Source organism: Lytechinus variegatus, chromosome 3 (assembly GCF_018143015.1).
Source record: "Lytechinus variegatus isolate NC3 chromosome 3, Lvar_3.0, whole genome shotgun sequence".
NCBI lineage: Eukaryota > Metazoa > Echinodermata > Echinoidea > Temnopleuroida > Toxopneustidae > Lytechinus > Lytechinus variegatus.
In genome coordinates, this window is record NC_054742.1 from 55,317,130 (window position 1) to 55,461,308 (window position 144,179).

At 35.9% G+C, this 144,179-nt stretch overlaps 2 protein-coding genes across 2 annotated transcripts; both read right to left on the reverse strand.

Moving 5' to 3' along the window:
• Positions 1 to 4,795: 4,795 nt before the first annotated feature.
• On the reverse strand, positions 4,796 to 77,144 carry LOC121411415 (tyrosine-protein kinase Fer-like). The gene is given in 23 exon segments (XM_041604141.1): positions 4,796 to 8,609; positions 9,752 to 9,874; positions 10,295 to 10,449; positions 11,188 to 11,311; positions 12,126 to 12,339; positions 12,643 to 12,825; positions 13,216 to 13,286; positions 13,289 to 13,418; positions 15,821 to 15,883; positions 17,328 to 17,423; positions 19,872 to 20,103; positions 24,437 to 24,568; positions 25,201 to 25,323; positions 28,083 to 28,220; positions 29,678 to 29,870; positions 30,334 to 30,430; positions 31,504 to 31,674; positions 41,352 to 41,477; positions 42,688 to 42,798; positions 66,463 to 66,656; positions 71,784 to 71,816; positions 74,567 to 74,973; positions 77,038 to 77,144. Coding segments are annotated over 22 exon segments (3,186 nt in total). The 5' UTR covers positions 74,901 to 74,973; positions 77,038 to 77,144; the 3' UTR covers positions 4,796 to 8,466.
• An 11,967-nt stretch (positions 77,145 to 89,111) lies between these two features.
• LOC121411416 (beta-1,3-galactosyltransferase 1-like) lies at positions 89,112 to 92,001 on the reverse strand. The gene has a single exon (XM_041604142.1). It carries the CDS (start codon positions 91,913 to 91,915, stop codon positions 90,455 to 90,457), a length of 1,461 nt encoding a protein of 486 aa, XP_041460076.1. The 5' UTR covers positions 91,916 to 92,001; the 3' UTR covers positions 89,112 to 90,454.
• Between the last annotated feature and the right edge of the window lie 52,178 nt (positions 92,002 to 144,179).

Consider the following 144,179-nt stretch of genomic DNA (forward strand, 5'->3'; position numbering starts at 1 on the left):
AATACAGCATTTATTATCTATGTAGTAGACTCTTCTGAGTGGCAGTCCATCAGGTAGGTTGTTAAAATCATTGCATTGGAAACGGTTGATCGGATGTGAAAAACACGGCCTGAATTTAAATAAAAAGTCACACAAAGTCAGGGCAGATGTGGGCTTCTTGAAGATAAAGTGAGGGGGTATAACGAGTAGGTCCAAACATTTTAATTATAATTTGTTTGATTTGATTTATTATTTTCGTCTGCATCCATAACATTCGTATACATTTTTCATAGCATAATAAACATAATATGTTAGCATATTTGGCATGAATCATAAATAAAGAGTACTAAAAAGATAATTCTAGACAAAAATGATTAACTATATGATATTCACAATTTGCAGGAGGATTGTCATCATAAGCAGATTGCTTGAAAAAATAAAATGAGGATATAAAAGGAAATTAGAATGAATGCTAAATACTTCCGCACCCAAAGAGGGAATGTCTACAGATAGAATATTCAACTCAATCTACACGTTTTTCTCAGTTTCGTTTAAAACATTCATTTACTTTAATATTCAAAACCAAATTATTTTTAAAGGAATGGTTCACGCTCGAGATGTTTATGTCTCAATGAATAGCGTAAAATTCACAAAGCAAATGGCTGAAAATTTGATCAAAATTGGATAACAAATTACAAAGTTATTGAATATCAAAGATTTGCATTATTCCGGACAAACAGTTCTAGGCATGCTTTTATTTAATTTTTTTTTAGGTGGGTTGATGTCATTATCCGCACTTACTTTTTTTTCAATTTTATTATGTGAAAATTTAGGTTTATTCATCATTTTTCTTTCAAGAAACTAAAAAAATTGGATTGACAAATGATATGCATTATTTATTTATTGCCGCACGTATTTATCATGTATTGACAAAATAGAACATTTATGATTTCATAATAAAAAAGGAGAGTGGGGGATGCGACATCGCCAGCTCACATAATTAATATTCATGATGATGTGCATATAACTGTTCTCACAAAATATTGATAAACTTTAAAATTCAATAATTTCGCTATTTGTTATCCGATTTCGATGAAATGTTTAGCATGTTGCTCCGTGAATTTTATTCTTTTTATTTAGTACAAATATTTTCAGTCCGGACCATCCATAATAAGCAAGTTAAACAAGAAGATAATCATTCCAACACTTCAAAACTACCGCTACCACTTTCCCTTTCAACCACACAAAAAACACCCCACACTCAAACAAATAAGCACCCACACTAAACACCCAAAACTCAAACAAAGTAAACACCCGTACAATACACCCACAAAATAAGAAATAAACACACAAACACACCCTAACACATTCGCAGTCGCACCCTTCATATTTCCATCATCCTTGACCTACACATATACACAGTCCCTCACCCACACACCAAACACATGCAAAGAAAGGGAAAAAAAATCAAATTTTCAGTTACATAATATATTTGCCATTTATTCATTTGGAATGAAACATCGTCAACTACAACTTGAAGCAAAAAGAATCAGTGATTACAAAAGTTATTTGCCAATTTGCTAATTGGTTTATTACAGATTATGACAATACAATAAACAAAATTTAAAATTATTTATTAGTAATCTATACATCTTATTCGAGCACATGATTTATATGTATATATACAGCAAAGTCATAAAATTATTTCTCGTACAAGATGATTTATAATAATAAATTTGATTAGGCAAAAATATATAATCATTGTATTGTTTTGAAAGATCAATTAAATGATTTCAATGCAGCACATTGTGTTAGGTATACTTTTTACAAAAAATGAATAATATTTTTATCACATTTACCAATACAAACAAGGCACGTTAGCTGAAAATTTCTTGACAAATTAGGAAAATCAAATAGAAACTTGTTTTCAGCTTATTTACCATCAATTATTGATATGCGCTATTCAAGCAAAGGGGTTTGTTTTTATTTTTTTTTTCTTTTTCAGGATGCATTAACTGCCTTGATTGATAGCCATTATCTTTCATTTTGAACAATCAACTGATTAATCAATCAATCAATGACTTTGCATTATTATGTCTTTATTTGTCTTTGTCACTTTATTTCTTGCCTAAACACAAATGTACAGATAATTTAGCAAAATAGATTTGGATGAGAAATTCAAATGTGTCCAAAACAGGTCCTATTGTTAGAATAATTACAGAAACAAAGTACAAAAGTAACATTTCATAAACAATAATATTTAATAGAATATTACAGTAACACAATTGTTATACATGTAAAGCCCTGTTGTAGGAAGCATTTCTCAGACACACCCACGTACACTTAAAATGCATAGTGATAAATAACAAAGATTTCTTCAAAATTATCGAAGTATAACAACCAAAGGCAATCTATAGGGAAGATCTCACCTTATCTATACTTCACAAAGAATCAGGGATTACAAAGTCCCCAGTTACAGCCTATTTTTCATACTCTACTTGACCCTTAAGAGTGAAAGTGTCCCGGTAAGAGGTTTGGGTGTGTTAACACCTAGTACCTCTCAAATAGAGAGAGGTAATATCTGTTATGCACTTAATAAATCAATCTTTTATTATTATCATTATCCTACAGTCAAACCAATAAAGCCAACTCCAAACTGACCGCTGATAGGTCAGTGATAACATAATAGTTTTGTCTGTCTCTAGTCAGTTTTGTGTCACTGTTGCATTAGGTCAGCCTGGGGTGGTTTGCATTTACATCCATTCGCAGTCTCAAGCCAGCCTTCTCTAATCTAATCAATCCTTCTACTAAAGCCTCTCACCCTTTCTTCTACTCAGCTTTCCACTCATTCTGGTTAACACTACGCTCATTCTGAAAAGAATACTGTACTTCCCCACCTCCACTTGCTTGCCTTTCCATTTAACTTCTATTTCTATCCACTTCAATCTGCCCTCCCAGGATTTTAAACATTTTAAATCATTTGCAGCTAACAATTTTGTGCATTTTTTAGATCCCATTTAACCATAAAAAAAAGAAGATCAATGGAGGATTTTCAGAAGAACCCCTTTCATGATTTTGGGGTTGTAATTCTAGTCATTTAATAAAAGAGAGCCAAAATATCTATGTAAGTTGAAGCTCTTTCAATCTGACTCAGATACAGGGTGTATGACAGAATTTCATATCAAATAGTGTGATTATCTATGTCATACCCTTGCCCTGGCAGGAAGGGGGCAGAAAATACATCACAAATTTAATCAACCACAAACTTACCATTTTAACATTTCCAAATAAACTTTTTTTATAGCTTGTGGACGCCTACTCCTCATCAATTCTCTGCATCTTTATAGCGGTAGTTCTTTCTCATGGAAAATAGACTGATCATAGAAAGCAAACTATAGAAAGGTTTGAGATGTTTCCAACAAAATTTCAAGACATAAAGCACCATATTCATCTTTAAAAGAAAATAAATGTCTATGCATTGTTACTCTTACATTTAAACGAGAATCAGAATAAAGCAAAATATTAGATACTTAAAATAGAATTTGATCATTGCATTCAAATGAAAATTTGCTTTTGGTTCCAAATGTATTTGGTATATAAAGTTTTTAAATTACAAGAAATTGTAAAGCAAAACCTTTGTGAAAGATATAACGGAAGACAAAGGAATGATTAATATTTCAATAAATGCAAAGTTACTTAAAGTGATCATTTCACTTTGTTTGATTTTAAAAAATTCTCATTTTGGTTCTTGAAAATGGGCTAAACATTAGGCTTATAGTGTAAAAATACCATCCAAAAGTTTCAAAGTATTCTTATTACAGGATCAATTTTAAAACCTTGGAGATGTAAACAAAGTTTGAAAATAATTGGGAGTTGGTTTCAATGACTATGTCTGGAAAGCGAATCTGTGCAACACAACACAGATGAACACAGCATGACCTACATACAGTGTATACAAGGTATACACTGAATGTACAGTGCAGCTAATAGCGTGTGTATAGGAGATACACACAGCAGAAGGCAGTCAACATAGCCAACGGACTTTTTGAATTGGAGAAAACTGGTCATAAGCTGAGCCTGTCTACTAGACGGTTCTCAAAATCAAACTAATAAATTGCTACTTGTATCTAAATTAGAGTTTTTCATCCTATATTGAAGTCTGTTTCAGGGTTTTTGAGGACAAATACAGGCACTCATACACATGTTTCGTCTCAGTTTGAGAATTTTTTAAATCACCTGCTTACAAAGTTAAACGATCCCTTTAAGTTTCATGACCACAAATATACAAAATAATTTGATATTCAGGATGAACCAAATATGTACAAATATGTCATTCATGACACCTATTCCACACGGTGTCAGAAGAAATAAAAGGTTGCAAAAAATTCTGAGTAATGGCAAAGGCAAAAACAAAAAAAAATTTGATTTGTTATAATCAAATATTACTACACATGTGACATACACATAACCCTGTGTACATCTCCAGGAATTATATTGAAATACGTGTTCTTGATTACATTTGGACGAAATGTATTGTGAAAGAGAATTATTGACAAAATTCAAATACGATATTGATAAATTTTCCTAAAATATTATATCCAATTTTGACAAAATGGCATTTCTGTGTTACTATGGTGACCTATACTGAATGAGCAAATGTTGGGACCATGATAGCCATTAATATTTAAAAAAAAAGGAAGTTTTTTGGGGGGTTAATTCTTCCTTCCAATCTCTCCCTCTCTCTCTCTCTCTCTCTCACTCACTAAAGTCATTTTTGTTACAGCCTCCAAACTTCTATGTTTTTCCTCACAATGCCTTTGTGCTATCATTGGACTTTGATCATTTCATGCTTAAAAACATATTTATTAAGCGCTAGATAAATCTGCATATAATTTTTATATATCTTTTCTTATCACATGTGTAGACATGATGCAATAGTGAGGAAATTAAATCAAGGAAAAGGGCTGATCTAAAAGAGAAGACAATGCTACTAACTTTTAGAAAAACAAATCTTTACAGGCTCTATATGTCTTATATACAGCTGAAAATATATAAATTTCTACATTCCAATACATACATTAAAGTTTATGACATGTACACGATACACAGCCAAAATGTACAAACTTTTGTCTACCGACCATTTAAAAAAAAATGGTCAGAAATGGTAGGAATCGTTATAAATAGCAAATTTAGTACATACATACAATTTTCTGTATTTTTTTTCTATATACAATGATAATGACGCTATCATAATCATACACATTTACAATATATGGTGTGAGTGAAAGGCATGATTGTAACCACAGATTGTTCTAGAAAAGTTTAATACAAAAACACTAAAGGCATATATTTTAAATGAGTTGAAAATATAAGTACGTGGAAAGACAATATCTAATGCACTGTTGAAATGATATACAACACAAATGTCTATCCTACAATGTTAACACGAAGGCACTTTAGATGTTTGAACAGAAACATAACCAAACTGCCAGGCCAAGTGTATTACTCAATAACTGACTGTAATATGAAATCCATATTGATATATAATACAACATGATCACTTATTATTTCCTATTGTACTGGAGTGTTTAAAAGAATATAGCTTGTCATAAACCCCCATTGCTAACTTATATTATATCACTTACTACTTGATATTATACTAGAAGGTTTAAAAGAATATAGGCTGTCATAAATCCCCATTGTGAAATGATATTATATCACTTCCTATTTGATATCATACTAGAATGTTTAAAAGAATGTATCATGTCATGAGCCTTAATGTTCCGAGTTTACCATCTGTCTAAATCAGTGTCATGGATACAGATGCTGTATAAGTTGGATTATTAAACAATGAAAGACTTTAGAAAAGGGGTCTACATGGCTAGGTTTCTCTACTACATATTTCTATATTTTGAAATTTGCTCAAGGGAAATCATATTTAAGGTTTTTATCCAGGTCCATCCGGTTGGGTAAAAAATGACAAGTTGTCCATGTAATGTATGTATCAACTATTCTTTTTCATTGTGAAAAATCAATTCAGATGTGGCTCAGATTAGATGTGTCAATGTGAGGAATGTCTCGTACCATAGCAATTCATGTTTGATAATGCAATCTTTTCTGGATTTGTCGTAGTTCAAATTAACTTTTTTTAGCAATGTTACATGGACATCACATTCATAAATACATCATTGGCAATAGATTGACAGGTCTCAAGTTGCAACAAATCATGATGTTTAATTAGTGAACCTTTGCTGAAGGAATCATTTGGAGATATAAGGCTAGTTTAAATGAGACACGTTTTTTTTATAGTTCTGGTATGTCACAAAAAAAATCAAACCAACTTGATGGACTTCCCCCTTTTATAAAAAAGGATACCCTTCTATACAGGTGGGTGCTATCAGTTTATACTGTAATATAGTTCATAATTTCCCCTTCTAGATTTATAGTCAGTTCCTTAGCCCCCATTACAAGGTTTTGTGAGGAGATGAAAGAAACGTAAAGGAATTCATCTAGTCTAATAAGCCGATAGATCAGTATCCATTTTATAAATGGAAAATAAGAAGAAGGATTAGATTTCAATATACAATGTCTGAATATCAGATTTTTCTAGCATTCCAGTTCATCAGGAATACACAGAAAATAAATTTTCATGAGTTGATTTTTTTTGCAGATCTCATTGCTCCCAATATTAACTTTGAAATAACATAAATTCTAATTACACAGTACTAGAAAATATATATATAATGTATTTCAATGTAATATACATTATTCGTCTTCTAAGAGCAACATGGATAATTCTACTGGACATTTTCAAAGAGTTATCATTTTGTCTTCAGGTGAGCTGTACATTGTGATTAATTTACAGTTGTGAACAATAAAGCATTTATTCACATAAAAAAATTACAGATTAATTTGTCAAAATAAACTATTTATATTGCATAATTTTTCTTTTGAATATATATATATATACGTTTGGAATCATATCCCAAGCAATCATACATCTCTGATACTGGAAGGAGAAGAGATTATATATAGTCTGTAGGCACAGACCCTGACTGAAACTTTGAAGTGGGTCTTGACATAAGACTAGCACAAATACAACTTGCTGGTTCAATCTCTGTGCACGATCCAATGCCACAGACTTTTGGCTGCATATCCAGACCAGATTCCCCCAGTAAAGATTTTGAATAGCAAATTAGACCAACTGCCCAAAATATAAACATAATTGTGTAGTGCTATTACAAAACAACCAACGAACACCTTCTCCTAAGCCTACCGCTATCCCCATGAAGAAAAAAGCAGAAGAACAAACAAAGTCTTAAGAATAAAGGTGTTGTTGAATTTATTTCTTCAAAACAATGTGTTTTTTTTATAGCTTTAAGCAACAATGTCTTTCCCTTAATCGCAATCTTACAACATCATGTTGGTAACTAGGGAAGATATTTTAACGTTCAAATGAAAAATTAGCATTCCCATTAAAATGGAGAAAAACAGAGTGAAAATTAATTCCTCAAGTTGGTTATTTGTGGAGATGTTTTTATTGTACATAGGATTCTTATTCAAATGGAAAAATATAGAGTGAAAAAAAAAATCATCAATGTGAGTTGTTTTATGATTGTAATGACAGGAAGAGTAAACAAAATGCTGACAAATTTCTGCACATTTAAAAGCAGATATACACAAAAGTCACAGTCATTATGATTTCATTTTTCATTAAAAGGTTGATTACTCAAACGAGAGCCAAATCCAAGCTAATATCCAGCCATGTATACTTGAAATCAGATGCCTTTCTGTAAAATTGATATGAGTAATGCGAGAATGATGTCGTGGGATACCATTTCTATAAAAAAATTATGGGGTAGATCTGTTTAATTGTCAAATATTTGTTTCAAACTATAATATATTCATGAAGATGTGGATGATAACTAAATCAAAGGAATTCGGTTTCTATGACATGAAATACAAATAACCTTAAACAGAAGTGTTGGGTGGATTGGATGAATAGTTAGAAAGACTTTGGAGAAGTTGATATGTTTGGCTCTAGAAAATTCCCCATGCATTTTAAGAATAGCCCCACCCCCTCTCTACACCCCATCTCTAAGGTGCATAAATTCCAAGAATTGCCCCCTGATGAGGAAAATTTGACGAAATCTATGAAACACACAAAATAAAGAGGACATTTTACTAAAATAAATCTATTCAGAATTTCCCATGCAATACCCTCCCTCCCTTCCTGCATCACTCCCCTCAGGTGAATAACTTCCTAGAATCGATCTCTTTTAATCAAAATATGACAAAATCAACGAAACACGGTCACCCTACAGATGAGGAAATTGTGGCCTGACTTAAAAACTCTCTTGAGAATCGCCAATGCATTAAAAAAAAAATTATCCCCTACCCCCTAAGGTGCATGGAAGAATATGATAAAATCAATAAGACATCCTAAATCGAGGACATGTGCTTGGCGCCCTCAGATGTTGCGTACCATTACCGCACCGACTTATAAGCCCTCTTGAGGGTCGACTGAGCGTCTTTGAACTTTGGCCGGTCCTCATCCACCATCTTCCAGCAATTCTCCATCAGTATCCTAACCTCATCAGGGGTGTTATCTGGTGGTGGCATACGGTAACCTAGCAACAGGAGAAATAATAATAATATTCAATAATAGACAGATCTTGTATGGCGCATATCACATGAATTATATAGTCTCTATGCACTTACAAAGGACTTTAATACTCAGATTACGCCACATACATATTTCAAGGAATTAATTCCTGCCAGGTACCCATTCACCTCACCTGGGTTGAGTGCAGCAAAATTCAGATAAATTTCTTGCTGAAGGGAACTATGCCATGGCTAGGATTTCAACCCACAACCCTTTGTTTCAAAGTCCAGAGACTTATCCACTGGGCCATAATGCTCCACAGAAAGACAAAGGTTCAAACAACTGAATCTTTTGCCCCCTTCACTCCCTGGAATATCACCCAATCATAGGTAAGGACTTCTGCTACATCCAAGTGTTAAATCCACTTTAAAAAGCAAACTTGTATTAGATGTATTTTAAATAAGTTAATGCTGTGATTGCCAGCAACTTTTTTTTTCAATGAACTTTTCAAATGGCACATTTGGATGCATTTGGCAGTGATATGCACTCTATAAGAATGCTGGTATTATTATCATTATTAAGATCTATAACATAAAAGTTGTTGCACTTTTAAGTCAAAGCGTGAATCCTATGCCTAATGCAGTGACAAAAGTACAGTTAAAAACAAGAATGCATGCTTTTGTCACAGGGCTCTAAATTCCATGAAATTCACTCTTGTTTTTGTGGTGTGAGCTCACTGTTTAATCTTAATAAATTGTGGATACAACAATTGGTCAATGTTCATAAAACAATTTCCACATATTTTGCTTTTGTAGATGTGTGGTGTGTTCTCACTTGTCCATCTACACTGTATGAAAAACATAAACTGTAAATTTCCTGTTTAATATATGAATGAACCCTACAGAGATACGTGTTTGAAAACATTAGAAACTGCAAGTTTTCTGCCCCAAATTTAAAATTAGTCTTGTTTCAGAACATCAAAAGCTTAAAAATTCCTGCTTCATATAACATGAATGAACCCTACAAAGGCATTTGCTTGAAAAATGTTCCAAACTGTAAGTTTCCTGCTTTAGGTGTGAAAGAACCCTACAGAGATGTGTCTGGAAACAGTTTCCTGCTTCATGTGTGAATGAATCATACAAACACATATAATTTTATCCTACACACCTTGCTGCACTTTCTCCCTAGCTTCATTATTCGTCATGCCAGGGTACGGTGTACTCCCGTTTGAGAATATCTCCCATAGGAGAATACCAAAGCTCCACACATCAGACATAGATGTGTATTTACCTGCAAGAGAAAAGAGAAGGAGGAGAGGATCATTAAAATATTGACACTTGAAAAACACCCTGCCTATGGAATTCAATAACCAAGGCAGTAATTTGATGGTGACAGGACATAACTCTGGCCTTAATATCTCAGAGGGCACCAGGTTAGACTTTGGATTGTAGTAGAGTTTTATTCTGAATTGTGCAAAGGTAAGGATTAGGGTTTATTTAGTTTGGCGGTTAGATTTTATGTTTGGCATAACATGCAGATTTTCAATTGGAGCAATTGTCGCTGGGGCAAACGTCATGGAACCAAATTCAAGTACGAGTTAAAAATGAGGTCAATGAGGATGTGTTTGACATCGTGTGCGGGTTGGCGTTTAAGCATGACTCTAAACCACACTCAATTCTTAGTGAAAGATCACCAGTTGTATTAACTCACCAAAGTTCATAGCCTCCGGAGCGGTCCATTTGATAGGAATTTGCCTCATGGCGCCCTCACGTATCGTGTAGACATCATCTTCTCTTGACATACCAAAGTCACTTATCTTAATTATATTCTTGTTTCCTACCAGGCAGTTTCTAGCAGCCAAATCTCTGTAAAACGACAGGTATAAGATGTAAGTTTAGTCATAAAGCCCACCGCACACTACATGATCAAAATATGACACAAATTTTTTAACAAATCACATCTTGCATTAAATATATGAAAGTTCCAAAAGGTAAATTCAGTAAAGTACCATAAAATACAAATTTTCATGACTTTACTCATAAGTTTAGCCATCGATTTTTTTTTCAATATATATTTCCTTGTTCTCCAACATATAATTTAAAAAATGTTATTTCTAGCCTAATTATTACTGTTCAATGTAAATTAAATGTATGTGCTTTATTCTTGCATGTCACCTTACAAGTCCAGGTCTGGGTGGAAACCCTGCATGCTACAGTAATTTGTTTTACTTTTTTCCTTTCCCAGGCAACCTGGACTGGTAGTGTAGACATCCTTGTTACTTTTCTCTTTTATACTCATGTATTTACTTTGTATCTTGATCTTTATTGAAATGCCAAATAAAAATAATAAAAAAATAATAATAATAACTTAAATCCTCCAAACCTCCTCAAGTCAGCTGGATCAATTTCTTGCTGAACGAAATTAATTCCTGAAATAAGATTAAACCTACAACTCCCTGATTGAAGGATGAGAGTCAGAACCACTGCACTTTCACCATTCATACAGCTTTTCCATTCTTAAATCTAGTGGGTACTTTGGCCTACAATGTCACTACTGTTACAACCCTCTAAACCTCAAGGAAGCTGCATTAGTATGGCTCTGACCTGTGTATACACTGTTTAGACTCCAGATAGGCCATCCCAGAGGCAGCATCTTCACCCATCTTGACACGTTGCTTGGTGGATAGTTCATTCTGATCATTCCTCAAGAAAGATAGCAGGTCACCACCTGAGTGACAGAAGATGGGAGGGGTGTAACAGAAGAAAAAAAGAAAAGAATGTGAATTAATATTCCGAGTGAGTTTTAAAATGTGTCTACACCACAGAAAAAGTAGATTAGTTGAAAGTCCCATCGTCAACATACAACTGTTTGATACCTTATTCATGTGGTATGTGATTTTGTTCACGCATAACTACAATGGATTAATCCCGATGTCCATGAAGTTGTAATCTGAAGTGAGTTGCTGTTAACTTGATTGCAATGTACCATTTTTATTAAGTACTAGACTTATAATAAAAAGCGTGAGTTAAACAATTCTCATGTTAATCTAACTGAAATAGGTATATTGCTATGAATATCACTGAAAGTCTTGTGGGGTAATGTATTCATGAACATCTGAATGAGAAAGAAATTTGCAAGCAGAATACTATAGCTAGCTTGGTATTTCAACAAAATAATTTTAAATGTACACTGTATCAGATAAGAGACGTAGGAAGAGAGGGAGGGGAGAAGACATAAGAAAGGGGGAGAGAAAGAGGAGTTGCCTTTGAGAGGTACAGGAGGGAAAATGGAGGAAGAAATAATGAAGAGGCAGTGAAAGAAGAAGATGAAGAAGAACAAAGAGAGGAAGAAAAGAAAACATGAGAAAAAGGAGGAAGAAAAAGAGTAAAATAAAGAGAGAAAAAAGGACATGATGATGAGAGGAGAGAAGAGGAGGAGAAGATGAGGAAGAAGAGATGAGGTAAAGTTGAAGAGAAGCATGATGGAGACTGAGGAGGAGAAGATGAGGATAATACAGAAGTAGTGACAGAAACAACCTTACCAGGCACGAGTTCCATGACTATATAGATAGGATGCTTGTCCGTGCAGACTCCAATGAGCTTGACAATGTTGACGTGGTCGTACTGTTTAAGAATATTAGCCTCTTGGAGGAACTTCCTCCTGGTTGCCGCGTCAACCGTCTCTTTGCACGTCTTCACTGCTACAGCAAGCTGGGTCCTCTTTATCCTTCCTCGATGAACATCACCAAAATGACCCTTGAGGGAGATGATAAGGAAAGGAAAGAATATCAATTGATAGGGCCAATAAAAGAAAAAGAAGCAATCTTCTAGAATCTCAAATTTTTTTTTCAAATGGCTCCACATCTCTACCACTGTAACCTGTTTTCCCCATGCACTACCCGATTCCATCACCCATTGGGAGACCCTACAAGTTGAATAGGGTTTTCCAGCACACAGCTTCTAGTCGATAACCTCATGTCTAAGATCATATTCATTTGTGACCCAATACACGCTACCTTTCTCACATTCCAACTATTTGTTTTAGCTTGTTTTACTTACCGCTCCCAGCTTCTCCTCTAGATCAATCTCCTCATGTCTAAGATCGTGCTCGTTCCTGACCCGACACACCCTGTTGAGGAGTATGGCCTGCGAGGCCTTAGTAACGGGCTGTCTGCTGTTCAGCTGGAAGCGGATGAGTTCTCCCACCGTTGGGAAAGCATCACCCTCAAGGCGATACATATTCTAGAAGAAAGCAGAGAGAACCATATAGAGAGGGTATTATTAGAAGATCTAGGTTTAGAACTTAAATCATCTCATATGGCAGCAGCATTTATTTTTCCCATTGAATTCTTAATTATAAACAATTGGAAACCAATTTTTCAAATGAATTCTAGGACTCATAACTGCTTTTATTGATTTTCATGTTTAGATCATTGTTTATTCTACCCTATAATAAAAAAATTTGAAAAAAAGTCCAACCACAGTATCTGAAAACAAGTAACATAACAGAGAAGCAAACAAAATCTTTGCTACATTTTTTTAATACAAGGAAGCACAACTATATAAAGCAAATCAAGGTTTCACACGATGAATGTAAAACCAATTTTCATTTACTTTAAAAATCTGTCATACCTCATCGTTTATCTGGATGGGGAAGTGTCGGACCTTCCCAGCATGCTTTGCCGACAGGACATAGCGTCCCAGGCATCGCTCTTCTCTCTAACCAAGAAATCCCCATCGTTGACCAGTAACATTTCTGTTTCTTTCCTCGGTAACGCACCATGGTAGAATTCTTCCTCCTCGAGGGGGAGCTCTGTAGGTTGGTTATTGCTTGGCTGGATTTGAAGGGGGAAAAAATTAATATAAAATGTTCATGCAATAGTGCTAGAGGGTAATTTGTTTTTAATGTAGATATATTACTGAAAATATAAACAGAGTTAAGTATCTCACATTTGAAATGAATACACATATATGTGCTATAGAGCCTATCTATAAAGGTCATCTGTCAACAATGGTCATCTTATCTGTTTCCATTGGTTGGCCATAATAGACAGGTTAGAATACATAGTACTTATCTGCATTAAAACTAGTGTTCATCCTAGTATTTCACACATTTTAAGTGGGGATTGGGTAGAATTGAAAACATAAGAGTTATTGGCATGATTTACCAGTAAAGTAAACAAGGTGTTACAATTTTTTTTTCTTTTTCAGGAACAAAGCAGGAATTTGGATTTGAATGGGGGTCAATAAAATAGTGCTTTGTATTTTAGTACAGTACATGTACAAAAATATGTTTTCTATGTTTGTTTGTTTTTTCGTTTTTTTTGCTTTAAAAAAAAAAATTAATATAAGTATGAGGGATATGGGGTTTTACAGAGTAAGCTTAAGAAAATGAGTTTCAAGTACATGACTAAATGAAACAAATGTTTCCCCTTTTTCATGATTTCAAATGACATCACAATACATATGTACAAGTGATAAAATTTGATACTTACTGATGTAGAGTCATATATGAACAATTAAACACCCAAATATTTTAGCTCAAAATTCATAAAAAAATGTTTCAGTAACATTATCACTGAAGTGTACCATTGATTATCATTGATATTTTGAAATGTATATTGTACATTTATAAATGTATTACTATGCTTATCTACAATAGAGATACAAAATGACAAAGATTACAAATATTGCTATGGTAACCGCATACCCAAAACACCATGTTTCAGTCCTCTATGTATACGATAACATGGACCCCTAAACCCCATATGTAATGTCAACATGCAGATTCATAAATCACTAATACAAGCAAATCAAAACATGCAACACTGCCTTTAGTTTGTTATGTTTATAACTGAAGATTAGAACATTAAGTATTGATGGTGATGTTGATATTGATACACGTATGCTATTGTCTAATGGTGTTGACAGATACTATGGTGATGTAGTACGATGGAGAGGGTGGAGGAGGGGAGGATGAAGAAGAGGAAAAGAAAGAAAATGAGAAGGACGGATAGGAAAGAAGAGGAAGAGAAAGAGGTAGAGAATGAGTATAAGAAAAAGATGGATAGAGAGGGCAGGAGGAGAGCAAGATGCTGTGAAAGTGGAGGATGATGAGAATGAAGAGTAGGAATAAATGGAAAAGGGGGATGTATGTGCAGAGATAGAAGATGATAATGACCCCCAAAATAGAGGAGGAAGACAAATAAAAAGAGGAAGAGGGGACAACTGTGATGCTAAGATGATGACTATCTGATACTGGTACTAGTGATATTGCTCTTGATGATGTAGCTGTTGTTGATGAATATGATGAGTTTGAAGATTAAGAAGAACATCAGAATGGCAAAAAAATATATTGACTGACAAAGATAATATTGACATATCATTTACAATTAAAGTTATGATGTGGTGGATGATGATGATGACAACAAAGATGATAATGACAATAATGATGATGATAATGACGATGATTACGATGATGATGATAATGACGAAGATGATGATGATGATAATAATGATGACGATTATGATGATGCTGATGACAATGACGACGACGATGATGATGACGGTTCTGGTGGTGGTGGTGGTGATGATTCTGACAATGCTGATGATATTGATAATCAAATCTAACATCTACAACATGCCCAACTATGTCATTAACTATGTGAGATGATGATTACATTATATGATCAAGATTGCCAAATATATTTATAGCATGCAAGAATTCCATTACATTAACATACCATTATCATGCTCATCGTTTTACTTTTCTGTACAGAAATGATATGTACATGCAATTACCCTATTCATTAAAGCAAGGGATCATAAGTAATCTGCTTGACATTTAAAAATACATGTAAAGCCTATGAATGTGTTTATAATTGTAAAACAATCAGTGATTAACAATCGTGACATCAATCTAATAACCCATTTTGGAGTACATGCTTTTCTATGTGTGGCAATATATTTTACAAATCGGATAAAATAATAGTTCAGATTTTAATCCATATTGCAGGGTAGGAGGGTAGGAGCTATGGAGAGCTATAATGAGAGAAAAGTCCATTTTCAATCAAGAAGCTAAGATCTCAAAAACGACCTTGTTTCCAGATTTTATTTCATTCCATAATGCATTGAAGAAATAATCATGCAACACATTCTCTCAAAAGGTAGAATTATTTGACATTCTAAATTTGCAATTCCTTCCCATGATGCTCCAGGATGAGCATGCCGAGGTTACCTTCACACTCACTGCCATCATGGACTGATTAGTCTGTCTTCTGTACCATAACCATGGTTCCCTCTGAACAGTATGGTTGGTATGAACAATACACATAGAAAACTAATGGGGTTGTTCATACAATGTGTAAATCATGCGATAGGGTGTTTCATTATGATGATTTATATGAGAGTAACTATACAAATAAAAACTACTTTACAGAGGTATTTACAACAAAGTCTCTGTATTCTCTACCATAACACTGACACCCATTGAAAAGCACATGTATGGTTACTGTAAACTATATGAGTACGAAAGTTTAGAAGGGTTGTTTACACCTGAATCATTAAATATTATGTAAAAGTGGCAACGGAGCACACTTGAGGATATTGAGAATACACCCACAAGCACAAGGTGCAAATAACAGTGGGTTTGGACATCATTGTCAACACTGATACCGGAGATGTCTGCAATTCTGCCATCATGATCTTAACTATTTATTTATTTCATTTTCTGTATTGTATAAATTGTCTTATGTTCATTATGTGCCTTGAGTGTCATTACTGATAGATATGTGCGCTATATAAATCTGAATTTATTATCATTATTAACTTACAATAATTTGATTTATACAATGCATTGGCTAGAAATGTGTGCTGAACTAAAGCATCAACAAATGACTTGCATGCACATAAACTAATGGCTACATTCTTTAACCACATAAATCATGATAAACTTTCACTAGTTAGTAGCACTTCACAATAAGTAATAATGACTTGGCCTTTTTTACAAATCTTTTTCAAATAGTTGTGTAAATAAACATTAGGTGGCAAAGTTATTGTTATGCAAGAGGACCCAGGGCTATAGAGGTTAAAATATGATCCGTGTCACTTGACTGTTTGATATCGGTCATTCAGCCCATTTTTACAATGAAGTCATCATTCTTTTGCAGCATGTATAACATACACCAAATATAAGTTAATTCTCTCATTTCCAAATTCATAAAAATGTCAAATGACGAGGATATATGTTTAGGTGTCATATAAAAACAAATAATATTTTGTGCAATGGACAGAATGTTTCATTTGGTGAGAGATGAAATTTTCTATCACACATGAACATTCATTATGAATACACCAGCCCACATTCAGATGTTTCAAGGAGATGCACAATTATCAAGTCACTTTTGTTTTAGGAGTGCCTACAAGCAATGACACAATAATATCAAAATATATTGGTTAATAAAAAACGTAAATACCACGAATGTGACAGGTGGATGTTTAAAGTAAACAAGCATTAGTCTCTCATAAGGGTGATCCCAGAATGAAAGAAAAAAAAATTACTACAATTAATCCAACCGATAAAGAAGTTAGAAAGGCCAGGTACCCCAACTACACGTGGATCAAGTGCTGCACTGTGTGGATGAACTTAATTTCACTGATGGGATTTGAACCCATGACCCACTAACTGATTGACAGTAGGCAGTACCACTTTACCACAATACTTTCAGAATGGCTCTAGATCTTACCTCATGTGAGCTGTCATGGCCTCTCCCTTTGAAGATCTTGGTCATCTTTGCCATGTGAGACCTCATACTTTTCTGCTCTGTCGTTGAATCTGTGCTCTGGCAAATAAAATATCAATATGAGTAGAAAAACATCCATTATTAATGATCATATCATACTGAAATGATGATAATGAATGAAGCAGATGATTATGATATTGATGGTGATGGAGGTGATGAGGATGAGGACAATGATAATGATGATGACAATGATGATGATGATTATTGTTGATGAATATGAGAAGGATGATGATGATCATAAGGAGGATGATGACAATGATGACAATGATGGTGATGACGATGATTATTGATGATAAAGATGAAGAGAAAGGAGGAGTATGATGACGGTGATGATGACGATCATGATGGTGATGATGATGATGGTGATGTTGATTGATGATGGTGATGTTGATTGATGATGGTGATCATGATGATGGGTGATGATGGTGATGATGATGGTGATAATGTTGATTGATGATGTTGATTGATGATGGTGATGAGATGATGATGATGGTAATCATGATTTTGATGATGATCATCAAGATGTTAATGAGCTGATAATGGTGATGATGATGATGGGTGATGATGATGGTGATGATGTTGATTGATGATGGTGATGATGGTAATCATGATTTTGATGATGATCATCAAGATGTTAATGAGCTGATAATGGTGATGATGATGATGGGTGATGATGATGGTGATGATGTTGATTGATGATGGTGATGAGATGATGATGATGGTAATCATGATTTTGATGATGATCATCAAGATGTTAATGAGCTGATAATGGTGATGATGATGATGGGTGATGATGATGGTGATGATGTTGATTGATGATGGTGATGAGATGATGATGATGGTAATCATGATTTTGATGATGATCATCAAGATGTTAATGAGCTGATAATGGTGATGATGATGATGTGTGATGATGATGGTGATGATGTTGATTGATGATGGTGATGAGATGATGATGATGGTAATCATGATTTTGATGATGATCATCAAGATGTTAATGAGCTGATAATGGTGATGATGATGATGGGTGATGATGGGTGATGATGATGGTGATGATGTTGATTGATGATGGTGATGAGATGATGATGGTAATCATGATTTTGATGATGATCATCAAGATGTTAATGAGCTGATAATGGTGATGATGATGATGGGTGATGATGATGGTGATGATGTTGATTGATGATGGTGATGAGATGATGATGATGATGGTAATCATGATTTTGATGATGATCATCAAGATGTTAATGAGCTGATAATGGTGATGATGATGATGGGTGATGATGATGATGGGTGATGATGGGTGATGATGTTGATTGATGATGGTGATGAGATGATGATGATGGTAATCATGATTTTGATGATGATCATCAAGATGTTAATGAGCTGATAATGGTGATGATGATGATGGGTGATGATGATGGTGATGATGTTGATTGATGATGGTGATGAGATGATGATGATGATGGTAATCATGATTTTGATGATGATCATCAAGATGTTAATGAGCTGATAATGGTGATGATGATGATGGGTGATGATGGGTGATGATGATGGTGATGATGTTGATTGATGATGGTGATGAGATGATGATGATGGTGATCATGATTTTGATGATGATCATCAAGATGTTAATGAGCTGATAATGGTGATGATGATGATGGGTGATGATGGTGATGATGATGGTGATGATGTTGACTGATGATGTTGATTGATGATGGTGATGAGATGATGATGATGGTGATCATGATTTTGATGATCATCATCAAGATGTTAATGAGCTGATAATGATGGTGATGATGATAATGAATCATCACCTCCCATATCATCATAATGAGTATAAAGGATGGCAAGAAAAATTCTTTTATACAGAATCCCAAAACCCAGAAACCCTATTTTTTAAGTAATAACTTCTCAGCTAATATCAGTTAAGTACAAGAAATAACAAAATTGATAAAAATATCAATAAAGAAGGAATCATTGAATTCAGGTTAGGGTTCTGAATGGAGAGTGGTAAACACAGATTGGTTTCTTTCCAATGTAGAGTGTGAATATGAGATATCTCACCTATTTAGATTGGGGTTCTGTTTGAGATTTTAGAGTGACTAGTCTTAACCCAGAACATTATTCCTCAAACTAATAATTCCCTGGCTCCTATATGAATTCGGAAAAAGAAAAAGTAACAATGCATGGTACTAAGGAGGGTTCCATGACATTTGCTCTGGCGACAATTGCTCCGCTCTAAATTCCACACACTAATTGAATGACCAACTTAACCCTAGATTTAAATCTGTACCCTAAAATCTCACCCTAAACCCAGCATAAAACCCTACTGCAACCCTAACCCTGCATCTTTGACGAAATTAAGCATGGAGCAATCGTCGTGGGAGCAACTGTCATGTCCCCCTAAGGAGTGCCTCTTCGTGAAGCTAATATGAATATGAAATAAGTAAAAAAAAAAAATCAAGAGTAAGGAATATGATTTACATGTGGACTCACTGAGTTGAGGTTAGGACTCTGTATGGTGCTTCGGGTGGAGAGCGTCCCCGTGCCGCCTCCTTCCGGGAAGACGATGCCGGGCGGAAGGTTGTCCTCGTCCCCCATCTCCCCCAGCTTGGCATCAAGCATAGAGTACTGAGTAGCAAGCTTGGCTTCTTGACACCGTAGCTCCTGGATCTCCCGGCTCGTGTCCCGGTACTGCTTCTGTTTGGACAACAGGCTATAGAGAAGTGGATGAAGGAAAACAGAGGGGGCAAAGTGTTTAATAGAAGTGGCAAGGACGAACGTTTGGTGATAACATTATGAACAAAACAGTTTGGTGGGTCTGCAGGCCTACCAACTTTGAAGTTTTATTATGAAAAGCAGAAATTCCCTTGGCTCACCACAGCTTCAGGACAATAAACTATCATCGTCTTAAAACCACTGATTCAAAACCACCTTTAAGTCTGGCATTTTATCAGTTTAAATACTCTATAATAGCATTATACACTGTATTATTACTATTAAAGTATATACATAACAACAGACTTAAGGAAATGACAGATAAATATGCATGCATAATAGACAACTAACATCAATCAATATAATCAATGAACACAGATGACCACTATCATCAACAATGTGCATTTAGTCAAAATGCAATAGAAATGGTCTGCAACACAGCTACACAATATCATGATAAAATTGATATATTGTTACATTCTAACTAAAATGAATAGGCAATTTTGGGTCCATAATTTATCATTCCCCAAAATGTTGTAAACAGTCAAATTCTAATGTGAGTTTGATGAAAAATTTGCCTTGAACTGCTTTAAAAACCAGAAACCGTCTTCTCTACCCTATCTAACTTATAAGGGTCTCCGAGGATAGGGTCATGAAATGGTGACACAACGTTTGCTCCTGCAACATTTGTTCCAGTCTTGATATCTCAGAGGGCATAGGGTTAGAGTTAGGATTATAATAGAGTTTTGGGTTCAGAATAATGTAAAGATTAGCGTTTATTCAGTTTTGGAAAACCTGCACGTTAAGCCAAACATGAAACCTACATGTAACTTCCGAAGTTAGTTTTCATGTGTGGCTTAACGTACAGGTTTTCCATTGGAGCAATTACTGCCAGAGCAAATGTCATGGAACCCATGAAACTGTCATCCCTAGTCATTATCTCATCCCTCATCTCCACATCTCCTTGTTCTAACTGAAAACAGTGGTTTCTGAACATTCCCTGGCAATTGTTTGACAATTATTAATTAGGGACAATTTTATTGTCATAACATGGAAGTAAAGCTAGACATAATCAGAAAAACAAAAAATATATATTGTGCAGCCCTAGAATGTATTCTTTCATGCAGCATATCTCCGTAGAATGATATAGCAGCATTCTTATTTCAAGCAAATTTAACACATTCTTAAAGACTGGTTTCAACATTCATTTTAAAGTAAAACAATGCAAGACTTTCATAAAAGCAGAAAGAGCAAATCCTGATCAGCCATTGTAATTTATTTTTTAAGTTAAAGATAAATTCCAGTTTTGGTAACGATCTCAAAATGACTTTTGACAGAATCTAATATAATAACCACCCAAGTGTCTGTTTGTATGAATAAAACATATGTGCCAAAGGATTCTGGAAGAAATTGTGTAATTGCTGAGAAATAAGCAAAATAAGCGCGGATTCGGTCACTTCCGTCGGGTCTTTATTCCAGCAATATTAATACACTGTCCCACGTGTGCCTATCTGTGTTGGTGATCTTCAGTGTGAACATTTTTCAGCATAGATTTCAAGATTTCACAAAGTTCAGCTTATGTAACTGTACCAGATCTAGATGCTATTCTGACAATTAAGCCTGGTTTTACAGACTTTCTCATGAAATCAGTGTTTTCTGCAACTACTGGCATTTCTCTTTAAGACTACATTCTTTCTATGAAGACATTGAAAATTAGATAAGCTTGATTCATTATTACCATTTTTCCATTGATTACACATGAAGAAGTGTATCTGTCACATCAAGCAGTTTGGGTTTGAAATTACCAATATACATGTTTGGAATTAGCTACAGCCATTATCATCATGAAATTATTAACAGATTGTTGCACATAGATACTGTTTAGAATAAGTTCTACCTAAAAATAATATGCAACAAATATGTACAGCACTTGACATTAAAACCTGGACCCACTGGACGATGGAACCAAAACGTATTAACAATGGATACAGCAGGCAAGCAACATTTTGTGGCGGCTCCATCCGTTTTCATCCGCTCCAGACAATGGACAAAATGGGGGAACAATGAAATCACAGTGGACGGATGCTCCATGGATATAGAGTGTATGAAACACGAATGCAAAGAGTACACAATGGATACATGACTTTTTCCAACGGATGGCAAGATTCTTTTCCTTTTCACTTTCACATTCTCTCTGCATCCCTAAGTGCAGTGGGACCAAGCCTTTAATGTTTCAAAATGCTTTATATAACTACACCAACTTCAGCACAGCTAGCATAATCAGGCATGCAAATATTTACAGAATTTCTTCCTACCAAGATTTATCCACTTATCCACAATACCTCTACCTAAGTGGCTAAGGTGCTTCATGAAAATGTCTCATTATTTATTTTTCATAATTACTTTAAGCATTTTCATTTATTCACTGTATGATAAAAGAAACAGAACATATGGGCTCTAATACCTTCCTCAAGATAACATGGTCAGGAATGAAACCCTAGACTTCATGTCTAGTTAGGTGCCTTGATGATGCAATACTCAAGCTTCATGTGCAATACAGCAAACATGAATGTTGTCATACACAGTCCCATGCTATATATAGGAGCAAGATATCTGAACAAAGTGTCAAGATCATTCCCAAAGTCATACTTTCTATGGTGCTGTTCCACTTGAATCCTCATTAACGCTGAATAACCGGCACGTCTGCATTATGATAATTTGAAAAGTGTGAATGCATCCTCAATTCTGTGTACAATTTTTGATGCAGCGAATGGGCCATGTTCACATTTATTTTTTTTTAATACCTCATGCAGCAGTAACAGCAGTGGCTAGCTTGGATTATTTTTTTATTTTGAAGCTTGGGAAATATATAAGCATAAATTGGGACTTATATTTTTTATTCTTTTCAGGCATTTACATATTATAAAATGTAATGTGGGTTTACAGGTGTGTATATTACATGGTTCAATGATATCTTGCTCCTACATAATTAAGCAGCCTAACATATGAGGAGAGCAAGCAAGCCTTGCACTTACACAGCCATGCAATAAAGAAGGACAACATTATTCATATAATATAAGGCACAATAATGATATGAACATTCATTTCATGCAAACTTTGTTTCATAAAAGCCAAAGTTGCTAACTATCATTACTAAATCTCTCATTGACTAAAAAAAAAGAAACCCTAAAGAAACATCCCTGAAATTTACTTGAATAGATTTAATATGATGAACACCTTTTAAATACACTCTAGAAGTGTGTATAATTCAAATGATTCCAGACATAGGAAGACAAAAAAATCACTTGAAAGTAGGGTTACAGAAAATTCTTTATTTCCTCTACCTTTGCTCGCAAATGTCTTCAGCAAAATATAATACAAATAATGCACAGGATTGAATGTGCGAGTGAAACAACACATGCCAAGTGCTTTTGAACAATATTGTACATACAGATGTTTGCATAGCCATTTGCATCACAAACTTTTCTGTTAGATAAAACAGGCCGACAATTAAATACATGGCAAAAAATTGGTTACAAGTCCTAATGATATTAAAGAAAGTGAAAATCAGTCCTAACTAAGTTCAACAGCTCTTCACAAGTTTATGCATGACTTTAAAATCAACTGGTGAGCCCTCCTTGTGAATTTTTCATTCAGATGAAATTTGAAATTGAGAATTTTAATCAACAAAGTCTGGATTTCAACTGAAACTGATAAGAATGGAAATAAAGAGAACTTCATTTAGCTCATAAGAAAGGGTCACTAATCAATTGTAAAGTCATTCGTAATTTTAAAAGAGGCTTTAGGCAAAAGTATGTGACGTGTCTTTTAGCAGGAATAATGCTATAAATGGGAAACGCATCTTTTAATAACAGAATTCCTGCATTAAAATCACTTTGTATATGATGAAATGTGAACAGGGGCGACTCCAAAATTTTAAAATATAGGGGGTGCAAATAGCAAGTTTGAAAATAGAGGGGCGCAAATACCAAATTTGAAAACAGAGAAGCGCAAATACCAAATTTGAAAATAGAGGGGCACAATACCAAATTTGAAAATAGAAGAGGCGCAAATAGCAAATACAAAAATCGAGGGGGGGGGGGCACCGATGACATTTTTCTTAAATTTTCCCAAGATATTGATATCTATATTGCATGGATTATTCTAAAAATATAAAGGGGGGTACTACCCTCACGCCCCTGACTAGATCCGCCACTGATGAGGATTGTCAATTACAAGCCGCTTGGGAGTTTCCTGCGGGATAGTACTGGCTCTGGCTTTTGACAATGTGCCTCATGAAATAAGATCTAGGGGAGATTGTACAAACTCACTCTAGTACAGCGCCCTCTTCTTTGGGCGAGGGTGGGATAGCTCGTATTTCCTCATCAAGGTTCTTGAGTTCCTGTTTCTTGGATGATAGTTTTTCTCTCGTGTTCTTTAGCTGCTCATCTAATGATGAATGCCTGAAAAAAGAGACAGAAAAATGTAGCTGAAATTCTGTCAAGCTAAAACAAAAATTTAGGTAGATACGCACTGAGCCTATGTCGTGTTCCTAGCAAATGAATCTTTGAACTCTTGTTGGAATGCTCCCAAGGGAGTGGAGAAAGGTCATACATTGCATGCGGGCATGCAGGGATCCGATGATCAGGGTAATCAATAATTGCAATGTAATATTAATATCATCATCATCATCATCTTCATCATCATCATTATCATTGAAAATAATTGTAGCTAAATTTGATATTCATTGACAGGAAATGGTATGTAGAAGCAAAGTAAATAGATGGAATGCTTTAGAACCAAATAAGTTTCTTGAAATCAGCTGGAGGGAAGGGACCCCCAATCTTCCTTCTTAATTTCAGGCAGAATTGGTTGCAAAGCTACGGTGACATCGCAATAGAGGAAGCCAATTCTGAATAGTCATTAATATTAAGAAATCTTCAGGCCCTCCAGGTGTGAGGTCATAATGAGCTAATATAAAGATGAATTATTTTTTAAAGATTACATTCTTTTCTACCGAAATGTGCATACTGTGTGCTTGCCAATTTTTTTTTTTAATTCTAGTAAATCGAAGCAAAGCAGAATGTTGACTTACGAGTGTTGAATGGCTTCAATTGTGAGGGTGTCAAGTACTATAGTGTTTTCTTTGAGGCCATCGGGAAAGTCTTCTGAGGGTGAGGGGTCAAAGGTGAATGTCTCCATGGCAGGGGGCTCCATTCTAAATAAAAATTAAAAAAACAAATTCTGTTAAGTTGCAGAAGCATGAAGTTGGAAAGAGGTCTACATAGCAGGGGGTTCCATGATAAATGATAAAATGACAAGATATTCTGAAAAGTTGGAGAAACCTACAAATATGTAGTTGAAATGAGATCTACATGACAGGGGGTTCTGTTCTCAATAAAACATAGAAAACATATTCTGTAAAGTCACAGAAATACACAAACATAGAGTTGGAATGGGTTCTACATAAAAGGGGACTCCATTCTGATGATAAATAGAAAATAAACTGTTAGGCTGCAGACACATCAAATATATGGTAAAGTTGCTGAGAGATCTAAACAGAAATGGGTTCCCTTTTAATGATAAATGGACAATATATTCTGTAATGTTGCTGCAAGCAAAATATATTGAAGAGTTGCAATGAGGTCAACATTTATTCTAATGATAAATGGAAAAGAAACTGTAATTTGCAGCAACATAAAATAGTATGTAGTGGAGATGCCACGAATGCTGCAAAGTGTGTGGTTCTATTCTAAATGATAAATGGGGGAAAAAAATCAAAGTTGCAAAAACATCAATTAGAAATGTATTAGGATCTACACATACTGGTTAATAGTGACAAAAGTTTAAAAGTGGGCAAGTAGTAGTCTAGTGGTTCAGACTCTCGCCTTTCAAACAGAGGGTCGTAGGTTTGAATCCTAGCCATGGCATGTTTTGCTTTCAGCAAGAAATTTATCCAAACTGTGCTTCACTCGACCCAGGTGAAGTTAATGGGTACCCAGCAGGATTAATTCCTTGAACGCACGAGTGCTGAAAGGAAGCTTGAGCTAAAGTTGGGGGTAATAATAATAACAATGTGCCTCAGCCTACATCGTTTCTAGATAGATGGCACTATACAAATGCCTTTACTACTTCATAATCAAACATGTATACTTATTGAGAAAACCCCCCCACTATTTTCAAAGTGATATCCAATGGTAGGAACTAATAAAAAACACACACATTCCAAGGGTTCATATTCTTGGTATATTTGGGGATAATTTCAAAGAAATATAGTCAAATAGGACCTACAACACAAAGAAATGGTCATCAAATCTCCAATTCCTCTTGATATTTGCCAAATGATTTGCAACTCTGAGGGATTTATGCATTATTTCATGCCAACTATTGAGAGCGGAATATTTAGAGTCGTGATGAATGGTTTGAAATGTTTGCCTGTCAACCTGTGTGCAGTCCCATGAATTAATTAATGTGTATGCAATGCATGCGACTGCTAAGAATTACATCAAGTTAGTATCATTTTGTTGATTTCAGTCACTGACAACAAACGCCAAAGTGCATTACTAGAAAATACATTCGTGATCACTCTGAGAAAGTTTTTTTTTCTCAATTCATACTCAGAACCAGGGGAGTTCTCCAAGAGGCAGCTTGTCAGTGACTTACATAGATTTGTTTTAAGCCAATCAGATGCAAGGATTACAGTAGCTTATAACAGTCATTACAAGAAAACCACCGACTATTTGTTCCCAAGACCTACACTTTGAAATAGGATGCCGATGACACTACGGAGTGGAAACTATCTTATCTCATTTCCCGATCACATCGAGAGTCTGCCATAGACTTGGTTATGATTCATTCAGTACTGGAGATGTAGGCAGAGATTTGAGTTGATAGGCTACTGGAATGTAAGACATATCACAGTAGACCAGTCTTCATCACCATGAGCTTCCGAAATAATATGCTGTTTTTATTGTGATCCAGGGCAACTAACTTGCCTGGCCCAGGCCATGTCATAAAGAGTTTGTAAGTGCACGTCATAAGCCTGCTTCTCAGAAATGAAGGTGGTAGGTTTAGTCAATCTATATGAAATGACCACCTGGTGAATGTTTCATAAAGCTGTTCCTAAGTTATGAATGACTTTACGCATGACTGGTGAACCTTTCTTACACACTAAATAATCACCAATGAATATTTAATGGCGAATATCATTTACCACAAGGATCACTAGTCATTCTGAAAGTCACTCTTAACTTTACTAACAGCTTTATGAAATGGGTCCCCAGATTTCTATTCTTTCAATTAAAGCTGATCAAGCTGAAATCTAAAAATCAGGCTGATGAAGACACATCCATTATAACCATCCTTGGAAGTGACCCAAGTCTTGTTTGTCAATCTAATATCTTAACATCACTGAGTCTATCATAGTGTTGCTGTGGTGAGACAAAGACGCACTGGTTCCTTTGCCGCTAGATTGGAAACACAATTTCTGAGTCAGAGAATCTTGCTCTATGACTACATGACTTCAATGACCTTATACCTTTCCACAATCCACAAAGGATTATTCTTCAACCTCAAGCATCTGTGTTCAGTCCAATAGCATAGACTCAATGACCTTTGACCTATTCATGATCCATGTATTCTTTTCTTCAATCGATCCAATCAATTGGTACTTTATGGAAATCCATCAGTGTCATAATTTTTTTCTACAGGAAATTTGCAAACTGTCCTTTGTAAACAAAGATGAACGCACCAAATTGTCAAGAAAACAATCAATTTATGAATATACATCATATCTAGAAAACATTTTGAACCAACATGTATTTTAGAGGTGGGTGTTGCTGGCCTTCCATAGTTGAGGTTGATCATATCACTTGCAACTCTTTGAAAGACAGGGACCAATATTCATTGCTCTAATGCAGATTCAATGAAATTTGACCTCATCAATGACCTTTGACCTAAGCCATTTACGTTTCTTACCTGTAATTTTCCACAAAGCTGCTGTATTCCTTCTCTGGTCTTATCTCCACCATATTTTGCATGATGCTGTTGTAGTAGGAGAGAAACTTCCCAGATGCGGAGTTGATCAGATTACAGTGCTCTACCATCACTTGCTTGCTGTGAGTTGAGCAAAAATATTGATTAATCAAATTCATATCTTATTGTTCGAAATTGTTTGAAATAGACATCAGCAATGACATAATCCGAAAATTTGTTTTTGCCCAATTGATCGTGAGCCGGCAGCCACTGTGCAGCGCCAGATCGACGAGGCCCTATCCCTTTAATTGTTGAACGCCAAACAGGGTAGCAGCAACTCCCATCTTTTTAATGTCTTTTGGTCTGGACTCCCGACCTCCCGGTTGTGAGATGGACGCTCTCCCAACTGAGCCAACACACCGGTCATGACCACATTAACCACCTTCTATTACCAATCATGACCTGTAACCCCCACACCTAAAATAAATCACCAAAACATGAATTTTTAGATCATTAGATCATTTTAGATCATTATTTTCCGAAAGCTATAAAATGATATACTGGTATATCATAATTTTCTACAGGTACCCCTTTTGGGGTGCCTGGATATGTATTTATCCTTGCCGAAATTAAGTGCACTGTGAGAGTGACCCCTTAATTTTGATTTAAATTCCTATGTTAATACTGTATATTACTTATTGTCTTGTAATTGTTTTAATCTGTAATTCATGTTCATTTCAGTTTGTACTGCGAGACATGATGTTTTTAATAAAATCCATTTATCTATCTATCTATACAACTTGTAAAAATTGACCAATCATAATCCACATTTATACTTGGTTGAATGTAGAAGATATTCAGCAAGAGGTTCAACGAATGAGGAGATAACAAGGTTTTCAGTTTGGGGTTCACTTAAGCATGAGATGTGTACCAAATTACTATATTTTGACCAATTACAGAGAACCTTCCCTGGTGACTTATAGTTTGTTATGGGATGTCAGGTCACAACTGTCATGGTCAAATCTTGCATTTTCTCATCTAAAACACTCCTTCAAGTGTGTGAAGACCATTCTGGATCAACTCAACTCTTCGGATGTTGTTTGAAGGTTTGCATGGTGGCATGTACACTTGCTGATGTGGTTTACGGTACACCATGTGTGTTATAGAAACAGTGGATAGAAGAAGAGAAGAAATGGACAGGCGAGAAAGTGGAGATTTGAGAGTAGAGTATTCTTTCTTGAAAATAGTCCTGAAAAGGACTGTAAACCAGAAGGAATGTTGAGTGAGAACAGCTTGAGTAGTAGAGAGACTCGACGTTTTGGACAGGTTGACTGTCCGTCTTCAGGAGTCTCAACTCTTATATTTATGAATATATTGCACATCAAACCAATAGTCCAGAATTACTGAGTCCTTTGTTGCAAAGAAGCATGGAAATGTACCATGATAGTCAGTGTAGGTACTATATAAAACACACTTGATTTCATGAGACCTTCAACACTAGAAACACTGGGCTATATATGCAAATGGCTCAATCTTCTTGGAATCCAGACACTCAATATAACACATATTTGAACAAACCAACTCAAAGCATAACTTACATCTGAGCGACCTGGCTCTCTTGGGTCTGCTGTAAACATTCCAGTAGCCTTGGAAGGATGTTGTTGCGGTAGTGCTCTTGGTGTAACCCTGCCGCCCGTAGCGACAGGACATAGTCGTTGTGTGCCTTGTGCAGTTTGATCACACACTTCTTGTACTTTTCCTTGGCTCTGTCAATGTCTTTGACTTTGTTACCTGAGATTAGAAAGATGAAATTGTAGAGAATAAAACTAGAGCCCTGTAACACACACCTTTACATTTGATCATACATGTAGGACCATTACTTGCTTGATGTGTGGAATAGCTATTGTTGTAACCTATACTGTATTGTGATTTGATAAAGAGCCCTCGTCCTTACTGTAAAATTTGCCTAAATTGAAATATTCTATAATAAAATACAAAAGAAATATTGAGTGAATATCATCAACTCTCCTTTTTACCATATCACTGTATTTTGCATGTGAAAATTAAGTTAACTTTTAAAATGTCATAAATTTTTTATTATCTTACTACCAACTTGAAATTTCCAGTGACATGCTAGTTTGAAATTTTGTTCTTTATATTCAAATTAAAGTAATGTTGGGGTGGATTTCCTCTTTAAGTACATCCTCATCCTCTATTCCCCTTTAGCATCTGATCAACCATCTTAATCTCTCACCTTTCTGGAGTTGTTCCTCATATTTGCTTTTACTCTCCCTCGCTTCCCGAGCTGATTTCTTGTAAGTACTTAAGTTTTCATCCACCTCTCTCCTTGCCTACAGATAATAGAAATTACTATGAGTTTTACAAAAATAATTGCAATAAAATCGAACAATTGTATACATAGCTCAATCCAATGTTTCTAATCATCGCATATTATTATTTTGGGGGGCTACTTTTCACATATTACTGCCTAAATCTGCAATATTGGATAAGCTTTTACATTGCAATGAATGGGGAATTTCCATAGATCCTTATTCAAGTTTCAATGGTTATTTAGAGCATTTTGGGGGCAAAATCACCCCGAGCCCCCGTGTATCCTTTTCTGCTCCACCTTTAGCATGCTACCCTGATCAGCTGCTTGGGCATTCTAGAAACTCCTTCCTACTGGGTATCCATTTACTACACCTGAGTGGAGAGTGGAAAAATGGAAAATCAACATCAACACCTTGCCAAGGGATGTGAGTGTTGAGGTGGAACTTGAACCCCAGTCCTTCTGGTTCAAATTTTGTAGACATAAAAAGTTTTATATTACAATGAAAGAAACCTGCCATTCTTAAAGTCCAAAGAAAATCAAATAATAAGATCAACATAAGTTGAAAACAATTGGACAAACAACAATAATGCTGTGAGCATTAAATATCAAGAACTCTGATGGTGTGGAGATTCTTGATGCGAAATATTTGTGTATCATAAATGAACCTTTAGACCAGGAGTTTGGACATTTAGACACTGACAATATACCCCAAACATCTCCTTTGGCTAATTCTAATAAAAGCACAAGGTTTTTGTCCATTATATTTTGGTGAAACCTCCATTTCATGTTCCCCCATAAAAAGAACATCTTTACATTTGGACAGACTTGAGAAAAGTTACATTTTAAGTAAAATAAGTAAAAAAAATCAGGAAGATGTTCATGTATGACATCACACATCTTGGTCGCATTGTGAATGGGAGGATGTCCACAGCATTAGTTATCTCAACTTTCACATGCTCATATAACTCAGTTACCGGTACTAATTATCAAATTCTTCTCAAATTTTCATTGACCTGTCTCATTGATTATCTGTTTTATACACGTAACTCAACTGGTTTCAAGCGTCTCATTCTCCTTTTTCAAGAGTAATACCTTCATAAACTCGGAGTCTATCCTGGTTCGTTCCTGCATGTACTGGCGTTTGGACTCCTGCTTGTCTTTGATGAGCAATGTAAGCTTCTCTATGATGTTCTGAATCTCCTCTGCGTTATTCCGTATCAATTTACATATTCTGTCCGTTTCCTCGATCAGGTGATTCCATGCCTGCATCACGATAGGAAATGATTAAGAGATAACATAGAACTGTTTCCACGACAAAAAAATGCAGAATTGTTTCATTGGTGAAAAAATACAGGACTTTTTCAATAACAAAAAAATGCAGAACTAAGACATGATGTATTGTAACTTCAACAATTTTCATCAGATTTTGAATACATTTTCACTGCTTTGGTTTTTCGGTTGGTTTTATACATGATTAAACACAAAATACATGTATAAATGGAACAATATGTATTTTAAACAAAGAAACATATATAACAATAATTTAATCAAAGAATATTGAACAAACAAAGGAAACTTAAATCATAGGAATGACCAACTTCTGATAAACTTAACAAAGTATGATCTTTTTTGTGGTCCCTGAAATAATAATTTCTTTAAAAAAAATTTTAATAGAAGAAATTAAAAAAATGCAGGAGCCTGTACTGCAAGATCAGTTTAATGTACATACTTAATTTTATTCTATCAATTAATTCACATTATTTCCAGCTTCGAGTGCCCTTTAACCTATCTAGTCTATATCCAAGTTCCAATGGAGACCACCTTGTCTGGACCACAATCCTTTGCAACCTTCATCTATATTTGGCTCCTACCAAACAAGGATCTACCTATTACTGGCATCAACACAGTGTTCACATGAGGAACAGTGTCTCATTGAGAAGACACTTAAGCAGTTTCCTTTATTCTGGATACTATTAGCAATATCATGGAGTATGAATACAAAAGGGAACGTACAAAAGGAATTCTACCATAGCCAGAACAGAATAGTATGTGGTGCAGATCCTAAGTACAAGAATGCTACTCAATATTTTGCTGTAAATGACTGAAAAATGAATAAATCAATAAATCAAAAATAAAATACAGAAAATAATCAAAAATTGAAATTAATTTATTTAAAACTGCAAATGCAAACAAATTATATTGAAAATGAATGTTTTCAATATCATTTTTTATCTTTATCTTTTTTCACAAATTCATTAATATTGCATACTATGTTGCATGGATGGAACTAATTTTTCATGCTGGATGCCAAACAATAATGAAGGGCATCAAATGACTTTGGCAGTGGCAAATATGAGATTTATCTCAAATTTTGATTATCTGTGAAAATAGGCCTAAACATACATTAAGACGTCAAATGAGAGAAACTTACACCAGAACTGGTCATTCACTCACAATCTGAGAAGAACAAACATTCTATAATATGAAGTTCTGTGACAGAAATACCTTCTGGTATTTGGATTGCAATTATATTCAAAGGTCAAGACATTCAAGCATAATTAGAATAATTATATACTTGTGTGAAAGTCTTCAGATTTGGTTTGAGGTTGGGTCGTCTTCATTAAAATCCCCTAATTAGCACTTTGCCCTTGAAGTGACCACTTGCATTTAATGCTATCAAGATTTTGTCTGTAACAGCTCGATCAACGCCTGAGGAACCAGTTTTACAGTCTTGGGGAAATGCCAGTGGGTGGATTTACTGAAAGAAGGTGGGTCAATATGTATAAATCCTTCACAGAATGGTTTAAAGTACAGTGAACTATATTCATTACATTCTTTGATGAGGCTTGAAAGCAAGATGCTGCAAGTGAAGGTATATACGAGCTGTATCGGATTATGTGTAGAAAAATCACACACAAAAGAAAGGTATAATACACCAAGGTTATGTGGCATTTTATTTTTATTTGTCGAAGGAAAGAGGTAAAGCAGATGGTTGAGGAATCTCATGACATTCAATAATTTGAAAGTAGTGAGATTTGATTGATTCAATCTTGCTGAACTACTTGTACTTAAAATCTAGGACACCATTCTCATTATACCTTCTTAAGCTGGTTTACTGGAAACCGGTTTAGGAAACCAGTTTGGAAGATCGCATTCCCATTTGATCACCCGAAAGTCACGGTTTTCAAAACCACTTCATGTGAAGCGGTCTTGTTGCCATGGGAACACTCTCAGTGGGGTGACATGTTTCGTGCAAAATTTGAAACCGCATCGTAGGAATTCCACACATAGTGTGTGGAGTAGCGTGTTCCAAATGTGCAAAGATGGTGATTAATTGGTATTTTTTTACCTGATTGCTAAGAAAGCATGAATGCTTGTAAGCAAGCAACCAGAGGACCGACAGCTTAAGGTCCTCTCCGAAGGACCTGGTACTGAGGATTAATGCCTTACCAAAGGGCACTAGAGCACCAAGTGGGAATCGAACCAGGGTCACCGGAATACGAATCCCCGGCTCTGCCGACTGAGCTATTGCACCTCCTCTTGAAGATCGCTTCCCGAAGAACGGTTGTGTCCTCACGCTAAAACCAGTTTAACGAGGCAAAGCAATTTTCAAAAATACATCGTGAGGTAGTTTTCTGAACCTGTCCCTTGGAAGATCGTTCCAAGATCGCTTTAAAGAGAAAGTCCAGTAGTTGCAGTAAACACTGATTTCATGAGAAAGTCTGTAAAACAAGGCTTAATTGTCAGTATATCATCGAGGATATAGATCTGGTACAGTTACATTAACTGAACTTTGTGAAATCTTGAAATCTACGCTGAAAATGTTCACACCGAAGATCCCCAACACAGATAAGCGCACGTGGGACAATGTATAATTATTGCTTAGAGCGTCGGGCCCGACGCCCTACCCGAATCCTGTGCTTATTTGCTGATTTCTCAGCAATTACACAATTTCTTCCAGAATCATTTGGCACATGCGTCTCATTTATACAAACAGACACTTAGGTGGTCATTTCATTGGATTCTGTACGAACTCATTTTGATATCGTTACCAAAACTAGCATTTACCTTTAACCGTTCTCATTACATGTTAATTCAGTTTCCAGTAAACTAGTTTTAAGATGGTAGTGAGAACGGTGTCTAGATGTAGACTCGGTTCAGAAAACAAATACATGTATCTGAAATAAATCAATTGACTTCATATCATCTGTAAGGATTTTTCTTTTTTAATGATTTGAAACTTAATCATACCAGTATGATTTCATCATATTTACAAATTTGAGTGTTTTCGGCTTGAAAAACTATCTACATGTATAAATTAGACCTACAGCATATGTATTGCATGAACAGAGAACCTACAATCTCTGTGCATATTATATACATTAATCGCATAGCATTGCTGTAATTATTACAAATGACTACATTTATGCATGCTTTATTGCCTTATAATGTAATATAACTCTGACCACAAATCAATTACACATATATCACACACACTAAATACTAATTAAACTTAATGAAACTGCTACTAAGACAGAAAATCAAATTCATTAATACCTTAAAGGGGGCAGTTCTTTATTTCAGACTCACACGCTGCAGTGTTGTTCTTAATACAAATGTGATTTCGGAAAAGCGGTGTTAACTTGGGTATAAAAGATAGCCATTTGTTTAAGTTTGAGAACAGTATGTTTAAATGCATATTTGATGCAGTATTTGGTACCCTGGGGTACCAAATAATAATCTGCCATTTTGTTGAATTATTTATTTTATTTTTTGCGCTGTACCCTGGGTTACCAAAAAATGTGTACAAGTATATTTTAATGTTTTGTACAGATTTTTTTTTCTTTTTAGTGATCTTATGTAACAATTAATGCATGCAAATGATAACTTTATTCTAATTTTCATGTTCTGTTCTAATCTTCACTGTTCAATAATGATACCTGTAGTTGTCATTATTGATCTTATGTCTTTGAATTCAATTCAATTCAATTATTTAGTATAACATAATTTGTTTACTATTATTGGCATTAGATTGTATCAAAGAAAGGAAATAGGCGTTGTGATCATTGTCCCCATTCATTGTCATGATTGTCGCACCGATCGTACGACCGTGGTCACCATGACAACAATGTAACTGTACACTATTACAACACGAGATGGCGCTGCACAATGCCGTACCCCGGGGTACTACGGTACCCCGGTGTACGGCGTGGTGCATATTTTAATGTCTTAAGGAGTAGCAGACAAGTTTATATTAAACTGTTCTAGTGGCCATGTAAAAACTGTGATCAATATGTTGCAATCTGGTACCTACATGTAAGGGTCCTGGGGTCCGTTGCAGAAAGAGTTGCGTTTAGAACAAGTAAAAACATCAATAAAATCTTAAATGCGCGCTGCTGATTGTTTGAAAATCAAATTGCGTTTGATTGCAATTCTTTCTGCAACTAGCCCCTGGACAATTTATGTATTATTGGTACCAATGCTAACTCAATGTGATCATGATTTTAAAAGGGCAAAGTCCACTCCAGCAATAAGCTGATATGAATAAAAGGAGAAAAATACTAGCACATCCATGATGTGGAGCTCATCCGGCATCTCGCAACGAAATTTAACACAATTTTAATTTCAGCCCAGTTGACACTTTTGTGAATTATATTGGTAACATAAATTGAGGTTATAGAATTGAATTGATGAAGAAATGACATAGAAGCATTTTTTGGGATCTATGAATAAATTTCATAGGAATTAATTGTGGACAGACGACAGACAACGGACGCCACGCCACGGCATAAGCTCATCTTGCCCTTCGGGCTGGATGAGCTCAAAATGTACCATAACTCTGATAAATTCATCAAAATCTGACGAAAAGTTATGACATATCATATTTTTTACAAAAGCAAATCTTTCTTATCTTGTGTACATTTTCGATGAAATTTTCAGCATTAAGCTTGTTTTATTCAAATCCACTTTTTTTTGTTGGGGCGGACTTGCCCTTTAAATACACTGAGGGTGTTCCCTATAGCGACGGACCAAGACTATCATGAACTGACGTATCGAATCATTGTGGCTAAGGTATCCATTTCAATAAGTTACAATGCCATTAGACATGTCACTAATGCTGACTGAATGATATCAAGCTACCAGGCAAGAGACAGTCGTCTACCGCTACGAACACGATACTGATCATCGAGAAATGGGATACCATTCCCTGATGAGAGTTAACCAACTGGCTACCAAACTCTCTAATTCCTCCAGGCTTTTTACGGGGACCATCCAGTTGCAGGAGGCAATAGGTTATATGCACCTATGATGCAATACATGGCCACAGATATAATTATGATTCCTGGATGCAAACAATGACCTTCTCTTACACAGTGCATCCCAGGATAAAGGAAGCTGGGATTGCCATTTAATTTTTCCAAAGTTATCAAATGATTTATGGTATATACTGCTTTATTACAATGATTAAAAAAAAAACAGTTTCACAGGAAGGATATGAAATGACAGAAAACTAAAGCCTTGCAGCAGTTACTGCAGATATTACATTGTGGTTTCTGATGTTTAATGTTCCAATGTTTTGTTTTTTTTAGTTTTTTTTCTGCATTTTGTTATCTTTTATAGAAAATGTTTGGCATGATTATAAAAAGTACAAGTGACCCGATAAATAATTAAGAACAATATGTGATGGCAAAACCATATCTTTTTCTGTTCCAGACTCTTTCATTTGGCCTGTTCTAATGCTTGTTCGAAGGTCTGCTGTAAACTTGCAATGGAGGCACTTTTTGATTTGCACATTGACATTGGTTTCACCGTGCCATGATGTAATTTTCACACACAGTGCATGTGTCCACTCCTCATTCTCCCCCCAACTTGAGAATATTCATCCCAATGTGCATCGTCCACCCACATTCAGTCAGGCCATGTTGTCTACGGAAGTCGAAATCCTCAACAGATGGATCAAGTTTGAGGACCAAGAAAGAAAAGCTTATTCTTCAGCAGGACGTCAACGTGGGGAGGTCATGCATTAACATACACCTGCCATCACCATGTTCTCATTCACCAAATCGATAAGTGCATAATGTTCCTTAGTCTGTCCTTAGTCTGCTGGGCAAACCCTTCACTCGAGTTAAGGGTCTGAATGTGCAGTCTACTCATGCCTTTTGTACTGAAGGCTCTTAATTAGAACAGCAAGCAAGCAGGTTTTGTATGTGCTAGTCTTTGCGTGGAGGCACACTTGTGGATCAAAGTTCCAATCAAGGTATGTGCCAGCAGACTAGTCTGTCCTCGCATCTGTCCAAGGACTGCTCAATGCCTCTTGAGTAAATGTAGATCCATTCAGTTGTTTTATGGACCTACTGGGTCTCTGGACGTGTGGATTGTCCTATGGTTCATCCTAAAGATAGTTCTAAAGTATTTCTATCATGAGATTTGTTTTAAACTGTGTCATGAGACTTATTCCTACTCCTTCTTCTTCTATTTTGGTACAGTCCATCCCTAGCATATATGCTTCGGTCTGACGCAAGGTATTCAAAGGGTGTGATCATTCAGAATCCTCCCTCAGTTCCAAGGTTTGCCCTCATATATTCAAATGAGTCGGTTGTAAAGTCTGTTTGAAGGTCTATCTCATTCTTTCCTGAAGACTTCCGTACGGTCTATTCCATGTTTTATAATTAGGTCTGTTCTGAGATCTCTCCTCAGGTGCTGCATGTCTTAGCGTCTATTCCAAGATCAGGAACCCATATTAAAACGAATAACAGTGATTAATCATTAATTTGAAAGAACAATTCTGATTGCCTCCTAGTCAGTCTACTAAACAAACTATGCATGGAACAATGATCTTAATAGGCCACCTCATTCAGTGATTAATCACTGACCTTTGTGTTATGGGGTCCTGTACTCTGTCAACCTCATAAGGTTTTTCCCATGGCATGAAATGAAATTAATCCTAAAATCAGTCTGGACCCTGTAGCATAAAGCTTATCAATCGATCGTGGGACTGATATTTGCAATTGATCAAACACAATAATCAATACAATCAATCATAGAAATTAGCCCCTGAGATCAATCACTTAGTTTCATGTTACAGGGCCCTACCACGGTCTGTCCTCTTTTGACTTCAACAAGATGATGCCCATCGATTCTTTTGTTATAACTTAACAATTAAATGATGTATTTGTTCAATTCGCTTACACTGTTGTGCAAGCTTACATGTATGTTTGCTTCATTTTCGCTGTTCTTCTTTTTTTGTATTTTTAAAAAACTTCTTTCTACAAAAGAGACCATTGAAATTATCGATACGTTTATCTTATGCAATTGTTCCGTTTCATTGTTACTTCTGCTGTTAATGTTCTTCATCAATAGTCAGGACCCATCCAGCTCCACACACAAATAATGAAGAGGAAGTCCATATCAAACTTTCTGTTGATAATTAAGATTTTAATTGACTGCCTGCATTGTTCAAGGTGGCTGGTTTTAGTTTCAATCAGTGATTCTCACGAATGATGATCATAATAATTTGCAACATTTTTATAGCACTTAATACACTGTTTTAAGTGCTGTACATTATTACCCTGGCTTTATCAATACTACACAGATAGGTTGTTCAAGAATTCAAAGAAACAAATTTACTAAACCAGGGTGGAGAGTGGCAAATTAAGATGGACTCATGCATTCAAAATAATGGGCTTATCAAAGCTTGAGCCATCACAGCAACAAACATTACTTTAGCACTCTGACAATAGCATGCAGACCTTGCTTTGTGTTTTGCATTTTGATTTTATATTCATAATCATGATTCCAGCTGAAGTATATCTAAGGAAACATCTGGGGGGGGGTATTCTGAAAAGTCTCTTAAGTTTCCACTTAAATTTCCTCTTAAGTTACCCATTTAATGGAGCGCTAATGTACCTCCAAATTTGTATTCTGAAAACTCTATTAGCGCTCAATTAACTCCCTTTAGGCCACTCCCTACTGAGCCGAATTAGCCAATCAAATGCGCTCTTACAACGTAAAATCTTCTCCTAGCGCGCAGTATCTCTTCACTTTGCAGGCTTGCAGCGCAGCGCCCGGCTGCTGCAGGTGCACTGCAGCACCACGATCTTAATACAAAGAATTTTAGCTGAAAAATAATGCTAAAAGCATTTGCATCAGAGATTAGAGGTTCGTTATGTTGTTGAATTTAACTGTTGTCTTTTCCCTTTCTCTCTCTTGTACCTTTGTACTTTTCTCTTTTTTTTCGAATGCGTTCTGATTTTCACATCCCCTATTTGAATCCATTTGTAGTTTTTTTTTTTTTTTTTTTTTTTTTACAATATTTCATTTTCCTCTGTCTCGGGGGGGGGTCTTCTTTAACTTAATTCCTACTTATTTTAAAAACTACATACTTTTCATTGATATGAGAAATCTTCTCCAACAAAAAGCTGATTTGAATAAAAATATTTTAAAAATCAAACAAGCATAATTTTAAAAAAAGCCGAAATTTCATTAAAATTGCATGATGTACTAACGTTATGACATTTGAGCTTTTATAGGTGGGGAAAACGATGGCATCACTCACAATTTTTTTTTGTATTTGATTCTATATTCGTTTAAATACTAAAGGGGTCTATGTTTATTTTTTCATTGTCAGAAAAAGGGTTTAATTCACCCCTGAACATTGCTGCATCTACCTTGATTTGGCGATCTCATTATTGTCAAAATAATGTGCAAAAAAAAATGGTTAATGATGCTTATAATAAAAGAAAATATAGAAAAATAATAGTCATATTTCCCCTATAAGTACACTTTTTGTATCCTTTTCCCTCTTTTTTAATTTCTTTATTACCAAATATAGTCCCTATTCCTTATTTTACTTGTTTCTATATACTACCTTCTTCCCCTTTTTCTATTCCCTTTTTATACCCCTCTTCTTTATTCTCTTCCTTTCTCCTAATTTTGGTCGCAGTATTAAACCGATTTGATGATATTTATACGAAATGAAAGCCACATTTAGCATGTTTAGCAAGATATGATGAGACTTAATGGACCTCTTATCACCATTATCTTTCCTCACTGGAAAGTCCGCTAATTGAGCGCTATGAGACTTTTCAGAATACCAAAAGTCTCGTAACTACTCAATTAAGTCTTCGCGCGGTCATAACGCGTACTATTGCAAGTGCGCGCAACGCAACCCTGCCAAATAAGGAAAGGGGCACTTAAGTGACTTTTCAGAATACCAAAATGCTAATTGACCGCTAATTGAGCTTTCAGAATACCGCCCCTGATTTTTAGCATTTTGCAATCAATGCTACCATTTATTTTTCAAGGTGTGATTTTGAACTCGGTTCATGGAGCTGTGGCCTTATTCATATTCCCCCATCAAAAATTAGTGTTCCACTTTGCCCTGTTAAGTAATCCCAGTATATACCCTTTCTTCATTTCTGAAAAACCTGAAGAAATGGACCCACTTTCAGTGCCCAGAACTTCAATGTGCCCAGAACTTCAATGTGCCCTGCTGGATCCTTGGGGATATTTAATTCGAAGAACTGGACCCTCTTTCTCAAACCTTGTGATTGATGGCACAAGATACTCCAATAGGTGCACTACAATTCCATATTTCGATTAGTTAGTGACAAACTTACATGTACCAGAGAATCTAGCGTTCGTTATTGATACTGTTATAGGCTGCTGTAATACTGGGGCCTGTTTCAACTTGCAAACTGTTGTAACTTTGCCATAATGGCAAATACCATGGTAAAAGGGCTCAGCAGCCAATCATTATCAAGGTTACCATATAGATGCCATAATGGCAACGTTACAACAGTTGCAAGTCCTTGATGAAACGGGCCCCTGTTATTCAATTAGACCATGGAAAATTTGCAACTGAATCGAGCATTTGTTATCGACAAGTTTTATGTTCCTGGACACTTGTTTATTTGCAAACCAAGATAGCATATATTTACCTTGAGTAAAGGACTGTTGTTGTGTGATAACTGGGCATCTGTATCAAATTTGGTTGCCAGGTGACCAATGGTCTGCAGGGCCGTTGCATAGTCTTTGTCCGCTCTCATCCGATGAGATACAACACGCTGAAACAATGAACAAAATATCATATCTAACCATTTTAGAGTTCAGTTTCTAAAAGGTGGAATATCGTTGTATGGAACAATTCAAGGCAGTTCATTGCAAATAACTTTTTGTTAACATGACTGTGACACAACATTCATGCTTCATTATTTGCAAATTTTATTAAGCTTTTGTTAAACTTTTAATACTCTGTGGAAAATTCAAAGCACAAATTGCCATGGAACAAAAGGATCCTTGATTGCTTCAAAACATTCTAATTTTTCTGTTACAAGATCAAATAGTCATCATAATTCAAACAAAACTTCACAATATCAATTTATGTAGGTACAGGTAGGCCTACAAGTATCTTTGCCCAAGTCAAATTTTTTAGGACCCCCAAAAAACCTAGTTGATTTCAGAGGAATTCAATTTCAAAGAGGTATATTACATTTTTATTTATTTCTTGTCCTAAAATTTTCTCTGACTCGGGTAAATAGTCAACTTATGGCACGTTGACTTAAGTTTATTCTCAAGACTATCTCAGAGCACACAAGCCTATTATGGGAAACCACTGTGTGATTGACCTTATTGGAGGGTAGTTTCCCTTTTAAACTAACCAAACTCCAGAGTAAAGGAGTCTAATGATGGAAAAGGTTGAACGACATGTTTTTGACAAAAGATCACATAAAATTGAACCACTGCCAGGGAAACGCATGATAGCTTAAAATACAGCTCGATTGCTACGTCCTGTTGTTAGTATTTCTGGTTATCAGCGTTGCAGGCATGCCAATTTGGGTAGGGTGTGCCAAGTAAATAATATACATTGATGTTTACTTTTACAAGAAAAGAAAGACTGACTGTAACCCTTTAAGATTAAGGGATCATTGCAAAGACTAGCAATCAATTGCAAGTCAATTTTAGGACCTATGCCCAATCATAAGTCTTGAAATCGATTACACATAATTGATGGTCTGTCTCAAAATTGTGAAAATTTAACATCTTTCCCATTCTTGATACATTACTTTGGAAGGCCTTCATCAGCATATTATAGAGTTTTCTGCTTTTATTAAAAAAAATCATAACATCAGGACTAACTTCCCCTAAAATGGACACTTAAGATTGTAGAAATATTAATAATCATAATTGCAGCAACTATTTCTCTAAATTCAATTATGACCAAAATTTATCTTTTTCTTTGAGGACACCATCAGAAGACATTCGTTCACTATTTACCTTTAGTGTTTCCATGAGACGTAGTTCTTGATCATTGAGTCTGAGGATTGCATCATGAGCAGTCTTACTCTGGAGTTCTGCACCAAACCCAATACGACTCGAGTTCCTTGCCTAATGACAGAAAACAGACCCCCAAAAAATTGGTGCAATTGTAATACTAATAAGCCAAATATAGCTATCTTGAAAAGATGTTAGAACTTTTAAGCAATAAACAAAGTTAATGAATGTATGAAAAGGTGGACACATTATATAACAGGGTGCATTTGAGTACCTGACAAACGTCCATGAAACTCGCTGATTTGAGGGAACTTGTAGACCCAGAGCAGAGTTAATAAGTGAAATTGACAAATGTGACACACTACAAAATACAATAATGTAACTTTAAAGGGCAAGTCCACCCCAACAAAAACTTGATTTGAATAAAAAGGGAAAAATTTAACAAGCATAACACTGAACATTTCATTAAAATCGGATGTAAAATACGAAAGTTATGGCATTTTAAAGTTTCGCTTATTTTCAACAAAATAGTTATATGAACGAGCCAGTTACATCCAAATGAGAGAGTTGATGACATCACTCAATCACTATTTCTTTTGCATTTTAATATATGAAATATTTTTATTTTCTCATCATTGTCATGTGAAATGAAGTTTCATTCCTCCCTGAACACGTGGAATTCCATTATTTTAACATTTTGTGCTTCAGGCAATGAGGTCCTAATCATCAAATTCGTAAAAATTGAAATATTGTATAATTCAAACAATAAAAAACAAAAGAAATAGTGAGTGAGTGACGTCATCGATTCTCTCATTTGGATGTAACTGGCTCGTTCATATAACTATTTTGTTGAAAATAAGCGAAACTTTGAAATGTCATAACTTTCTTATTTCACATCCGATTTTGATGAAATTTTCAGCATTGTGCTTGTCTGATTTTTCTCTATTGATTTAAATCAACAGGCACATTCACCACATGAAAGCTGAGTATTGTGCCTAAAAAAATACAAAATGACCAGGTTTCGACAATAAACTTTCTAGTATTTGATTTGTATGATTTATCAATTTCACTTTTTGGGTCCGTCTGGGTCAGTAATCATGGGTGTGAACATTTATAATGTCAGCAACAAGGAGATCTCTAATACACTGTGAGATACTCTAAAGATAAATGTCCATTGCTTCCATCTGAGCGCATCAGCTCAAGCTATGACCAAATCACTGGCGATTTAGGGACAGCGATTTTTGGTTTTTCCCTTTATTTTCAGCCCTTAGACGGGGTTCCTTTATTGAAATCACTATAAAACATATTTTTCGACAATACATAATTGAATAATTAACACGGTATATCACACAAAATTTAAATATGTAAGATACAATATTCCATGAAATTGTCGTAACATTTGTATGAAAAACAAAAATAAAAGTGCAAAGGAAAGAAAAAATCCATACAAGAAATATCTTTATCACAGAAAATGATATCTGAGAGATTTAATATAATAAAGTAAAAGATGACCACCTTTTTATAAATTTCTTCTCTTTCAGATTTGTTTTACATATACTTTTCCATACCATAATAAGATTTTATTTCAGAACAAAATATGGTCGATAACTTGAAGACAGTGTTTGGATTTTGCTGCAAAAAACGATTAGAATACAATTAAGAGCACCATTATTGTTTTTGTAAAATCCGAATAGTTTATTCTGGTTTGAAATTTTGATATGCGAATTGTTACAAAAAACCAAAGTTTGACTTGAGACCATATTTCGTTTGTGTGGGCACAAGAACAAAAATATGCAGAATAGTTTCTTTATTATTATAAAAAAAGTACATAAAGTTATCTGTAATTACATTTAATCGTAACAAAGCATCTTTCATATAAATAATTCTATTCCCTATTTTGAACTGAAACCTCTTCATGTTTACATTACATCTGCAGCTGAATAAAAAGTATTTGGAAGTAGAACCTCCATATAGTGTTGTCCAAGTCAAACGTTTGTTTCCATTTGATGAGACTTTGCAGTCTTTCAACTTATACTTCAAAAAAATACTGTAAGATATGAGCACAACCTTTTGGTGAAGGAGAAGATGTATTTATGCTAAATATGTTTGTTTAAAACATGTTATGTAATCATTTACATCCGATGAACACGGATTTTAAAGCGTTCTTGGTACAGTGGCAGATACAAATTTTGACCAACGTGAGTACATGCATGTAACATCGCTATAATGCTTAAAAATTTAGTATTGATTATGTTCTTTTGTCGATAGTTACCGATATCAATAAGATATTTTTAGCGATATATAACAGCCCTAATAATAATAATAATAGTAGTGATAAGAACACTACTATTACTACTACTACTACTACTACTACTACTACTACTACTACTACTACTACTACTACTACTACTACTACTACTACTACTACTACTACTACTACTACTACTACTACTACTACTACTACTACTACTAATACTAATACTACTACTACTAGGAGTAACTACTACTACTACTAATAATAATAATTATAATAGTAATACTATGAATAATAATAAGTAAAAATAAATAGTGATAGGTCCACCTAGAGTCAAAGTTGTTATACAATTGTGAGGCTGGCAATACTAAAACCCCCATGGCGCGCAGACCAGTCTTGAATAAACCCCCTCCATCCAACAAAAAAAAAATCAAAATGGATATCTGATAGTTTGAACGCAAAAAAGAAGAGTAAAGAGCAATGGCCTCTTTTTTAATTAGTTTTATTCACTGATGAGACATAAATCTATATTGTATTCAGAATAACCATAAGCATTCGTGATCTGAAAAGTTATTAAATTTATTGTCTAAATCATCCACTTGAGTTCAGGTTTTGATTGGAACAATGCATCTTTAGTCAACTTTATGACATTACGGAAATTACAGGATGACCATAATGTTCACATTAGTGCCATTCACAAGATTACAGACATTAAACGCACAGGCAGAACTTTAATAGATTAGAATACTTTGAAAAACTGGGTAAAAAAGTTTTCAGAACTCTAAACTCCACTATGAAACATAAGGATATGGTCTGTTTTTTTTTTTAAGATTGACAGATTTTCAAAAAAGTTTACTTAAGACCGATTCTGATGCTAATGAATGAACGATATCACGGAAATCCAGTTTACATATTACTTGCTGATATGTCAGTCATATAGGGCAAAAATAAAAACTCTGTCTTTTTATATTAAATGACCAGATATGTCAGTCCATTTTCAGAGTGATGGCTAATATAAATAAAGCTTGGTTACTAGTTATCAACAATACACATTAGGTAAACTCATTTATCATAATTAAATTGTATTTAAACAGTACATAAACAAGCATAGTTGCTGAAAAGGGTGCTAAAAACATTCTTTGAATACCTTATTACTAAGTTCCCAGAAGAGACACCCCCCCCCCATGTTAAAAAAATATGTGTAATATTTGGCTATGTTACTGTCTGTATCAAAAGGTTGACCAGAGACTCCAACAATCACTGACAATAGCTGTGTGCTTTTATTTTTTTTTTTTTGGAGGGGTGTAGAAAAACTGTCTATTAAACCAAACATGTCCAAGTATACATGTACAATACTCAATGAATGATCATATAACTCATTTTCACAAATTGATTAAATAGATGATTATACGCAATCAAATATTGAAAGCAATCTATGATCAATTACTTAAGGCGCTGTCACACCTTGGCGTTTTAGACAGCGTATGTCCGACGTATGAGGAATTTGGCGAATACGCTGGCGTACGTCGAATACGTTACGGGTAAGTTTTGCGTACGTTGAGAGTACGCTAAAACACGCTGGTATACGCCGTCATGCGGCGAGGTCGTCGAAAAATTTTGTGCAAGCACAAAATTTTTCGACGTATGCCAACGTATGGCTCATACGTCCCGCATACGCGGGTCATAAGTTGTAGGCAAGTTACGCGATCGTTGATACACGTTGACACGCGTTACTCGTAAGTTACTCATAAGTCGATGTACGTCGAGATAATGTCCAGCGTACCCTAAAACTTAATTCTAACCTATAACGTGCTTTGAACGTATGTGTAACTTAACTCCAACGTATATTGACGCATGAAGACGTGCTCGGACGACCACAAAACAATACTGAACGTGTTTATAACTTACAGGTACCGCGCGCGGCAGCGTATCGCTGACGAACACGTGTCATAGCCTATAAAAAGGCTGCCCTCGACTATTCAAATCATAACCGCACGATACATCACCGTATCAACACCACCGCCATGCCGAAGAAAACTCCTGTGAACCCCACCTTTGTATACCAATTCCTATAAACGTTGTCAATACGCCATTATACGGTAGCTGTAAGTTATAAACACGTTCAGTAAGTTTTGTTGTCATCCGGAGCACGTCTTCATACGTCAATATACGTTGGAGTTAAGTTACACATACGTTCAAAGCACGTTACTCATAGGTTAGAAGTAAGTTTTAGGGTACGCTGGACATTATCTCGACGTACATCGACTTATGAGTAACTTACGAGTAACGTGTGTCAACGTGTATCAACGATCGCGTAACTTGCCTACAACTTATGGCCCGCGTACATGGCGTATGCGGGACGTATGAGCCGTACGCTGGCATACGTCGAAAAATTTTGTGCTTGCACAAAATTTTTCGACGACCTCGCCGTATGACGACGTATACCAGCGTGTTTTAGCGTACTCTCAACGTATGCAAAACTTACCCGTAACGTATTCGACGTACGCCAGCGTATTCGCCAAATTCCTCATACGTCGGGCATACGCTGTCTAAAACGCCAAGGTGTGACAGCGCCTTACGTTAGGCTATCGTAGGGCATAAGTTGTGTACGCCAGCAATACGCTAAGCATTCGTTGGAATACGTTACTTATAAGTTAACGAAGCGTTCGATATAAGTTACTAATACGTTATGTGTACGTCCAACTCGTTATGAATACGCTAAGTATACGCCCAGAGTTGAAAAAAACAACAACAAAGTTCAGCGTATGCCGACGTTTTAGAGAAATTTTGATACGTCGGGCATACGCTGTCTAAAACGCCAAGGTGTGACAGCGCCTTAAGATTTGTGTCGTAGGGCCCCATGGCATAACAACAGTATATTTGTTGCCTGGATATATATGCCTACACACAGTACGCATAAGGTGTTTTCAGACCGCCTAAGATTCGTCAGTTCCAGGTATTTTCTGAACGGGAAATTTGCCCTGATCTACCCAGATCAGAATATACCAGGTAATTTTGGCAGTGTGAGAGCAAATTGTGCATAATATTTAATAATAACAGTAGGTACTTCACTTGAGTTGAAAGGGACTGAATGTGCAGCCTCTTCATGCCTTGTGTACTGAAGGCCCTCTCGCTCAGGAATAGACCAGTTCGGAGTTACCTCATGGGCAATTTTGGTCAAATGACCTTTCATTTCTTTCATTATAACAGGCAGATTTCAAAGCAAGATATTATGTAAGCATGCCTTACCTAGCAGGATGCAGAAATTGCATAGACCATCAGGTGACTAGAATAGCACACCAATGAACATCCCATGACGGTATTTGTTGCATTCCTACTTTGAATGCATTGGCATGATATTATGACAATGTACTTGGCAGACTGTGAAATACCAGTTGCTAGTGAACACATTTTTTTTTGGATCTAATGAAAAACACAATTCAAAAGAATATTCAACTACTCAAGACATCAAAGTTGGTGCTTATCTCATTAAATATTAAATCACCATGTCACTTTAGTACAAATGACCTTCTTGTGATCATGCGCAGAATGGAACTCCAAACTGACTTTATATAGGTGCTAGTCTTTGCGTGGAGATCCACTTGATAAAATCAAAGTGTCAATCAGGGTCTGTGCCTGCAGACTAGTCTGAATACACCCTGGTGTATGTGGTCCATCGACAATCATTTTATAATACACTATAGGAAGACAGGAACTTCAGGAAGTAATATAGAAAAACCATTGCCAATTGTCTCAGATGTCAAAATATGCAGAGATAAACTCACATGAATTGAAAATTATGGCTGTCCTGAGTAAACAGGGGTTACTTTTGTAAACAAAACAACAATAGCAACTCCATGCATCACTTGCTGTGTTTCATGAACAGTGATGAGTAATGAATTAAAAGTTTGCATTAGTCAGTGATAATTGGGGTAGTATAGTGTAACGGTTCATTAATCACCGTAGAAACAGGTACAAACAGCATACAAATAATATGCAAATAATATACAAATAATATGATTGCTCTAGAATATGAATCTATTCTCATACCTGACTTAACTTTGACTTGTATTTTAAATACCTGTGTATTGTAAATTTTGTGTGAACCATGTATACCTGAGTTGGAATTATATCCTCATGTTGACATGTTTGCATCATACTTTGTATATAATCTACATGTGTGTAAACCAGTGAAAAAAAAGAATTTCCTTTATGGACAATAAAGTTATTCAATTCAATTTGATTCAATTCAATATGTGTGACACGAATGAGATGTAGAACAAAGTGCCATTACTGCACAAACTTTTGATTCTGTTTATTTTCTCCTGATAATCTTCAATAATATCTAACTATCAACAAGTATCTCAGCCATCGAATGCAAATAGGCTATCAAGTTGCAAAATGTAGATTAAAATTAATGAAATTATCCTATTTATAGCATAAAACTTCAGAAAAATTAAAGTTGTGGGATATTGCCAAATCTGTTGAATGAAAAGAAAATATATGCCCAATGAAGGTATAATGTAATATTGAGGATCACTCTTTTGAGAGAATAAACATTTTAATTCCTCGTAAACTGGTAAAAAAAAAGGCCTTTAAAAGATGGAAGGTCTACTTTAAAGAAGTTCAGAAACATAAGGAACTGTAGGATAGCCATCTCCAGGATGTGTATTTCATCTTGGCTGAATCCAACATGGCGGAAGGCAGCATCAACCAAATAATGCAGTAGTCGATGAACAGCTTAAGACAGGCATTATTCGCTCTACGTACATAGTACGCTGGAAAAGGGTCGACCACTCACCAATTTGTGCCATCGCACTGCGTTGCTGAATGTGCGCACCTCTCTCGTCAGCTGGTCATGAACCGGCAAGTGCGTCGACTGAAGAAGAGTTTTCCCGCTCATCTCTGCCCCAAGTAAAAGCAACAAGATTTCCTCTCAGAGTTAAATCCAAAGTATTAGATTCCAAGTTTGATGTGAGCGAGGGATGTTTCGTCGCATTGCCGTCATGAGACGGCAAAAATAAACATGGCCTCCCCCGAATCTTCAACTTTTCTTCCCTGGCTTTAGTCACACATTTCTTGCCTTGTGTGTGTCTCGTTTCAGGGCGCAGGGGGAGTTTACGAGTAACAAACCAGGTTTATTTCACTGTTGCAAGAAGGGGCAGCTGTCGGCAGTACACCGCTGACTCATTTCGTCTCGTATGCACTACGTATAGGAAGCATCCATAAACCACGTCTCAAGACTCCACCAATGGTAACGACTGCTGCGGCACCCAACAAACAAAATCCAAGTTCTGACGATGTAAGACACCAGAATGACATCATCTGGTATCTGACGATCTCTCCAAAGGTGCTACTTCCCAGGTATACAGTTATGTTATAATACCCCCCGAAAGATAACTCCCCTTTTGACAGTTACCCCACTGATTTGATTAAGGCTGTTTTTCCCCTTGCTAAGTGAGCGTCGAGCCCCCTTCTTTTTTTTGCAAGGCTGCTACGCACATCACAGTCTGCCCTTGTTGAAACGCGTAGGAAATGAGAGGCTTCCTGTGGCTCGGTTTCTGCCTCACCGTGATTCATACCCCCCTTGACACCCGATCCTTTGATTGCAGTACACAGCAGCAGAGCACGCTTGCCAACTTTAACAAGTTAGGATGGATACATACCTCTGGTACTCTCCCCAATTTATATATTACCTTTCTCTCGTCATCCATACTGGATAGCTTAGATGCATTACGACAAGCCTAAGTTCACTAATGCTGCATCCACAAGATCCCCGTATCAGACACAACAAATCACTCTTCAAAAACCAAAATTCATCCTGTTCATGCGTCTTGTGGATGAAATAGAACTAATACAGCATTAACAGATAAAACACTTTTAATATTTATAAATGAATTTGTGGGAGGATGAATTTTGTAATCATAAATCATCCACAGAAGAAAAGCCTCATTAAGTAGAGGCTGGCTTCAACGTTTAAAATCAGGAAATTAGCTAGTTTGATACCTGTCTATGCATTCTTGTGGATAAAAGGGATTAGTATTTCCATGTACATCAATATAACACAATATAACATTCATTCATCTCCATAAACCCAATGTGGGATGATGAATCTACAATCATAAATCATCCATAGAATAATATAACTCATTTGGTAGAGGGTGACTTCAATGTTTATAATCAGAGATTAAGCACAGTTCGAAACCAGTCTATTATTGTGGATGAAAGGGAAACTAATATTTGGTATATTAACATATTGAATATTATTCATGTTTTATGACCCATCTGAGTGACGTGGAATTTATAAAACCCTGAAAGGAAATCATCTGGAAAGAGTTGACTTCAATGTTTATAATCACTTACTATATCCATTAGAGACTTTCACTATCCATACTTTTAAAAAAATTCATTAAAGCCCACCAACAGAACTCACTAACATCTCTCTAACTAAAATGATAAATGAAGGTCAGGGTGCTACATAAGCAATAGCCCGATTGCCCGCGGCAAGTAAAAGTTAAAGTCGGGCAAGTGTTTTGAAGTAAAGACCAAAACTACTTGCCCGAATTCGGAAAGCAAAATTCATACAGTAGAAAGCTAAATTCTTACAGTAGAATGACCAAAATTATGGTCGATATGATATGATATTGACCCTAATTTTGGTCATGGCAGGCAAGATAAAATCACTTTGGAAAGAGAAATGTAGTAACAAGGTAGATTAGTTCATGTCAAAGAGAGAAAAAGGTCAATGGTTTCTAAAACACGAAAACTTTCTTTTGAAGAGGTAAAACTTTTTTTTGAAGAGGTAAAACTTTTTTTTTCGGGCAAGTGAAATAAGTTTTTGGCAAGTATATTCCAACTATTTAAAAACTTACTTACCCGACTGGGCAAGCACTTCTAAAAAGTTATGTAGCACCCTGAAGGTGTTTGAAGAAAAACATCCCTTGAACAATGACGAGTTATCTGGCACAATATCGAATTGTTTCAAGTTTGCTTGTGCAGACGGCAAGTATTTACAAATAAGCCCCGTTTTCAATCGAAGCTTGATCCTATCATGATAATTGACTACTGTAAGAATGGAATGCCAAGTTTTCATTTTCTGGGATATTAGTCTAAGCCCAGCGCACGTTATGCGATCCGATACAACACAATTTTCTTAATAAATCGCATTTTGCATTAAACGTGAGGGTTCCAATAAGTTTATTAGTAATTTTATATGAAGTTCAGCATAACGTTAGGAATAATAAAATCATAATATTGCTGTGGTCGGAGTAGAGTCAAATTCGGCTTCAAGTCTCAGCCGGTGATGACGTCATTGCGATTTGAATTGAATTTGCTTTTAATCCTACAAGGAGGCTCAAACTAGACTGAATTTTAATTTCAGTAGTCCTTACTACTATTCTGAACTCGGATCACTAAGATTTTATCAGGTGGAATATTCATCTCAAATGTAATTACAATTTCTTTGAAACTCCGATCGCAATGAATCGAATAGTGAGCGCCAGGCTTCATATGAGGACTTTCTTGTCAACTTTGATATCCTTTGTCTTTTGCTTAAAAAATAATCAATAATGGTAAAATAATTCAACTCAAAAAATAACTCCAGCAAGAAGAATTGAATGTGTTATTAAAAAACACTTGACTATACTCTAGAACCTGTATGAATCAATTTTTCCATTTTCTACCCCAAAAAATATGTTATATCACTATGAATACATTTTGCAAAAGAAACAAGTGGCTGGCCTCGATCTTTTCAAAAAGAATGCTAAAACCTTAAATAGATAATAGAAATACATGGAGATCATCAGTATATACAATGATCCATTGTAGCTTAATATGTTATACACATCTTTTAGCCAACAAAGGATCTCACAGCAACTTCCCTGATTTTCCATACTTGTTCAGAGGAGAATAAGACACCAAGTAGGATTCTTTTTTAAAAACCACAGGTTGCTTAGACTTTCATTGGGGAATCTAGCGACCTTGAGTATGAGGTTTTAGGGCCAATCTCTGATGAGTGAAAAACAGAAAAGATTGAGACGGGGAAAAGACGCTGAGTAGGACCAAAGGTTGGGCTTTCATTTAGGTGTCTAGCTAACTTCTTGAGTTATGAGGTTACAAGTAGTGTCAATATTTTGGTCACTGATGAGTGATAGACATAGGACATTAGAAGAGAAAATACGCTCAGTAGGGTTCAGGAGCGACCAAAGATTGCTTGGACTTTTGATGAGGTGTCTAGCCAACCTCTTGAGTTCAAGGTTTTAGGGCCAATCCCTGATGCAGGGTTTAGAAAGAAAAAGATGCTGAGACGAGTTCATTGTGAATGGAGACGAGTTCATTGTGAATGGAGCGACCATAGGTTGCGTGGATGTAGCCACTCTCTTAAGTATGAGGTTTGTGAGCCAATGGTTTATTTACTGATGAGTGAAAGACAAAGGAGATTTAGAAAGGAAAAACTTAGTAGGATTCCTTCTGAAAGTAGTGACCAAAGATGGCATTCCTAGCCACCCTCCTGAGTATGAAGTTTCAGGGTGAATCTCTGACCGAGTGAAAAACATAAGAGGTTTAAAAGGGAAAGCACACTGAGTCAGGTTCCTTCTGAAAAAAGCAACCAAAGACTGCTTGGTCTTTTGTCAAGGTGCCTAGCTAACCTCTAGCCTCAATATATTGGTCACTGATGAGAGAAAATATGCCGAGTAGGGTTCCTTCTAATACCCTTTTCATAAACCTATCCTCCAATTAGCCGCCTAAGAGCAATGCGGATAATTCAATAAAAATTGCGTTCACAAACTCCGAAAATAATCCGCACTATTTTTACGAGCGCCCGTCCTGAAAAAGGCGGATAATCGACATGACAACTGGACAAGCCCCCTCCGATGCGTGGTGTTGGAAAAGGGTGACCTTGTGACCGCACCATGGCAATTATCCGCATTATTTGGAAATGCGTTCATAAAGTCAAAATCTGGTCCCGATGCTGCTATTATGCGGATAATAGCAGCATTAGAATAATGCGGATAACTCTGGTCCTCCTCCGATTTTACGACCAAATTATGCTGCTATTAGCCGCATAATTGGGTTTATGAAAGGGGTATAAAAGGAGTAATAAAAAATGGTGTTCCTATCCACCCTTCAGGGGAGCATTTCATGAAGGGACTTGTCGGACGTTTTATCCAACAAGTCCCATTTTATCCGACAGTTACTATACTAACGATGCCTCTCAGCCAATCAGAATCAAGAAAAGATGTCGTCAGATCTTACAACTTGTCAGACAAAAATGTTGACGAAACGGTCCCCTTGAGTACAAAATTGTAGTTGCAAGCTTATTCCCTCCCTGATGAGTGAAAGACAGAAGAAGGGAAAAGATGCTGAGTAGGGATCCTTCTAAGGAGTGACCAAAGATTAATTTTTGTTTAAGGTACCTAATGATGGTTGAGTGTAAAGATTTAGTACCACCAGCGAACCACTGATGAATGTATTTGTCTGATTGCCCCCCCCCAAAAAAAAAATATATAAATAAATACAAAATAATGAATAATGAATAAATGACAAATACAAACATACAAAAATCAGGGAGTATAGGCAACCTCCCCAACCTTTTATTTCTCAATGCCTTTCATTTTCAGTCATTAATTTGAATTTAACTTTGAATTGTTTTTATTTCATTTTTCTTGAATGTTTCTACGGTACACTCACTAGAAACTGCGTTTCCTGTATTTCATGTTCATTATTTTGTAACATAATTACAAGAATCTTAATGTGAATAATGCTTCGCCTTGGCTTTAGAAATAAATGTAACTGAATTGAATTGAATTCAAATTTGAATTTGAATTCATTTTTTTTATTTGAATTTGAATGAATGAATATAAATGTGAATATGAATATGAATTTGATTTTGAAAATGGAAATAGGGAACTGTTTGCACTCCATGTCCACTCTGCATTATGGTTTGGATGTGGGGAGGAAAACACTAAAAACGCTTATAACCATCTCACTACTTTCATATTCAGTAATACTCTTCATAAAATCAGGAGTTGTCTGCTCTCTGCCCCCACACTGCTAAAGTCGATATATATAAATAAACTACCTTCATTATGGAAGGTGGATATAAGCAAATAGAACACATGAAATATCCTTGAACATGCATTGGTTATTTCTGAAGCATCATGTCACATGTTTCCTAGTCTTCCCCGCAAGACAGCCAACGTCACATGTCATGATGGTCTCCTTCAAAGACCCAATTCTTTAGATAATGTTCAGTTCCATCTACAAGCAATGCTTCGCATTCATATCAGGGAGGTGGCATGTTTAAATGGATTACTACAGAACTAGAACTAGAATGAAAACCAGTGCTGCAACATTGTTTGACGGATTTAGACCATATAGCTCTAAGATACAGGTAAAGGTAACTCTGCCTACATTGAATCTCTTGGGACCAGAGAAATCTGTTAGACTTTGGCAAAATTTGACTTAGAAGAGGTATATAACACAAGTTTTAAATAATCTGGTCTAAGAAATTGCTTCGACTTTATAGGCAATTATTTGAATTATGGAAGGTTGACTTAGGCAGAGTTACCTGTACATTTATGTATTTACAATTTAGACAAGAGGGGGAAGACAGTAATTTTTTGCCAGTGGAGAGGAAGGGCAGGAGGAGCTGTTCATTATTCACAAAAATAAGACAGACAACAGTGATCAGGGTATAACCTGAATTTGTCAAGAGATAAGAAGATGAAATCTAAATTTAAATCATGCAGAGATAGGAAATCTCATTCCTCCTACTAATACAAGGTAGATATCACATACAATAAATACCCACAGGAAGGTCTGTGATGGGAAAGTTTCAATGTCCTACAGGTCCTCTATTCCTCTGTAAATTCTAAAGGGTATCGGAAAACTTGAATTGAGAAAATTTTAGATCAGTTTATCCTTAAAGATACCTCTCAACCCCCCTCCCCTCATTTTTCACTAGGTCTTTTGACTTCACGACTCTTGTTTCACTGATTCTGGGTTATATTCATTAGCCCAAACAAATGCTTAAAGCTGTGAAATTTACCCTTTTTAGACATATTTATGCATGCATCCAGCAATAAAGCTGATGCTCCCCCCCCCCGATTAATTTTAAAAAAATAAATTTCCAGCATGAATGAGCAAAATGTCTAGAAAGAAGACTACTTGAATGCATCCTTTCTTTCTCTCCTTCTCTCTCTCTCTCACTTTCCTCTCACAATACAGGAAGCAACAAGACTATGATGTCATAAGGTCGACCGATGCTTGGTTACCATTCAACCTGATTTTCTTTACAGTTGTTATGTTCTTTAAGACTGAAATTCAAACTTTGGAAGCGAGTTATTTAATAAATTGACTAAAATGGTAACTGCTGTCCATTCAAAGGCCAGGTTCATCTGAATAAAAAGTTGATATGAATATATAAGATTAGAAAAATCAAGCATGCATAAGGCTGAACATTTTATAAAAATTAGAAATTTACAATATTTCATAGCATTTTATCTCTTAAAATGCATTTTTAGAAGGGCACAAATTTAATTCACTGTGATAGTTCATTGTACAAATTATTTTTACTCTAGAATTAGGCTATTGCAATATTAAACAGGCAAGGCATATGTAAACCAATCGATTGACTTACTGTGTACAATGTATTAACTTACAGAAAACCTAAAAATCTCCTACAATAAGCCTGTTTTCCAACTCGGGCAATGCCCTTTCATATTACATTAACACCCAGTGATTGTTCACTCGGCGGTACGTACGCTACAGACTATCAATATATTTCTACACAACTAAATGCCTATGGCATGTGGACACATTGCATGGTGTCACTATATCTAATAGCTTTTTTTTTAAATGATATTTTGCAAAAAGTAACTACTCATTCATGCATGACTTGGCAATTTCAAACGGAAAATTTTCATACGGTAACAAGTAAATACAGAAGCACTCATGTCAAATAATTTTGCTCAAACGCCTTTTGTCCCCCCCCCTCAAAAAAAAGTTACGATTATTTCAAAAAGGCATTGCAAACATACACACCAAGAGCCTGTAGTCCCTTTGTATTACAGTGGCTATATTAAAGTTTTGCAGGTGACCTTTAACATATAACCTCAATGACCTTTGACCCCAATGGTAGATGGTAACAAGAACATGTCTCAAGTGCATTTGTCACTGAATCATATTTGCCATGGCAGCAATATGTGCCAAGTTAAAAGTCATTAGAGAGTCATTGAGGTAAACTTTGACTATGAACTCAAATGACCTTTGACCTTATCATACGATCATATGTCCTCTGAGGGGGTCAAATCACATGACCCTAGATTGGTTGTTATGAAAAAAAAAATGATGGTAAATGGCAATCCTGTAATTAACTTTGATGTACAAGTATGACCTCAAATGACCTGACCTATGACCTCTCAAGTGAAGAAATCATATATACCCCACTGCATGTATGACACAAGTTTGGTTGTTATTCAAACAAGTGATGAAAATGTTTCTGTCACAAGAGTAATAGCTGGTATTACAAATTTCTTATTTCACAGGATACAAAGTTGAATTTTGGATGACAGACAGACTAACGGATGCCATTTTGGTCCCGTAGTCACCTCTGGCCGGCAAGACAAAAGAGATGGGGGTTACTTTATATTGTGTTTATATTTCTTTTAGTCACTTGATATTGAAACATACATGTAGTACAGAAGACATGACAGAAGTATGAATTTAGACTTCCATAGTGCAACTAATTTTAGTCAATAAGGAAGTTGGGCAACATTAATATCACGGCCAAGTCATTATAGTTGGCAAATAATTGTTTACAAGGGGAACTATTATGTTACACTGGGAAACAGATATTAAAGCTGCAACTTCATATGTCTACTCACAGTCATTTCATTGTAAAGTTGGAAAACTCAAAATTGTATTCTGTGTCTTTGCAAGGATATCAATTCATTCTATTTAATTTCAAATTATATATTAGTAAGCATCAATTCAACAGGGTGCTCTATGGCACCACTTGTAAGAAAGTTGTTCATAACATTTTTTAGGGGGAGGTCACCCTTTACAGTTTTATACCCCATGCAGTGAAATTATCAGATATCTAAATTTTGAATACCAGATCGAATCCTGCGGAAAGTTATTAATTTAAATTCATCCTTTTTTTAAGTTTTGCATTCATTTTGCAGCACATATGATGGGAACTTGCTTGATATTCTGATTATTGTTCTTATTGTATGGTCAAGGTGAAAATTCGCTAATCATTCATTCATGATTATTCAAAATACACTAATAGTGTACAATGCTGCATTTAAAAAAAAGATAATGAGTACAGTGTATGTATAGAAACAGAAATATAAATACTTAATAAATTTTATTGAATAGTCATGGAAAATATGAAAAATATGTGAAAAGGAACAATACCTTTTCCATGTATATTGTCTAAAGATCACCAGACATATGACAAAGGAAAAAATGTTAGGTTTTGGAGAAAGGATGACTTACAATAACAGGATTTAATTTTTTTTAACTCAAGAAATAGGAGTTCAGTGTATCTTATTTCATCTAACAAATTAAGAGTCACATGATTTCATCTAACTTATCACAAAATCAAATGGGCATTATGAGAACAATCAAACATATGTCAATTTTTTGACAAAAAGGAAATCATTTGTTTATTCTATTGAGTCCTCCAAGAAAACTTGTGCTATGTGGATTATATTGCTCTTGTACAAAAAATGCTATATGTGATGACATCATATCATTACTCTTCCTCCGGTGCTAAGAAGGGAAGGGGCAAAGTGATGAACAAGTTCCTGCGTTTTAAGAGAGGGGGCGCCATATATACTTTCCTGAGCTTCAACATCATGCGACACAACAAGTGTACCGAGTGATGTTAAATATCTCTGGCCCACAAGGGGCAGTGTTCAGGTTGTTAACTTTTTTGGGGGGTATTAGTATATAATCTGCTGGAGCTAATTCACACACACTGCCTAGCATAGCAACACCCATATTCATCAAAATATTTCAAACTATTTTATGAGTAAAACAAGACTCCATTCAATTAGTTGTAAAATGTGCAAACAATCAAAAGATAAGGGATTAATAAGTTGTTTTGAGAAGTTTGGGAAAGAGATTTCATAGCTTCTGATGTATGTTTCAAAATTATAATTCTATATAAAAAGAATGGAGATGTTGGCTGGCATTTTGCCATGCTGGTTTAGCAGTTGAATGGAGTTGAAGAAAGACGTACCTTTCTAAGGCCCAAGTGAAAGCCTTCACCTTGTCAGATAGTGTATTGCTTCATCAACATTATAAAGACATTATGAGGCATGATGGGATTATTTTTTCTATTTTCATTTTCACCCCAACAACAATACAAACAGAAGTTACAGAACACATACACAGAATCACTGAATAAACAGCTCCGTGAAATGGTAAGGTAGATTTTTTTACTACAGCTAGTAATGTCAAGCAATATTGTATTGAAAATATGTGTATATCTTCATCCTAGGAAAAGAAATCAGTATTAAAGCTGCATTTATGAAAAATGAATGCTGAAAAATAACACACCTGATGCACATATTATATGTAGAAATGATTCATCCATTATTAGAAACATTAACATACTCATAGTATCAAAACCAACCAAGATAGACAAGAAAACAGGGTTTTTCGGTTTTGTTTTTTTTTAGTACATATATGTAGGTTGTCTTTATGTGCAAGTTGTTTTATACTTGTTTTAATGAGGAATAATAACCACACTTGTGATTTTCATACACAGACCTGTGTACTTCTACAGTTATGGTTAGAATAGCAGGTTTGACCATGAATGCTTCTGTATTAACTATGGAAATATGTAAAGGAGAAATTAACACATGTAACATCATTAGATACACTTGAGAAGTCTCTGTAAAGCTTGACCTAAAGGCATGGTCACACCGCCCGAGCGTTGTTGGAGCGGTCATGGAGTGGAGAAAATCATCACCACTCGCTCCCGTTCACCATTTTCGATTTCGATTGTTTTTATTTTGTTTTTTATTTTTTCCCCAATTTTGTGAGCGAAATTCGACCCCCTCTCCCTACCGCTCCAAGACCGCTCCAACAATGCTCGGGCGGTGTGACCAGGCCTTTAGGTTGAAAAGCTTTCCATTCCATGACTGCACCTATAGTACGGGTTTCTAATACGTATTTCATTGAAAACATAGGGTGTATTCAAACCAGTCACAAGAAAAGAAAAAATAGTGAACCTACAGTTTCAATCAAATAAAGTATTAGAATTTATATCCAACTCATTCTAGAAATTCATTTGGGGGGGGGGCTAGAATATATAAATATATTTCTATATACATATATTTTAGAGCATACAAGGATAGAAGCAAGGTACGGTAATTGAACAGTAAATTTCATATAAAAAAAACATATGGGTAGTGATCTGTGTTCAGACTGAGCATGGAAACTTTGCCAAATTAAGTATTTTTAAAAAGGGGGAGGGTTGAAGAATTCTTGTAAAAAGAATAATTGTCCCTGCCCTCCTCCCCTCTGGTAAATCCGTAACCTGTCAACCGCTCTTTCAATAAAATAAACAGAATTCTAGCCTGCAACAAAGTAAAAAAAAATCCATCTGCCTAGTTTGCGATGGAATGTAATTAAAGTTTAAAGTGAAAACTACAATATACTTACATTATGGTGACTCCTCAAGGAAGTTATATTAGAAAATAACAAGAGACTCATTATAAAATCTCAAATTTCAGAGACTAAATTTATTCCGTGTTCTTTGAGAAATCAGCTGAAAATATTTTGCAAATGTACAACTGCGAACTATATTTTTGCAGATACTGTACGGTGTGTAGATGTACATAGGCAGATGTTGTTTCACAGTTTTTTATAATTAAACCTGCCATCCCATGCTGGCTATTCTAGCACCTTTTTCCCAAACGTGCTCAAAGCGCTTTGGCCTGACGAGTTCCAGTTAATACGTGTCTGGTTATTATACTTGACCTATTAAAATGCAACAGATGTATTTCAAAAACTCTATTCAATAAGTGAAAGTTACTAATTAATGTATATCAAGGATGAATTAATATGGTTATATTTAAGTAAAAATTTTGGTTCTGACAGAAGAGGTTCTAGTATACTGTATATTTCTTATGACCAAGTATAATCAACTATACTATAGTACAGTTCATTTCATTTATTTATTTCACCACGGTTAAAAGCCCATTCAGCATAGCTGTTTCTCAAAGGGGCCGTGAAACAATATACAATATTCAATACACAAAAATGATCATAGTTTTTTAAGCAAACAAAGTAATTCACTAAAAAAAGTTAACAATATACAATTTAGAAAAGTCTAATATATAGCAAACTGTTAATCAGCAGAAACACCCAATTGATCCAGGACATTCATTTATGCATGTAACACAAGATTTTAATAACATTTTTCAAAGTAAACAAAAGTTTGCTCATATTTCAATATATGCTGTATTTCCTGATAGTGGATAGCATAGAGTTCCCAAGATTCCATTCATGATTCCATTCATGCAGAGCCTACCACCTCTGTAGGCATGCCTATATTAAGTGTCGACCTTTGGAATCAGGGAATTCCCCATTTATTCCAGCACCACCCCTAGCCTCAACAAATTTGTTCAACACCCCTGAAGACTTTTTTCCTTGTCATGAGTGAAATCAACCGAGAAGGATTGAGCATGATATTTCTCAACCCAGAATTTCTAACCAAGGAACTACCATTAGCCTTACAGGATTATTCGTTTTCCCCAACATTTTTAGTACTTTTTTTTTTGGGGGGGGGGCTTTCACACTCACTGAAAAAGGGCACATAAGTGGGGTCTCGACAAATCCTAGATTTGAACATTTTAATTGGTTTTGGGCCATTTATCACTTTCCAAAAATCTGACGCTTGATCAAGAAATGTCCAATGCAAGTTTGCAATATGAATGTACATGTAGGCCTATAAGCCTTGATAACCAGGGCACCATTTTTACGATTGATCCAATTAACCACAACTATGGAAAGCAAGCAACGTCAATTGTTCAAAATATTTTCTACATATGATGTATATTCATACATTTACTATTTTCTTAAAAATTAAGTATGCTTCTCTCTGTTTTCAAAGGACATTGTGCAAATTTCCTAAAGAAAAAATTTATGAAATTGATGGATTTCCATATACTTGAGGTTGATCGGATCGTGACTCTGTAAGACGGGACCCAGGTCAGTGGACTTGGCCATTTGTTTTTTTTTTTCAATGCAACTTATTTGATACTTTGATCGCAATGCAAGCATAGCATATTCACGAGTGCATGCAGTCAAAATTTATACCTCTATCTCATGGCTAGATCAGAAATGAATAACGCACATAACATCTGAAATAAAAAAATATAGATCTGTGACATTTTGCAGATGACACAATTGTGCAAATATCATCCTCACTCCTGTATGCAAGTATAAGCAGAGTACATGTAGGTGACAGAATGTATGGCAGCTAAATCCGGTGTCTCACAGTGTTAAATGTTATTGATGTATGTTATTGATATAACTACTACCAACATTACTTGATAAAAAGCTGCTTACCGCTGATGGGGATTGTAGAAAACTCGGGGCTGACTCATGTCCCGGAACAGGAGGGCGAGTGGATGAATTTTCGGAGAAAGAATCTCGAATACCTGTAGAATCCGAGACAGCTGAGAGGGAAAAGTCTGGAACAAGTGGGCGGGAAGAGTCAGGAATGGGTGAACGGGATGAGGATGGGACGCGTGGGCGGGAATGGTCGGGGACAGGCGGACGGGAGGATTCTGGGACTGAGGGGCGGGCAGAGTTTGGGACAGGTGGCCGGGAATGGTCTGGGACAGGCGGGCGAGGAGATTCTGGAACCGAGGGGCGGGCACAGTCTGGGACAGGTGGCCAGGAATTGTTTGGAATAGGAGAGCGGGAAGAAAGTGGGACAGGTGGCCGAGAATGGTCTGGGAAAGGCTGACGGGGAGATTCTTGGACCGAGGGGCGGGCCGAATCTGGGATAGGAGGGAGGGAAAAGTTTGTGATGGATGAGCGGACACCAAATTTAGGAACAGATGGCTGTCTAGGTGAGGGGTCTGGAGCAGGCGGCTGCATAGGTGAATGGTCTTGGACCGGTGGCCAAGCAGATGAACGGCTTGTCACAGACGGGCGACGTGGAGAATCCTCTTCTTCTGTATCAGGTACCAGGTAGATATCTTGACAGTCATCTTCATCAACAGCCACATACTCCTCTTCATCAAGCCCATTGTCAACAAAGCCAGGCTCAAACATGGTTTTTAGTTATTCACAAACTTCATCCAAAGAAATCACTCAAGAGTTTACAAGTAGTCACAGAGTATTCAGCGTGGATACATGGGATTTGGCAAATCACTCAAACAGTGTAAAGATGTTCTCAACATGGGTGATGATCTGCTTGACACAATACCAAAGTGACAAATGGCTTAACACTCCGAAGCAACATGATTCTGAATATGAGAAAGATCTGCTAGTTCTTCCTGATGCTGGAAAGTACATTGGAGGTGTGTCAAGAACGGCTAACATAAACACGGAAGATACATGTGTTTGAAGTCCTTAAAGACCATCACCACTGACTGATGAAAGATGTTAAGAACTTTGAAAAGTAAAGATTTCCTGCTCAGCAAAGTAAAGCTTTCCTACTCAGCAAACTTATCCACAGTCATTTATTCACAGTCCATTCATTTTGAAGGTTCACCTCTTAAAATAACGAACCACTTGGATCAAACAATTTAACAAAATCTAAACTAATATTCCTATTTTTGAAAAAAAAGTATCCTTTGTGTTATAATCACCCTTTCACCTTATATATCCATGTCTTGTCCAAATATGAACAGGAAATCATTCAAGTATTAGACCAATAAAGTGCTTATTTCCATCCTGTTTTTAAAGCTCTTGCAAAAGGAACAAGGAAGAATGAATTTTTAGATATCCACAATAACTGTTATAACACCTACATGTAAAATGGCAAAGAGTATTCAAACTGTGCCTTGTCAAATACTTGATTGACTCACTTGGTACTTCTTTTTTTTTAATGAGAGCAATAGAAACTGATCCTGTTTTTCCAGAGTCAGCCTATCTTTTCATGGAAGACAACAGCCGAGGATCATATTCAATTTCAATCGGCAACCTTTTAATCAGAGGGTAAGCTATGACTTTTTTTCTCTGTTCATGCATTGGGAATACTTGAAGTCACAATCCTTGATAAATTTAGGCTAAAAATACCCAGAGTAGGCACAAAAAAGTTCCAGCACTGAGACAAGTTTTTTTTCATGGTTACGACCGTATCTAGTGGGGTCTATCATGTTTCAGTCAACCCATGCTAAAATTACACCCATCTTTTTAGTTAACCTTTCCCTTTTCCTCCTTTAATTTATCTTAATTACACTGAAAATGTCTTTTATGAGATTTCTTAAAAGCTCTAATTTATTCTTAATCTTGCAAAGTGTCCCATGAGATTTGTGAGCCTCTTAATTCGATTCACAAGAACAGAACTGTACGGAACAACTTATCCAGAAAAGTGCTACCAAAATATAAAAGTTCACTTAAAGAATACATGTAGGATCGGTTTTTAGTATTTTGCACCTACAGATATAAATATATAATAGTGATAAATAAATCAGAAGTAAGAAAAATCTGTTAACAAAAAGTCTACTGCTAAATGATGAACTATCCACAACCAATGTCAACTGATGATCACAGTATGACCTGCGATAACGGTTCTCTCAAGAAAAAAAAAGCTCCATAAGCTGCAAAAATTGTTTGCTTCAATCACTAAACATTCCACAGTGAAAATTGTTTTATCTTCCAGTTGATAGGTCCATTCAATTAAATATTGTAGATATTATACTGGTTACTGTTGATATCAATTGCTGACTTTGATTTGATGTCTTCTCCACGAAGGCTACAGCACTGAATGAATTTTGAGGTACAGTTCCTTCTCAATAGTTGTTAAAAAGCCATTGACTTTAGGCCAATTAATGCACTTGTATCACTATCAATGACTGGTTTCAATTCAAATATTCATTAAGAGACAAAGACCGTAGCATAACGCTTAGCGATTGATCATAAAGTAAATTTGTACGACTGATTGTGCATAATAACAATGCAGCTGATTGTGAAAATCAGGCAGACGATCAATCGTTGAGTTTTGTGTTATGTGCCTCTGATAGCACATGAGTTTGTGCAAGCCTTTGTCCTGCATTCAAAACCAAATTGTTTATCAAATATTAATCTGGAGGCCAAGGAGATTAAAACCTTGCTGGCATGATATGTTAACTCACAAGCACAAACGTTCTCATTTTAATAAGATACATGAGGAAGTAAAATCGACGACATCGACGAAGGCTAAATCATATGCACAAATTCTTAATAACATACACTGCCTTTGTTAAAGAAGCTTTAAAAAAAGGGAATTCAATTGTAATATCCTGTGGTGCATTCATAGTAGATTTCACAAAGAATGCCCTTTAAGTAAATACTGGTAAACCAATAGGACTACTTTATCGCAACATGACGGCTAACAATATAAGTCACGCATGTGATTATTCTCTCTGTGATGATCAATGTTACATTCATAAATCATAAACTCTTTTTTTTTTTACTTAGGTATACATGAAGTTCTACACACCTGTGCACATAGTCTCTGTGTTTTTTTGTTTTTTTTGCTTTTTTTTGTTAAGTGTGTGTGGTGTTTTTTTTTCAGATCGTACCCATTTTTTTCATAGCAGAATCATAACGAAGGATATCAGCAAGTGTGTAGTCTCTAAGAGGGCCCCATCCCATACTGGCAGGGGCGGGTACGTGAATGTAAAAGCAAGCATGGCATCAACAGCTTCTGAACAAAGGGGGCAGTAAGCAAGAAAGGGTGTGGGGGAGGGGCTGGTCCTTTTCCTCCAGTGCGGGGACTTTCTATTTCTAAATTTTATTTTTAAAATGGGCCTTTTTACTATAGAAATGAGAATGAATCCCAACAAGAGCAGTTGAAAATTGAGTATTTCTCAAACTCAAACTACCACAACAAAATAGAGGTGCTTTTCAGGTCTTCAGTATGGGTTCAATCTCAAAAAGTGGGGTAGGGGAGGTGACATGACCCCCTCCCTACACTTAAATGATGGAAGACATGTACCTCATGTGATAGCCCCCAGTAAAATGCAGGGAGAATTTTCATTTTTAAAAAACATGAAAAATCCATAAGTAAGACAGCATCAGAATCTAGAAAAAAAACTCTGACATGACTATGCCGTATTTCCCCAAATAATGATTAGCCTGGCTTTAGCACGGCTACCCTGCTCCTGTGCTTGAGGATTCAAGGAATTCCTTCCTACTGGTACCCATTTACCACACCTGGGTGGAGAGCGGCAAATGTTGATAAATGCCTTGCCAAAGGACGCGAGTGATGCGGTGGGATTTGAACCCTGGACATTGTGGTTCAAAGTACGGAGACCAAAATGACCATAAAAATGATCTCTTACCAGATAGAATGTCGGTGGATAACTAACGGCAGGATCATTGTCATCCAGGTCCACCATGTAGAGTTCATCCTCTACCCCATCCCCATTCATGTCGGCATCCTCGTCGTCAGCAGCAGTGTACATGTCCTCTTCTATGTGGGCTTCCGACTGACGGAACATAGAGGGCGGTTGTGAAATTACCCTCGCTGGCAGAGCTACAAGATTCGGAATAATAAAAGATGTTAGAATCGTGTTGACGAGGCGGAAATACGGACATTGCATGGGGGGGTGGATGGGATTACGTAATAGTTGCATAGAGTGGGTATGTAAATCATATTTTTATGTCATCAATCCAACTCCCTGTTCAGATATAAAATATCAACCAGAACTGAATATCACAGAAAAATTAAATTTTTGTTGTTCAGCCTTCAGATTTCTTTGACAATAATGATCAACTTTGACACTTTAATGCAATTGTTTTTGTTCTCCCTTAACTGTATTTTGGATGTAATTCATAGTGATCCTGTACAACGAATGTATGAGGTCAGGTCAATGCATTAAATGGGTTGCAAACATAATAAGAAGCATATAGGCATGCATACATACATACATGTACATAACACATGCAAGGTGAATCAAAATTGATCAATCATAAATTCATAAAATGGCATATGTACCAGTAAGCATGAAGCCAAAGTGCATGAAAAGTTTGAGCTCATGACAAAAGACAGTGCTGACTTTTCATCTGTTTCATTAACCCTTGGAAGTAAAAAAACAGTTTGTACCTGATAACTTACAATGAACAGTGATAAGAGCCCTTGAACCATCAGAAAAAAAGAGAAAAAATATGTCAGTTTCTTTTGAAAAAAATTATCACTAAAATCCCCGAATTGGCAATGTTATGGAAACACCAAAATCACTGTTTTCATGCTCTTACATGTATGTATTTTAATTTGTAAAGACATTCTCTAGCTATCATCTAGCTATCATTATCATTACTATCAAAATGTATAGAACTTTGGTTATTTACTGATCTTTATTTGAAGTGAATTTCCTCTGTTTTCTTGTTTGATTTTCCTCTTTTCATTCAGCTCAATTCATACATTTTTACGTGTAGGCATGCAACAACAGCAAAGCACGACGACTTCATGCAAATCATACAAATCAAGGTTAGCATACAAACATGTATTGAGTGGGAGCAGTGATAATAAACAATGAAGCAACACTGAAGCTGGAAACAAATAGTGTTGTCCTGGGTTGCATGATTATCCAAGAAACATAGTTTTCATCTCAAGGGGAATGTGCACTCGACAATGCATGTTTTAATCAGATACTAGGTGTTTCATAAAGCCGTTCGTACAGTTGCGCATGACTTCACACACAACTGAAACATGTTCTCAAGTAGTCGGCGACATGGTAGGAAAATAAACTTTGGCACAAGAAAAGGGTCACCATTCGCTGTGTGTTAATTCACTTGTCTCATTTTATGAAACCTACATGAAGGCATTGTTAGCCTACAAACATGTTCTCAAGTAGTCGACTGAAACATGTTCTCAAGTACTTGGCGACATGGTAGGAATATAAACTTTAACACAAGAAAAGGGTCACCATTCGCTGTGTGTAAATTCACTTGTCTCATTTTATGAAACCTACATGAACGCATTGTTAGCCTACAAACATACATGTAGTTCTCAAAGATACTATAAAGTTCAACCACTGATGCATTTTAAATTATTTGTGAGTCATCAAAATTAATGTCTTTTAAATGGCAAACAATAAGGGGGTTTTAAATATCGATTTTCACATCAGCAACGTGAATCATAAGTGCAATTACAAGACACAGAACACAAACATGATGAGAGGTGTCAAAATTAAAAGCTGATCTTTAAATTTCCCACTCTCGTTAGCCTAGTAAGGTTTGACCAATCACCAAGAAATATCAATTCTGGCACTTGCTTGTGTGGTATGCTTCCACAGGAAGAACAAATTTAGAAATGTTTCAAAACTCAATCATATCCAGGGTCACATTCGCGATACTGAAAGGTCTTCACTCTGATCGACTTTCCAAATGTACATTCTGGGGCGTTTAAGTTTTCCTCTGATTGCCGATCTGAAAGATGTTTACCTTTATGACCGAGAATGGGGGACAATTGAACACACCCTATGTTTCTCATTATATCCGTTTTTTGCGATTGCATTTTCAATCATGATTCATGTTGCTCTTTAATTTTGAAAATCAACATTGAACACACCCTAAATGCTGGTTCTGCATTTAATCAAAGCTCATGGATATTGATTGCATGCAGAAGAGGTCTCAAGCATGATTTTGGTTGGATGGGCAATGCATGCAAGTACGCTCCAAGTTCAACTACTACATTTGTATAATACAATTCCTGCGTCAAACTGAACAGTATGATGCACGATGGGTGGACTTGAAATGAAGGAGGAAGCAACTTTAGTGAAAATTTGTTTCAACGCTACTCATCCAGTAACCTTGATTTGTGTTCATATTTTGATTTGTGAAGGTGATGCACGTTAAAGGAGAATGAAACCTTTGGAATAAGATAGCATGTGTGAAAACAGAAAATTAAAGAAACAGATCAACGAAAGTTTGAGAAAATTCAGACAAATAATGAGAAAGTTATGAGCATTTGAATATTGCAATCACTAATGCTATGAAAATCCTCAAATTGGCAATGTGACAAAGATGTGTGATGTCACTTGTAAACAACTTCCCCAATACTTTAGTATATTTCACTTAAAATTGCCTCTTTTATCAAATCTATTTGATTGCAATATTCAAATGCTCATAACTTTCTCATTATTTCTCAGATTTTCTCAAACTTTATTTGTTCTTATTCTTTGATTTTTCTGTTCCGACACAGGCCTATTTGTTCCAAAGGTTTCATTCCTCTTTAAGGATTCTAAATAAAGAAACCTGATGGAACACAGCCCAAGTCCACTGGAAAAAAATAGTTTAAAAACCCTGTAGCCTACAATTATGAACCAAAACCTGTCACAAGGCCCTCCCCACCCTCCTTTATTTCTATCATGGAGATATATTTCAAAATATTAACACTTTTAATTTAAAGAACATCATCTCCTAAATATGAATAAATGTAGATCTAGTGGGTGAACTTTCGCAAAGCATGCACATGTAAAGAAGTGTTTGGTACTACAAAACAGAAAATAGCATTTAAAAAAATGTTATTTTCTGGGTTACATAAATAAAAGTATGTATTTTCAAACTTAAACCCACTGATGATGTGCAGGACAGTGTATTGAGGTAGACTGAAGCTTGAAACAGATGAATTCAACGTTTACAAGTTACTTATAAAATACCTTTCAATGTTGTGGACTTTGGTAGATACTTATCAAAAAATGAACGTACGGCTTTTTTAATTCCTGTTACAAGCAATAGCATGAAAATTTATATATTCACAAAATTGTGACAACAAACATAATGGATTGGCCTATCAATGAATAACAAAGAAAGCCATTTTAAGGTTTAGATCTAGACCATTTCATTTTTATTTTTTGTTACAGTCTAACAAGTGGACCGCCTCTGGCAGTCTCGCCTGCAATACGTGATTCAATATACTAGTAGCAGCAGCAATGCTGACCTTGAAAATGAATATTGAATAATGATTCACACAAAAAACATCATTCAAAAATGATAATAAAATACTATATTCATTTACCCTCATTGGCCTTTGACCTTCATCATGTGACCTATGACACATGCAAAGCAATAAGTAATACTAGATTACCCTTTCTTCTTTGTTTCACGAACAAGATCTATAAACTTTCAGTTATGATAGCAATTCAACAATACCCCAACATGACCGAATTTCATTGACCTTTATGACCTTTGACCTTGGTCATATGACCTAAAGCGCACACAAGATGTGAAGTGATACTTGATTGCTCTTATATCTAAGTTTCATGAACTAGATCCATAAATTTTCAGTTATGATGACAATTCAACAATTACCCCTAACATGGTCCAAGTCCATTGACCCCGAATGACCTTTGACCTTGGTCATGTGACCTGAAACTCAGGCAGGATATTCAGTAATACTTGATTATCCTTATGTCCATGTTTCATGAACTTTATAGTTTCTAATTTATGATGACATTTCAAAAACTTAACTTTGGTTAAGATTTCATGTTGAAGTCGCCGCCATCGGAAAAGTGGCGCCTGAACTTGTAGTCTCGCTCTGCTATGCAGGCGAGACAAAAAGTTGTAAGATCTGACAACTTTCCACCATTTTGATTGGCTGAAAAGCACAGTTCCTATGGTAACTGTCAAAAAAACATCTGACAAGTCCTTTCATGAAATGGTCCAATGATCTAGGCCTGTACAGAAAGGTTTATTTTCAATTGGTCTAATGCCAATTCGTCCAATTACCAACTCGTCTACTTATTGTTTAGTCTATCATCAGTTTGTCCACCACCCACATGGTCTAATTGTAATTTCATCCACTCATCATTTTGTCTAATAACCAGTTGGTCTAATAGCCATTTAGTCCATATACCACCTGGTCTAATTAGACGAGGTGTTACTTTGGTAAAATGAATGAAAATAAAATAGGTATTAGACCAACTGGATATGAGACAAAATGGTCATAGATGAACTGGTGATTAGATGAAGTGATGATTGGACCAAATGGTTTTGGACGAGATGTTGATGGACAGAATGGCATTAGACTAAATGAAGTTAGACCATGTGATGAGTGGACGATATGGTAGTAGATGAATTGGCAATTTACCAAGAAATGGCATACATGAACATAATCCATCTTAATGGTCATACATGTAATGATTTTTTAACACAATGCCATGGTCTATGTTAATCACATTAACATTTCTGTGGTCTTTACTACTACATGTACATTAATTATCAAAAGTAGCACAAGCTATTTTATGACTTTTAAATACAGCCATTAATAATTTGATGGTCATACAGCTTTTGTGATCCGTTTTATTTGTGCTATTCAGTGTAGTTTTATGTTGATAATAATGGTGACTTCAAATAATGTACATGTACACTCACAAAAAAGGAGCACAACAATAATTTATGTTTCTGAATGATGTGCACAGAAATAAAAGATCTCAAAGATGAATAAAATTTTACACAGGAAATAATACAAAAACCATGATAACAGATGGGGAAACATAATCAGAACCGGCAAACATTCTTTGATCTAACACTCAATAAGTTCTAGTTTTTCTGAACTTGTTCTGTAAATTTGAATAGGGTCAAAGAATGCCCGCTGTTACTCTGTAATACACACGTGCACAGGCGATGACATACTGTTCATGACATTTAATACAAATACCTTTCTTTGAATAACCAGCTATTGGTGAGGTCGCTGAAATGCAATCAATAATAATTTCTAAAATTAATCAAATCTCAAACTCTTTAAATCCGAAAGCATAAACATATTTAAATGACATCAAAGTACATTATCCATCTCATGAACTTCACTTGGCATCACACTTCGCATGTATACTGTACATGTTTCTTCCATCAAATGCATGGCGCATATTGAAAATGAGAGTTAGCTAATTACTCTGGCGGAAATCAAAAGTCAAAAAGGAAATCTGTCATGATGTCCTGATAACTCGAGAGCCGATATGTTTACAGAAGCCAAAAAAAAGAAAAAGGGGGCTGATGTTTGTACAAGGAAGTTACATGGCAAAATCCAAAGTACTTGGTACAAACTTGATGCATACTTGGCTGAACGTCCCTCCACAGTACTCCAGCCTATCTCACTGTACAAAGCATAATGGATTCAAATCAATCTCAAATTGAGGTCAATTTAAAATTTTGTAATTAAGTAATATGACTTGATATAAATCTCATTTTGAGTTAGATTTAAATCTATTGTAACTCTTTGAATGAATGACAGAGGCTCTCCATGGAGGAGTTTTAAGAGATGTGTTGGAGAAAGTGGTGTGGTTTGGGGGAAATAAGGTGAATGAATTATAGACACAATAGTACAGTTTGTATTAGTCTAGATAAATTCATGACAAAATGGCACACTTCCCAATTCTTTTTTAAGTCATTATAATCCTGATTTTAATAATTGTATTATGATTTCTGATAAAATTTTCAATCATTAATAAAGATAACTGACTGGACTGTGATAACGTAAATTGACCCAATACAAAATAGAAACTTGGAAAATCTTTAATAATATTGTCATACAAGATGTGCTAAGACTGTTTATGTTCCTGTTAAAAAGTTAACATCTAGCAAGTGGTAAAAAAAGTTTCAATTTCAATTCCAATCATTCTTTCACTAGTATGTGACTGCCAGAAGAATGTATATTTTCATAAATGTGGAAAAGAATGAATCAAATTGATTATCAGAATAATTAGAACAGTTTCAAACCTGTCAAAGCAAGCAAACTGAATTCTAAAAATAAAATATGAAGATTCGTGTATTTCTGTTACAGCATTAGAAATACAATGGTAATTAATAATCATGATAATATTCCTAACAATGGTAATTGTTAGAAAAATCTTAATAATGATGATGATTATGATGCTGATATTGCTGATGATGATGGTGATGATGATGATGGTGATATTATAATAATAATAATATGCAACATTTATATAGCGCTTAATACAAATGTTTCTAAGCGCTGCATACTATTACACCGGCTTTAGCACGGCTACCCTGATCGGGCGTATCGAGCATTCAAGGAATTTCTTCCTACCGGGTACCCATTTACTACACCTGGGTCGAGAGTGGCAAATGTAGATAAACACCTTGCCAAAGGACGCTAGTGCTGTGGTGGGATTTAAACCCTGGACCTTGTGGTTCACAGTCCGGAGACTTATCTACTGAGCCACAACACCTCTAATTATGTTGATAATGAAGATGATGATGGTAATGAAGATGACGATGATGATAATGATGTTGATGATGATAATAATTCTAATTATAATAATAATAGTATAGGTCAAAATTAACTGTTTAATGGAAATTCATATTTATCTTAATAACTCTTAATTATTTGTCTGTAAGTAGTAAATGCCTTCACAGGAAGTGCACAGGAGGTAGTAGAAAGTTTACAGTAGTAGAATGTTCAACAATCTTCATACTTTTTTAAAAAGTATGATTCACACTCTTTCTGAGTAAGAGTGATGCTGAATGGTCTTTGGGTCAAGACATCACATTCTAGAGCTATGAGCTTGTATGACGTAGGTCGTTATGGTCAAGGCTTAGCAATAGCATCTGTGAATAGAGAGTAATAACTGCATATAAAGGAGAGAGGATTTTGCTCCAATTCACTCCTGAACTGCACTACATTCATGGGGCAGATGGAGAGGATTCTTCATTTTTAGGTCAGAATTATAGGTATTTGACATAACATTCGTGTTAGATGTAGGTGAGGCTATCACCAGTGAAAATATGGTCGGTCCTCTTGGCCAGATTTCCAGGGTTTTATCTTTTTGTCCTGTATTTGGAGATTTTGGAATTATTTATCATTGGTTGTATATAACGAGTCATCGATTAATAAACAAACCAAAACACGAGGAATGGTGTTGTGTGTCATCTTTCTGCATCAGCTTCTGCATGTTACAGTAACAATGATCATATTATCAAATATTGCAGAAGAATTATGACATTCGTGATATTCACTGATAGTCATCATAATAATCATCATAATGAATATGATGACAAGGGTGATGATGATGTGTCTTCTTTCATCAGACACAGTAATAACACCCATGAGCTATAATATCAAATAATACTCTGAACTTGACAAACAAGTTGCAGAATTTATTCATTTTACATCTGGAAATAGTTGAAAGGTCTGAATGTTGTTTTAGCACAGAAAAGGGCAAGAACAAGTGAGATTTGTTAATAGAATTTCTTGGAAATGAGAGCACTTAAGTTAGTGGTACACCAGTTGCACCAAAAAAAGCTTGTTCAGCAGAATTTATGCAATTAGAATAAATTTTTAACTGAGAGCAAAAATGTAGGTGGGTAGTATCTTAGGAATGCCCCCCCCCCCTCCCTGCTTTACCAAAGAAGAAGAAGAAAAAAAAGAAGAAAGAAAAAGAAGATCATTATTATAATCATCAACATCATCATCATATTTACCTGGAGGAATGTCTGATATATCCGAGGAGCTTGAGCTCTGAGACTGAGTCCTCGATGGCAATGATGGCATAGTAGGCTGACTGTGACTACTAGAAAGCTTTGGTCCTGTTGAATTTGAGCTATTACCTCTATAACCAAAGGCTCCTCCTCCTCCTCTAGTGACCATCCCTCCACTTCCTCCTCCGCCTACTCCTCCACCTCGTGCTGGATGTCCCAAGTTCGCATTTTTTGAGGCGGGAGGAGGAGGCACTGGCTTTAATCCCAGTCCAGGATTGCCGACCCCATCGGCACTGAACTTCTTTCTAAGTTCATCAAACTTGTTTCCACTTGCCATCTCCCAGGTCGGGTCACAGGTCAAAGGCCGACATCACACAAAGCACCGATAATCAAACTAAGTTCTTCATCAACTGCAATGAAATAGAAGAATCATAACATTATGCTCACTCTTATTTCATACGTCCATGGGCGTTACATGCTTCATACACCTGCACTTCACACAATTATATTATAAAAGTATCAACAAAAATGCAGTAAAATAACCATGATCTTAGCAGAGCAGGTGTTAAATACGTGCTTTGCTGTTAAAACTTTATAAATTCCTTCAACTTTGCAATTATAACCCATCTTAAAAGCAGCTCAGCACATGGAGTAATTTCTTGCAGAAGGAAACTGAACCCTCTAAAAAAGGAAAAGTTAGACCTTTATGTTGCGTTCGTTCTTGGTAGTGATCAGTCATTTTGTTTTCAATTTTCAAAAAAGGAGAACGAACGAGACAGAATTGTTCCTTTTTTTTGAGGGTCCAGTTTGTGCCTCTATGTCAGGATTCTGTGTCACTATAGACCTTCATCCGTATAATCGAGGTAAGTGCATAATTGAGTTTTTCCCCCTTTTACTTTGAGTACGACCCCATTTTGGAGAGTATTGATCTGCCTAACATTAGACAGACGAGTCCTGGGCTCCGGGGTAAAACCCGGGGGTGGGGGGGGCTCGACCAAAAAGTGGTAGGGGTGTGCCACGGGCGAGACAAAAAACGGGGCCTTGGAGCGGGCTTATTGTAAAAAGGAGGGTCCTCGGAACGGTCTTCGGAACTACAATTTTGTGAAAACGGGGGTCCTTGGAACGGATCGCCAGCATGCGAGTACGTGCGTATGCACCCCTATGGAACGGGCATGCGAGCATGATGCAGCTAGCCCGGCCTCCGCCGGGTGCGCTAGCGCAGAGACGATGATCGGACAGCGCTCGGCGGCCGCTTTTGACCAAAATTGCAGATCAATGCGGCCAGAACTGCATAACGAAAAATATGCAAAGCTTTGGAGCGGATTTTTCTCTTTTTTCTTGATAAGAACAAAATGCTATGCCTTGGAGCGGCTTTCTTTGTTTTTTGTCTCAATAAACAAAAAATGCTATGCCTTGGAACCAGAGATGCCAAGTTTAAAAAAATGTAATGCGTGAGATTTTCATGACTCAACGTCTCTGTGCGCGCGCGGCCAGTACTTACACTCGTACGTTGCGAAAAGGTGCGCGCGCAACGCGCGCGCATGAGATATGGGCTTCAAAACCAGCGATGCACGCAGGCTATTCATCGTATCACGTACTAGCTGTGCGCTGACTGCACTTTTGATTCGTCTCACGTGCCGGGCTAGACGCGAAGGCGGTCGGCCAGTCGTATAATCTGGCGAATAATGCTACTTTTTCTCTTTTTTTCTGTCGGGTCCCGATGCGTGAGAAAAATGGGTGCCATGCGTGAGATCGCGAGACGGACCCTGAATGCGTGAGTCTCACGCACAATGCGTGAGACTTGGTAGCTCTGTGGAACGTAACCCTACAGCCCTGTAGGGTTATGTGGAACGGAAATTTGGGTGTAAAAATGGGGGTCCCCTCTGCGGCACATACCCACTATGCATTATATACCGAGTGCCCCCCCCCCCCCCCCCCCCGGGGTTAAACCACTCATTCCATGAACAAGGTTAAATCAAGTGAAGAGAGTTAATACTAGGGGGCCTACTAATACTAATACTACTAGGCCTACTAGCAGTAGCAGAGCCAGAGACAAATAAATAATACAGCACCTGCGTCTGCATTTTGCAGAATGGATTACAGCAATCAGAAGAAAAAAAAGTATCAATTCCGTACAATCATTTTTGTAACTACTTGCTTCATGTGTGTCATTTTCATTGAGGTCGTAGACCTCAAATTAAAGGCTAGATCTATTGCAATTTCATACGTGGAGGATACAGTATCGAAAAACTTCACACAAATATCTACAGATGGGACTACATGCTACATAATCAATGGACTACACCTGTTGATTTGGCGGTATAGGACGTATAGTTTTACTCTTTCTGGACTTGCAAAAAAAAAATTCTTTACCTTGAGGGTATGCCGGTATTTATGTGATGGGCAATATTTTTATCATAAAATTTGAATAAACAATACAATTGTATTTACAAGATTCTGACAATTAAACTTACCGAAATAAAGTTTAAAGGAAAGAAACAATACACCCAGCAAACGCGGAAGTTGGAATCCTAGCTATAGTACCGTCAAAATACATTAACAATGGGCGAATGAATGGATATCAATGAATGAACGGATGGATTGGAATTGGAATGGATGGCAGAAAGAAAGGCAGGAAGAAGGAAAGAAAGAAAGAAAGAAAGTAAAAAAAAATGATTGATTGAATTTATTGTGCAATGAAGCTAAAAAATAAATATTTATTATTCATGATTCAAAAAGTATATTAAGCTTAACAAAGAAACTACATAGAATGAATTTACTAGATTAAAAGATGAGAAAAGAAAATTATCAAAACACGTTTGCAATTCCTACTCTGACAGAGTAGTACATGTAGGTCCATGCTAAATATTGTCATTATAATAAGGGTGTATACGCCTATACATGGAGATCCACTTGACGATTTTTAAACTAAAAGACCATTTGGGCTGGAGAGTGAAACGGTCGGGAATCGAAATCGAACCACGAGCTTTCAGGCTCTCATCATCAAATCTAAAGTTTCTTTTAAGTTTTTGAATACAAGTCAGTCCAAAAGAGAGAGAGTAATTTTCACTATGTAAAAATGTTCAAGGTGCAATAAACATCACTAAACTGTACTGAACTAAACTACAGTATGAAACCAAAATTGAATTAAGAACTAAATTAATCTTAAATTGAACAAACTGTAACTGAAATTAAACTTGCATATCAAAGAGTTAATTGTGGATATATAATATCATAAACCCGTCGACCTAACAATAAAAAATAGGTGTAAAGAAACTAATATCAACATAATAAACTACGCTGAAAGTTACAGTGATCTAAACTGATGAAATTAATTAAGCTAATCTAAACTATACACATGCATCAGCATACATCAAATGCATTCGTTTTTACCACGCAATTGACACATGGGCTTCTTCAGGCAGTAACGTAAATCTGATTTTGAAAATATTTTCCAAAACATTTTCCAGCACCAATTCCTGTTTTGGCATAGGCCTCATTATAAGTGTCTTTTTTGGCTGCCCATTTCATTTCATTTCATTCGTTTATTTCCATTTTCAACAATTACAGTTTCTTCTGTACATGTTGACATATATAAATAACAAAACATATTTCAATTATTCCTGTACAGAAAATTATATTCAAGATTATTACAAATCAGGTTGAAAATGGAGGAGGCTGCTAAAAAGCGGAGCTTGTAGAGTGCAGCCTCCTAATAAATATTCTTGCAGTTGTTTAGCATATAAAAAAATATGGTACCAACTTTTTTGGCTTACCCCCGGCGAAAAACAGGAATAACAAAATATGTATGTTCAGCCGCCCCTGATTCCACAGTGTATTAGTTCAAAGAAAATTTTAACACATGCGTCCTGTCATTGAAAGTTGAGATACATTAGCTACTTTTTTGTTTAAATATTGCCCTAACAGAAAGTATCTTTTCCACCTACATGCCCCCCCCCCTCCTGATAACTTAGCTCCGCCCCCAATCGGGCTATTTTATGGCGAAGACACAGAACAGGGATGTAATTCCTTCTTAGCCTAACATGAACAGAAGATGAAACAAACTCACAAAAAGATTTTTTTTAATACTAATCTACAGTGGTTACAATTCATGCGATGGAAAAATATTTATTCATGATTTGCCATTTTACATTGTGTTTATTGATTTTTTTTGCAATAATTTCCTCAGTAACTTTATAAGATAAAAGATAATAATTAAATTGTTTCAAACTTGGGAAAGCCTCTTATTGGTATTTAAATAACAAATAAATTGTTTACCAAGTAAAATTTGAAAATTAAATGCTAAGGTGGATTGACTCGATGGTTCTAATAATCCAATTAGAATAGTTTCACATGAATGGAAATTATTAGGATTAAAACTATTTTCCCTATATACCTCCCCCCCCCAAAAAAAAAAAAAATCAAATGCGATACATGGTACATTTTGATTCCCACGTCTAAGATACATATGTTTATGTAAAAACTAATTAATTTTGGTCAAAAGTGGATTTAGCTCCTTTTGGAATCAAGCATTTCATAAAGAATGCATCCGTATTTCAACATAGTTACTTAGGAGTGTGCCCCCACGCCACTGATCTTTCCAGAGAGAGAATATGAGTCCATTCTGCTCCAATCTCCCACTGTTTATACATTCTACGGTGGCTGATGGCGCTCTTTACGAATGACATTCAGACAAATTAGACATTATTTTTAATAACAAGCGTAAATGCCTCAATAATAAGACTTTTTTTATATTGAATTATTTCAGAAAGGTATAGTTAAGGTCTCGGATATAATAGTTGGAGGTCAATTAAGACCAGTTTCATACTGGTATAATCGGAAAGTTTCATCTGAAAATTTGCTCAAAATTCAAAAGATATTTTCAGTAATAACAGAAGAGTGGATACAAGGTGATTTTATGGAAATGAGTACAGACAACTTTGAAATTCAATTGATGATATGTGGGCATGTTCAGAAACTATGTGATATAAAATCTAGACGAATATATGACCACTTCATTGAAAATTTTCAAATTGATTATGTATTTCATGTTACAGATGGGCAATCCGAATATGATTTGGGAATGGGGGAACTGAAGAGGTGTTCTTGAAACTGAAATGTGCAATGCTGTGCAACAAACACAGAAAATTTCAATACAAACAATTACAAGGGGCTGTGTACACGAAAAGGGAACTTTTTAAATTTGGTTTTGAGACAGATAATTTGTGTTCCTTTTGTAAAAAAGAAGTTGAGTCTTACCAACATTTATTTTTTTATTGTCCTGAAGTTAAGCGATTATGGGAAGAGATGAGTAAAATATTTCAACTGAATGAACTCGGTAGTGACAGTTGGAAAACAATTTTCATGGGGATATCTGGAAATACTACAACAGTAACTTTAATAAACTGTATCATATTCTTAATCAAGTATATTATTTTTAGTTCAAGAAAACAAGGAATATTGCCAACCGTACAGAAAGTGACACATTATTTTGGTTAAAGAGTATAGAGATACGGAATATCAAATAGCGTTTAAAAAGTGGAAGCTGGGGTGCACTTAAGGAAATGGGAACAAATCAATGCATACCTTAATTAATACTATGGATGTATCGGTTGCTTCATGTTGTTTCTGTTTTGTTTATTTGTTCAAATACAGATAGTTGTACCAGAGCAGATGCATCGAGTGTGGGTGTACGTGTGTAGATGGATGTGTGAGTCTTGTGACGGGGGGAAGGGGGGAGCTGTGGGTGGTGTTGAGTTGAAGTGAGCTTGTGTGAGTGTCTGGGGAGAGAGATGAGGGGGAGAGGGTATGGGGGTGAGGTGAGTGTGTAGGGACGTTTTAGGATAATAACCTTCCTCTAAGTAACCTTTGAAATAATATTTTATCCTTTTTTTCTTGTTCTTGTACAATTAATATGTTCAAAAGAGATTACTTTTATTCTGTTCAGGGGAAAAAGTCATCTTTTACAAAGTATGTTTTTTTTTGTCGATTGATACGGGTTTTCCCCTCTGCTTTGACATAGTTATAGAAGAGAAATTTGGCAGTTTAACTTCATTTGTAATCATTGTAAGAATATTTGTAATCTCATTGATATTGATATATTTATTTGTTTGATTGTTTATTTATTGTATACGTGCAAAGAATATTTATATGAATTGTGATTGTAAACTTATTGATTTGAAAGAGGAAGAAAATAAAATATTATTCAAAAAAAAAATTAGTGGCTAAATACATATTCTAACAATATTGAAATATAATTATCTGCAACTTTGTCCAAGATTTCGCTTTATTTCGAGTTTTCACCTGTGATTTATACGTCTCTTTCTGGAAAGCCCATTACAAACTAGTTCACATCAAGTTGAATTTGAAGAAATAAAAAAAAATGAATCTGACGAAAATACACACAATTTTATCAAAGTTATTAGAGGCCCCTTTCTGGGCAGACACCCGGAGGTGACGCGACATTTGCTCTTGCGACTTTTGATCCGGTCTTCATATCTACTTTGAGGCGCTAGTCATAATCAACATAATTAACAAAGATGGTCGGCTAGTATCAGACGAGGGTCACGTTGTGGCCCAGTGGATTAGTCTTCGGACTTTGAAACAGAAGGTCGTGGGTTCGAATCCCAGCCATGGCGTAATTTCCTTCAGCAAGAAACTGATCCACGGTGTGCTGCACTCAACCCAGGTGAGGCAAATGGGTACCGGTAGGAAGTAATTCAGTAAAAAGGTGTGTGCGCTATGAACGCCTAGCTTAGCCGGGTGAGCACCTAACAAGATGGATATGTGCGCAATGTAAATACCCTATACTATTATTATTATTATTATAGTCATTAATGGGACCAGGGTAGCTGAGTCGGGATGTCGGCACTAAAGCGTCAAGAATAAATAAATCCAATTGGGTAACCATTTACAGTGGGTAAATGTCTTGCTGAAGGAAAACACGCCATAGCTGGGATTCGAACCCACGTGCCTCTGATTGAATGACGAGAGTCGTAACCAATACCACGGCGCTCCCACATTGTGATAATAGAGAGGATAAGTCATGAGGGTTATGGCAGCCAGGGTGTCCTCCAAGTTCGAATTTATACAGCAGCCTTTATTGGGAGAGGGTCATATTATCCCCCCCCCCCACCTCCAAGGTCGCTAGTCACAACGCTCAATACGCTTCCTCGTATACATGTACTATATCAAATTTTGAAATCTCTGCAATTACTTATTGAAAATATTCTGTTGATTCATATTAACCCCCAAAGTATTAATGATAGTACATATTTTTCATGCTTTGTGTATTTTTATAATTCTATTTTGATACTGTTATGTTTTATGTTGTTTTTTAATGTAAAAGTTCTGTACAATTCAGCTCTTGCTGCGAACAGTCTTTGAATAAAATACCATTATTATTATTATACAATAGGAAAACAATGGATGCTATTTATATTATAGTCAATAAGAGTCAATAAGAGGGTCGCTATTCATAATTAGAGAACTGAGGGCCGCTAGTCATTATGTGAAGATGATCTCCGGTCAAGATGATTCCCGCTCGTTACGGGGAGGGGGAATTTATGAGCAATGACTAGAAAACTAGTCTGTCTGTCGAACAAAGATATAACTTTTAAGTTCGAACCTATATCGGAGAAACAACTAAAATCTAAACTAGACGATTATTATTATTCCCCAGCGGACACTTCAGACTCTGCATCGTTCATGGCATCGACTCATTCACTGGTACATCAAAAACTCGCCTATGTACCCCGATCACTTCTCTTTTTGCTCCTTCCTTACATGTATGTTTTCCTCTTCCTCTTTGCCCCTTCCAACACCCCCCCCCTATAGCAACCGGACTGTTTACAACAATACACACACGCACACACCGTCACGCGTATTCGTTAAAGGGATGCTCCGAGCTGAAAATATTTATATCTAAAATGCTGAAAATTTCATCAAAATTGGATAACAAATAACGAAGTAATTAAATTTTAATGTTTATCAAAATTTTGTGAAAACAGTACATGCACATCGTCATGAATATTCATTAGGTTGGCTGATGATGTCACATACCCACCTTCCCTTATTTATGTATCATATAAAATCATAATTGTTTCATTATTTCATACTCTTTCTTATCAATGTTTTAAGTGTTTGAAGGAAAATGTTGAATAAAACATAATAAAATACAAAAGAACAAGTGGGGATAAGACATCATCAATATGCTCACTGAATATTCATGAAGACAAGCCTAGAACTATTTCACCGGAATAATGCAAAACTTTTAAATGTCATAACTTTGTTATTCCTTGTCCGACTTTGATCAAATTTTCAGTGTTTTGTTTGTCTGATTTTCCTTTATCTGTTCAAATCATATTGTCCTCAGATTGGAGTATCCCTTTAAGGTAGAGCTTTATTATGGCATTTCAAGGATTTGAATGTGGGTAACTATTATGTGAATTTAGATAATTCTCTTTTTAGTAATAAAGAAGTTTATCGATCACATGAGTTACTAGTCTGAAGATTTGTTGAAGAAATTTTCAGAGTTTTGTTTAACACATATTACTCTATCTCTTCACATCATTTTTTAAAATCTGCTTGTATTACCCTGATTGAAATCAACACCCAAATGGCAATGATTAGTCACTTAATTATGATAAATGAATTACAAAAGAACAAACAGAAACCTGTAAGTTATATTTTAAAACTGGAATTGTATTTAATATAGTATCTCTAAAGCGCATAGACTGTAATTGCGATTAATTATAATGCTCACACTGGTCTACACAGAAAGAGGATTTCATTGCAAAAAATTATTATCATAAACGATAAACAAGAAAAAAAGGTTCATTATAATAGTCAGAATATGTGATAATTTAATATGCAAGCAAACTTGCATAAGTCGACATGCCACAAGTGAAAAAATAATCATCTAACTCGAAGCAATTATTGTTTTTACCACATTAATCACAACACCTCTTTAAAGTTAAATTTCTCCTAAGTCAATGTACTGTGGTTTATGCAGTTCCAATAAATTTGACTTTAATAGTCAATGTTGCCTGTAACATTTAAATCATCAAATTCGGGCCAAAACTCAATCACAGTTCAGATAATGACTCAAACTAAGTACACAAAAACAGTTTTCAATAACAGCTGTTGAGAATACAGAATTTTCACAAAAAATGAAAAAAAAATAACACAAACATTAAAATTGATTGCATGGATTTGGTGGAAATGATTATAAGCACACATTGAAAATAGCTACCAAAAAATTAAAGGCCATTATTTTGTACATGTTTTATCAATACTGGCTATTTCAAATGATTATTGTATTTAATAGTACTCCATTATACATTTACATAGTATTTCTAGCCAAGAAAGAGCATGTTCCGCAGAAAATCATATTTAATGGTGGATGTTCTTGATTTTTTGAAAAATTATTTGTGGGTGCAGTTAATTTAGCCGTATTTTAACTGAGCATTTTTATACCCTGTTCTCATTGGGGGAGGCTGAGAGTCAATCTGAGCCCCCCCCCTCCATTCACCTTCATTTCTGATGAATGTGTTCCAGAATTTAATTCTGATCAATTTCAAATGAGGATCGCCTCTGTCAAGCAAGAGCTTCTGCTGCTGCATTTCATGGAAAACAAGTATGTGTAATCATTTTAATGCCCGTGCAAAAAAAAAGATCAGTATCATGTGTTTATAAGACTGTGATGGGATCCCAGTTATTTATTTTTCTCGTCTTGAGTGGGCGCTGTTCAAATAAGTGTCGGCATGATTGCCTAACACTCAAAACTGAATGGAGAGTTCAACTGCAGAGATGCCAACCTCCTTCAACAGAAACAAAAACATCCCAAGAAGAAGAGTATTATTTACAAACAAATTGAGGATTAACAAAAAATTTTCTCTCACTGTGATGGTCTCAAATCTGCATGGTCACTATGAAGGATCAAGCAAGGCCCTGAACTGGGCATAGGATTTGCAGCTCTGTCTATGGAAAGCAGATCGTGCGTATCATAACACATATCCACAATAAGCAAAACATTACAAAAAATAACATATTGCCTTCTTCATAGCAAAAAAAAAGCAACACACATGCAGAAACAAAAAAGGAATGGTTTTAATATTCATAATGTAAAGGTGGAACTATGCAAAAAAAAAGGTGTGGCTGGCATCTCTGACTACATATGTCCCTTGGATGTAATTCTAAATAAGTGATAGGTCTTACATTACTTATGAATTGCAAATTTAACATGGTTTTTCTTTCTCATGAATTGTAATGTAGGACGGTTTTTCCTGGTTTTATTTTAAAGTATTGTTTCCTGTTTCTGCTTTGATATTCCACTGACTACCCCCCCCCCCCATCTATTATTTAGATTTTCTTTTCTTTGGAGGATTTTTCATTGCATTATATGATACATCTCAATAGGCCTTTTACAACTCAAATTTCTGGAAGTGCAACAATAACAAATTTGAAATAAATAACAAAATTTTCTTAATTACAATATGGCAAAGTCAAGTCCAATATTTGGGCAATTTAAACGTCTCTTGAATACACATATGAATACTGTTAATTACGTGTTTACTGCAATCGCATACAAAATATGTCCAACAAATGTTTAGATTACCAATTATTTGTTTGATCTCATACGAATTTCAAAGCGCCATCAACTATTTCATACGAGTACCAACGTGTAGCATCACAAATTTCTTCATTTTTGATTTTTGCGCAAGAGCATGATGAAATACCTCCTCAACCCAAATTAGGTGGGAATCAGTCTATAGGGGCATAAGATACAAGTCAACTGATATGGATAATCAGCCCTGGGGTCCGTTGCAGAAAGAGTTGCGTTTAAACGCAAGTCAAAAAATCAATCGCAAGTCCCAAATGCGCGCTGTTGATTGGTTGAAAATCGAGTTGCGCATGAATTTTTGCAACGGGCCCCAGTAGAAATTAATATTATTGGCCTGATTGTGAATGTTGTAAACCAGGCTAATAATCCATTGACTTGACTTTTTTAAGGTCATATCTTGGGCCCCCTTGGACCGATTCCTTCCCACCAAATATGGGTTAAGGATGTTTTTCCATTCTTCTCCACTGAGCTATGGTGAAGATAATGATGAAATGCAAAAAAAAAATGGTTGGCATATCATCACGTCAGTATGCTAGACATGTTTGCTGCTATCATTCTTAATAGTTAGTACATGTAGGTGTGTTTAAATATCAAAAGCTATTTACAAGAATCAAAAATATAAAGCTGATCAATCAATGTAAAAAACATATCTGCCAAGATTATCACTACAAAATGTAATGTCCATTAGATTATAGAGGGTACTTACTTTCCTTTTTGTCATTTTCATAGTATAAATAATCAAATTTTCATTGTAAGAACAAAAATAGTACCAGTGTTAAAAAAAATAGTACCAACACATTTTCAATTTTACATAGATTATTCAACAATTGCAGAAAAGTAATTTATAACTTTTCATCACATGTAAAATGTTACAATCATATACTACCGATTGGTCATTTTGTTTCATAAGCTGATCAGTGTTACACAGTCTCATGAACACTTGGAATTTGGCAAGACAAATGTATGTCTTCACCCACAGATGTACTGTAAACAGAATTCATAGGATCAAAGTAATTTTCTTTTTTTCCTCAAATTAGCAACAATCAATAATTCTCTATTATTATTTCCATAAATTGAATATGGATATAGCATTAGTTCAATAGTAAAATAATTGATACATTTAAGTTGCCAATTCACATTTTTTCAAAGTGATCTTGTAGTTTTCACCGTGTTACCATTTTTTAGTGTGTGAATGATTAATTTTATGGCTCAAGTTAATTGGCTTTTGTTCAGTAATGACACCACATAGAGTACTGCACGTCATGGTATCAGATTTTCAATACATCATTTTCTTTCAGTCATATTCCACTTGTAATTTCTATAAAGCATTCAAGAAAAACTCCACCTCTATGGGTTTATGAAATCATAGAAACTTTGATACAGTACCTGTAATTCTAATCATATTGGAGTATCATGTAACATTCAAATTGAAATAAAGTGAAGTAACAATGGAATCAAATGTGTTTCATGTCAATGCAATTTCATAAAAAAATGCACATGAATGGCTTTAAAAATGCTGCTGTCCACATCCAGGTCAAATACTGTGCTAATCTTTGGTGCATGCAACTACTTACGATTATATGAGATACTGTGATTGTGCATTTCATAAATTAAGAATCTTTTTAAATAACATTTTAAAAACATCAACATTAGCAGCTGCCCAACGTGATCCCTTACCGCGATTGTACATTTCATAAATTAAGAATCTTTTTATATGACATTTAAAAACACATCAACATTTGCAGCTGTCCAAATTGATCCCTTACTTTAAGTCGAGATCAAGTTTTAGAGGGTGAGGGAAAGAGAGAGGGGGGGGGGGGTAGAGCAAATGAGGCTGAAGAGACAGATGAGACGGAAAAGAAAAAAATATGAAAGAATGGAAATATGTGCAAGGGCATGATATACAAGCAGAGAGAGAGAGAGAGAGAAAGGAAAGTAGGAGAGAGAAGGGGGAGGAAAAGAGGGGCAAGATAAGGGGTAGAAGGAATAAATGGACAAATAACAAGATTATCAAACATAGCTTCAGTTCCCTATTGCAGAAAAATAGTCCAATAAGCCACCTTAAACATTGAATACAAATCATAAGCAGCAATGTCAAATATACATTCGAGAATGAACTGCATTATTTAAATAGAAATAGGTGATGTCCAATAATAATAAAAATAATATAAACTTATATCATATTAATGATTGTTTTAAATGTGGAATGTACATCCACCATATTACAGTTCTACTGGGAGAATTTCATAAAACAAAGCCAGTGGCTTTCACTAAGTATTGTTATAAGTTACTGAAATCCTTGCATCTGATTGGCTCAGAATAAATTAGTCAGTGATAAACACTGACAAGATGCTTCATAAAACACTCCCCGGTTCTAAAGCAAAGCTTTTTGTGATAAACAGAACTTTTTTCTTCTAAAATAAACCATATCCCCATCCCGGTCTCCCCAATTGTCAATTAGTCAGAGTACTGTACTAACAATATCAACATGACACACAGAAAATGCAAGTTCCTCCTACGTGTAAATAAAAAAAGAATAACCTTATTAATAAAAAAAGAAAGTTTGAAAAGGATTTTTAGGTCAGCATTCCAACATACAGCGTACACTTATTATTTTCTATGTAAAATTGAAATTGACTTGCTGAGTCATTCATGAGTAAGAACACACCCAGACATGCAAACTTTCAAGTATCTCCTCCCAAGTAATTTAGCTCAAAACGTTTTCATTAATGCCAAGTTTACTTCCTCTTCCAACAAGCTGATATAGATAGAGAATAAAAAAATATAACAAGCATAGCACTGAAAATTTAACCAAATTCAGATTAAATTAAGAAACTTAGGGCATTATAAAATTTGGCTAAAAAAAGCAGTGATATTCACATCATGGGCAGTATGCAAATGAGGGAGCTGTTTCCATTGCATTCTATAACAATATTTTTTGTACACAAAAATGTACACAAATACCTATCAACCTGAGGGAAACAAATAAAAAAAAATATATGCATCTCATTTGCATAATGTAATATATGTGGAGCGTTGTGGCCCAGTGGATAAGTCTTCTGACTTTGAAACAGAGGGTCGTGGGTTCGAATCCTAGCCATGGCGTAATTTCCTTCAGCAAGAAATTTATCCACATCGTGCTGCACTCGACCCAGGTGAGGTGAATGGGTACCCGGCAGGATTAATTCCTTGAATGCATGAGCGCTGAAAGGCAGCTCGAGCTAAAGCTTGGGTAATAATAATAACAACGCGCCTCGGAATAGAATATTTCTAGATAGATGGCGCTATATAAATGACAATTATTATTATTTAAATGCCAATTATTATTATTATTATATAACAAAATGCACTTAAAAATGGCAAAAAGCCGAACTAAATAGAGACACCCTTTTAAGTGTCTTCTTAATGGTATCAAATGCACAATTTCGCAATCAATCAGACATTTCAAGGCTGAGATCCGAAAGGGAGATTAAAAGATGGTATGTTTCAAAAAAAGTTCAGTTCAAGTAAGTTTTCAAAATATGTAAAATAAAAATATGAAGATGAGGTTTCATGAATCTGTCTATCTTCCACTTAAAGGAAGGCTTCCTCAAAATTTTCATTTTCTTGTGCCTTTTCTCTTCCATTTCATGGCACTATTATCCCCAAGGTCAAACATTATCTCGCTTTCATTTATAATAAAACACAAAAAGAAAGTGACATAATTTCCCTCATTTGCATACTGCCTATCATGTAAATAACAAAGTGAAAACAGGAAACTAAATAATAATATATAATAATATTGTGTTTTTCATATCTTATATCTGATTCTTGTGAAATAGTATTATGCTTGTTGAATTTTTAAAAATTCAAATCACCTTGTTGGGTTGACTTGTAGATTTTTTTTAATACAAGTAATTAAGCCATTTTGATTTTAATAGGGAGAACTTGCTTTTCGTGAGGCTTATTTCTGATGCTTTGTTTACGAAGATATAAAGTTACAAACTCTTCATTCAACAAGAGATTGTACTTTTATAATGGCAAAGTCCACTCGGACATTAGGTTGTTTCTAACAAAAGCAACTAATAAGGGAAAAGACATGTTTTGGGAGTTTCTTTCAAAATTTGTTTTTTTTTTCAGAGTTACAAAAGTTTCAAAGTTTTCGATTTGTGTTATGTCACATACAAAAAGCTCAATTTATAAAAAAAATCCATGAAATGCCATTTTCTCAGAAATTTTTCACCTGTTTAATGTACATTCAATGTATCAACAGACACATCATTTCATAGATAACTTCTGTCAGGAAATCGTTAAAACAGATTAGAATGAATGGATATTATATTTCATGACGTTTGGAAGAGCTGCTCGCATGTGTGATAATCTCGAAATCATGTATTAATCGTTGTTCTTTGATTTATTTTGTCTAACTTTCAGTAATATGTTCTCTCATTTCTTTGCAATTATCAAGAACAACTTGATGTCCGAGTGAACTCTCCCTTTAACCAGTTGGAGACCAAATGATTTTGCCATAACAAATGTTTTCCAAAGACTCCAGCCTGCATATATGCAGACTCAGCCTCCAAAGGGCTTACTCTTTGCACACTGAATTAATTTTTGGAAGATAATGATAATTGTTTCCTTGTTATTTTCTTTCATTCAAGATTTTCATATTGCACCACTGATACTTATCATTATTATATAGATGTTGGCCAAGAACTATTGCCACATATTGGCTTATCAAATTTGAATTTAGGGGAGAAAACTCATTATGATTGTTGAATCTAATTGCGCGAAAGTGCAAGAATGCAACATCAGCGCGCAAAGAGTTAATAGGGCAATGCAAGAAACTTGCGATCAATTGTAAGTCAATTTTCGGTCCCTAAATCAATCATAAGTTTTGAAAGTAATTGCGATTGATTTCCTAATCTGCTTCTTGAAACAAACAGGGCAATCTGATTTTTCAGTTAAAATTGATCTATCAACTGTAGAATTGCAACAGAATATTTGCGATTGCAAATATTTTCTTGCAGCTGACATGCCCTATGTTGTCGACTACTGAATTCTGTCATTCACACAGGCTTCGTACAGGGACTATCTGGCTCGAGTGAATGAGTAGGTTAAGCACTGCTCCTAAAGTTTCTCCTCTTGTACCACAATTCCATAAAATGCAGCACGAATAAAAACTGATTGTCAAAGTCTTGCAGAGCAAAGTAATAAAATGAAAGTTACCTGAAACTTTCCATTTCCTACAAAGTAGTACTCTACATTGCTCTTGGTTTGTCGTCTTATCATATATAACATTTGTACCCTTTTTTAGTCTTCTGGTCGTCCCATATTCTTCGCATTTCTGTCGGAGGGACCATGTGAGTTGTAAAAATGCGCTTGTACTTGCAATAAGAATAGGGTGTCCGCCAATTGTTGAAACCCTTGTGATTGATGGGCACTATTTGGAGGGAATGTATACAAATGGCAAAGAATACGTCCTCCAGGTATAGGAAAGGCGTGTGAAGCGATGTCTCGTAGACCTTCCCCGCAACATCACCTGAGAACATATACCCTGTCCCAGAACAAAACGGTGGATATTTAGTACCAGGGTAGGTCTCTTTCGGCATGTACCACTTGCTTTTGGGGTCACGGATAGGACTACCATTGATGACAAATCCACTCACATAATTTGAAGTTGGTGTAATAGGCTTTGAAAGGTGTGGGATGATGTTGGCATACTGGATGTACATATCATCATCAGTTTTCATGATGTAGTTGGCATGGGGGCAGTAGATACTGGCCCACTTCATCCCCATCATCGTTTTGATTGTCAGGTTCTTATAAGTGTCCATGAAATCTTCCATGAGGATATCTTTGTATTGCTTGCTTTCTCGTTCTACTAGGGACTGGTGTTTAGCATTCGTGCTTTTAGCGAGAAGGAACAACGTCACAATCTGCTTGCCGTCTATCTCTGTGGGACTTCCCCACGTTCTGCGTATAGCATTTCTCTGGTCAAAATTCTTGTGGATGCTCATGACAAGCACCAGGAAGAAAATTGGCTTGTCACTGCCGTCGCTGTTCTTGCACTTGTTGGGTTCATTCAGAACCAGGTTGTAGTCGTGGGGGAAAACAATAGGTTTCTCTTTTTTACCGCTTCCTCCAAACATCTGCCCGATGACATCCAACACACCACCTTTATCATTACGCTCTGCAGGAAATTGTACTTCCTCAACCTTTCCCACATCCAAAGGTTCTAATTCCTTCTCCACAGAGTGAATAGGTGGAAGATCCTCAATAGTCATGTCGTCTTTTGGTTTTTCTTCCCTTGACTTATTGTTATGAAGCGTTGCTGTGTCAGAGGTCCTCTTCGTGGATACCGATTTCCCTTTGTGGATGAAGAAGTCATCCATACTGTCACGTTCGGACGTTGCATGTCCCCTGTATGCATGTTCGAGTGCCATGGTCAGGTCTTGATCGTTGTTCTTGCGCTTCCGATCTTCTTCTGCTTCATGTTCCCTGTAGGCATTCTCAAGCATCATGCTCAGGTTTTGCCTACTCATGCCGTGATCTCTGACTGCCGACTTTACCAGCTTGGATATCTCATCTTCAAACATCTCCGCCCTAAGATGGTGGATTCTGCCAGATTGCTCAACAGGCTCTTTCTTCTTGAAGGCCACAAGACTTCCAGACATGACCAGGTAGAAGAGGATGTTTCCCACGGCAACACAGATGGCAAAACAGAGATTCCTCGACATCCGCGACATCTTGATATCCCTGCTTCGCGAGATGCCACTTGTTGGGTTTAGGTCTGTCACTTCATTGCCAATCACCTGGTAAAAAAAAATATATAAAGAAAAAGAGAGAGAGATTAGAAATTCATTATCATAGAAGTCCAAGTCCACTCAAACAAGAACTTGATTTGAATATCAATACCAGCCTAATGCTGAAAAATTCATCAGAATCGAGAGAAAAATATAAAGCAAGTTATGACATTCCAATTTTTTTTAATGTCATAAAACAGAGTGATATATAAACATCCGTCTTGGGTTGTAAATACAGGAAAAGATGAAACATGTACATGTATCACCCACTGACTTTTAATTTTGTATCTTATCCTATGAAGTTGAATATATTTTATATTCCAATAAAAAAATCTTATCATAATGTGAAGCAAATTTGATTCCTCCTGGATATGTGGAATTAAAAATATCAAAATTCAATGAAGAGCTTCCTCGTTATAAAAACTGCAAAATAGACAAATTCTCTATTTCATAGAATAATGAAAGTGTAACATTGACTCTCATATTTGCACAACACCAGTGGTTTACATAAATCATACATGTGAAACTGTAAAATGTCCTAAATTTCTTAATATCAAAAATTTTTCAAATTTCACCACCACCATCATCATCATCATCATCACCCAAACCACTATTTTCATTCTCTTCCTTATCATCATCATCATTATCCTCCCTCTTATTGTCAATAGAACACATAGTCTTTAATAGGCAGGGACACACCTTTGTGACCGACCTCCTTGGAGGAGTTTTACAGGACTATCAATAATAATAAAAACAACACAAACAGCAATTTTCTTTCTTCACAAGCTCAAACAGCTGACCAGCAATATTCAGAGAGGAAAGACTTGTTGATCCCTATTCATCAACGCTTTACAGGCAGTATCAATACCTTTCTTCCTCTTCAATAATCAAGATGTCCTTCTCGATTGTACACATGGTCAATGATGGGAAAATCAATTTCTAGGGAATCGTGATGAAGGAAGTACTTTGTACTGTTCCTAAAATGGTGGCGAGAAAATTAGGATGACAGCAAGGGAGTCAAAATACTCCAAAGAAAGAAAACACAGGAATGTCCAATATAGAATACCATTTAATTTTTTTTAATACTAAAATTGATGTGTTACAAAAGCTGTGATCCATATCAGACCCCGTTTTCATTCATTTTCCTGACCCGGTTCCCACTGAAACGATTTCCTGAATAAAATTCGGAAGATCAGTCTTATAGTGTTCAGTTGTACACAGTTAAAAATTAAATGCAGATCAATCTTGTTGCTATAGTTCACTAATATGCTAAAAAAAATGCCTGTACCCCCTCCCATAAAGTGTAATTTTGTATCATTCTGTCTATATGTATAAATGCATTTGTAATTCGTAAACAGGATGTGAAACAAATTTGCTTGACTAATAATAAAAATATTTTCAATTCAATAAAGGAAATATTCTCAGCATTGGCAGTGGGGTCAGGGCTTCCCATGTAATAGATTCTCATCAATGCGCTACTATTAGAGTGAAACCTGTCTATAGTGACCATCCAGGGGAAGCACAAAATGTGGTCTTTAGACAGGAGGCTGCTAATTCACACAATCTGCCTCCATGGGAAGCAGTTTTATTGGTCACTATAGGCAGGTGGCTGCCATAGACAGGTTCTTATACACACAATTTGCCTCCAATGAAAGCAGTCTTATTGGTCACTACATGCAGGCAGCTGCCATAGGCAGGTTCTTATACACACAATCTGCCTCCATGGCAAGCAGTTTTATTGGTCACTATAGGCAGGTGGCTGCCATACACAGGTTCTTATACACACAATTTGCCTCCAATGGAAGCAGTCTTAGTGGTCACAACAGGCAGGCGGCTGCCATTGACAGGTTCTTATACACACAATCTGCCTCCATGGGAAGCAGTTTAATTGGTCACTTTACATGTACATGTAGGCAGGCAGCTGCCATAGACAGGTTCTTATACACACAATTTGCCTCCAAAGAAAGCAGTTTTATTGGTCACTATAGGAAGGTGGCTGCCATAGAAAGGTTCTTATACACACAATTTGCCTCCAATGGAAGCAGTCTTAGTGGTCACTACAGACAGGCGGCCACTAACATAGGTTTGACTCTAAATGCAGTGTGTGACCAAAATTTTGAAATATTTTGACTTAATTGGTTATCCATCTAAAAATTCTAGAGATTTCTAACTAATTAAACTTTCAAAATCATGCTTCTATGTGAAGTCACACATGTGACCCACTTCTTTTGACCTCTGACCTTGAACCTATATTAGAGACATAAAACATATCTCTAAATTATGATAGCTGACTAAACATGATAATGTTATATAAACTTTGAATTACAAAATCTCTAACATTTTTAGATTTGTAACTAATTTAAGTCAAGATTTGTCATAATTTCGGTCACACAAACATGTGGCCAAGAATGACCCAGTGCATATTTATAATCATTCAGTGCAAAGATTTTTTGTATTGTATCTGTATTGTTCACAGTCACCCATAATGAACTGGGCCATGAAATGAGGCGAACTTGAACATCAAAAGACAAGGTGGTCTAGTGAACAGGGCTGGCATCCAAATAAAAAGTATTGAGTATGGCTAAAAGCAAAATGCTGAAAATTGTATTCATTTTACATCTAAGTATTGAATTTTATCAAGCCAAATTTAAGCAAAAAATACTATTAACCACTGTGACATCACAAAATTTAAGCCAAATTATGCAGAATTCATTTGTGCGTAGTATGTACATAAATAAATCGCACTGAGTACGGTAACATGTAAAGCGTAAACACTTAAAATTTTGGCTTAAGTATCAAATTGAATACAGGCTCTGGCTCCCAAGGTCTCTTTAGGGCCGTCTACACTGCACCAGCCCAGAGTTGTCAAATCAGCACGCTATTTCTGATCTGGCAAATTTTCCCCATCAGAACAATCTCAGGATTATTTGTAATGGAGATGCAATCATCGGGATAGTTCGCTGGATTAATCTCAAGATTGCAATCCCAAGTCAACTTAGGATTATTTGCAAAATAGCGCATTATTTACAGATTATCCCTCAAAGTCGCAGGTGCAGACACACTCGGGATTGTTTATTTACAGCGTCACACAACAATGCATTGATGCCTTCTCGAACATTAATTGCTCTTCTTCTTGCCCTGGTGGAGATGGGGTTTCTTGAATCTCAAGACTAATCGTGAAGAAGGGCGATAGGGCTGAAATCTCGAGATTGAGCAAACCCGGGCTGGTACAGCACTGTTTTTTCTGGATCACTTGAGTTTTTGGTCATGCTGAAATGATTTCTACACTTCCCGCTGAACTGAGACAGTTAAGTGTAAACCGGTTTAGAGAAGTGGATGTGAATGGACCATGGGGTCTTTTTAAATTTCAATATTTTTCTAGGGCAAGGCCACTGAATATAAGGACCCATCGCTGTATACAGCACAAATGGCAAAGGATTAAAAGGGAACAATTATCCCTATTAAAGACCAATGAGGAGAAAGGCAATAAATGGATGTGAAGGTCATTGGAAAGAAAGACATTACACAAAATATTTTTTCTTTCCAAAACTTCTGCATAAGAAAGGAGAAACACAAGGCAAAAGCAATTTTGTGTCTCGCCCAATTATAAAAATAACCAGAAATGTGATGATTTGCAAGGGCACGCAAGAGAATTATATTGAAACTTCATTGTGAAATGACTGGGATGGAATAACACTTGTCGTAAGAGCCTTGCACGTGAACTTTAATGTTGACCTCAAAATGACCTTTGACCTTACCATGTGACCTCTGACTGCAGCATAACATGTAGGTAGCCTAAGTACATCTACCATCAAAGTTTTGTTGAAAAGTAACTTACAGATGCAGAGTTAGGTGTCATAAGAGTCTTGCATGTAAACTTTAACGTTGACCTCAAAATGACCTTAGACCTAACCATGTGACCTCCGACTGCAGCATAACATGCAGGTCCCCCAATTCCATCTACCATCCAAGTTTGGTTGAAAAGTGACTAATGGCTGCGGAGTTAGGTGTCATAAGAGAGTCTTGCATGTAAACTTTAATGTCGACCTGAAATGACCTTTGACCTTACCGTGTGACCTCAGACTACAGCATAACATGCAGGTCCCCCTAGTCCATCCACCGAGTTTGGTTGAAAAGCGACTTACAGTTGTGGAGTTATGTGTCATTACAGGTTTGTGACGGACGACATTTGGATCCCTAAGTCTCGCCTTCACCTCTGGTGGGCGACAAAAATGAAAGGGAACCGGAAAAATGGGGATACCCCCCCATATCACTATGCTAACCTAAATCCAGAGATGACGATGATATCTAGTCTTAACTCTAAAGAAGCTTTCAAGATTCAAAAGAGTGAAAATACATCCACTTATTTGATACAAAATAATTACTGATTTTTGAAATATATCCCGCCAATATCATGCATTACATGGATATTCCATCTGTTTGTATTTCCAAATCTGATCGCTTTGAGGGGATGACTATGGCAATCATTGGCCAGTATTTACTTACGATCAATATTGAAGAAGCCAGATTGTAAATAAGATTTCACATTAAAACCAACTACAGTGAATTAGATCACTTTTTATTACTCATAAGAGAAAAGCTCTGAACTAAGTTGTGTATGTACTACAGTCTTACATATGTAAAACTCTGCTTAACTAAAAACAATTGTACAGCAGGCTTTAAAATATATGAAGCAAATTGTGATGTGATACGACCAGGAAAATTATTTTGTTTTATTTTTTAAATAGAAGAAATGAAAGGGAGTATCCAGATTAGCTCATGTGTCACAGTGACTGATTGTACTTGATATATTTTCAGACCAACCATTCTACTGCCAGCAGAAAAGTATGTGTCAAGACTATAGTAATTCCATCCCTTTTATGATAACAATAAGACACAAGATATCAAAGCAACAATTTGTGTTATTCTATCAGCAATATTTCCAAACAAGGTTTGAGTATCATATTTTTACTGTCAAATACAAGGATATACCTACTTTAAGGAAGATTGATAGTGCTTTTAAAATGAAAATACAATGTGCACTGTGAATTCACAAAACCTTGTCAAGGCCTTAAGTATTTATACCTTCATGTACCCAAACCAGACCCTTATGAGGTACTGTAAGCTCTTGAAAATTAAGCAATGTGCAATATGTAACCATCTGCAACCACTTCAAAATTATTTTGGGTTTGAAAAAGCACATTCTAATCTTTAAAAAGATAATGTATATCACTTGTCAAAAATTGATCACCACCAATAATCCACACAAGTACTTGATTGAATGCAGAATAAACTAAGCAATAACTTCATAAAATATTGAGAAAACAATGTTAGAAGTTTGGGGTACACTCAGGCATGAGATGTGCACACAATGCAATCTGCAGGTGGTGCTGCACCAGCCCAAGTTTGCTCAATCTCGAGATTTCAGCTGTGATCGGCCCTCTTCGTGATTAATCTCGAGATTAAGAAACTCTGTCTCCACCATCGCAAGAGCGATTCCTGCTCACGTGAGGCATCGATGCATTATGGTCAGACGCCAGGAATAAATTATCCCGAGTGCATCTGCACCTGCAAATTAGCAGGATATTTCGCAAAATAGCGCGTTGTTTGGCAAATAATCCCAAGTTGACATGGGATTGCAATCGCAAGATGAATCCTGGGAAATAGCACAATTATTGCGTCTCCATTACAAATAATCTGGAGATTGTTCAGATCAGGATAATTTGCCTGATCAGAAATAGCGCCCTAATTTGAAAACTCAAGCTGGTGCAGACAGCCCTTCAGTAGAGAGTTTTAGAAACGTACGTCCACATAGACGAGCCGGAACACTTTCAGTTTTGGGGGGGCAAAATCCTGAAGGGGGCACAATATTTTTGACAGCGTGAGATACCGAAGCGATCGAGCGGGAGAGGCTATGGGCCCCCCCCCGGTAAGGATTTTGTGTAAAAATGGAGTATAAAAGTTGCGTTTCTAAGTGCATTAAAAAATAAATGTCTTGAGAATTAAACAGTCTTGGATTTCTTTTTGCTCCTGTTTCCTCCCTTCTGATCCAGCCTGGTGTTTCTTCATGACCATGCAGGGTCGCAGTTCCAGCAAAATTACGAGCCTTATTGCAAACGAAATTGTTTCAAACCAATGTAATATCGGTCTTTTAAAGACTTTAAGATGACAAACATGACCGTACGCAGCCGGGGCCGCCGATCGAGAGGGCAAAATTCACAAAATTCACCAGAAGTGTGCATGAAATCCTTCAATTTTATTCTAGAAAATGCAAAAGCTCCCCCATCACAAATCCCCTCGCTCTTACGTTTCTTCGAAAACTTAGGTCTTGCAGCCCCACCCACTCCCGGGTTTTTTATTTTTTATATTTGCAAACGTCCATGAATAACAAAAGCTGGGATGAACCAGAGAACATAGCTGCCATCTCGATCTGATTAGTAACAGGTAATGGGAAGAAGTTTTGGAATCTAAAATACATAAGTGCTATATATGAGCTGAAATAGTATCAGACAAAACGCCTTCCAATCATGCCAATGAAAAGGAATAGAGGAAAATACGGGGCTGTGAAAATATCTTAAGATTTTTTTTTACAGTAGAGCAGTATACTGTGACGCTTATTTTTTTCTTTTATATTCTTTACATTTTTATTCATATCTCGGATAATATGAGTCCGGTCAAGAAGACACTTTCACCGATGATTTTATTGTTTACATGCTAAACATTATCTCTAAGTTGCTTTCGAGTGGGATTCACCATTTTTACAAATCATAAATTATAATCCTCTACACATGATTATTCTGAGTGTAATTTTCTGATAACATGTCTATATTGAGTTGAAATAACCTTGGTAGTTTCTTTAGGGCACTGAATTGTTATTATCATTTGTTTGGCGTCACCTGTGCCTGGGAGGCGAAAAGCGAACTGAATCACTATGATCCACAGGTCTCTCCTCCCGATATAACTGATTGGGGGGGGGGGGGATACAGGTGGACCTCGACACCGGGGTTTCCCCCTACTCTTATACGAATAGTGCAGTGGGTTCTTAACGTGCAAAGGTGGTGACTTTCCTCTACACGGGGCCTCCATTTAACGTCCTATCCGAGGGACGGAGTGTTTTCCATTGAAACATAGCCTGCATCTATGAAACATGGGAGAGACGTTTACACACAACGCACTGACTTCAGTCATCCGCCCAGGGTGGACTCGAACCTACGATCTTTGGTTCGACTTCGACGGGCAGACGCGTTATCGACTGAGCAATCACCGCTCTCTTGTTATCACTGTATTAACTCAATTTATATTTAGTTGAAAATGAAATAATTGAAACAAGTTTCTCGAGATGTTATGGTTTCTGGGCTTGACAGCTATGACATAGATTCCATATCTTGCTCGAGTAACTAGTGTTCACGCGCGTTAGTGATATCGTGTCCGGTACGGTCTGAGCGTTTCTGGGCGACCGCGCGTTTGTTAGACGACACAGCCAGCATCATAGAATTATAAACCTATATCATTGTTTGACCACTATCAATTTGCCATTCGCTTTTAGTCTGAAAAGTATTCATTAAAATGTTAAACGTTATCACACTGTAATAAGATGCAAAAGGTGCTTATCAAAGCTATGTTTTTGACAATGAAAATGACAATTTTCAGGCAGAAAAGTGCCTTCATTTACTTTTGTCATTAAATAATTTATCATTTTTCATCTTTCAGGGGGGCACGTTGGGGGGGCAAAATCTCGTTTTGCCCCCCCAAAATTTAATTTGGGGGGGCAAGTGCCCCCCTGCCCCCCCGCTTCCGGCGCCCTTGCGTCCACATAGACGACTGCTATGAGATGTCATTTTGATGGCTGCCATCTGCATCAGGTCCTCACCCTTGTCGACTGTCAGAATTTAAAACCATGCTACCTCCATTCTGACGTTCTCCCAAATCATAGTCAACGTGCACGTGAGTGACGTCATTTCAACCGCTCAAGCTCAGCATGAAGATACTTTGCATTGGATCCTTCTCCTTATAAAACACAGTTTTCCATGAATTTACACAAAATTAATGTAAGTCGTATGATACATGTTTACAACAGGCGAATTTTTCTTTTCTGAACTCCAAAATACATATCGCTATATCTCCTTACTCACATAAAAAGGAATCAAAGCAAGTGAAAGACCAAATGTGCACAAGTTGCACTTTCTCATCACCTGACCGGGTCGTGTCGTGATGGTACAACAGATCTTCCAGGTTGGGCAGCATGTGTACACATACACGTTGAGTAAAATATGAAATATGCATATCTGTAGTGAGCATAGGGGCAATTCCACAGGTTGGTGGACATGAGCTTTAAAATTCAAATTCAATATTTTCTTGAATTTTTTAATACTTTAAGTCCTTTATGCATGATAGTTTCAGGAACAAGAAATAAAAAATTATTTTCATATGTATACTTTGGAAAAAAAATGGTCAAAAGTTGTGTCCATTCTGTACAAAAATACAAGAAAAATAGTGAAAAATGAAATATGCCTTATTACCATTTTGTTATTGTTCCTAGCAATGAATTTTACACACATTATTGAATTTTAAATGACATTTGTGTTGTTAACCATACATGGACAAGATGTAACGTGAGTAACCGTAACGTGAGTAACCATATTATCTGCACCCCAAGTAAAATCCATGTGTTCTTTATTTTTTTAATTATGTCCAAAGTTTGTCTCCTTAATATACTTCTTTGAAATGGATATAATCAACTTTCATAAAAGCCTTGTATGAGGAGACTTTTCACCTATGTCGACAATTCATTTTATGCATGTCCAAATCATGTAACATGAGTAACCGACACATTCCAAAGATTTGCCAGGAGCATAATAAAATTTCCCAAGTTTTGTTTTTATACAAAGGATAGTCAGACTGTGTACTTTGATGTGATAAGGAGATGTTTAGTTCCTATCAATAATAATGGAGTTACAGCTCCAAGTATGAGTCAAGGTGTCTACAAATGTAACGTGAGTAACCGTGGAATAGCCCATAGACAGATGTCATTCTTGTTCACTCCTTCTGAAACTCACTAGTGAAATTTCCAAGCATTCCACATAAATATGACAGTTATTAGAGAGAAAAAAATGTTAGAACCACTTGTTTTCTTCTTTTCTTGTGAAGACCATATTACTGTTTGGCTATTTACAAAGAACCTTCCCTGGCAACGTATTGGTGGTATTGGGATGGCTGGTAACATATGGTCCAAGAACAGCAGAGGAGGCATGGGAGGGGGGCATTTGCGCCCTCCAGTCAGAATTGTTGCCCACCCTCCCCCCCCCCAGAAATTTTGAGAACTGAAAAAAAATATTGTAAATGCTATCATAAGTGTCCTAATGAAGCTCTAAAGTGCTTCAAAGCATCATTTTCACAATTTAGAAAGTTTTCTCATCCATTCAAAAAATAGCTCCCAACAATATTGGTCAGTAACATAAATGTAAATGGAAATTATTTAGTATCTAAAATGGCAACAGATAATAAGAGGTTTACATACACTGTGCCTAAGGCACATGAGTACATAGTCTGCAGGCACAGACCCTGATTGAAACTTTGATCAAAAAGTGTGTCTCCACGTAAAGACTAGCACATACATGTACAAAACCTGCTGTTTGAGCCTTCAGTACACAAGGCATGAGTATGCTGCACATTCAGACCCTTCACTCAAGTAAAATGTTTGCACAGCAGACTAATGAGTAAATAAAAACATCTGAATGCTTTGCATTTTGGACAGGCATAAAGTAAAGATCACAGAACTTTAATGATTGAAATAATAAATCAAAATTTGACAAAATAATTTATCAAATTATAAATTTGATAAAATTTATTCCATGTTCATAATCTTCATACATGTACTTGGGCCTTTGGAAAAGTCAAACTCCATTTTGTTATATGATTTCAATTCTTAATATCTTGCTGTGAATTGACAAAACTTATGGTTGATCAACTTTCATACAATCCACAGCTGCATAATTTCTCAAATTGATGTATTTTACCAGCTGCTCAAATTTCCAATACTGTATAACTTCTGGTTACTTGTTAACCAGCTCCATTCTGCTAGTGAATGCTAACATTCATGTGTAACCTGAAGGATCAAAATACATGCATCTATGTGATTAAGAAAATAAATTGACAATTTTGACGAAAAAATCAATTTAGTACCAATAATAGCTGAAATAGGAGTTACTCTCTTGCCTAATAACTTACTTGTACACAGGGACATGTATTTTTTTTAATAATATGTGATTTTTTTTTTGAAAAAAAAGAAATCTGGAAACATGGTTTCATGACATTTGCTCAACCTCAAATCTCAGACATACATGTATATAGATATAATCTAGGAATTTTTATGTTCCAGCTATCCACAAATGAATTACCAGCCATTGTCACCTTATTATTTGTCAAACGAAATGTAATTCATTCATACGCAACTCGACAAAGTACATCTTATCATTTACCACTGGCTCGAACAACCTTTGCTCAGAAAACAATTACTTTCTCAGGACCGACCGAAGTACTGGAACGGGCTATCCAAAGACATTTCAGACTCCAATTCATTGTTTATATTCAAACGCAAACTTAAACATACTTTTCTGAATGATTATGCAGTTCAGGCAGCAGTAGATATCTAAATCTTTCAGCCGCTCCATTTTACCACCATACCTCCCTTTAAAACATTACTTTCCTTCCAGGACGTGCTACAGATGTGATTAAACCAATTGGTTCATAAACTTTTGCTTTTCTTTTACCTTTTAATTTTAATAACTATATAGCTTTTTATCTTATCTCCTTCTTCCATTGGGGCCTATAACTCAAGCTCTGCTTTCAACTTAGGTCCCTCCATTTTTCACTGATTTAAATTCTTATTGCGTATAATTTCTGTCTCAAGAACCATTTATTTCAACTGAAGATAATTATGTTATACTCATGTCAAGCTTGTAAATGTCTGTATATAAATAATGGAAATAAACTAAACTGAAACTGAAACAATTGCTCTAATTTAAATCCCACTAATTCCACTAGTGGAATGGCCAACTTCAACCCTACATGTAGATTTAACTATACCCTATCCTAAACCTAACATAAAACCCTATTGCAAACCTAACCCTATATCTTAGAAGAAATAAAGCCCAAAGCAATTGTCGCAGAAGCAAAGTCACCAATAGCATTGGGTGTGGTATTTGCATAGTAAATACTGTACAATATGATTTTGACACTTAATCAGTAAAAGCACGGAGGTTTATCTTCATTAATGTATTTGACTACAAACTCCTATTATTGGTCACTGTTTTCATGAAAATGAATTTTAGAATATAAAAAGATTATTGTTTATTTCTTTTAAGCCAAAACGAAACTTAAAAAGTTGGGGAATTCTTTGGCAACTCCATTTGGCAAAGCCCCATCTGAAAAACTGAAACAAACAAACAGAAAGCACCCTACTATACCCAATTCTTCAAAAGGCAATTCTAAATGAAGAAAAATATAAAATTACTACTGCCAAATATAAAAAACAGATAAAGTCAAGAGAAAAGGAGAACATCCTCATATAAAATCATGCAGAATATTAAGAATAATAAGAAAAACACAAAATCTAGGCCCCAATGCCCCCCATTCCACAGATGGGAGACATTTCAAGGACCTTTCAAAGACCAAAAATTGGCAAGGTCTTACAGCAGTCTTCAAGATCCTGAAATTTGTCATCTCTGTGGAATGGCTCAGAACCCTGAAAGACTGATGAATATTTCTTGACTGGTCTCAGACTTGTCCTATAGAGATCTTTCCATGGTCTTTCAGAGCTCTTTTATGCAACGAGTGATCTTTCAGAATTCTTTCCATGGACTTTGCCTGGTCTTTCAATGATCTTTCAATGTTGTCTTATGAGTCTTACAGTAATCTCTGCAAAAATCTTGAGAGACTGACAAAAGATCATGGAAAGACTAATAAGAACTTTGAAATTGAAAGTTCATTGAAATTGAAAGTTCATTGAAAGACCACTGAAAGACTGCTGAAAGACCATCAAAAGACAATTTTCCTGTAAGACCGCTGAAAGACTGTTTTGATTATATATATTTTCCAATATCTTTTACCTAAAACAACATTATTTTTCATGAAAATATCTCACCCAAATCACGGGAAGAACTTAGGCAGGATAATTTTTCAGTAAATCAGGGCGCAGTGCAAACATTTCATCACGTTCTCTTTTTGTTTCCCAGGAAAACATATGTCTCACTAGCTAACCCTAGGCCTCAATAGGACAGTGCCATCTATCATGTTTCAGCCTACAGTCAGTATAACAATTGCTGACATTACGAAGCTGCGATACCCGCCGCAATTATCTAATTGTAAAACTTAGTTTCATCAAGTAATTCATTCTTTCTTTCGAGGTATGCTTGATATATTCCTCAATCATTTTAGCAGTTAAATTATCCAACAGTTCTGGCCATCGTTTGATTTCATTTTGGTAAAAATACCGCCTATAATTTGCACTGACAATGTCTGTACGCCCACTACAATAGATAACGTGTAGCTACCGCCGTTACGGGGATCAAGGCAGCAGCTGCATGTATTTAATATTGGGTCTCCCAGATCCGGATAAATCCCTTATCCGGATTGGTGCTGGTCCCAACGTGTCCGGATAAGAAAGGCCGGACTGTAATATATTTTGATATTTTGAGAAGAAAAATGGTATTTCCAGCTTTTCTGTCGGAAACATGTGTATGATTTGGGAGTATTAAAAGTATTTTCCATGAAACCTGAACTATATTCATAAAAAACCAAGTATAAAATCAGCCCCCAAAAAGGTACAGTTGGCACAACTATTATCATATAGTGATACCAAGGTTTATTTTCAATTGATCTATTACAAATTCGTTCAATTCCCAAATGGTCTAATATCATTTGGTCTGCTATCAGTTCGTCCACTATCCACATGGTCTAATTGCAATTTTGTCTGCTCACCATTTCATCTAAGTTGGTCCAATAGCCATTAAATACATATTCCACTTGTTAATTAGGTGAAATGATTGAAAATGAAATGGATATTAGACCAACTGGTTACAAGACAAAATGGTCATAGACAAACTGGTGATTGGACGAAATGATGATTGGACCAAACGCTTGTTACATGTATGTAGACAAAATGTTGAAGAACATGACATTACACTAAATGAAGGTAGACAACATGTACGTGTACTTGTATGTAATGAGTGGATGAGTTGGCAATAGACAAACTGGTAATTCACCGATACCACGTAGGCAGTTGTTGAATTCTGACACCGAATATCAAAGTCAAGCGAAATATACATCCTGTAAAAATTTGAATAAATTGATTGTTTGCATTTCCCTCTTTTCATCTTCAATTGGACTGCATCAAAGTTCCCCAATAGCAGAAATGGCATCACACATTGCACATGCTTCTGATTCTATGCTCAAAAGTTTGTATGACCATAACCCAGAACACTGTACATGAAGTGTGCATGCAGGCATGTACCCGCCATCTCCATTTACTTTAAATATTTATATATCTGGTGCTGCCGAAATTAACCCAAAATTTCTCAAGTACATGAAGAAAAGTGTCAACAATGCTTTAGAGTGTTTGGCCCCAGTCCCTCTTTGGCAAGTATGAACACAATAGCTTGATTAAACAGATTACTTCATAAATATGAACTTTGTACGAGTAGAAATTTCAAAGTTGAACTCCACTCTCAGCATACAGTGTACCTGTATGATTCCACAAAGTACATTGTAGGACAGGTCAAAGAAGGATCAAGTTTGGGGTCTCTGCACACAGTGCATGTAGAGGACTTTCTGTCTCCATTTCCCTAACAAACCTTGAAAATTAAGTCTAGTTCAAATAACTTTGAAGGATTGGACTGGTAAACATGTCAAAATTTAATTTCATGTCTGTTTGTACAGCTTGGAAAACTTCAATGATAATGCAGTGGAAAGTAACTACAAAAGCAAAAAAAAAAAAAAAAATTGAAGTTAAGCAGTGAACAACTACATGTAGACAAAACAATCACCCCTCCCCTTCCCCGCCCCCAACATCCCATATGATGTAATAGTATTGATATTGGGTAATACCTATCATTTAAAGGACAAGTCCACCCCAACAAAAACTTGATTTGAATAAAAAGACAAAAATTCAACAAGCATAACACTGAAAATTTCATCAAAATCGGATGTAAAATAAGAAAGTAATGACATTTCAAAATTTCGCTTCATTTCACAAAAACAGTTATATGAACGAGCCAGCTACATCCAAATGAGAGAGTCGATGATGTCATTCACTCACTATTTCTTTTGTTTTTTATTGTTTGAAATATGAAATATTTTGATTTTCTCGTCATTGTCATGTGAAATGAAGTTTCATTCCTCCCTGAACACGTGGAATTCCATTATTTTAACATTTTGTGCTTCTGGCAAGGAGATCCTAATCATCAAATTCGTAAAAATTGAAATATTGTATAATTCAAACAATAAAAAACAAAAGAAATAGTGAGTGACATCATCAACTCTCTCATTTGGATATAACTGGCTCGTTCATATTTGTTACAAATAAGCCAAACTTTGAAATGTCAGAACTTTCTTATTTTACATCCGATTTTGATGAAATCTTCAGCAATGTGCTTTTCTGATTTTTCTCTATTGATTCAAATCAACATTTTTCTGAGGTGGACTTGACCTTTAACAGAATAAAATTCATTTCACTATGGTCTTCAATATTTGCTTTAATCTCTGCTGATTGGTACCATACATGTACATGCACATACACTTTAGTCTGGGTAATACTAATGAATACCCTATATTTTTTTACAATAAAACCTGTCTAAAGCTTGTAAAGGGTCAGTAGCATGAAATACATGTACATGTATACTTGAGAATCAAGATAAAGTCACCGAACATAACAATATTACAAAAGTACAGTGTAAAGTGACCATTGAATGATTTTTTTTTCACCCATTAGAAATTATGAATGAAATTTTCCAGCTGTTAGGAATTAAATTTAAATCTAGGCCTTTAAACTCCATTTCCACAATAACCATGGAAATTAAGCCTCATCCAAATAACTATGGACTTGACTGGTAAACATGTCAAAATTTAATTTCATGTCTGTTTTATGGTTTGGACTTCTTCCACGATGATGCAGTGGAAAATACTTGTAAAAGGAGAAAAAAAAAGTCTTGATAGTTGAAGTTCAGCATTCAACAATTAAACAAATCAATGCCCCCTCCTTCTACTGCCCATTATTTTATTTATCATCATAGTTTAAATATGACATTTTCCAGCTGTTAGGAAATAAATCTAAATCTGGCACCCTCTCTCTCTCTCTGTAGCCTTCTCTTTAAATTTTTATTCATAATAGCTGTTTGTACAATCATTTACACATTTAGTGAGTGGATATTAGAAAGCTACTGATTAAGATTGCATCCTGAAATTTCCAGCCTATTCCATGCTTGAGGTATTTTGTTATAAGACAAAAATAATACTATTTCATTTTGATCAGGAGCCTGATCAAATTAAGGCACGTCATCAAAAATCCCTTATGCGTCGCTACTCGTCGCGACGGAATATCAAGATCCGGGTCTGATTCCAGACGGGGAGCGACGAGAGCCGACGCAACCCGACGACCCCCCTTTTCCCATTCATTTTGGGTGATATCCCTTCCCGTTACATCCTTTTATCTTGCCGACTCGCTAATTGGAGCGTCTCGCTTCGTCGCAAATAACAATGACGGATCGATAAGACTGCTAACAACATCCGGGTTGCGTGAAGCGAACGTGATTGCATATATCTATTTTTTGCACAGGCATGCCTTTTTATTGCATTAATTGCGATTTTTATATGAAATAAACGATTTCATCATATAAATGCGACATAGATTATATTCCGATGTCTGAGTACTTACCGCCGTCGGCGCTCTTAACTCCCCGACATCGCTTATCACCCACGGAGGGTATTCTGTAGTCACATTATTTTTATCTTGGTCATCATATTTCTTACCTCGACATCCTTTCTGTGGTCATAGATTATATTCCGATGTTTAAGTACTTGCTACCGTCCGCACCATTTATTTCCCGTCATCGCTAACCACCCATGGAGCGCATTCTGTAGTCATTTATATTATTTTTATCTTGATCATCATATTTCTTACCTCGACATCCTTTCCGTGGTCATAGATTAAATTCCGATGTCGAAGTACTTCCCGCCGTCGGCGCTATTTATTTCCCGTCATCGCTAACCACCCACGGAGCGCATTCTGTAGTCATTTATATTATTTTTATCTTGGTCATCACATTTCTTACCTCGACATCCTTTCCGTGGTCATAGATTACTTTCCGATGTCGAAGTACTTCCCGCCGTCGGCGCTATTTACTTCCCGTCATCGCTAACCTCCCACGGAGCTCATTCTGTAGTCATTTATATTATTTTTATCTTGGTCATCATATTTCTTACCTCGACATCCTTTCCGTGGTCATAGATTATATTCGGATGTCTGCGTACTTACCGTCGTCGACGCTATTTACTCCCCGACGTCGCTAACCACCCACGGAGCGCATTCTGTGGTCATTTAAATTATGTTTATCTTGGTCATCATATTTCTTACCTCGACATCCTTTCCGTGGTCATAGATTATATTCGGATGTCTGCGTACTTACCGTCGTCGACGCTATTTACTCCCCGACGTCGCTAACCACCCACGGAGCGCATTCTGTGGTCATTTAAATTATGTTTATCTTGGTCATCATTATTTCTTACCTCGACATCCTTTCCGTGGTCATAGATTATATTCCGATGTCGAAGTACTTACCGTCGTCGACGCTATTTACTTCCCGTCATCGCTAACCACCCACGGAGCTCATTCTGTAGTCATTTATATTATTTTTATCTTGGTCATCATATTTCTTACCTCGACATCCTTTCCGTGGTCATAGATTATATTCCGATGTCGAAGTACTTACCGTCGTCGACGCTATTTACTTCCCGTCATCGCTAACCTCCCACGGAGCTCATTCTGTAGTCATTTATATTATTTTTATCTTGGTCATCACATTTTTTACCTCGACATCCTTTCCGTCGTCATAGATTATATTCCGATGTCTAGCGCTGTCGGCGCTATATGTACTCCCCGACATTGCTTACCTATATATATACCTGAATTTTAATAAAAAGTATATGTATTATCTAAAATGGTATAAAAATATATCAGATAATTATAATGTTTGTTATAACTATCGGAATCTACCCTGAATTCGATTTTCGTACACATTTTACTTTGTTTTCTAAGTGACAGTACAATGAAAATATGTATAACATTGTATAATTCAGGTGCATATTCATGTCTAAGGACTGAATTTATTTGAATTAAAAATGAACCTTTCCCCGTTCAACCTACTCCATTGTTATTTTTTTCTTTCAAGATTATTTTCATTTTGTACTCCTTCGATAATTAAAGTGGATACTAAATAAGAATACTTTCCATAATATAAAGGAGAAGTTGTCTTTATTGTTATACCCCATATAATTTATCCTCTTTGAATGAGGCCCTTGGAGAAGAATTAAGCACGCTGAAAATAGGGTTCGATTATAAAACAATTATGTTGGGGAATTCGTTATATGGTTAAACTTCCCTTTTCTTACTTGTATAGAGCAGAAATAGATCAATTTGGAAAAGTATGTTAAAGTTTCAATTAAAACCACATTTAAAGTCAACACAAATTTTGCCCCGCTGACATTTTGTGTAGTAATAGTTTTTTTTAAGAGCGGGATCCTTTATCAACGACTCGAAATCAGCTAAATGCGCGTCTACCAGTGTATGAGTATTTCCGTTACAATAAAATGGGAGTTATATTGAGTAAAACACGCAATAATATTAAATACAGAGAAACGGATAAATATTAGTATACATTGAATATTAAAAATGCTTTGGGCCTAAAAATATGGGTCACTTGACCCTGCAAAGAGCAAATCTCAAGCTATTGTTCATCCCCTGCGTTTATCAATCCCCTGGCATTGTCAATCTTTTCATCTAAACGCACGAAGACGACATTCTTTGATAATCTGTAATCCCCACCCCAACTCGCTTTAATACTCCCGTGAATAGAAACCGGTAAGCTCCGCAAAGGCATGTTTTAATGAACATTATGCACGATCCCTTGGTATTGCCATTCCATTCATCACGTAAAGACGACAGATATTCTTTGATAGTCCGTTATCCCCACCCAGTGGCGGACCGTGATCCGGAGGAGACAAAGCACGGGGGGCACAGCATTGTTCACAGACAATGAAGTGCCCCCTCCCCCCCCCCCAATGCTTTGTCTCCTCCGGGTCACGGTCCGCTACTGTCCCCCACCGCAACTTGATTGATACTCTCGTGAATAGAAGCCGGAAAGCTCCGTAAAGGCATGGCTTTATTACGAACATGTTCAAAATCTATATAGAACTAACATGTATTTTATTACCAAACCACCCACCCTCTCCTTAATCAAATCGTCCACTGATAGACTCGAATATGAATATTAATGACGATGTGCATATAACTCTTTTCACAGGATATTTCTAAATTTTAAAATTCAATAACTTCGTTATTTTCGTTATTTGTTATCCAATTTTGATGAAATTTTCAGCATTTTACTTTGTGAATTTTACTCTATTTAAATTGATATATTCTCAGCCCGGTAAAGACTTGAGAACATGCTTATTTAGTACAAAACCAGAATGGGTTCAATTCTCATTCTAATTGGTCTGCGTAATTAAATTAGGGTTGATTTTAGCCGCTGAATAGTCTGTAATAATTTCCATTGTTAATAAAACATTGAAATACAAAGATGAAATAAAATAAATATACATAAAAAATTATAAAATCATATAATTGCATAATTAAAAAAATACCCTTTTTCTTTGCCAAAGCTATAAATTATATTCCAAAACTGACATAAACATCTTACGTGAAATTGGGTGTTAATATATATTATGCAAGTAATGTTTCCTTTATAATGATTCAACAAAATTATATATATATTGTCAATGGCTGGTAGGGGTAATGTGTGATGCTTGTGCGTGCCAAATTTCGGCGCGATCGACGGCGGTTGAGAACACCCGCCACCCTAAATACATCTCAACACACTTAAAATGAATGGCAACATACTGTCCACTGTGTATATTTAATATAATTTCATAACATTTTACCTAACTTTCCAACAAAGTCGGAAAGCTATACTAAATGGAAGACTCAATTATCATCCCAAATAATGCCCGATTTATTAGACATTTATTGAAAATCGTTCCAGTTGCTATAGCGATATGAAAGTACTTTCGTATACCTGGCAGAATGAATTCTCTACTATCCCGCATAAGATATGATTTACGTAACTTTCCAATAAAGTCGGAAAGGAGTATAGACGCAATCATCACCCCCAAATCGATACCTGATCGTCGGACATTTCTTGAAAATCGTTCAGGTTGCTATAGCGATATGAAACTACTTATACCTGGCAGAATGAATTATCTACTACTACAAGGTATTTACCTGACAAGGTATGTTCAAGGTCATAGGTGGCGGAGCAGAGGATTATCTTTTGTGTTTTGGGGGACGCAACAATAGCCGCCCCCCCCCCCACACAAAAGATAATCTTCTGCTCCGCCGCCAATGTTCAAGGTATGTACCTGGCAGAATGAATTCTATACTATCCTGTACGTATAAAATATCATTTACGTAGCTTTTGAAAGCCGGAAAGCTATACTTTAATGGAGTAGACGCAATGATCATCCCAAAGTAATGCCCGATCGTTCGGTCATTAATTAAAAATGGTTCTAATTGCTTGACCTGGCAGAATTAATTCTATACTATCATGTATAAAATATGATTTACGTATAGCTTTCCAACAAAGTCGGAAAGCTATTCTATATTTGAGTAGACGCAATCATCACCCCCAAATAAATGCCCGATCGTTCAGTCATTTATTAAAAATAGTTCAAATGGCTAGACCTGGCAGAATGAATTCTCTACTATCCTGTATAAAATATGATTTACGTAGCTTTCCAACAAAGTCGGAACACTTACACTATACTACAATGGAATAGACGCAATCATTCCAAATTAATGTCCGGTCGTTCGGACATTAATTAAAAATCGTTCAAGTTGCTATACCTGGCAAAATGAATTCCCTACTATCCCGTATAAAATATGATTTATGTAGATTTCCAACAATGTCGGAACAATACTACAATGGAACAGACTCAATCATCATCCCAAATTAATGTCCGATCGTTCGGACATTTATTAAAAATCGTTCAGGTTGCTTTGCCTGGCAGAATGAATTCTCTACTATCCTGTGTAAAATACGATTTACGTAACTTTTAAACAAAGTCTGGAAACTTTTTAACTAAAATGCAGTAGATGCAATCACCATCCCAAATTAATGCCCGATCGCTTTGACATTACCGTTATTAAAGTTCGTTCGAGTTGCTTGTGATGTCAAATTACTTTCATATACCTGGCAGAACACACGCTTACTATCTCGGAAGAAGTATTATTTGTAAGCCTGAGTTTGCAAAATCGGTGGATCGAAAAAAAATACTTCGGCCGATTCGTTTGGTTCACAACAATCAATCATCAAAATATCAGTAATGTCCAACTTGACTACTACTCAATACTTGATTTGTTTCCCCCAAAAATGAAACCGATTGTGTAATTATGCCTGCCTATAGCTATTCATCATTACTTTGAAGTTTATTTCGATCATATTTAGAGTCTTACTCGTCTGCTCATGCCGAGATAATTCATGCAGATGAATTCATGAATATTAATGGCATCGCCATCGATCGTGCATGCGCAGTACTGTTCTTTAATCAAACCAGAAAATGGCGGGAAATTGACGCGATCAACGTGAAATAAATCTTGCTCTCAAGAACAATATTAATATCATGACCATAGAACATTATTTAATCGTAATATTTAACAATGATTTGACGGAAACCTTTTTTTATACTAACTTTCTTTTATTTTTCCTTCATTTAATCCCCCTTCATTTTTTCTTTCCTCTCAATTCATTTCTTTTCTTTCCTCTCAGTTCATTTCTTTTCTTTCTCTCCTTCATTCTTTCGTTCACCTTCCCTTCCAATTCTTTATATTTTTTCACAAGTCTAACACTGTGTAGCCTTCTACGCGTATCTTTGTCGATTGTCCCGTATTTCATTTTGAGAAATCTGGTCACCCTGGCGAAACGTTTGTATTTCGTTTCAATTTTCAATGGAGGACATCATATGACGATCGACTTGAGTGCACCTGAAAAAAATGATTATCACGTCATGATTGATTCTCGAACATTGTCTCCATGCAAAAACTCTTTTCAAAATCGTAATATCACCAAATAATAACATTTCACATGACAAAACAGAGAAAATTGCTTTTGATATTTTCCCCCATCGATTTGAAGCTAGTTTGTGCCCAACTTTGGGCTCTGATTTCTTGAATGGAAATATGCCATACGTCATCGAACACGCATGCGCATTTTGCTTCTTTTCTCGGAGCTCGGAACTAAGAGACGTCCAGAGATGGAATGAAAATAATTCTGCCATATGAACATAACAAACTCTGCTGACGTCGTCAATAAAAAAAAAACATGCCAGTATTAATTCTTCCATATGAACATAACATACTTTGCTGCATGACATCGTCAATATTCTTAGTATGACCATAAAATCTTATTAAATCGTAATTATAACTGATGAATTTAGGGCTCGATCCGAGACATTCATATTTATTTCGATCGCATGCTCTTGTTTAAAAAAAATGGATTGTCATTATCAGGATTAATTCTCGAACATCGTCATAACTCATATCCACAATCTTTCCTCACAATCTTTATATCAACATTGAATAGCAATCCAAATGACCATCCACAGAAGATTACATATTTATTCCCATCAATTTATTTGGAGCACATTTTGGATCCAACTACACAATCTCAGGCAAGTTACAGCGCTCTCCGCTGTTTGTACTTGTTTGCTGGCGCTGACAAGCACGCCTGTTGTTTCGTGAGAGTGAGTAAAATCTTTCGGATCGACTCTGCGTGATTCATGTCTTTAGTATTGTTTCATTTTAAACTTATATGTTTTCATCTGCAAATATAATTGTTGGAGATATTTTGAGAAGAATTCGGGAAGAATTCTACATTGGTCCCCGGCCTTTTTTTGTATTTTGTTATCATGGAAAATACAAAAGAACTTTGCTCTGTCATCTGCTTGTGCAACGCTCACCCGGCCAGCGCATACCGTCAGTGCATATGCATGCAGCTCATGCGTGCATAGCCGCATCGACGCGACGACGCCGGAGCAAAAAAATTGACCCAATTTTCTCCGCCTTCAAAATTCGATGTTCGATCGAATTAAAGCTGTCGAACACCGTTTTTCAAAATAATCGTAACTTTCCAACAAAGTCGGAAAGGGAAAAGCACTTGTTGATATAAAAACAAATTGAGAAGGAAATACATAAATCAAGAAAAGATTCGTGCAGAAGCGATCAGAATGGAAGTATTGCGCACGCACGACAAGCCGTCTTCCCGATCAGAAAAAATAGTACAGTTGAAGCGAGATCGAGGCTCACATCCGGGTTGCGATGTATTGGATTAGAGGCGTTAATTGGGCCGTCGCAGGGCGTCCCGAAACCAATCAATAAACTGCCTCGGCTGAATAAAAAGCAGACGGACTTCGACGGGAAGCGACGAGGGGCGACGGGGCATTGAATTTACATTCTGTTTTTGCGTCGCGACGGGTAGCGACGCATAAGGGATTTTTGATGACGTGCCTAAGCATTTATGTAAAATCGATAAGTCAACACAATAAAACACAATTTTAACTTACACATGTATCCGTCACATCAGGCATAAAATAAATTTCTTATTTTTGGAGCTTTTTCTTTACAGCTTACCGGTTACTGCCGACATTTGCAATTAATTTAAAGCTTTAATAAGCAGCCAATGCAATGCAATGCAATGGGAATTTCTACGGCTCCTTTTTAATTTTCCAGGGCTCTTTTGAGAATTTCAGGGGCAAAATAAAAACGAGCATCTGTGTAATTTCTCCAGGGCTGCTTCGCACCCCAACCATTATGCAATAATGCATAAATCAAGTATTAAATGAAATGCAATAGGACACAAACACTTTGGGGGGATTCACCAAAACTAAAGGAAGCCTTTGAATACAAAGATTAAACAAGTGGAATGCCTCTGGCCGTCTCACCTGCATCACGCGTTTCAATATAGCAGCAGTGCTGACTTTGAATACTACTCTAACTCGCACAAGATGTTCAGTGATACATGGTTACTCTTATGTCCACTTTTTTATGAACTAGACCAATAAACTTACAGAGATATGATGGTTATTCAACAAAAAACCCCAACATAGCCAAAGTTCATTGACCTTACATGACCTTTGACCTTGATCATGTGACCTGAAACTCGAACAGGATGTTCAGTGATACTTGATTACTCTTATGTACAAGTTTCATGAATCAGATCCATAAACTTTCAAAGTTATGATGGTAATTCAACAGATACACCCAATTCGGCCAAAGTTCATTGACCTTTGACCTTGGTCATGTGACCTTAAACGCGCACAGGATGTTCAGTGATACTTGATTACTCTAATGTCCAAGTTTAATGAACTAGACCAATAAACTTTCAAAGTTATGATGGTAATTCAACAGATACCCCGATTCGGCAAAAGTTCATTGACCCTAAATGACCTTTGACCTTAATCATGAGACCTGAAACTTGCACAAAATTTTCAGTGATGCTTGATTACTATTGTGTCCAAGTTTCATGAATCAGATCCATAAACTTTCAAAGTTATGATGGGAATTCAACAGATATCCCCAATTCGGCCAAAGTTCATTGACCCTAAATGACCTTTGACCTTGGTCATGTGACATGAAACTCATGTAGGATGTTCAGTGATACTTGATTAACCTAATGTCCAAGTTTCATGAACTAGGTCCATATATTTTCTAAGTTATGATGACATTTCAAAAACTTAACCTCAGGTTAAGATTTCGATGTTGATTCCTCCAACATGGTCTAAGTTCATTGACCCTAAATGACCTTTGACCTTGGTCATGTGACATGAAACTCTAATAGGATGTTCAGTAATACTTGATTAACCTTATGGCCATGTTTTATTAACTAGGTCCATATACTTTCTAAGTTATGACGTCATTTCAAAAACTTAACCTCAGGTTAAGATTTGATGTTGACGCCGCCGCCGTCGCCGCCGCCACCGCCGTCGGAAAAGCGGCGCCTATAGTCTCACTTTGCTTCGCAGGTGAGACAAAAAGTGAAAGCCCCCCCCATGATTAACTGCTACCAAGAAAAGATAACAGGGTTTAAAATTAATTCGTCACATATAACCAATGTCCAGATCAACTCAGGAGTTGGTTTACGCAAGAGTGAGCATTTCTTGTCAATACCCATTGAGAGCTGCTTTTACAGAAAGTAATTGCGTAATACATGTCGTAATTTGTGGTAGTATTTTGTTAGTTGAGTGCCTCTTTACAAAGGTGTACAAATAGTTGAATAATAACCAGAAAGCTAACAAATGCTTATAATAGTTTGTGAATATTATTAGCCCATTTTCCATGAAGTCAGAGTAGGGGGGGGGGGAATTTCTCAGATTAGAGTTTTGGAGCATTTTTTGACCCAATTCCCTATCATATTGATTAGTCCAACCCATAAGAGTGTTGATTTGCATTAATAAAGCAAAATCAAACGAGCATTTTATAACCCTGAAAATTCAATCAAAATCAGATGTAAAAAAAGAACGTTTAAACTTTAATGACATTTTAAGTTTCGCTTATTTTTTACAAAAAACAATTTTTCCATATGTATATATTTGTTTTGTTAAATAAAGCGAAAATTAGAATGTCATAACTTTCTTATATCACATCCTATGTTGACAAAATTTTCAATGTTATGCTTGCTTGATTTTTCTCTTTTTTTTCTATTCAGATCAACGCTTTGTCAGGGTGGACTTTAAATCTCACAAAGGATGTGTTTATTGAGGAAACTTACTAGAAGTATGGGTACTTCAGTGAAGTTCAGTCATGAACATAAATTGTGCTTGCAACTGAAGGCTTCTGTAGATATATTGTTTATCATTGCAATTTGAGTTCCAAAAACCACTACGCTGCTCATCTACATGTAGGCATACAGGAAATGGGATGATGCCCATTCCATAAAGTGTCTGGAGTCCTTTGACAGTAGCAAAACCATTGGGACTGTAGTTGTGTTATAATTGCCTTAACCTTGGTTAAGATTTCGATAGAGTCCCCCAACATGGTCTAAGTTCTAAGTAGTTGTGTTATAATTGCCATTGGGACTGTAGTTGTGTTATAATTGCCAGAGTCCCCCAACATGGTCTAAGTTCTAAGTAGTTGTGTTATAATTGCCATTGGGACTGTAGATGTGTTATAATTGCCTTAAAGGTATTATTTAACTTTGTGAGCAGCCGATTTAAAAAATTCTCAAACCAAGATGAAACATGTGTACAAGTGCATGTATTAGAACTAATAAACCCTGAAAACAACCATTATTGAGAATGAAAAGCTAAAACTAAGGGGCAAACCCCGATTTTGTAAATAGGCGTCTTATAGACACCTAAATAGTACACATAAGTGTATGGGATGAAATTAAGATGGTGTTTCCGGTCACTTTATATTTCAATTTTTGAAGCACTAAATAATCATTTTCGAATGCAATTTTTTCTGGGCTTCATTTTTGGAACATATCACAGACACAGGTGACAAGTGTGACCTTCTAGCTCAGATTTTTTAAAAGTCAAACCAATGTTAACCAATTACTTTAACCTTGGTTAAGATTTCGATAGAGTCCCCCAACATGGTTTAAGTTCATTGACCCTAAATGACCTTTGACCTTGGTCATGTAACCTAAAAACTCAGGCAAGATATTCAGGAATATTTGATTACCCTTATGTTCAAGTTTCATGAACTAGGTCCATATACTTTCTATTTTGATGACATTTCAAAAACTTCACCTTGGTTAAGATTTCAATGTTGACGATGCCGCCGAAGTTGGAAAAGGGGCGCCTATAGTCTCGCTCTGCTATGCAGGTGAGAAAAAAATTACAAAGTTTAAGGATTATTGTTTCCATGAAGATGAGGATATTGTGCATTGAGAGAGAATCTCAAAGGTTCCAATGAATTATAAATGCAACACCCGTTGCTATTGGCACCCATTAAACATACACATTTCCTTTAAAAGGGAATCCAATCTCCAAGGAGATCATGGCTTTCACTACTAGCACAAACTTATACCCCTTTCATACATGTAAACCCATCCTCCAATTATCCGCCTAAGAGTAATGCGGAAGATTCAATAAAAATTGCATTCACAAACTCCGAAAATAATCCACACTATTTTTTTACGAGGGCCCGACCTACAAAAAGGCGGATAATTGTCATGACAACTGCACACGCCACATCCGTTGCATAAGGGTGACCTTGTGACCGCACCATGGCAATTATCCGCATTACTTTGGAAATGCGTTCATAAAGTCAAAATCTGGTCCCGATGCTGCAATTATCCTCCTCCGATTTTACGTCCAAATAATGCTGCTATTATCCGCATAATTGGGTTTATGAAAGGGGTATGAATCACCTGCCAAAGGTGCACCAGGATAATAATAAATCAACATTATGTACATTCCTTCTTAATTAGATGTTCAAGGCTCTATTGAAGATGTCATATTTTTAACACTAAAGGAACAATGTTTAGTTTGAATGGTCATGTGTCTTGAACTCTCCCTATTGTGTAAATATCACTGAAATCCCAAATCCAATTATCACACACTTTATCATTATCAAAATGGTCATGACTTTACAAATATTTACTCCATTCAAAATGATCCATACAAAAGTATTCTTTTTCTGAAAGAAATTTTATGCAAAAAGACATTACTGCTCACATCTTGTTAGTGAAAATGTTTGAAATAGTTTATGTTGAATGTCCATATTTTTCTATTTGGATTTCCAATGAATTTCGTTTCAGATGATATTCAACTAGTAAAAGGATTCATTAATTTCATAAGGATCATATTGATTTGCAAATTAATGTAAAATTTAAATATAAAAATGTCAAATTTCACTATTTTACTTTTACTTGAAATTTAAAAAAATCACAATTAATTATAACTAATTACAAGTTCTGTGATGTGTATACACGTAGAGGTACATGTATCTTGAGATACCTGTTTTCTGTACAAGTAAAACAATCATGTACAGTCGTAGGTACATGTTATGTATACTGCTTCCACCACCCTCAACCATTCTTGTTTTATTCATTAAATCAAGTTCAGTGTCACAAATTGATGTGCACTATCAACCCTGATACAGCTTACACTCGGCTTTCAAATGATACCAATTTCATGACAATCAATCTCCATTCATATACATGTATATCAAAATTTGTTCCTATGCAAGAATTTTTGGTGTTTAATTTTGTGCAAGGAATTTTAGGTTTTCTTAATTATTTATCATTAATTACAATTGAATTGTTTACAAATTTTCGGCATTACTCCTATTTGTTTAAGATCGGTATGCTCGATCTGTAATGAAAATCATAAGCCAGAAAAATTGGAACCAGTGGGATTCGAACCTGCCATCTACTGCATTCCGGGCAGCCCTAGTCTACAATTGTAGACCCACCATCTGCAGTGTGTGTATCACAGCTGATTCAAGGAGTCTGCATAGCAGACTAGGTCTACTGGGTCTGAAATGGCTTGCGAAGCAAACCAGCCTTTCTAGTCTGCATAGCAGACTAGGCAGCCCTCAATTTGTTATTGATAATACAACAGTTGTGTTATCAATAACAATACATGTAAATTGAGGGCAGTATTGCATAAATTTATTTTACAGGAGTTCATTTTTATTAATCAATTACAATTGATTAATGAAAATTGTAAGAAATATAATATTAATATTGGAGTCAAAACATGCTTTAAATTCAGACCAAAATTATACATGTAACTCTAGCCCTTTGTATACCACACTCCAAAGTTATTCATGTTATAATAGTGTCTCTCCCATAGACTTTGTGTGTACTGCTTCCCCCTCCTCCACCACCTCATCACTCATCACTTTCCATTCTACATGTATCAATCATGGTGTCACAAATTCACATGCTATTGCACTTATGTGATAGATTATACATGTACATGCTTTAAAATGTTACTGATTTCATGACAATATTTCCCCGTTCAACCGATTTATCGAAAGTTAAACTGAATAAAATTTGGAAAAGCATTACACCATCATTTTTGTGGGGCAAATTCATGACACATGGCCAAATAAAACAAACAGCATACATGTACAATACTTAAAGGTATTGTTTAACTTTGTGAGCAGCCGATTTGAAAAATTCTCAAACCAAGATGAAACATGTGTACAAGTGCATGTATTAGAACTAATAAGCCCTGAAAACAACCATTATTGAGAATGAAAAGCTAAAACTACAAGGCAAACACCGATTTTGTAAATATAAATAGTACATATAAATGTATGGGATGAAATTAAGATGGTGTTTCCGGTCACTTTTTTTGAAGCACTAAATAATTATTTTCGAACGGAATTTTTTTTGGGCTTCATTTTTGTAACATATAACAGACACAGGTGACAAGTGTGACCTTCTAGCTCAGATTTTCTAAAAGTCAAACCAATGTTAACCAATACTTTAACTTGGGACACAGAGCTCAAACTTGCACTACATACACAAATCAAAATCTGAAATTATTGCAGACTTCTGCAAACAAGAATTGCATACATCTGGAACTACACCAGTCATGGAAGTGAGCTATAAAACAGATTCATACTAGTATTCATATAAAATATTGCTCATATTTTGCACATTTCTTCTCAGTAACTGGGTGGGGAGGGGGTGTAATGTCAAATGTTTAAGTCTTCTTACAACTGAATACATACATGTAAATGCAAATTCATGAATTATGGCATCAACTATCTAACTGCATATGAAATTACACACTATACACTACCCCAGCTTGTAGCTCCAGCAGCTTTTTAAGGGATATTGAAATTATGATGAAATTGTCATTGTTTTGTTTGCCTGATTTTACTTTTCCACATACAAGTAGCACTCAATCATATAATTTTCAGCCAAGGGTACTGCTCTATGGGTGCTTGCAGCATTCATTAATTCATCCTGCCAGTACCTAGGATGAGTACAGAACAATGTAGATCAATATCTTGATGAAAGAAGTGATGTCATCGCTAGGATTAAAACTCTCCATTCTCTTTTTCAAAGGCGAGTGTCAAAACCACCAGACCATATCACACAGATTCCCCGGGGGCCAGTCAAATATATTGTTGTACACAAGAGTGACCCCCAAAAAATGCGTTGAAAGGGGTGTTTTTTTTTCAGTTTTGGACGCGGGCTGCATGTGCACTCATTACAGGGGCGGATCCAGCCTTTGCCAATAGGGGGGGGGCCCGGAATTTTTTTCAGTCATATTTTCCCTGATCGGCCACTCAAATATGATTTTTGTTTCTTTGAAGGGGTAGTCCTAATTGTCACTTTTTAGCTTTATTCTTATGAAACATAACTGTATAATACCATAACCCTTATTTATATAATGCGAGCGCGAAGCGCGAGCTAAATTTTTTGGAAATCTTATGTACTTTTTCCTAAAATTTTGAACATTCTGGGAAATGTTTATCTTCCTGAAAAAAAAGATGTGTATGCAAGTTAATAATTACTACGAACGTAAAGAGTGAGCAGAAATGAAGTGATGGAAAAGGTACTGTTAAATACTTGCTTGGAATTAGCCATGAAGATGTTACACATTTTTAAAAATCAAATAATGCGAGCGCGAAGCGCGAGCCGAAATTTTTTGACATTTTTACCTAAGAAATGGAAATTCTTAGCACGTTTTGTTTAACAGAATAGGTATATAATCAAACATGCAAGCACGAAGCTTGAGCAAGAAATTTCGTGATTTAGACCTACTGAACAAGACACCCTATTCAATTAGTTTTGTAAATCATGAAAAGGATGAGTAAGTGGGGATCTTCCTTACATTAATAATGCGAGCGCAGGGCGCGAGCAGAAAATTTTTGTATACGTTTTGAACTGCTCGAAATTGTACCTGTTATGGACTGCTTGCATTTAGCCATGAAGACGTTTCATATTTCAACATTCAAATATTGCGAACGCGAAGCGCGAGCTGAAAATTTTGACCTTTTTTACCTGAATAATGGAAATGCTAAGCACTTTTTGTAATCTTGGAAGGTATTTAGTATTTAAACTTAACTTTATTGATGTGAGCACGAAGCGCGAGCGGAAAAATTCTGAACACTCTATTCATGTTTTGTAAATCATGAAAAGGATAAGTTATTTATCCGCGAGCAGACACTTTTAGATATTGTGATCTGAAACTGGATGATTTAAATAGACAACAATCTGCGTATCTGAATTAACGCGTGTTTTAGATTTCGACCTAGAATTTGGTATTATGATTACCTTTCTTATCATGAAAATCAATAAAGCGAGCGCAAAGCGCGAGCTAAAAATATATGATATTCCCATCTAACAAAGGGTCAATTTAAGCTCTGTATTGCAAACACTTTGTGGGAAAATTGTGAATCGTGATGGATGACAGTGAAGAGCTGATGTATTTTATTATTATTACTTTGAGTTTTTACATAGGACCGGGACATTATGTCATGATGACTATATATCTTCCTATATCTTTTCCTAAGCATGAGAGCGCGAAATCTGTTAATATTATGGCCTGAAAACTGGACATTTAAAGCACTTTTGTAATTATGCATAAAATGCATGATATCTATTAATGCGAGAAGAAAGTTTTTGATAAACTGTCATCAAAGTAGTTTGATTTAGAAATAATATTGGGATACATAACTCACTAATCAAAATGCTAGCGTGCAGCGCTAGCTGATACGTTTTGACAATCTGACCTGAATAGAGAACTTTTTAAGAATACAGGAAAATAGGTACCTGACAAATCAAATTTTGTGAGCGCGCAGCGCAAGCAGAAAATGATAATATTCAGACCATAACACAGACTTTTTTACAGAGCACTTTTAAATCAATTTGTAAATCAAACAAAATAATGAAAGTTCAATTTCCCAGCTGAAATATGTTTTGTATATTGACTTCAAAGTTTGATATTTCAAGCTCCATATTGAGCAAGATATGCAAATCCCCTAAAAGACAATAAGAGCGCGAAGCGCGAGCGAAAATTTTATATCCTAACAAATAGAATTTTCAAAAAAATTGTTTTCAAAGTCTTCCCCTCATGTTATTTTATTCAATCATGTTCCTCCTCTTATGTTTGCCTTTCTTCTTTTCTCCTCTCTTTTCCCTTCCTTTTCTTTTTTCCTTTCTTTTTCCCTTTTTCTTTTTTTGTGCTCCGCCAATAGGGGGGCCCCGGGCCCCTTGGGCCCCCCTGGATCCGCCTATGCATTAAGGGTATCAAAAACACATTTTTTTTTTAAAGGGGTAGTTTTGAAAGACTGGTAAATGGTCAATCGCAAGATAAAACGTACTTAGGTTATGTTTTTTTTTCAAAGCTTTGTTTTTTAAGACTAGCCAAACGTGTTTAGGCCTTTTAGGGTATGCCCCCCCGGGTCATATTCTGGCAACAACTTGTTTAGGGGCCAAAATGTGTAAATAAAGCCAGCAAAAAACTTGTTTAGGGGGTGTTTGGAAATAATTTGGCCAAACGCGTGTACAACAATACATTTGACTCCCCCTTCCCCCCCCCCCCCCCCCGCCAGTAAAGATTCTATGTATGTACATCATTTTCAAGCTGGAGGGATGGAGGTGACTTTGCAATCACTGTAGTATTGCCGCATCAGACTTATCTTATACATTTAGTGTAACAGCAATAGAGTATCTACATGTATGTAGCTGAAGTCTCAGCATAGACTATAGGTTACATGTAAGCGTACACGGATGTTTGCTATAACATGTAGGCCTTCACTTTCTTTATGAATAGGGGTCTCAGGATGCCTGCTTTTTGTAGGCCTTGGAGAACACTGACCACTAAGCTTATGAATATTTGCTAAACTTCTTTAAATATTTGATCTAACCAACAGCCTGGCTAGTTTCACAGGTCAGCAAATGCATACAGTATGAATGTGTTCTCAGTGGCAAACCAGTTTTAATAGGAGTTTCTATACATGCCCTGTTATGCACAAAAACACCAGGGCCCCGTTTCGTAAAGAGTTACAACTGTTGTAACTTTGATGGTAACCTTGTTTTTGATTGCCTGCTGAGCCCTGTTGCCATAATGGCAAAGTTACAACAGTTGGAAGTCCTTTATGAAACCGGGGCCCCTGATTTTTTGCTATTTTGAAAGCAAAGAACATAGGGCCAACATACATGTAGATGGCCAACAGTGTACATATCCTTGAAGGTACATATAATTCCTTGTAGTAAATAAATCAAAATCATACATTTGTAATTATATAATTAGTACTATAAGAGTCATAAGGAAACTTCACAGGGATTTCTCTAGTTGCGGGTTTTTTTGCTACATATGAAAGCAACATTAATTTTATGTGCTACAAAAAGATTGTGCAATACATCTCTTGTAAAGAATTGTGTGTCTCCTTGAAGGTTCATAACTACAGATCGTAGTTTATAATCTATTTGGTTCAGGTGGGTGCCAAAACCGGAAATAAATTGTCAAATATACAAAAACATGAATCTGATAGCACTTTTACAAATTTCATCATGGATTTTTGCTAGGTCCTTGGACCATACAATATTTTGGCCTACAGAGAAAATGCACAACACCAAGTCATCACAAACTCACAATTGAATTTTCATTGTTTTGATGACAAAGGAGATCTCCATTGAATTACAATAATACCCCTTCCATAAACCCAATTATGCGGCTAATAGCAGCATAATTTGGTCTTAAAATCGGAGGACCAGAGTTATCCACATTATTTTGATGCTGCAATTATCCGCATAATAGCAGCATCGGGACCAGATTTTGACTTTATGAACGCATTTCAAAAGTAATGCTGATAATTGCCATGGTGCGGTCACAAGGTCATCCTTTTCCAACGCAACCGCATCGGAGTAGGTGTGTGAGGTTGCCATGACGATTATCCGCCTTTTTCAGGATGGGTGCTCACAAATAGTGCGGATTATTTTTCGAAGTTTATTGAATTATCCGCATTACTCTTAAGCAGCTACATTTAACTGGAGGATGGGTTTATGAAAGGGGTATTAGTTACATGTACAATTAAAAAGCATGATCAACATTAATTGAATAAACGAAATCACCACCTCTCCTGTGTGTTGTGCACTAAATGCAAAATTGAGTTTTCAAACGCCTGAACTTTCTTCTTTTGCATTTGATTGCTGAAGTTTTTTTTTTCATTTGCATGCTTCTTTAATACCTTTATTCACTTGATTAAAAAAAAAACTGTTGTAGGTTGAGGTGCACCCTGTCAATGTAGAAATTACGAACTCCCAAACAAGGGCTTTTTTAATATGATTCAAGAACTTTCTTATTGGAGCTTCAATCAGATGGTAGCATAAATGTACTTTAAAAATCACTTCATTATTACACATAAAAGCCACATTATTTTCAATAAAATAAAACCTTGCATCAATCATCCTTCCAAATGTTTGTTTGCAGGAATCATGCAATATTATTACTCAGCATATTACCTGTCATATGCATTTTACATTACCTGTATGATCAATAAAAAGAAACATGAAACATTGTTACAACATTAAACTCCCCAAGGCCAATCATCCAACCAGGGAAGTGGAAGTTCCCCTGATCCTAACTCGAACTTTCCTCGCACACATCTGCAATTGAATTTCGTGAGATTTTCATTTTTATATCATACCAGGCAAATCACTCTTTGGTATCTCTATTTGTTTTGAAATGAAACCATTGATGTCATGTTGTCATGGAAAGGGTTTTTATGTAGAATAATAATATAGGATATCTTTTGTGATATCATGCATCAGATACTGAAATACCCTTTTTAGACAGGCTAAAATTTCCTTAACCCCGTACTATTGGTGGGGCTAAATGGCAATTTAGCCCCACCTATAGTACGGGGTTAAGCTTAGCCCACTTTCGTTTTACACAGCGTTTTTGCAAAGTGGGCTAACCCCACCTATAGTACGGGATTATTTGGCCCTGCAAAAAAGCAGGGTTATCCCACCAATTGCGGTGCTAAGAGCAATAGTACGGGGTTAAGATCGCATGTGTAAAACGAAAGTGGGCTAAGCTTAACCCCGTACTATAGGTGGGGCTTAATGGCAATTTGGCCCTACCTATAGTACGGGGTTAAGGAAATTGTAGCGTGGGTAAAAAGTGTACGAGTGAAGCACTTGTACTACGAATGATCGACAAAAACCACTAGTCCGGGGTTAGCGAGTTTCGTGTGTAAAAAGCAAGCATTCCTTATCCGGGGTTAGCAATAACAATTTGGCATGTGTGAAAAGGAAAAAAAATAGTACGGGGTTAAGGATAGTACGGGGTTAGCAATAGTCCGGGGTTAAGAAAATCCTGTGTAAAAAGGGCATAAGTGTTCTTTCATCAACATGAATAATGCATTAGATTCTACGACTTGCAATATTCATACTAATGACATCCAACTTTATCTGATATACATGTACCACTCAAGTGCATCCAATAATATGCTTTTCACACTGTATTTCCTTAACCCCATATTATCCTTAAACCTGGACTATCTTTAACCCCAGACTATCTTTAACCCCATATCTTTTTTTTTCGATTCACACTGTCTTTCTTAACCCCATACTATCTGCTCAACCGTGGTTAATGCCTTAACCCCGGACTATCCCTCAGCTCATGAATATCGATGATTTTACCATACAGAGCGTGATTAACGTGCAATTTGACTTCTGTGATTGGCTAATGCTTAGTCCCACTTTCCTAAGCCCTGTTTCGTTTTCACACAGCATCTCTTAGCACCGCAATTGTGGTGCTAGCACCACAATAAGCCGGCTAACCCTGCTTTTTTGCAGGGCCAGATAGTACCATACTATTTACCGTGCTAACCCACTTTGCTAAAACGTAGTGCGAAAACGAAGTGGGCTAAGCTTAACCCGGGAAATTGGTGGGGCTAAGACCCCCCCCCCCTTACATGTAGCCTCACCAATTTCCTGGGGTTAAGGAAAAAAGTGCAGTGTGAAAAGCATATTAAAGTAATCTGTGATTATTTCACTCTATGCCATTAACAAAATACATGTACATGTATCACATCATGATGTGGGATCATCTCTGAAATATTTGCCTGGTAATAGAATGTCATTCTCTGAAGCCCGTAAAATTTGAAAATAAAGAATAGGCCTACGTGTATACAGATATACAAAGTAGAAGCCTTCTCAGGGGTGGATACAGGATTTTCCAAGGGGGGGCACAGTTTTCGGAGGAAAATTTTGACAAGCTTCCCCCCCCCAAAAAAAAGGTTTTCAACCACAAATTAAAGAGAAATTCCAGTAGTTGTAGTAAACAATGATTTCATGAGAAAGTCTGTAAAACAAGGCTTAATTGTCAGTATATCATCGAGGATCTAGATCTGGTACAGTTAAATTAACTGAACTTTGTGAAATCTTGAAATCTACGCTGAAAAATGTTCACACCGAAGATCCCCAACACAGATAAGCGCACGTGGGACAATGTACAATTATTGCTTAGGGCGTCGGGCCCGACGCTCTACACGAATCCTGTGCTTATTTGCTGATTTCTCAGCAATTATGCAATTTCTTCCAGAATCCTTTGGTACATGCGTTTTATTTATACAAACAGACACTTTGGTGTTCATTTCATTGGATTCTGTACAAACTCATTTTGATATCGTTACCAAAACTAGCATTTACCTTCAAGGATATTTTGTACCAGAAAAGTTTGACAAGGAAAAAAAAAGGGGGGTTTAAGGAAATTTTGTACCCGAAAAAAATGGACAAGCAAAAAAAAAGGGTTTTCAACCACAAATATACATGTATTAAAGGAATATGTCATACCCGAAAAAAATAGCCAAGCAAAAAAAAAAGGGGTCTTCAATTTCAAGAGGAATACACCTGTTTTAATGGCATTTTTACATTACAAATTTTAATTTTGCTTCTCAAAGGGGGGGGGGGGGCACATGCCCCTTGTGACCCCCCCCCCCCCCGATCCGCACATGCTTTTGTATATGAGTTCACCATCTCAGTGTGACTTGGAAATGAACTGAAGCTAACCTTTAAAATTACTCATACCCATATTCCTTTCAAAAACATACATGTACTCATAACTAACAGTGTACATTTATTATGTATGAGATAAACATTAACAAGTATGTTGTAACTGATAGTATCTTCTATATGCACCTGTGCACATGGATATTGATCATGTGAAGTGAAAATAATAAAATCCAGGGTTGGGCTTCTATTCTTATTATTTGTTACTTTGTAATTAAGTAATTGAAAAAAAACCTTCGATCTCTTGAGAATTAAATGTACATTGGAAAAGCAAAACATTTCCTCAATTAAATGTTTGGGAAAGGCAGGATATTTCCTTCAATGTGAAAATAAAACATTCCAAAATATATATTTGAATGAATTAAAACAAAATAAAATGGCACACAATATGTGAAATTAAGGTGAAGGCAATGAAAAGTGATATAAAATGTAGACATTTTCCTCAGGAACATTTTCAATTGGATTTGAATCGAAACAATATTTGTGGATTCTTAATCTCTATAAAATTTTATTGAGAAATTATGCACCAGTCTATGCAACCACCTTTCTTCTAAATAACTTCAATATACTTAGGTTGGTACCATTAAAATGTAAGCACATCGCGTCACAAAACAGCACAGTCTCTTACTTTCAAACACAAAGAGCAACTAACAATGTTGTTAAAATTACAGCCAATTGTCAGATTGATTGAATACTTGCAGGCAGCAAGTTAAAAGCTTCATTGTGTCACATTCAATGACCAGACATTTTATGCAGAATGGAATATTAATCCATTCATTTCCTTTCCAAGCATGCAAAATATGGAGTGATTAATTTCGCTTGCAAAGCAATTTTCATGACACTATGAAATTCTCCAGGCACGTTTTTATCTCCCTTTATCTTCCCATTTCCACTTCTATAAAGATGTTATATCCATTCAATGCCAAACAGTATGACATATGCTTGGTCAAACAGTTATGTGAATTATATTGTTTAATTATTTTTAAAAAATGTAATCATGTTTAATTCAAGGATTACATGTACAAAGATAACTAGATTTCAATTTGTTATGCGGATGAATTAGGAGGTCTGTCGTAGATAAACACACAATTATTTAAACAGATCAGATTGAAAGATAAATAAACAGATAGACATGTACACATTTATACAGATACTTAGATAGATAGATAGATGGATGGATAGATGGATGGATGGATGGATGGATGGATGGATGATGGATGGATGGAGAGATAAATGAGAGGTGGATATATTAATAGAAGATAGACAGATGGATGAATAAAGAGATATAAACATATAAATACATGTAGGTATTTAGATAACATAGACATATTGAAAAAGATAGACTGTAGATAGATAAATAGATAGATAGATAAATAGATAGATAGACAGACAGACAGACCGTTAGATAGATAGATAGATAAATAGATAGATGATTGATGAGAAATATGATGATAAATGTGATTACATGTATGATATTTTATTTCATATACTCATAGATTCAGAGACAGATCGCACACGGATAGATTTATAGATTGATGGATAGATAGATAGATAGATAGACAGACAGATAGATTTATAGATAGATCGATGGATAGATAGATAGATACAGATAGATAATGATTGAAGATAACAATTATGATGATGAGGAGGAGGATGATAATGATTGATGAGAAATATGATCATGATGATAACAGAGATTACATGTATGATATTATATTTCATATAAACATAGATTTGGAGACAGATACATACTGTACACATACACAGACAGACAGATAGATTTATAGAAAGACTGATAGATAGATAGACAGATAGATTTATAGATAGATCGATGGATAGATACACTGTAGATATATAGATGGAAAATAGATTGATTCATTTATAGATAGACAGATAGATAGATGATGATTGATGATAACAATTATGATGAGGAGGATGATAATGATTGATGAGAAATATGATCATGATGATAACAGAGATTACATGTATGATATTATATTTCATATACACATAGATTCAGAGACAGATACATACTGTATACATACACAGAGAGACAGATTTATAGATAGACTGATGAATAGATAGACAGGCAGACAGATAGATTGATAGATATAGATAGATAATGATTGATGATAACAATTATGATGATGAGGAGGAGGATGATAATGATTGATGAGAAATATGATCATGATGATAACAGTGATTACATGTATGATATATTTCATATACACATAGATTTGGAGACAGATACATACACATACACAGATAGACAAGATAGATTTATAGATAGATTGATGGATAGATAGATTTATAGATAGATAGATACATAGACAGATAGATAGATGGAAAATAGATCGATTAATTTATAGATAGATAGATTGACAGATAGATCATATTACATAGATAGACTTGTGACAAATACTACATGTAGTAAACAGACAAAATTATTTAAACAGATCAATATATATTAGATTGAAAGATAAAAAGATAGACAGATAGACATACATATTTAAACAGATAGATATGAGAGAGATAGATAGTTAGAAAATAGATAGATAGATAGATAGTGAGATAGACAAACAGATAGATAGATAGATATATATATATTGATATATAGCATAGCATAGCATATAAACAGAAAATTCTGACAAAATTAAGATGTGATCTGTCAAAGACAGACCATCTAAACAGTTGTAAAATTCAGCACATGTACATGTAATAATACTAACCATTTCACAAATGAAAGATTTTTTGTTGTGTAACTTTCAAAGAACCTTCAATCTAGCTTATCAAATGTGCAATGATACATCCCTACATTATGTGCAGTCTGTATCATAATTATTCTTGCCCAGATATTTCTTATGTTGTCATGAGATTTTACTTATTCCAAAATTCTATCAACAGTTATACTACAAGATAAAAAACAGTCACTTTTCAAATGCTTGCATCTCTCAACAATAACAGACAATTTTAGCAAATTATTCATCCTTTATACAGATTGTACATCTTATGTGTAGGCCAATTAGGCCTACTTGTATATATTTTTTTCTGTATTTACACGTATCACTTCAATGAAGAAAAATTCATCAAATCCCCCCCCACCACCATTAATATCAATTTTAACAATTTCATGGCTATAAAACAAGGTTGTCTAACTAAAAATCCAATATTTTATGAACATATGCACATTTCATGGTATCAGCGAGAAAAATACATGGGGGCGACGGGTGAATTCACCATGGAATTGCCTAAAGTCGCCCTCGAAATCACCAAAAATCATGCTTTCGGGGGCGACAGACAATCTGGAGGTCGCCCCAAAAATTATTGCTGAGCAATAACAACTCAGCGGGCCCCTAGCGCCATATGTTGAGCTCCGTTTGCCATTTCAAAATCATCCGAACTCCGCACTCAAAGTCATAAACAAGCCTTGAAAATAGCTAGGACACAGTTTCAAATTCCCAAGTTGCATCTTTTTTCTGTACGTTTTTCCATACACATGGTATGGAAAAAAAAATCAATGCAACAAGCAGGAAACAGTTGCATGTATAGGGGTTCATTATGACTATCACCATGTGCAATTTCTAACGCACATATTTCCGCTACTGATATCACAATTCTATGATAAAATAATTCTAATTACACAGGAGATAAATCCCGGAGTCTATTAACCACACATTGGTGAGTTGTCATTCAGCATCCAATATCCAATATTCGAACCATGAAAAAAAAAACTTAAAAATAGTTTTACAAAAATCATACATTAACAATAAATATAAGTGAACAGGCATTCCTCAAAATATAAAAAATTAGAGTTTGAAAAGAGCCCCAAAAATGCAAAGAGTAGCCCTTGAAAGGTAGAAATGGAGCCCCAAAAATTTTACAAAAAAAGAAAATGGATCCCCTGAAAAAAATAATTATTTTTTTCCCTGCATGGCATAGGAAAAATACATACTAGATTTATTCTTTGATAAATTTCATCATCACACGCATCCTTGCCGTGAAGCGATAGTAGGGTGTGAATCTTCTATACTCATGAAGGGCCTCATACCTTCTACTGTATACATGTATTCCTGTATTCATTTATGACACAGACATGGGAAACATTAGGATCCATTTAATGTTCATTGCTCATTGATAAAGGGATTCAAAATTTTGAAATATCACACGATTGTATTTACTTATCAGTCAATAATGTCCTAAATCTTACTACAATTAATTTAGAAATTGTTAGGAAAATTGTTCTACATGCATGTACATGTAAAGTTAGATTAGCAAGCAACCACATGACAGAATGCCTTAAGGTCCTCATTACAAGTAACCTTATAATGAGGATAAATCAATGTCTTACAAAAGGGCACTAGCAGTAGCACATCAAGTGGCAATTGAACCCTGGCTACCATTATCAGAAACCCCCACTACCATGAATGCCAACTGAGAGCTCTGTACATGTAGATGCTGTACCTGAAAGTAACAATTGTCTTTTATAAAGGAGTACAGTATGCCCTACTGTGGGAACATGAAGATTTGAGAGTTCTCCCTTGCTTGTAATTCAACATAATTCAATACTGCCCCATATCCGCTACATATCTTTACACTTTGTTGATAATGAAAAAATGTGGTGATACTGGTGAAATCCTTCTTTTATACATTTTTGTTTCATGTCTGAAGCATTTCCAGCACTCATTAATTGTGCAAATGTATTCACTGTTTTATGTTTACTTTTGAACATACATATATAAATTTCTCTCATTAATTGGTGAAATTCCCAATTTTTTTTCTTTCAAATGCAAACTCAATGCTCATAAACAGAGTCTAAAAATTAGCATCTTGGAAACAAATACCTCTGACTGCCAATAAATATCTAAGACCAGTATCACTAGCTGTCCCGGCGCTGCACAGCAGCTGCACACCAAAGCAGGGCCCACGATCCATTGGGCAAAATGAAGTTTTGGAGCATTTTATCTATTTTAAACAATACAATATGGATTTTGTAAGCATTTGCAGCATTGCGTTCCTGTTGCCATGCTACATCAACGATCTCACAGCATCTACTTCAACTAAGGAAAAAAAGAACAAAGAGCTCTGTGGCAATGAAGCATTCAATTGTACACCCAATTTTAACCTCTCTCGACCCATCATCAGATTCTCATCTACTCTACCAAATCATCCCATCATTTATTCAAACATGAATGACTTATTATAAAGAAAACCTTGCAGTTGAATGCAACTAAAATAACTAAATGTACATGTGGATCAAAAAGTTGTTTTTGGTTTTAAATAAATTGTAAATTTGGAATTGAGTTCTGGTATGCATCTTGCAATGAAAAAAAAAAAAAACATTGCATTGCTTTGCTGGATTTACCTTAAGTTGTCTATAAATTGCAAGTTTTCTATTCAGATAGAAAAAATATTAGTTTCACACTTGAATCCCGTAGATGATCTCACAAAACACACTTGTAATTAAAAAATTTATTTATTTTTATTATTTTTTTTAATAATGAGTCAAAAGATAACCTTGTTCATTGAATGAGTGCTCTAAACAGATGACGGATCTATTATAATCAAAAGTCATGTTTTAAATGGCAAACTACCTCTGCAGGCATATTGTCATGGAGTATCCTCAGGTGCCCTAAGTTTGCGCAGTGCCCTTTGTCAGCACACAAGAGTATCTGCAAAAAAATTCTAATAAAGGAAGATATGGAACAACTGCAAAGTTTATACCTGAATATATAGACAGATATTCATTTGTCAGCACACAAGAATATCTGCAAAAAAATTCTAATAAAGGAAGATATGCAACAACTGCAAAGTTTATACCTGAATATATAGACAGATATTCATTTTAAAAATCTTACACAAAATGGTAGAAAAATATTGAAATCCAGGCATATCATGTCAGCCTCAAAATGCAGCCTTTCTCATCAAAATCCCTAAATCATGTAAAAAGTGAATGGTTGCGCAGACATAGGGCACTCATCTTTTTGTTCAATCTGAAAATGACTGGCCCAGATTTTTCCCAAGAAAATCAGACCAATTAGCAATAGGCCTACTTGGGGTGCCAGCAAACTCAGCCCTGCAGAAAATATAGGTGCTGAGTTGTGCAATAACAAATATCACATTGCTATTATATTATGTTTACTACTAGTAGTACTGAATGCAAATTATTTGCAATGATTTAGATGTAGTTTTTTATCTTATTTTTATTTGCAAGTGCAATGTTACTTAGGGCTAGGCCTACATGTACTTCATCTTTTTACTGATTTGTTTGAGAAATTTGGTACATCACTGTCCTGAATATATCAACAGGCTTTTGTGGAACATGTCAGAGAAATCATTTTATATCTTAAGTCGGCAAAATGATAAGGGCGTATGTAGACATAATCTACGATTTTCCTTCACTCAGTTCAACACATGCACATTATTTCACACACAGGTTTGCACACCGCTGGCTGGCGCGAACGCACCCGTGCTTAACCCGTCTTTCCGTCTTCCAAGACCAACAAGAAGAAATCACACGACCTCCACATCATCGTTCGATGTCCTCCTGTGAAGAGCGAACAAAACTGGCGCAGAAAAAAAAGTGTGGAGATGTATGCATTATTTCTTACCCTATTCTCTTAACCTGTATATTTTCTGCGAGATCAGCTTGACAATGAAAGCAGAACACCCTCTCCAGCTAAGATATTACGGTCCTAGCACACTGTTTCGGATCCTAGAAATAACTCCATGTATATATAGCGAGCAGCATCATCTCCATCGCGAACGAGCTCGAGTTATCGTATTTCTGTTGTCTTGAAAATTAGTATGGTGTCGAACGTAGAGGGAGCTGATACTTTTTGTAGTCTCCAGCTAGCAAGTGAAAATTGAGATGGAATTTGAAATAAGATTAAAGATTTTTTTTAAATCATCAGTTTACACGAAAATTGCGAAGATTTAGATAGCCATTCACATGCCATGCACTTTGTGTCTAAACCGAATGCATAGCAATAGCAATTTACTTGTTATGAGCAAGAACATAATTTCTTGCCAATTATAAACGTCAGGGTATTTTCAGAGGGGGGCACGTACATCAATTGTTTTCTTAACCAAATTATATTGGTACCCACAACCCAATATCGCTTTTTCATAGTCCCCTATAAGTCCCCCCCCCTCCCTCCCCGTTTTCTCCTCTTTTCCCTCACAACTTGTAAAATCAGGACAGCCCCCAGGAACATTTCTTTCATTTCCGTGGGCAGTCACCCTTTTGTGTCTGCATTCACCGGCGTGCAGCCGCGTGGCTGTTTATTGTTGATACCAAATGCAAATGCTATTCAATGAACAAAGGGTATAGAGCAAATGCTTTGTGTTATTTTATTTTGTTTTAAACAAAGGCAGTTTTTACGCTAATGCGAACAGAATCAAAAGCAAGTTTTATGATGCGCAAATTGCGTATTTTATACATAAATTTCATACAGAATTTTTTTTTCACCGAAAATTTGACATAACAATCAGACCAGCTGGGATATTGTTATTAATGTATAAATGGTAAATTCACTCAAAGGCGCAAAGCTAATACTTATAACGTTTTACATAATTATTTAAACACATTTAGTTTTAATAATCAGAGTCCAGTAATCCAAGGGCGGATACATGCCAGCATTAGCCAATTAGGGGGGAGGGTGGAAAAAATATGTTCATACCCATTTCTTCCGATCGAAAATCTGATTTTGAGGGGTAGTCCTTACAAAAGACTTACAGGTTTAACATCTTAGTTTGATTCTTAAAAACAAGATTCATTATTTTCATAAGGCCAAATGAAATAATGCAAACGCAAAGCGCGAGCTAAATTTGGGGGTATTATATATATATATATATATATATATATATACATGTATATATATATATATATATATATATATATGCTTATTTATGCAAAAAAAACTTGAAAATTAAATATTCTGAACAATTTTTGTTAGCATGAGCAGGATGGATATCGAATTAAACATTGATGCGAGATGAACATTCAAATGTTCCGACCCAAAATTAAGCACTTTTGGTAATCATGAACAGGAAGGGCTTCTAGCTATTAAACATATTTTGATGCGAGCTCAAAGCGTGAGCGGCAAAGTTTTGATATCTTTACCTTAAATTTGGTCTTTCTACACTCTTGATAATCACATTTCTGATATAGTCAGAAATAACTATGTTCTATTAAACTATATACGACTAGAAAATAGTCAAATATGACTAGAATAACAGTTACACCCAGCTGACCATATTAACTAGTCATTTTTGACTGGTTTGTTTTTAGAGTGTAAGCACTGTTTGTAAAAAAAAAATGCGCATCTAACTAAACAACTTATTCGATAAGCAGGAGCTGAAAATATATTATGTATTGACCTAAAAAGGAGATTTTTCCATTGTTGTTTGGTGGCCTATAGATATCCCCTCTAACTTAAATCATATAATGCGAGCGCATAGCGCAAACTCTCTCGTTAAAACACAGTATAATGAAAACTCGTATTCTGAGCAGAAGAATGTGTGAATACTGACTTAAAAAACAAGATATTTTGAGCCATATGTTCATGAGAAGATTATTATCTCTCTCAAATGGGAATGATCGTGCGAATTAAGCAAGAGGGAAATCTTATCTTTTTTATATAATGACCTGTAAGTTTGTTTATTTTCCATTTTTCACATTTTCTTATTTTATTTCACTTTAATTGATATCTCCCCCTTTTTTCTTTCTCTCTCTCTCTCTCCCCTTTTTATCATTTTTTTGCAACGCCAAGGGGGGGGGCATTTGTGCCCCACCAAGATCTGCCTTTTTAATCAACACCGCCTCGGTGCAATTTTGAAACAAAATAAGAATAGGGGGTAAAGCCGAGGATTCCAAGGGATTGTGGGCAGTATACATGGCCCTGGGAAGAGGGGGTAGCTGAAGAAACCCCAAAATTTTCCTTGGGGTGCTGCGTGTCGTATTTTCCATGGGCAGCACCCCCTGGAAATATGGTAGGTATGGCAGAAATGTAATGAAAATGAACGACGTTTTGTATAGGAACTCCCTACCCACTTCAGAATTTTCCTACACAGTGCTTGGAATAGTGCTTAAATTCACCCTTCTCTGATTGGAATATTGAAATAATTTCAGCTCGCGCTTCGCGCTCGCATCATTGAATTTCAGAATGTATTTAGAATGCCCAGATTCCAGGTCTAAATCTAACCACGCGCACGCATTTTTATTCAGATACGCAGCTTTTTGTTTTGTTTTGTTTATTTTCTCAAAACGTGCTTGAATTATAAAGTTCAACTCAGAATATCAAAATGTTTCTGGTTGCGCTTCGCCCTCACATTATTGATGTAGGAAGGGAAGATATTCAGTTAAACATCCTTTTCTTGATTTACAAAACATGAATAGTTTCCTTTTTAAGGTGAGAAATCTCAATTTTGTTTCTGCTCGCGCTTCGCGTTCGCATCAATTATATACATATCCTGTTCATGATTCCTAGAATGTCCCGTTTTTAGGTCTAAAATCTAAATTTTGTTTTCGTTCGCGCTTCGCGCTCGCATCAATTATATAGTTATATACCTATCCTGTTCATGATTGCAAAGAAAATGCTTAGAATGTCCAGTTTTCAAGTCATAGAATGTCAAAATTTACAGCTCGCGTTTCGCGCTCGCATTATTTGATTGTTGAGATATGTATCCTGTTCATGGGTAACTGCAAACAGTCATTGTAGCAGGTCCATTTTCGATCAGGCCAGAACGTATCTATTAAAATAACTGATCGCGCTCGCAGTAATTATCGTACTCATCTTGTTCAGGATCACAAACATTGCTCAAAATGTTCAATTTTCAGGACAAAATACATTAATTTTCCAAAAATATTTACCTTGCATATTTATCTATTTCTTTTATAAGTATAAAGTAAGAAGTGACTCTTCTTGTGTGTGTGTGTTTTTTTTTTTGGGGGGGGGTGTCCTTGCAGGTGTGTGTATATAAAAGAACAATGGAAAACCAAATCGTTTGAGATATTTCATCCCCACTGACAAAAAATCGTCCCCAAGCCCCTACATTATAACATGATTATGACGCTTTCCTTTGAAATAAAAATTAAAAAACCAACCCACCCACAACCCATCCACCCACTCAACCAACCAACCAACCAACCAACCAACATTGCCTCCACTGCCTTATGTCCCCTCTGCCTCAACAAGTGATGATGGTTTGAATACTATTACCGCCATCTACGTTTTAACAAGACGTTCTAACAGGTGTCAGCACCGGTGTCAGATAGAGACACTCGAACACCATACACCGTTGACCGTACTTTAAGCGTCAAAGCCCGATCCGACACCTGTACCGCACTCCGGCTATCTAGCTCCATACGTATCCCATACATTGGTACTGTCTATCGGCGCTGGATTTCAAAACTACTCCTGGATTTATTTTAGAGCGTTATATTCATGTAATCACTGTCTGTCATGCCGCTGCTAGCTTCGTGAATCCTTTTGACGAAACCCAACATTTGGTGGAATTGATTGTAATTGGTTTTCCGCACCGTAATTGAACCTTTTTATCTCGAAAGACGTGAGAGGAGATAATTATTTTGAGGTAAGATTCAGGAGGAGGCGTGACCAGTCTCACGGGGCGAGACCGGATCCGGACGGAGCGATGCGGGTGGGGCGGGGCAGATCGAGATGGATATTAAACATAACATGATGCTCTCCTCCGGGTTCTCCAATTTCGATCGAATTTCAGGCCATTGAATTATTGAATTTTGAGAGTCTTCCCCTAACTTACATTAGACTTTTTAATACACACAGAACTGAGTATATTTTTGATCCAGCCAACTAAAACTAAAACTAAGCTTTATTTTATCATTTATTTTACCAAGTTGGAATTTTTTTTCAGGGAAAATTAAGACTGTGTAGCCTGTAGGTTTATGTTAACCATTTTTTCACAAGCTCTTTGTATGTCAAGAAAACTAAGACATCACAAAAGTGTTTGTGCTTCATTTTGTCATCTATCTTTGAAATTTTCTTTATGAGAACATGGCATAGCCATAGCCATAGAGGATCTACCAATGGTAATTTAAAGATGTAGATAGATCTCTAGATTTAGGCTCTAGATCTTAAGTTGAAATTATACTAATAGTAATAGACAAGATTAAAGAGTTTCTTTGACAATAGTTTCTGTGGACTGCTCGGAAATTTCACTGAGATTTTACAGTACATCTCATCATGCTTGAATGGACCTAGACAGCCGTCTGTTTCGAGGAGTTTTAAAATATTTTAGATTTGTGAAAATTTCTACTCATACACAGACGGCTCACGATTGTGCAGTTGCCATTAAGGGGTTAACAATGAAAAATTCCCCCAGCGGGGCTCATCGAGTTTTGTCTTTATTTCATAAAAATATATCAAAAGAACTGAACCAAAATAAAGATTATTCTGTTTTGTCTTGAAATGCACCAAAACATTAAAAGAAAGTGACTTTAAAAAAAATCCCACTTTCCTGTTTTATCCGAATTTCATTCATTATATTGCCATTGAGTCCCTGTGCAGATCGAGTCAGAACTTCGGTCTCTGTAATTGGTGAGTGGAGCCAACGGAGTTCAGCAGAACAACCAATATAACAGAGACTGAAGCTTTGGTATAGAGTGAACCCAGAACTTCAAACATTGTATTCTCATTTTTTGAAGCTGTCGCTGAATTTCTTCTGGATTCAAACAAATCAAATAGGGTGAATGTTTTGACAGGTTATCATTTTAAAGCATAGGATATATCATATATGCCTTTTCAAGCTCAATGAAAATCTAAAAATTCATTTTGGGCACAATGTTGGTTTTGGGTGGTTGGTCACAAATAGTGGAGTGCTAACTACTGAAATCTATTTAAAGAAGATTCCCAAATTGATTGACAGGTTGAATAAACTACACCAATTACCATTTCATACCCCATTATTAGCTAATGGGCCTGTATGAAATACAATGAGGGGTGAGGAGTTCTTGTTGGAACTAGAATCATTTTTGTAAACATTGTCCTGTGTACTTTGCACTGTCTGTTCTGTTCGATTCATCAGTGGTTCAAAGAGCATTGGATGTGTTTGAGGGTTACATGAATTTTTGAAAGACAACATGATTATTTTGAACTAGCTCGGAAGACAGCTGACAGAAATATATATGCTTTATTGGGTTCAAGAGAGCGTCTGTCTGTGTACTACTAGGCAAGATGGTTGGATTTTTGAAAGCCTGAATTGGGATATATTAGTGATTGATGGCATATAATATGCAAGTTGTCTAGGAATCTAAACATTACAAACCTTTTTTAGTACTGTGTTTGTTAAATGTTTCAACCTTTGTGGGAAAATGATTAAAAAAAATAAATGCATTTGCTATAAATATACTTTCATATAAATTATAAAAGTGTGTTTTGTTAAAAACAATTGTTCATGCAATCCTAAATTTATGCACCTTTTTGTGAGGGATTTTGGCCTGGCAACTTTTTTCTCGGGCCCGAGACAAATATATTGTCATTTCATGTTCAGATAGGGTAAAAGGAACACAAAAAAATCTGTTGCCATAGTAAAACAAAAATCACCCATTTATAGCCAACTCCTATATTATTGTTATTGTTTCATATTTATTTAATTTTATTTTTCATTTATTTATTTTTTTATTTTATTTTTTTTTCATTTGTTATTTTATGATTTGATTATTATTATTACTATTATTACTATTTTTTTTTTTTGGGGGGGGGGGTGGGGGGCTGAAGCAAATTCTGCAGATACCAAGTATCTCAAATAAACTTATCTCCACTTGAGAATACAACCTTTGGGTTACCATTTGATTTCTGTCAGTGGCCAAGATTGTATAATGGTATTCCAGTAGACCAGTACAAGCCTGTATTAAGAGATTAGCATTCAATAATGTTTGCTTGTGTTTGTTTAAGAGTAAATCCTGTTATTCTTGGCAATGTCTGCTCTTGTGAACTTTATTCCTAGGCAGGGTGTATTCAAACAATTTTGTTAGGGTAGAAACACATTCTTGAACCACAAATCAAAACACAATTTATATAAAACATGGTTGGAAATAATAATTGGAATAGCATTCAATTTCACAATTTCCCCTCTTTTTAAAGCCCACCCACTACACATCAAAGATCAGAAATTTTTGACCCAGGATGTAGAATTTAGTGTGCTCAGTCCAAGCTGGAAGAAGGCTTGCAGTAGAATCATATTTGGGTTGCATTGCATTCAGTAAATATTCTTAAAGATAAATTCCAGTTTTGGTAACAATCTCAAAACGACTTTTTACAGAATCTAATATAATGACCACCCAAGTGTCTGTTTGTATGAATAAAAAATATGTGCCAAAGGATTCTGGAAGAAATTGTGTAATTGCTGAGAAATAAGCAAAATAAGCACGGATTCGGTCACTTCCGTCGGGTCTTTATTCCAGTAATAATACTACACTGTCCCACGTGTGCCTATCTGTGTTGGTGATCTTCAGTGTGAACATTTTCAGCGTAGATTTCAAGATTTTACAAAGTTCAGTTTATGTAACTGTACCAGATTTAGATCCTCAGTGATATACTGACAATTAAGCCTGGTTTTACAGACTTTCTCATGAAATCAGTGTTTACTGCAAATACTGGAATTTATCTTTAATGTACACTTTTTTGTATAAATTTCCATGGTTGTGTTTGGAAAGACAATTCATTTTTTGAAACCAATGACACTATAACATCTTTGAGAACCCATTTCTAGGCAGATTGAACACACCTAATATTTCCCTCAGGAAATTTTGATCTGTCAACAATGGCCTCTAATTTCATTGATTTCTCGTTGTACTTACAATTGATCCTCGCATAATGTGCATGTATAATCATGTACAACTTCCTTTGAGTGCACATATCATCTGCTTCAGAGTGTGCTAATTAAAGTCAATTTGGAGTATGTGGGGGGGGGGGGGGTTGAGCATACTGCATGCATGTACTTGCTCATATCATTTTATAAGAAATGAAAAAAATGTATCAGAAGTGACTGCTGAAAAAAAATAAAGTTCAGAATCCCAGATATTGATGTTTACTTTTATATTAAACTGTAAATTCATCAGAATTTTCTCCTCTTTATTTTTTAAATTATTTTTTGATGATTTCTAACAACTTTATATTAGTCTTGACTGTGATTAAAAGAAAAAGAAAATTCACAAAAATTTTGGTTGTACAGACTGTACAGTCAAAACTGTTGGAATATACTGTAGGAGTTGGCCTGGTTTTAGCATTTCTTTCTTTCAATAGCTTTCAGCAATACTCCTGCCTGCTTCTTGTGTTTCTAAAGCAGTGCTAAAATAGTGCAGACAACTTTGCCCAACCCCTGCAGTAATTATAAATTTTACGACTAAGTGCGAGCGAGAAACAGACCATGCATGGACCAGCAATTTTAAACAGAAAACATATTTTATTTATTCTGAAGAAATCTGAGCATTCATGTCATTTCGGGAAGTATTTTCTATTTTTCTTTCAAGTGAATTGTACCTTTCAGTTTATGTTTGATTTAGAGATATTTGCACAGAGCAAATTTGTTCCCATAGTGAACTCATAATGAACGTGAGTTAACCCAAGCTTCAGATTTTCCTGAAAAGCACAATTTAGGTGCTTTCTTTATATAATAGTACCTGATCACAACAAATACCTATAAACCACAAGAACTTTTTCAGGCCTCAAAATACATGAGAATCCATCTTTTGCTTTCATGCAAAAAGTACATATAGGCCGACATGTATTTTATTTTACTGTTTTTTTTTTTGGGGGGGGAGATGGAATATACAGTATTGTTTATTGTCTTGGGCTATTATTAAAGCCCATGACATAGCCAGCTAATTTATTATTCTTCGTAGATCAAAATGTACTTTGTGACTGGCTGATGATGACAGGCCTTTCAGATGTTTGCAGTGATGAACTTAACTTTTTTCAGATCCGTGCCCCGAGGGATTTTCTTGAAGCCTGACACCAGGACAAAACGTAGATCTATCAACAATGAATCGTTCAGTCATTAGTTCATATCTCTCCTTTTCCGGACAAATACAGACCAGTAGAGCATAAAAAATTAAAAGACAAAAACTAGATATGATAATCCCCATTATTCCCGATTCTCATGGGAGTTAAAGAAAAAAGGTTTTGAGTGAACATTGAACCCAAGGGGTCTTTCTATTCATCCTGTGTTTGGTCTAAGGTCGAAGCCGTTGTTCAAGTTTACATGGATTTGTATTCACTATTGGTAGAAGACCTGGGCGGATGCATTTGGGTGCTCTGATTTTAATTGCCTGTATTATTTTTTCCCCTGTCGTGTTAAGTGGTATCGAACATTTGATCAGCAGTCGACATGCAGCCATTCATGATTTCCACATGACAAAGTATGAAGGCTGGGGGAAATCGTGATAAGAATCGCACTTGTCGTCTTTGCTTTCAAGGGTTCTCTAGTGAAAAGTCTTGGGAAACAAATCATTTTGTGTGTTGCTTGATGACAGAGGGGAGTGTGTTCTTTTCATGCTGTGTTCACAGAGGAAAAAGTTTTTGTTAAAGAGGATTTATTGACGTAAAACTAAAAGGAAAAACAGGAAGACTGTATTGTTTGCCATTCATGTTCAGCAAGGCAAATTGAAGCGGAGTTCACAACACGGACTGACAAATACTGGATATTTAGCAAGTCATATCTTTTCTTGCCGTATATGCCTTAATGATTCAAATAAAAACCTCCTGGTGAGTGCTTTAGTGTTAATTTTCACGCATAGATTTTTTAAGCAAATGGCGGCTATTACCACCAGTTCTTGTGTTGTTTAATTTGCGCTCACTCTATGAAAATTCTTGACATCATAGATTACTAGTACCCATTTAATGAATGTACATTGCGGG

Excerpts from the sequence above, each read along its gene's own strand:
- LOC121411416 (XM_041604142.1), bottom strand. The coding sequence starts at position 91,915 with ATGTCGCGGATGTCGAGGAATCTCTGTTTTGCCATCTGTGTTGCCGTG.